This window comes from Thunnus maccoyii, chromosome 11 (genome assembly GCF_910596095.1).
Source record: "Thunnus maccoyii chromosome 11, fThuMac1.1, whole genome shotgun sequence".
NCBI lineage: Eukaryota > Metazoa > Chordata > Actinopteri > Scombriformes > Scombridae > Thunnus > Thunnus maccoyii.
Window position 1 is genome coordinate 21,329,886 of NC_056543.1, and position 123,493 is coordinate 21,453,378.

The window sequence follows — 123,493 nt, forward strand, 5'->3', positions numbered from 1 at the left end:
CCAAGTGGATTGATTTTGTTTTGCACAACTATTAAAAAGGGGGTCATTATGAGCAGCTAGCTAGAAAAGTTTATAAGAAATTTTATAACCGCATTTCAGAGAAAACCTTCTATAACCTTTTGGGTTAAACAAAAAAAAGTTGATCAATAAATTGCAAAATACACTTTAGAGTCTTATGCAATTCCACTAGCTATGACCCCAGATCTTGTTTTAAATAGGTCACATCCTGATCTACGGTTGCTTTGACTTGCAGTTAGAGCTGAATGACACAGTGGCCTAGTTCTCTTCCCACAGAGGTATTTAAGCTGTCACGTCAAGAAAACCATAAGTCTTGGAGACGTGTTGGTATGCAATAAGCCAAAACCCAACATGTCTAGTAGAGATGATTAAAGTTAGAGTTTAGTCTAGTGAAATTATTTTTATGTTTATAACCCTTCCTTTGCATTAATCTGAAAATTACTGCATTTTTTACATATTTTTTGCAGGCCAATAAAAATACCATAAACACGGGACTTAACAGATACATAAAAATACATCAAGAAAACAGACACAGTCCACCACAATGACATTTATAAAATTTAACATTTAATGATTTTACATAATCAAGTACAAAGCTACACCTGCTCAGTACTAATCACTCAACGCTCCATCTTGAATGACTGTACACTCAATCTTTCTGGCATGTAAAACAAAATAAACAGACACCACCTGCAACATGAAATACTACTACAAAAACAGGAAGAAAGAATTTCCCTTACTGATGTCAGTAAAAGTTGAAAATATTGTCATTAGGTTATTGTTGAACTATTAAATACAGCTCAAAAAATAAGGCTTTTTGCAAAGTATAGAAACCCATGCAAAGTTGCTTGAGCTTATTTACAACTACAGATTTAAGTAAAATGGCCGATTACCAATTTCGGAATAAGAAGGGGTTTTATTATATAACATATAGATGTGCAAGCCCTGCTAGTTGCTTAAAAACATTTAGTCCTCTGCTAACACACACACAGTAAACTTTCACCATACTTGAAAATCCGTAAAGCACACAACCACAATGAACGCAAAGGAAATAACAGGAGTAACCGAATGCCTAGCCAATGGACCACTATGTCTTACATGACATCTACAATCTACAGAAAAGCTGCACAGTGAATTATTTATACTTTAAAAGCTACATTCAAGTTGGGATTTGCTTTGGCATAAGGTCATTCTTAAATATAAAAACTGCATCAGCTAATGCGCGGTAGCAGTTTAACATTAGGAGACATTTCCTCAGTGTGTATCAGTGCTGAGGCCCCGGCACACATCATTTTGAAATACATGTCCTCATCAATCGAGCATTGTTTAAAATGAATACCTGAGGAATTTAAATGTAATTAAGTCAGCGGGGGAAAAACATTCCTAAAGAGAACTGCCAATTAACCATTTAGACTTTTTTTTTTTTTTATTACATGTCACTTGTATACTAATGCTGCTCTTTTTTGCCATTTCCCTTAATAGATTGTAAAGAAACATTGCACTTTTCCTAAACTGATTAGTATGAGCGTACAACAGCTTTAGCCATTCCAACACAAAGTAAATAAGTAAAATATCTGTGAATTACTCAAAGAAATGTTACTGAAATGCAAGTACGTTCGAATGTTGACATCTTCAGGTGATGAATTAAGTTTCTCCTTTCTTATTCTCATATTGTGCAACAATGCACAATAATTAAGACTTATTAATAACATGATAACATTTTTTTTTTTTTCCATAAAGCCAATATAATCTCTATTTGCACTAGTGAGCCAACCGAGTTAATGCCAATCATTTTGTTATCTAGAACTTTTCTGTAAAATTGTGCAAAACAAAAATCATCCTTTTATCATAAAGCTAAAAAATAAGGATTACACAACAATTATCTGTATAACTGGACGGATGCATTAAATATACTTGTATGACAAAGAAATCTTTCTACTTTTATGCATCCGAGTGTAATCAGGTACACGGAAAAGTAGAAAACACAGCTTACACACACTGCTATACATCGTTCAAATGTCGCTTACCACCAAATCAGAGCAAGAATATGCCTTTATGCATATAATATGCAAAAAAACATAGCTGGATACAAAAAAGATATACTACACAAATGAGAATATTAGAGTATGCCACTACACACACGCGCACACACACACACACACACACACACTCACTCACACACGCAAGCTCTCTACAGATAGGCATAAGAGTTGGTGCAGCGACAGGGGGTCTGCATTGATGCCACAGTGATGACCTCCAGCTCTTTAGATGCGGGGCCGGACCTGTTCTGTCCCCCCTGGTCCTCACACTGATCCATGGGACCTGGCCCTTGTGGTGGTGCAAACCCATTCAGCCCAAATGCAAAGGGTCCTGGCCCACCTGAGGTTACAGTCGCTGCCAACTCCATGGTCATGCTTTCCATCTGGGCCTCTCCAGCACCACCCAGTGGCCCATTCCCATTCAGCAATTCTGGTGGCATGCCCAAACCTAAGAGCCAAGAGATGCAGATAAACAAAGCAACGAATTATATCTTAAAAATAACATCCTCAAACAGACCAGTTAAGCAGTCTAAAGCTACTGACAGAAAAGTTATGCCAGAATAGCAGGCTTCAGCTGAATCTCTTGCTGTTATAGCATCCATTTTTATTTTCTTTCTGCCCCCAGAAATTTAACTATGCTGGATTTATTATGAAAATATATCATATTTGCATGTTCTTGCCGTGTCTGTGTGGGTTCCCTCCGGGTGTCCCGGCTTCCTCCCACAGACCAAAAACATGCAGGTTAGGTCACTGGTGACTCTAAATTTCCCGCAGGTGTGAATGTGAGTGTGAATAGTTGTCAGTCTCTGTGTGTCAGTCCTGTGAATGACTGGCAACCTGTCCAGGGTGTACCCCTACTCTTGACCCTGCAACTCTCTAGAGGATAAACAGTATAGAAAATGGAAGGATCATATTTGTTTCCACTGGCTCAAATTAAAATCCCCCCTGCTGAAAAGATATTTTTAAGTTTAAGAACCTTAATTACTCAAAACCTTCTCTCTCTCTTTCTCCTTTCAGTTGTAAATGTCAGACTCACGATTGTAAGTTGTAACCATTATTCAGCTCCTTCTTCCTTTAACACATGGCCTTACAACACTGCTAAATGAAATGAATTGTTGGTTTTATATATTTTTTTAATATATATAAGTCAGTTGATGCCTGATACTAAAATAAAATAAGTTGTATGAGGTAGGGATGTATGACAAGTATAGACTGGATTTTTTAAATCAATATACTGGATGCACTATACATTATGTACATTATATTCCAGCCTAGCCTTTTTATTTGAAGTCATACATACACAGAGCCCCCATGGTGCAGTGCTGTCTGTGTATTTGTCTTTAACGACAATGACACATGTGCAGCAATCTTAGCTAACGGTAAATGTTAAAGCTTGTCCCTTAAGAAACATTAAAATCCAAAACTAACAAACAAACAAAAAAAATTTGTTCAGTGCCTTACCGTTAGGTCTAGCCTTCTTCACTGGGTTTGCCTCCATGCCATCAAATGACCTCTTTCTGTTGGGCACGCAATTTAAGAAGCTGCGGCCCTGGATAGTGGGGTGAGCGTGGCCCCCTTTTTGGGTCATGCCATTCAGAAAAGCTCCGTTATGGGACTGAGCCATGTTTTGTTGGAAGTTCTGGGCATTGGAGAGAATCTCAGCGCACTCCTGGAATCCCTGGGCGTGGGCCAGGTCAGCAGCAGTCAGCCCACTGGCATTCCTCATACTGCACAACGGGAAGAGGGAGTGTCAGAAGCACTCACTGCATGTTTGATTTACACAAATTAAAAAAAACAAAACAAAAACAAAATAAGACAGTCCCAAGCACACGCACACACACACACAGGCACACACACATACAGACTCATTTAGCAAATATTCACACACACACACACACACACACGCACAGAGAGACACACGCACAAAGATGTATAGAAATAGCCTGTGCTGCTCTACCCTCTCACATCCTCTTCGTCATCTTCATGAGAGATGACGACTGATCCCTTTTGGATCATTTGCATCTTCCAAAGAACTTGAAACAGTTTCCAAATAATTAGGGAAACGTGTCTGCTGCAAAAGGGACATGATTAAGACAACTGAAGGTATGCACCAATGTATTTTAATGAGTACCTGAAATGATCTGACAGACTGAATTGGATGATGAAGTTATACGATCCACTGAACCCAAAGGAGATGTATTACGTAGAGCTCTCAGAGATTTGTCTTGCAGAAAAATGTGACATCAAGAAGGACTTTGCGAAGGGTGAAAGGCCGCCATCATCTCACATTTCCACTGGTGATGATGCTCAAGGATTTCTACAGTGCTGCATCAAAATGCCAGGTAATGGTGTTGATCTTCCAAATACATGCGGCAACAAGAGCACTTTGTGAATGTTTGATATATAAAAAGGGGTTGAATGGAAGGTTGAAGGGGGGGAAAAAAGCTGTATTCCTAAAAAACAAAAGATGTAACCGAGCCAGGCAAGATTGTAGAATTCCTCTGAGACAATATCAAGATTCAGAGGATTATTATTCTTCAGGGAAAACTCCAACAAATAAATGGTTTAGAAAGGGGAATGAAAAAGGACAAACTGCAGACTTCAAGCATCAGAATTGTAGTCAAGTTTTCTCTTGAAAAAGTGGAGCTCTCCAGATGTGATCTTCATCTTGTTTGAAGGAGAAAGAACAAGAGAATGACAAGAGAAAAAGCTGCACTACCCTAAGAGGCGTTTGTACAACTGTTCCCATTTCAAATTAGAGTCTGTGCATTACGTACAGTTGTGTTAATTATACCCAGTTGCAGCAGGAATATAGTGATTTTCTCAGTGCAGTAATGAATGATCAAACAGTGCTGTGACTGGTTCATAGGTTTGAGCTGTCACTTACATTATTGTATGGAAGCAAATTCACTCAACAGTAAATAAAAGATAACGAGTCTCATCAATCAGTTTAATACTATATGAATGAAACTCTTGTATCTGTATGTTGTTGCTGCAGTTATTTAGTAAATAAATTCCCAATACAAAATAGTGAATTATCTCCAGCTGCTTTTCTGGAGGTCAACATTTGAGAGGGACATAGAAAATATCATACTAACCAACAGATGCCTTTCAGCTTAATGATGAGAACTTCTATATTCTCCGTTGGCCAATTATGAAACAATACTGCACTTGTTCTGCGTCTAAATGTCATCACACTGCTAAATGAGCTCTCTAAGCAAACAGCAAAGTCTTTGTCAAAGAATTGGGACTTTTGGATCACATCCAAGCTCGTACTCGCTGTTAGAGATGTGAAAGAAAACATTAAAACTTCTCATTGTATCAAAGCACTAGATAATAGATGATGTCCGTACTTGGCGGGTGCTTTAAGAACTACATGATTAAAAAGACTGTTTTATTATATTCTATTTTATTTAACTGTTGAGTTGCTAAAACCAAGTGACATTGACTTCCATGCAATAAGACACAATTTGACGTACACTGTAACTGTTTGGTCATTCATTGTGTTTAGGAATTGTTCTTTCTCTGCGTTCAGTCAAAACAGTTGTGCAATAAAACATTTCAAGAACTAGTGCACATGAAGAATTTAAGATTGAAAACAAAAAAATAAAAATCACACAATAACTTGTTGCACATTACCCGTCCCCTTCAAATTAACGCTTCCAAAGGATTATTCTAAGAAATTGCATTTATGTTGAAAACCATTTTGTGTTGCCGTAGATGGATTGGTCTCACTCTAAGGAATAGAAATCCTACTATTTAAATTACATTCGCTGTTTTTTTTTTTAACCTTCAATTCAATTATTTAGTATTCTAAAAACCCAAATTTCTCTCTTTTAACAGGAATAGTTCCCTGAGCAAAGCATTATGGAATTAATAGGCACTTATTAATGATAACAACATATAGGCACATAAATATTAAGGAATTAACTGTAATAATTTATCATTTAAGCAATAATCTGGTTTGAGTATTGTGTCCCTTTTCCCCATGCTAAATGCTACCCAAGGACTTGTACTTGTCCAGTGGTTAAGTCAGCAGTCTCTGGAGTCACACCTGTGCGCTGACCTCAGATCAAATCCCACCAAAACCTTTCTATCTCCCAAACTCAGGCTTCCCCTCCATTTTCTTCAGAAATTCAAGGAGAGTGACTTTAAAGTCCATCTGTCCTTTTAGGGAGTAAAGTTCTTAAGTTTATGGACACATTAACTGTTACAGAAACTCCCACAGATTCATGCTTATCCAAGCTTTGTTTATGGATTGTTTTTTTCAGGTGTAGGGTAGTTTTGGACAAAAATAAGGAGGGTTCAAAGTACTGTAGCATAACAAAAGCAGATGTTTTGGGACATTTGTTTTTGACATACAAAACGATCAGCTAGATGATCTGAAACAGGACACAAAATGTGAAATGTTTGAGCCATTTCAAATAGCTGACTAGTACACTCAAACTCAGTTTAAATCAGATGCAAATTTGGAAAATAAACCATTAAAATATTTTTTCCAGATTACCTCACTGTTCAAATTTCCCTTTAGTCTCACAGCACTTCTTTAGTAAATCCCCAACTCTCTCCATGAGCTTTATTCTATTCTGCAGTTTGACATTAATTTGTTTTTGAAACCTTCTTCCAACTTAAATTATTAGATGACTCTCTCATGACTGAAAGGCAGTAATCCCTTTATAGTTTCCTAAATACAGTATTCCTTTAGTGAGACCTGACATCTACAATATGCACTGACCCAACAAAATGGACAGCTGAGTAAAACGATTACCCCTGGTTTGGTATGTGGATTTAAAAAAGGAAGCGTTAATTCTTTGTAAATGCCTGGTATGCTTTGCTTTTCCGTCCTAAGCACATATGTATCTTCTCTAACTATCGTCTAACCTTCCAGAGGCAGCCTATTATCATGCTAATGGTTGACATGGGACTCACGTGATTAAACCTGTCCATATAAAGGGCTCCTATGGTTAGTTCACAAAATCAAAAACAAAAATCATAAAATAAAAACAAAAACTAGATACAAGAACAATCATGGATAATAAGCAAAGCATGCAGGTCTAAAACTTTAGTTTTGATTCATTAAAACCTAGCATTAAAACCAATCACCGCAAGAAATACCTCAACAGTTTGCCAGTGTGTAGATAGGAAGCGATAGTGAGAACACTCAATGCCACAACAGTGCGGCTATCCCAGGGAACGGGGCAGACTCAGCAGTGTCTATTCTCCCCCTTTCTAGGATTACTTGAAAAAACCAAGTCATTTCCAATTCAATGGCTGCAAAACATTAAGACGTATGGTTCTGTTTTTGTTAACAGTATAGAAAACTTTTTTTTTGTAACTTATTGTCACTTTCATAAAAGAAAAGGTGACAAAGATTAGATGTCAAAACAGACTATGATATTGTATAGGGTTAATACTGTGACATACAAAATAAAACATTTCTTTGTATGAAGTAAAATATTGGGTACAGTGAAATGACAGTGAATAACCATTGCAACAGGATGATTGTTAGCATTATACAGTTAATAGTTCAGTACATGGTGCAAATCTAACCCATCTCACTCAGCTGCTTTAAGCCTCGGTCTCTGCACTACTCTCACCACCGGCAGCCTAGAAGCACTGTCCTGCCTTCTGCTAGCTCGCTAATGGACCAGCTTACACCTTTGAGGCTCATGACAAATTAAAAAAAAATCTAAACTATAACATTTGATTTGACAGAAATTAGATGTGGGAGGAGTTAGATTTAAAAAAAAAAAAAAAAATAAGAAATAACTTATTTAATGTTTTTAATATTTAAGTTTGTTTTAACCCAACTAGATTACATTAGAGGTGGAAACTATGAAAATCTGAGATTTTTTATTAAAATTATGCAAAGTAAAGTTAAGATCATTTTTGTTTCATTTATTAAAATGGATTTTAAAGGAAACACACCTTAACTTTAAGTATGTACGGTTTGATGCTGTAACAATAAAATGTGACCTATTTAGACATGAGGACCCTGGGCAATGATTTTAATATGAACAAGTTGTTATATTAGGATTAAACAGAGAGACGTTAAGAGACGGAGGGCGAAACAGACCACTTTGTGAGAGTAAAGGTGGGAGTACGACCATGTCAGAAGGCAAAAGTGTTTATAGCTGTTGCGAACAGCAACATTGAAAGGCGGAGAAAAAGCCAGCCTGAATGTCTGATTGTCGGTTTCGGAAATAAAAGAAATTCAGTTCTGATGTCAGAGAAGTGTGGGATGTGAGGGGGTTTCACACGATGTTGACCATCCATCTGATAAGCACTTCCACTGAAGCATGTTGACACCCTAAATGCTGAGTCAGACCACAAGACTGTTCCAGTCATATCCAGCAAAGACAACTTGCTGTTCCAATGGAAAGCTCATCTCACTATGTAATTAGACAAAAATAAGTATTACATGAGGATGTGGACGCTTCCATCTTCTGTCATTCAGGGAACAAGGACACGTAGTTCAGTACAAGACTCCAAGTAAAGTAAATCAAGTTACAGTTGAGCCAACTTTTGGCTAAAATGTAAAATACATGAACATGTTTTTATTCATAGAAAATAGACAGAAATTCTATGAAATGCTTCTGGACTATGAAATATTTCAAACAACAGATCAGAGCTGTTTGGGCCTTGATTTGAGAAACCCACAGTCAACTATCAGGTGCTGTTGAGCCATTACTGGTCATCTGTGGCTGACTATGGTCTGTAGTTTTTGTGGTGTGTCTGGCAACACAGTCAGCCGTTATCAGCAGGTGTTAGGCCAACTGAGTGTGCTGAATCAGTGGTGGAGGCAGATGGTGAGAGAGTGCGCTCCGACTTGCTGTTTCACCAAACAAATAAAAGATTTATCCATTTAGTGCAGTTTTCCCTTACTGTTCACCTCTGACTCTTCTTTTTCTCTTCCACAAGCAAAAGGATGACTACGTCAATGCAAGTTGAAAAGCAGGAAATGCAAAACGCTTCAGTCCCTGTGGCAAAGTGTTCTCAAATGATATTTCAAGCATAAAATGGGGCAATTTATGAATACAAAGTCTTGACTGACAAGTTATTTCCTCTCATGCAGGCACAAGTTGTCTTGCCGTCAGCTGGAGTCTTTGAGGTGTGTCCAAGAGCTAACTATACGAAGAAAATATGAGTTGGCAGGTGATGAGGCAAATCCAGTTTCTATCAAGTGATAAATATAGTAGCATTTAGAGGTCGACTGAGAAATGGCCAGACTGATATATCAGCCAATATTAAGTTATTACTGATGTACTGGCATTGGTGTGAATGCTGGCCAGTAAGTAACAAGAAACTGAAGTACAGAAATACCAAACTAGGTAAGAGGTCATTTAGAAACCAGCAGAGTCCTCCAGAGTAAAACAACGTGATTTGATTTGAACGACTGTTAATGTTCTGCACAGTATGTATCTTACAATTTTTTTTTAAAAAATATATCAGAGGGATGCATATTTTGTTTATATTTTTAAAAATTACTATGTCCGATATATTGTTACCAGATTTTTGAAACTCTCAAATTGAGATCATTATCTGCCTCAAAAATCCAGCGTCCATCAGGCTACAGTAGCATCAGTGTTAAAGGTTATTTATCCTGAAGCATTGATTCCAATTTGAAAACATGACCATTAATGTTGACATGAGTGTCTTATATACGGCTCTGCAAGTTTACTCCAGTTAATACACTGGAATGTACCTTCTCAGTACTGGGAAAAACACACATCCAGTGAAAGTGTGTCTGTCATTGAGCCTTAGCACCTCTGTAACTTAGTTAGCTACTATTAGTTAACTTAGTTGTTACAGTGCAGTGAGTGAGTTTCACTGTAGACAGCAGGCAGATGAACATCTTAGATGTGTAACAGTTGGGTGCTTAAAGCCGTCTTCAAAGATCAAGTGAAAGAAACCAGCACACAGGTCCAGATCCAGTCAGACAACAAAAATCTTGAAGGACAGATTGAAAGAAAGCGGGAAGCAGTAACATGTTCCAGGAACAAGGAAACTCATTAAATCTGATACAGGTTTGAACCTGGAATCAAGAAAGACTCCTCCTGGAATGACGAAGAAGGAAAAGATATATAAATGCGAAATATTCATGTAGCTTAATTAAATATTCTCAGGAAATGCATAACAACCTTTTCTTGAAAATATTATAATCATCAAAGATGAAGATATACGACCATTATACGACCCAATCAACAGAAAGGGTAAGAGCTCGCATTCCTTATGACGTTCATTGAGAACAGCTATATTTCTAACTAAATGAGAGAAAAAGGTGTGAGGGTTTAAATTTTAATTTTTTAAATTTTGCCTGTAATATTTGCATGTCAGGTGAATTGTTATTGCCATGGTAATGGGTTATTAACATTTACACAACTGCAATTTATATTAGTAAATTTTTGATTTGTCGGAAGCAATTATGATAATGATGTCATGATGATTTGAAAGCAATTTGTAAACTGATACTACTTTTTTTTTTTTTTTTTTACAAAAGCGTGTAAGCAAAATAATGTACATACAATTTTCATGAAATTATGTTCCATAGAATTTTTTTTTGATATATAAAAGCCAAAGAAGCCACACAACATATTGTGTCATGTCATGCTAGCCATAAAATATGAATAATTTAAAAAGCAGATTGAGTCACTGGATATTTTTAGGGCTGCCCCCTAACAGTTGACCAACCGTTATTTGATGAGAAGAGTCTTGGTCGACCAACTTTTCATTGGTTGGTTAGTGGAAGGAAAAAAAAAAATTCCTCAAACTCCATTCAGTAGCTGCACCTTGTCAAAATTAGGTTAAAACCTGGTTTATGGCCCAACTGTGTATGAAACTAGAGGGCTTTTAATTTGAAAGTGGCAACACGTGGCGACCAATGGTGTGACTTCATTAGTGACCCAGTCCACTGTGATGACAGAAACACTGATTCCTCTGGAAGTATCGGTCAGTCAGTCGGTCAGAAAAAGGTAACTCAGTCTTCTTGCTGGTTGTTCCGACACATTCACTGTCATTAACAGGTGACTCGCTACATGGGTCCGCTTGTAAAATTTACATTTTAAAAACTCTTTATTACGGTTTTGTATTTCTCTGTAATGTAGTACAGTGTTAACAATGAAACTCAAACCTTTTTCTGATGCCCCCAAAATATATATATTTAAATAATTAAATTAATATCATAAATGTGCAATGACTAGTCCACAAATGGCTCAAACTAACGACTACTAGTCGACTAGGAAAGTCTTTGGTTGGGGGCAGCCCTAAATATTTTCTTTAGAGTATCAGTTCATTTCATATTCAAAACAATATATAGAGATTTTCTTTGCATATCAAAACATATGAGTTCTATTTGATGTCTTATGTGTGTGGTTTATTTATAGACTCCTAAATATGCTTTGGGGCATCTCAAGTAGATATTTTATTTATCCTATTTATAAGAACACTTTAGTGAAAAAACTTTTTTTTTGATATCAGACACTAGACACCAACTTAATTGTGAAATTAGTTTAAAGTTATTTTGTCATGAGCCTCATTCCCACCTTGTGTGCCTTAGTTTCCCTCCCAGTTGTGTCCCACTACATTTCTGGGTCATGAGTTAAAAGAAATACTTAATATATTAACTAAACTAAACACAATATCTGTGATCTGCAGGAGGGAAAAAAATCACATATCATTTTCATCACTTATTCATATTACTCATCAGCTGATGACCAAATGCACATTAGATGACCTCAACAAGAAATGAAGCATTGTTTAAACATGTCTGCACAAAGGCATTGAATTTAATTTCCTGAAACAACCAAAGCAACCAGGGGTTTTATATGCCGCCGAAAACAACAAAGGTTCCACTTAGTAAAAATCTCCTTGGTTTACAGTCTGACTATTAAAAATCAATAAGGCTCATCTTTCAGAATCATTAAAAGATACACATTTACATTCTTTTATTCTTTTTGTCACTAGTGGATATGTAGTCTAATAAAAAAAACTATAAGATATTATACATTTGCTTTTTTACAACCCTTTAAATGGTAATGCTAGTACTGTTTGCATTCCTTGTTGAAACCAGAAGAAACTGGTGGTTTAGTCAACATTGCCTATTAGAGTTAAGTGAACAAATCTAATGGTGTCAGTACGAGTGCTTTTCCTCCTCATTCTATCAAGTGCCTAAGAAAAGAGAACTCGCAGCTGATATTTTTAGTACGGTATGTCCGAGTAATTTTGGTCAATGACATCATTTGGTGAGCTCAAATTTGCTAGATCACACGATAGATAAATATAGACGCTACTGTACATCTATAAACTCCCCGGTTGTTTTAGGTCTCTGGACATCAATGGTGTCAGAACAATAAAGCATACAGCTTGTTGCAAAGTATGAAACTGTGAGTAAAATATTAGTGTTTAGATAAGAAAGGAAAATTAGTTAATCCATCGTAAAAAAAAAAAAAGATGTAACTTATAATATCTTAATATTACTGCTTTAAAACACTTGTTACTTTAGCCAAACCAAACATGAAACTGATTTTTGAAACTATGATTAATTATGGTTATGATAAGTTAAGTTTGCACACTTGTATAAAACATGATCCTGGCAGCAGGTAAATTAAGTGCAGAGATCTTTGAGTTGACTGAATTACATGACCTTTGGGAAATAACAACTATGAAAAAGGAAATGATAACATAGTTACTTATAAATATTTTGATCTCCCTTCAGTTCTTGGATGTATATTTAAGAAACAGGAAAGATAGGTTTGTTTATGCCTCAACTGCACCAACAGCAACAGAAAGTACAGAAAGCACAAAGGCATCTGCTGACTATGAAGGTGTGGTTGAGCATTTATTTATCAACTTCTAAAAATATCCCCAGGAAATAGGGTGACCTGGGCTAAATTTGTAATGTAACATTTATTATCCTGCAATAAATTATTTTTTGATCTTATACCAAGACCATTCTTTGTATTCTTCGGGTCAAATGACACCAGTTCTAAAAAAAGGTGCTAATGACAGCAGCCAAAATTGTCTGATCAAAAGTAGGAACACTGATCTTGAAGGTCTTGTACTGTCTCCTACAGCTTCAAGAAAGCATGCAACTAATTAAGTATGATCTATGCAGTTTCATTCTATGCAAAAGAGCTGTAGCCTTTCTATACTTACAGTAAAATGGCTTCAGAAAAAAAGTCAATGTGCATTTAGTCATCCAGTCAAACTGTGTATGTAAAACATTAACAAAAACAAATGTTAAAGAAAACCACACTCTAGATTTAACAAAGATCATGCAATATGGCTTACTAGGCTAAGAACAGTTTATCAACCTTTACATTAAGTTGTCCTTGTGTCTGTGTAATAATTGTGCTGGATTTACTGAGCTGCTATTCAAGATCAAAGGCATTGTGCTGAGTTAATTATCTACTTTTATTAATGTGCAGCTCGTCCTCAGATCACTCAGGTGATATAAGTGTTAGCTGAATGTATATGAAAGGTACTTATAAAATCATTCTCTATGAACCCAATGTGTTTTAGCCAGCATTATTACACACAGAGGACTACTTAATGAAAATTGTTGCAATGATAAACAACAATTTCAAGGATTAACAAAATGTGTCACATTTTCAAAGGAGCGCCACCAAATCTATTAATATTTAACATCTCATGATCAAACTGTTATGACAGCATGTTGGAGAGGTTTAAGAATCAACTTCATATTGTATATCGTAACAATACTTTTAGCATTCTGCAACAGAAACTGTTGCAATCTAGCTGAAAAACAAATCTCATTAAAACCTCCTTGCTATTAAATTACTGCATCTCCATCATTACTTAAAAGATGCTGGGAAGTGTAAATGTTTTATAAAGTTCTTGGCCATACAGTCGTAACACCAGAGTAAACACATAAAAGCAGATCCAAGGTGCTGTTTTATTTATTGTATGGATCTTTAAAAGACTAATTCTCCATTTAGTTTGATCTTCTGTTAAAATGTACATATGCTCAAATTTTAACAATACAACCAGCACTGATTACAGTGGTATTACGTATACAGCCTTAAGTGATTATGTATAAAGTTACCAGCTAGTAGAGCAGCTTCTTTATGGCTGTGTATGTGTAGGACAGCCATGGTATCAAAAAATATAATGTTACATACAAATTCTTACATTTGCATGTTTCACAAATTAATGTTTGCCGCATCTAAACGTTCAAACTTTTACTTCATTTGCAGATCTTCTGACTTATTTGTCTGCATCTTTGTGTAAAAAATCTTGCATTTAAATTTCCTCACTGCTCTGATTTGAGTTTGGCGGTGATCCCTTGTAAAGGTGTAACTGAAATGTTGGATAGAACAGGAGAAAAGAAATGAGGACACGGGAGTGATCACAGGACTTACTCAGCTTTTGCTCCCTGAATCAAGAGAGCGTTGATACACTCCAGACTGCCCGCACGAGCAGCCTTGTGGATGGGCGTCTCGCCCACATAGTCCTGAGAGATAACAAAAGACTGCAGTTACACACAGAAAAGCGTGACTGTATTGTGCACAAAAGCAGCTGCATGAACCTAAACACTCATCAGCTTCAGATACCAAATATGAATGATGTTGTACCCTCCCTATCTACCTCTTTTTACATTTCCAAGGTTAGACAATAGACTTCAGGAATGAGAATAGGGCATAACTCTGCCGGGCCTGAACTTTTCACCCAGACTTCACCCCTGCCTGCACACATTTACAGTCACACATTAGTGAGAATGCAGATGGAAGAGAGAGAGAAAAACCACCTGCGCTGTTCTACTGTACAACAACAGCCAGGTCAAATTATTATGAATCCAAGAGAGGAAAGGTCATAAATCACAAATCTGAAAATTTCCCTTGCTATCATGGTTTATTTGCTGAGTAAATTCAATGCCATTATTAGAAATAATGTGTTTCATGATGACGACAACATGTTATGTCATCATGACCTACTAATCTGATTTCTCTAAGCAGTGCAGCGGAGCATACAATATAGCCTCAGTGCCTGAGTCTGTTCATGAAAATACATGAACACAGAAAACACAGAACAGTCTGAGAGCAAATCCACTCTAAGAAAACATAAGATATACATAATCTGATTATAGGTCAAGTAAGTAGCAATAGTACACTACGAGGATCGTGACCTCAAGTTGGAGATCCTCCTTGATGAGATCAGTCTGAGCTCAACCTCTCACACGGCTCTGCTCTTTTTACTCACGCATTTGTACACCTGTCTGTTCAAATTTGAGATTTTTTTACGCAAGAGTGATTTTTGTGATATGTTGTACCTGTAGTCTATTACACACTGTATATATATATATATATACACACTGTCCCTTTCTCAAGATCTAGTTTCCTTGTGCTATTGTCTGTATGTACTTTGTGAAAGATCCCTGTTTACATGTGGTTCTGCATGAAATGTCAACAAAGCAAATTCCTTTAAAACTTACTTGACAAGTTGGGCAATTTTCCAAAGTGTTTAAGTGAACTGTTTCATTCTCTGGTGTACAGTGTGCATGCATGTGCTGAGTGTGCATCTGATTTCACACCTGTCTGTTAATATCTGCACCAGCTTGGAGTAGCCATAACAAGCACTCAGGGTGGCCTCCAAATGCAGCAATGTGAGTGGGCGTCTGTGCAAACCTGGAGGTTACAGTGTTCACACCGCAGCCCACCTGAACCAGACGCATCACACACTCCAGCTGTGAAGAGACAAGGGCAATGTGTAGAAAGATTAGAGCATGCGCAGTGAATCATTCGTTGCTTTCCTAGACGACACTGGGCAGGTATGGACAAGTGTCAAACAGTAGCACTTTTTGTTCCAGTGTCCATTATAGCACAATCTTCAACATAAGCGTTTTCTTAAAATGTCTGCAGAACATCCTGATTTGTTTTCTTTATCTGATGAATATAGACTTCAGTACTTGTTTACAGAGCTAGCTCAGTTTGTGTTAAAAGCTTACCAACAGCGTATGAGAGCGCTTTATGTTTGATGTGTTAAAAGCTCAGTCTTTTTTATGGCTGTAATGTCTAAGGAGCAGGACTGTGTTCATATTTGGTTTGACACTGATTGACATGCATGCATTATATTTATTCTTTCAATTTCATTATGTTATTGCTCTTGTTTGTTATGTTTTGTAGTGCCTTGTAAGCCCATTAGGGCTGGAAATAAACAAATTGCAATTACAATTTACAGCAGCAGTTTAGAGGCAAACATGCAACACTCTTGTGTGGACTGGTTCAGTCTGACTCTTTATAGCTCTTGCTTTGGGCATGCATCCAATTTCTGTGGAAACTGTAGGCCTGCCCTTCCCAAAGTGCAGATACTGGGAAACAAATCTTAGCCAAGTATATGGGTGTGTGTATTTATAAGAGGTGGTTACACAGCCATTAACGTTACAAGTTGACTTGAAAGTTGGTTTGATTGAAACCACACGTTTTCAGTATATTGACTGAAGAAGTAAGTTACACGAAAAAAATATGGGTATATTTTCTGTGCTCAGATATTATTAGATTTTACAGGTTTATATACAGGTTAGTAAGTTAATACCGATTTTTTTTTTTTTAACCGACGTTTCAACGTCTCGAAAATGTCTGTCAGCTTTCGTCGATGGGCCGTTAATGTTGTTCCCGCTCACCGACATTTATTTACAAACAAAACTCACTCTTAACATTTAACCCACCTAAAATATTGTTATAATATACACAAGAAAGAATAAAGAAAACCCCCGTTAGCTAGTGAACAGTGAACGCTAATGGTCCATTGTCCGCCATGGCTGCTCTTTTATTCCCATCAGCTTGCTACCAAACATCAGGAAATGGCCGAGACGAGGTTCATGTCGGAAAGCTTCATTCTTATCAGTGTTTAAGGAAAAAAAAAAAATTAACAAAGAGAAACCTTTTCCATCAAATATTCAGCTTAGAGAGCTACCTTTCCGAAATGAGCGGCCCAATGTATGGGCGTCCAGCCGTAGAAGGTGTCCTCCACCGTGAGGTCAGCCGGGTTTGAGGTGCACTGAAGGAGGGAGCACAAGGCACCGACATCGCCATCCCTGCACGCCCGGTGCAGGGGGAAGCGGGAGTTCAACACCTCCTCACTCGAGAATCCAGACTCGATTCCCACAGACATTGTAGCAAGATTGATTAAAAAAAGATTAATATCTAACTAACTACTGTAGAACAGGCAGCACATCAACGAGCTTTTGTCTATGTGTGAGGACACACGCTGCTCTGGCTGCTGTTTCTTTCTGCCTGACAACACAAACGCGCCGGACTGAAACTTGAGAAACGCCGAGTGAGCCGTAAACTGCGGACTGGATATCACGGTAGCGTCTATATGGGTAACCCCAGAGCTGCGAAACTCTCGCACATGCGCACTTGAATCAGCACAGCAGCATATTAATCAATGGCAGATATACCGGGAGCCGCTTCAAAATATTCTTCTAAAAATATTCAAAATATTCTGCATTCGTACGAAGAGAATGATATAACAGTTGAGGTCTGGTTAGGTTATAGGTAATGGCCACTTTTGGTGTGGGTTAAAGATACTCTACTTCCTTAAAGTTAACCTTTGTCGTCATGGCAACGGTAAACATCACATACAGCTAATCAATTTTTTGCAAATCAGTTACAAATCTCGCGAGAGTTTCGCATATTTAGGGTTACCATCTAGACTGGATCTCATGCTCCTGATTTATATACAGTATGCTCCTGACTCATGACCACTCTTCTTGCTGTTGCAGCCTCACAAGTATTACCGCCACCCTCTGGTCCTTTCTACATAAATACACACAGAATTAACACATATAACTATAGATACCCCTTTTTTACTTTTTATTTTTACAATCCACAAGGTTATGTATATAGCCTAAGTATTAATACCCCCTCCCTCCCCCCGGATTCTGCACTTCAATGACTCTTTTTCCATTACTGCCATATGTTTACAATGCCATTTGCACAGAGCTCTACTACAAAAACTGTGCCCCTTTTTTATGCTTAGTACTTAGTTACTCTCCACCACTGCTTACTATCTCATAATTATGAAAAAAAGAAAATCTCATAAGTTACAAGGTAGATTCTGTACATGTTACACCTTGTTGTACCCCTCAGATTCTGTTAGCCTGATAGGAATTTCATCCACTTTATTGCATACTTTATTTTGATATATACGTATATACATACTATGGTTTTGCTTACTGTATTTTCAATCTTATGTCATTGTCATGAAACCATGAGCATATTTGCTTTTCTTGCTGTCACTCCCAACTATTTTGGAAACAAATGGAGGAATGGTTCAAATAAAGGAATGTATGTTGAACTCAGATCACATGTAGATGTGTGGACTGGTTAAGAAAGAGAAACTAGAAAATCTGCTGATTAACACAATTCTCATAATGGCAAAATATTATATACACAAAGCCAACGTTATGAAAACCCCACCCACTTTTAATGCTTTTTTATAATGAATGTCAGTTATATTATAAATCCCAGAAGTATATGAATTTATAATCTGCAAAATAACTGCTGAAATGTGTAAAACTGTACAAATGAATAGACCCTAAATGTACTAACCTTTAATTTAAATTAAAGACAGATTTATATTAATTTATCTTTTTTGTTTATTGTATTGTTCATTGTGTATTATTTACAACTTATATATTTTAATTTAATTCTTCTTTTTAATAGTTTGATTTTATGTTTGATCTTTGTTTTCTCTTTCTACTCAGACACATGCCCAGGACTTTTAATACCATGGTTGACTTGCCTTGTTGTTTGTAAATGTATTGTTCAATAAGGCATAAATAAATAAACAATATCATCAACTACTCAGTGACATTAATGTCTCATAGTGTCCCAAACCAAGGAGTAAATAAAAATGAAATAAATCAGGTATCAAGCATCTGTCTTCTACAATAGCGATGACTGATGACTGACCTTTTGTCATGATAATCAGATCAGGATCTCATTACAAGGAAACTAGATCCTGGTCTGGTAATTATGGGATAGTTTTTTCATAATAATGAGAAAGTCATAAAATAAATAGATAATAATAAAAGTCATAATTGCGTTGGTGAATGCAATGTGCTCTCATTATTTTCTGCCACCAGGGCGCAGAAGAACTTCAAAAACAAGCTGGTAGACGCAGCACTGACGTCACTAACCAGCCAAAATCCCCACTGATACTCCTGCCTCTCTTTACAGAAATCCAAAGTCTTCTGCATTATTTAAGCCATACGAAGAACCACAAATGTGCATCTATTTGTTTATTTACTTTTCTATCTTCAATTCTCTCTTATTTTTGTAGTTTGTTTTTTTCAAATATATGATTATATTCTTTTACCTATTGTCCCTTTTATTTTTTGATTCTTTTATGCTCTTAAATGGAATTGTTGGACTGTTTCTTTTTGTGATGTTTTTTTCTGTATTTGTGTGATACTTTCTTTTTGTTTTCTTTGTACATTATTATTTCCCAATAAAGTTAAAAAAAAAAAAAAACAACAACAAAAAACAAACAAACAAACAAACAAACAAACAAAAAACAGGGCCCCAGCTGTCCAAGGGGCCTAGAAAGCTACACATTGTAAACTTGTTTGAGCTTATTTAATTGAAAATTTGTTTAGGAATTTGCACCACTGAAACATTATATCAGCTGACATAATAAGGGCCTTCTAAAGGATTGATTTAAAAAATTTTAAGTCAGTCTTAAAACAATACTGATGCTCATATGTGCTGTACATTGAAAGCACTGTTGGTGGCTACAAAGAGATCCCTTCTTATATGAATAAGATATGGGAGGACAAAATCCACAATCCTATTTTTGTACAAAAATTAATGTCAAAGATCAGCTAAAGCTAATCTGAAAAGTCTGACATGTGGAGGCCACTTATCCACAATATATATTTAATATTTATTGTTATTAATAATGTTACTATTTTGCTTACTAATCCTGTTGCCAGGTGGTCTGCTCTGTATTCTAGCAGCACATTAATGAAGCAGTAATATTTTCACAGTTGTGTCTTACAGCTGCCTGGCTTATGTGTTTAGTGTGTGATATTTTCATTTTACTAACTTTGATGAACTATTTCTAAACATTTTATGAAGAGTGATAGTATGAATGTTAACATTGTAGTACTACTTTATTGTTGTGTAACACTGCTCTGCATGGCCACTGTATGCAAATATGATGATTATCAGCATTGCTCATTTGTGTTTTGTTGTTTCATGTTGTTTTGCATGGCTGCACATAATGAATTGTGGATAGCATATATTGCTATATTATTGCATCAATGTTTTTCACTTTTCAAAATTTTACTTAGGTAAAAATACAAAAGTATTATCAGCAAAATCTACTTAAAAGTACTCATTATGCAGAATGGCACCTTTCAGTTATATTACAGTATATTATATTATTATTACTGATGCATTAACATATTTGTTTGGATTTTCGTCTTTTTTGAGTAAACTGTCAGCAGTCTAAAAGAAAGTTCAATTCATATTCTGGTCACAATGATAATTTCTGCCATTTGCATGCTTCTTCATTAAAAGTGGTGATGTCAAACATGTCCATCTCAGTCTAATTATAAAATCGTTTTCTCTCCTGTCTTAATTAAGTCTACAGCTCTGTTTTAACCTTAATCCTACCGACTGAGGTCCCTGCAGACCCCAGAGGTTTACTTTTCATCATATTTCTCAGGTGCTTTATTCTATCATTCCATTTTTTCATGACTTTGTCAATCAATTTGTTCCTAATGACTTCATAGCATTGTTTTCTGTTTCTATTTTAATTAGTGCTTTTTAAAAATAACAATGTATTGGGGTCCTGGGGGACCACAGTCAAAAGCCAATTCTGCTTGTGCAGTTTTAACAGATGGAACTATTTATTGATTTCATGTTTGCAATGGGTCCTAATTTAAAGTGTCACCCACTACCAGGGGGGTTAGGAGCACTCTGTCAGTCATTTTGAAGGCTTTGTGGAAAAACTGTACTTGGGATAAAAACTGAAATTTGTATTAAAGAAAAGTGTATATTTTCATTTTACACAACAAGCAAATTTGTAACTTTCCTAAAATAATAATAATCTTTTTTTCCACATGACATTAATTACATAACTAATAATGTTTTGAGAAGAAATGAGTTAACATTTTGCTATGATGGTTGTTTCTTACAGTAGTTTATTCTTGAGATCCCCAGGGGGCCCAGCCAGTAGTCCTTGTATGTTATATATGTTGGAAGTATGAGGGTTAATACCATCCCCACAAAACTTAAAATACAAAGTTAGGACTGATCAAATTGAATTTCTCATGGTCCCATAACTATGACATAGTACTCTTTCATAATTACGAGATAGTATCTCAAAATTTCTATTAATTAAGTCAAAATTTGAGCTTTAGTATCTCACATTAGTATCTAGAATTTCAATATCTGAGCTGGTGTCATCTGGAGGCCATCATCCATTTAGAGCGAAACACAGATCAATCAAACTGAAAGACAATATTTACGATTGGCTAATGCCTCACAGTGGAAATATGTAAAACAGGCCACAGAGATGATGACATTTTAAGCAAACAATCTGCTCTGTCTTTTTTTTACCACAAGATGGGAGTATACAACCAAAACTGGACACAAGTGAGCTATTCACCAGTTAGAACAGGGAAGAGATGACACACATGTGGTAATAGAAAAATATTTGGTTTTCTTTCTTTTTTTATTTATGTGTTTTCGTTACATAAGGTTTTTTTGTATATAAAGCCATAACACTAGACATACAGTAAGCTATGTATAACAAACCCTTTTATCAGCCATAACTGTTTCTGTGGTGAAGTACTCTGTACACTGGGGGGAGAGTTTCACCTCAGTCAGTCACCATTACTGCATGATATAGTGTGGATGTCCCTCTTGGATGTGAGCCATAATAAGCCAATTATGGTTCAATATCAATCCATATCAATTCAAATCAGACCAGGAGCAGTCTTAGATTGTATTCCTGGTTTCATTTAGCATCCACGAGTTGAATTCTTAATCTACAAAGTTGAAGAAAAAAAGACAGAAAACAAATGAGGATTAGTAGCAGTAATATCACATTTATGTAGAGACAGTTTCACTCTTCTTAACAAAAGCTTGGAAAGCTCTTGTTGTCCCACTTATTTAACTCTAGAGCTCCGCTCATCCATCCATTTTGCTCATCCTGTGGAGGGTCACACACTGTCCAGTTTTCTATTAAGAGAAAAGCTTTGGAATGAAAAGCATCTTAATGACCCTCTGTGAAGTGCGTCATCCTGATATCGCTGTGATGATTCAATCCGTTGGCCAACCGTTTGCTCTGGGAACCACCTCATTACCCAATTTTCCCAACTCACCTCCTTCACCTGTTTTCAACAAGAGACAACAAGGTCAAGATGTATAGATGTGGGCACTAATGAATTCAAGACAACACAACAATAAGCAGAAATGTTTTGAGGAGCAGGTATGTGACACACAAACATGCGCTTTAAGGAGCATTTGAAGACCTTACAAGTGTAAAGCAGCATGTTTTTCTTGTCTCTACACATAAAAACATTGTCTACTTACATTGTGTTAAAAAAAACCCTGTATATGCTATATTTAATTGAATATTAGTATTGTAATCCATACAAACATGCTTGAGTCCAGCTTCAACAAAAGATGCAGAGACAAAGATACTTACTGTTATACATATATAACATTTTCAGGAAGTTTCAAATCTTCCTGTGGCGTCTAAGATGTTAGGGAGGGTTAAACTCAGCAGTTTCAGTCTTGGATCAGGGAATCATGTTCTCTTCAGTCAGCCCTTGTTGACCTGAATGAATCATACTCAGTGTGGACAATCAGTTATGGAATTTGGTACAGTAAATAACTTCATTATGTGTGATAAATCAGAAGTTTTTGGGTGCAGTAACCTAGATTGCTTTTTTAAATTAAATGATTTGTTAAGTTAATATTTAAATTGCTGTATTTATGTATATAGAGCGCTAGTAACTAAAAGTTTTATATCACAACTTTTCCAACCTTTATTTGAGTCTGTTATGTAGTAAAGGCACAGCAGCCGGTGTTGCTATCATGGACGGGGTCAAGGAAGGACTTCTATGCAAATACATTGTGGTAACTTGTGTTTTCATCCTGTGTCACATTTCAGTTCCACAAAACTATTTGTTCATTTTGCATTTTGCTACAAAATGAGAATTTGTGTTCTTATGTTTGGTGTTTATATTTGCAAGTATTTTATTTATAACACCTTTGATAGGCAGTGCATGCTGTGATAGTCTCCAGCTGCGTGCAACATTGCACATAATAGTTTAGAGAATAGATGAATGGATGGTTGCTATGTGTATTATATTTCATGACAGAATAAAACCAAACTGAATCTATGTTGTGTGCTGATGCAGCTGTCGGCTGGCTGCTCTTTTGCAACCAGCCCTTTTATGTTTATGAGCTCCTGTATGTAGGCTTAAGCTGTCTACATCAGCTGTCTGGCTCTGGGCACTTTAAAACAATGTGGGAAAACACCCAATATGAGGCTTCATTTATAAAGCTACTGCAAACAGCTGAAACTGTCGTCACTGAAGTTACAAAATGCAGCAACAACAAATCATATAAATTATTTCATATAAAAAAATGAATTTACATTAATATCATGTTTTAGTGTAACAAATTTAGAGAATACTGGGGACAGGGATTCATATTACAACCTAATTTTGCCTGAATTTGACCATTTCTCTATTGTCACAAAAGCACTAAGGAAGTAGTAATAATATTGTGTATGAAATTGTTTGAAAAGTTATTAAATTTTTATGAAATTATTTCATCACTTGTAAAACAAATGTGTGTGTAGCATAATAGCTAAAAGTAATGAGTGCCACATGTGCTTTATTGAAGGAAAGTAAAATTTGTGAGATCTATACGAGCCCTACATAAAAAATATGTATTTATGTAGTAAAGTTTCATGTTTAAAGAACCTCAGTGACAAGAATCCCTCAGGGCTGTACAGTAAGGAGAAGACTGTGTCTATTGTGCATTGCCATACACTCATTATGTAATGTCAGCCAGAGAATAGTTAGAAGTTTAGAAGCACAGTAAACAAGTTGCTAAAAAGAGCTTTGATCAGTGCTCTCTTCATTCATTATCCCAAAGGACAACAGACTTGGAGCATATTCAGAGTGAAACTGAGGGCAGTCAAAACACAACATGCATAATAAAGTTTCCTGACTGTGTATTTTGTGCTGACAGTTTCTCTTTATTATTAAAGCAGGGTGATACCACCCGGACCAAACAAGCAACTATATCAGTTTTTTGGCAGGCTGAGTCAAATACCAAAGAAGCACGTTTGATCTCTGAGTACAAAAGATCAGGTCACATCAAAAAACTTTTTCTGCAGGGCTTTCATTACCTTTAGATCATCATGGCTGCTTCAAAGTTGCGACTACTGCATACTGGTCTAGACAATAGACAAGAGAGGTGGTGTTAGGTCAGCGCAGTAAAAAAATAAAAGAGTTGTTGTTATATAGATGAAAGAGGACTTTACAGCTGAATCACTGGAGCTTTTTTTCCTTTTTGTGGGTGAATCATATTCAGTTCTGTTAAGCCTCAAGTCATGCTAATGAGCTATCGTTCTGTCTCCTCATGCGTCACTCTGATGTGAATTTAAGAACCTGCTGCCAGCTCCTGTCTTGATCTCTGACACTGACCTTGACTACACATCTACACAGAAATGTCTGCTGATAGCTTATCAGCCTGGATCGATACCCCACCTGACTACTGTCTGTTTGCTCAGATCAGACAGACCGACACACTTCGGTCCACTTTGTCCTGCCTCCACATCGATATTGACCACCCTGCTGAGGTGCGGGAAGCTCTGCCTCTGCTGAGTCAAAACCTTGTCAGATGAGTGCTGGAGCATATCCCATTTGTCATGCATATAGAAATGGTCTTTCTGGTCTTCTCTTTACAAATTTCTTCACCATTGTTACAGGAATAGCTTACAAAAGATTGTTTGCTGACGTCTGACAATACGCCTCTGAGTCAACTCCACACAGATGAAAGAGGAATGACGCAAAGGTGTTAGGTATCACTTTGTAAACAGAGGAGCACCAGTAGGATATGGATGTTGGGCTTGCATGGAAATAAGTGAGCTCATTTGGCTGAAGCATCTGCACACACAAAGACACACCCCACACATACACCTCTTTCTCAAGCTCAAAGTAATGTACTCTTAATGTAGCTCATCATCTGTTGTGCATTTATACATTTGTCACCATGCTGTCATTGTGTAAACACAATTAGTCTTTACACTTTTTTAAGAACCTGGAATTCCAGACCTACACTCTCTATTTCAGAATATTAAATGTTTTAAGCTACAAAAAGAGGAAGTAATGGGATTCAATTTTTAAATAAATTTTAAATTTTTTATTAAAAAACATAAAAAAGAACATAATAATGTAATATAATAAAATATAATAAAAGTCTTTCAGGGCATTACACCTGTGAATTTTTTAGACTCTTTTTTTTTTTGTGGCAAAAATGGTGGAAATTGTTATAAAATACCCTATTAATCCTAACAGGGTTTGTTTGACTGATAATTTTCTAGATTTTTGAATATTTTGACTTCTGCTCATACTAGATTGGACAGAATATGGCCTTGACTTAAGATGTCAAGTCAAGTCAGTTTTATTTATAGAGTGACATTGGTGGGCAGCCATCTGCCTTGACCAGTTGGGTCAAAAGAGAGGGAGTGGGGGGAGAGGGAGAGCAAGAAAGAGACAAAGAGATGCACAGCAACAACTATAATAACAATATCAACTCTAATAATAATATTAAACTACTGACTAATAATAATAATAATAATAGTAGGTTTGGGTGTAAAGCAGGACCATGGCAGTAGGCAGTCCACAATCATGATCCATGGAAGCCAGCAGGATGAGATAGCACAAAAACTCCGGGGAGGAAGCCAAGTTAGTAACATAACCAGATTAATGGTACATGAGTGCATACCCATGGAGAGGAGGAGGAGGAGAGAGGAGCTCAGTGCATCACAGGAATTCCCCCAGCAGTCTAGGCCTATAGCAGCATAACTAAGGACTGGTCCAAGGCAAGCCTGAACTGGCCTTAACTATAAGCTTTATCAAAAAGGAAAGTTTTAAGCCTACTAGAAGATAGAGAGGGTGTCTGCCCCCGGACCAAATCTGGAAGATGTTTCCACAGGAGAGGAGCCTGATAGCTGACGGCTCTGCCTCTCATTCTACTTTTGGAGATTCTAAGAACCACAAATAAGCCTTCATTCTGGGAGCACAGTGTCCTAGTGGGGTAATAGGGGACTATGAGCCCTTTAAGAAACAATGGTGCCTGACCATTAAGGACTTTGTAGGTGAGGAGAAGGATTTTAAATTCTATTCTGGATTTTACAGGGAGCCAGTGTAGAGAGGATAATATGGGAGAAATATATATCTCTTTTTCTAGTTTTTGTCAGTACACCTACAGCTGCATTCTGGACCAGCTGGAGAGTCTTTAGAAATGTGTTGGGGCAGCCTGATAATAAGGAATTGCAATAATCAAGCCTTGAAGTAACAAATGCATGGAGTAGTTTTTCTGCATCATTTAAGACAGGAGGTGCCTGATTTTTGCAATGTTATGTAGGTGAAAAAAGGCAGTCCTTGAAATTTGTTTTATGTGGGAGTTAAAGAACATATCCTGATCAAAGATAACTCCCAGATTCCTTACAGTGGTGCTAGAGGCCAGGATAATGCCATCTAGAATAGCTATATCATTAGATAATGTGTTTCTAAGGTGTTTAGGGCCAAGCACAATAACTTCAGTTTTGTCTGAGTTCAGAAAATTGCAGGTTATCCAGGTCTTTATGTCTTGTTAACTGTTTAGTTAACTGATTGGTTTCATCTGGCTTCATTGATAAATATAATTGGGTATCATCTGCATAGCAATGAAAATTTATGGAGTGTTTCCTCATAATATTACCTAAAGGAAGCATATATAAAATGAATAGTGTTGGTTCAAGCACAGAACCTTGTGGAACTCTGTGTCTAACTTTTGTGTGCATGAAGGATTCATCATTAACGTGTACAAACTGAAATCGATCTGATTAATAGGACTTAAACCAGCTTAATGCAGTACCTTTAATGCCAATTAAGTGTTCCAGTCTCTGTAATAGGACATGATGGTCAATGGTGTCAAATGCAGCACTAAGATCTAACCTTCACAAATGCATTCTCTGTGCTATGATGCACTCTAAATCCTGACTGAAAATCCTCAAATAAACTATTGTTATGTAGAAAGTCACACAACTGATTGGTGACTGCTTTCTCAAGGATTTTAGAGAGAAAGGGAAGGTAAGATATAGGCCTATAGTTGGCTTAAATACCTGAATCAAGAATAGGTTTTTTAAGAAGAGGTTTAAAGGACTGTGGTACATAGCCTGTTACTTAAGACAGATTGATCATATCTAGTAAAGAAGTACAGGTTGTTGGTTTAGGTGAAGAAATTGAAGTTAGTTCAGGGAGGTCGATTGGAGAAAAACAGTCTAAATATATATCAGGTTTTACAGTTGTCTAAGGTTCCTGTGTTTGGGGATAAATCAGTGCCTGTTGAGGATAAGAGGTGATGAATTTTGTCTCTAATAGTTTGAATTTTATCATTAAAGAAGCTCATGAAGTTGTTAGTACTGAGAGTTATAGGACTACATCGATCAATAGAGTTATGACTCTTCAAGAGCTGTTTTTATTCTTCTCTATTATTGTTGAGTTCTGGCAATACAGAGGGCCTTCTTATATGTTTTAAGACTATCTTGCCAGACTAAACGAGATACTGATGTTTGCTTTAATTTGTGGGTTTGGGAGTTATACCATGGAGATGACCACTTGTTTTTTAATCTTCTTTTTAAAGGGGCGATAGAGTCAAGTGTCATTCGCAGTGAGCACTACAGCACTATCAACAAGATTATCAGTTTGGGAGGGACTAAAGTTGGCAGAGAGTCGACCGTTGTAGTGAGATATAGTGTTGAATCAAATGCTGATGGAATCACTTCTGTAAATTCAACTACAGCACTGTCAGATAGACATCTAGTGAAGACATTTGAATATGAATATTAATATTAAACATGAATATTAAAGTCACCGACAATAATTACTTTATTGATACTAATGACTAAATCTGATAAAAGCTCTGAGAATTCAGATAAAAGTACAGGCCAGGAGGGCGGTGCATTAGAACAAACACAACTGGCTGTAAAGTCTTCCAAGTCAGGTGTGAAAGTTATGATTAAGTTTAGGTCGAGGGTCGATTAATAGGCTTGAGTTGAAAATGGCTGCAACTCCACCTCCTCGGCCACACAAATGCATGAATGCACGAATGTACATACTTTTTCCAAACACTTTACATACACATTGGCCAATTTTTTAATGGGTGCAAATTACTTAATTAATTAATTACTTAATTAATCATGAAAGAGTCAGAATTAATTTTTCACAACCTTTTAGTATTAATGGAGAAGTTCCTCAAGGTTGCCTTTTAAGTGGTCTTTTTCTGTGATTAGTATCAAACTTGCTGTACAAATAATAATAATAATTTTAATGACATAAAAACCAACAAGAAACATATAACATTTTTGTATGTGGACAATGTTTTATTGTATCCTTCCGATGGAATATCTATGGGACATAATTAATAGATATTTCCCCACTACAGACAGGGGCATGCTGAAAAAAACTACTTGCATGTTTTCTGGCCATGACCCAAGTTGATTAACTCTTTTTTTTCACAGATAATGTCTTATTTTAAGAGGACTATAGATATTTGTTGAATATCCTTTTTGTCAAGGAAATGTATAACTGCACACTACTGGCATAATTCACAAATACCTTCCACAAGAGATAAGCTTAAAGGATGCATATGAAATGAAAAAAAAAAAGATACATAGACTGGAAATACAGACAAAAACATTTGACAAAGAGACTTATTTATTTTAAACATTTCTTAGGCCTTGGTAAATTGATTTGCAAATGAAAATTAAATATGTAAGTTTAAAAGTGGTTGTGTTGCTCATGGTTCTCTGCAAATATCATTTATATCATGTTTGTGCCTAACAGCCATGTGGCCACAGTTAAAGCTGTCCTCTTGTCTTGTCAGTTGCTGTCAACATTAATAAAGCCTCCGGAAGAGCAAAGTAATGTGTTTTACATGTGCTGCAAAAAGCTCTTGCATTTCCCAATTATTTCTCTTCCTGCCTTTCTTTATCTGGGTCAAAGGTAAAAATCCTTCCCCTAAGACTACAGCTTCCTGTTAGTGTAAATCTTTTTGCAGTCTCAGGCTCACCAGTGAAGTTTGTGCCAGCATTATAAACTCCTGCCAGCTCACAAGTTAAACCTGTCATACCATGAGTGGATGGGACATTGAGTTAAATAATTTATATTTAGTATATGATCCACACATTACTTACACTGGTGCTGTCAGAGCAAGTTTGAACTATGTCAGCAGCCACTATTTCTGTATTTTGGTTTGGTGGACTATTTCCTCTTGGGGTGAAAGGTCACCCAAACCAAGGACTCTGTAATGTGAGAAGAACTTTTTGCAACAAATCAAAACCATGTCTAAACTGGTTACACTATTATAAGCCACTATTATCAAAACTAATACTAATAGCACACCAACTATTAACATATCAGTGTCAAACAAGACAAATGTACAAAATTCTGCGTTATATTAACATGAATTTTACATTTTTGCAATGTTATTTGTAATTGATGAGTTTTAGCCTAAAATGGAGAAAGAATATGACTGTTGTGCTGGCTGGAGTGAGAGGGTCTTTATACTGTTTGTAAATCTGGAAGATGAATAGTTGGGGCAGCATGAGGCAATGGACAAAACAGCTCTGGAAAAAAGAAAGCCATGAGGCCAGCAGTGATGTAACGCAGATGATGGTCTGGCCTTGTATGTAGGGCTGGACATGACTGGCTGACAGATTTACAGCATGAAGATTTTTCTGGTTCACTCCTCATCCAAAGCTGCTAAACCTTACTAGAAAACATTCTGTCCACAGTTTAAGTGCTTCATAGTGTTGATTAAATGTACCAGAACAGTATGTGAATTATTACAGACTTGACTGGTGTACAGATTCTGTAAGGTTTTGTTCCATTTTTTTCCATGAAAAATGTTCAGTTACCACTTTAAAACCCTTAAAATAACAACTGCTCTTTCTCCCTCATTGAAAATTAAGGATCTATGAATATGCAAATATTTTTCATTTTAAATGTGTAACTGAACTTCACCATAAAGTCCATTCTCAGTGTTTGTGCTCTGGAGGCTTCAAGTTTCCATATCACACTTGTTGTTGTTTACTGGTCCTTGATTGGCTCAAAACTAGTTTTGATGTCACAAATCACGCTTATAGATACACACTTTTAATTCAGATTTAAGGTCAGCACAGAGAAACTTTCCCCCTTCTAGTCTCAAACTCTGCACATACGTCATTCTGCTCAGTGAAACTCAAACATCCAAGTGAAGGAACAAGAAGAAAAACACATTTGTGACTGGAGGGGGACTTTAAGTTTTAATGACTCTTTAAAAAGCAGTTGGAGTGTTACTTGCGTGAATACACATAAATACGATGAACAAACAGATGTTTGGGACCCGTAGTTACAAAGTTTGTTTGACTTCAGAATACTTGTTGTCTACTTGATGTAGACGATACAGTGCAACTGGGAAATCTAAAACTTGCCAGCTACATCAATACTTTTGGCAAAGAATATTTGATTTGGGGTCAAAATTACTCCAGTTCTGGTCTTGATATATTTCTTATGGTATTCATGTCAGTATGGCATGTGGTTTGCAAACTGGCAGTCACCTGACATCAATCCAGTGATCATGTGTTTACTGAAGACCAGACTATAGGGAAAAAGCTCTCAAAACAAGCCAAAAGTGTAGATGGCATTAGTACAGACCAGGCAGCAGAGCATCACTAGAGAAGTGTCTGATATGGGTGGGTCAGACCTCTGTAGATATATCAGATCAACAGACACAAATTAAAGCTGAAAGTCAGCATTTTAAATTAATAGCCTTTGTTTTTGTTGCTGATCTTATGTGCTAGAGTAGAGCCAACACAACAAACAAGCAAACAATGATGTGTCACTGGTCTAATACTTTTTGACTGCACTGTTGACACATTGGTTGTAAAACTGGGCAAAGGCTGATTTCTTGCTTTGTATTTGTTTTGGATCACAAAGATTCTGTCAAGCTGCTGTCTATCAGTCTGCACTAACGTTAGCCTAATCATGGGTGACAGAAATAACACACACTAATGTGTCCTACATGCAAAAGTTGCAAAATCGGACGCCCTTTCCATTTTAACAATTTTTCGAGTAACACCCCCCCCCTTACTCATTTTACCCATTTTTTGACTAACACCCAATCCTACTAATTTTACCTATTTCTCAGTTAATATTGAACTAAGTTCATTCCATCATGTTTTTGGCAAAATCGGATGCCCTATTCATTTTACCCATTTTTTGACTTACACCCAATTCTACTAATTTTACCCATTTTAGCCGTTTTTCGAGTAACCCCCCCCCCCCCCCCCCCCCCCATTTTACCCCATTTTGTGACTGACACCCAATCCTACTAATTTTACAAATTTCTCGATTAATACGCACCCCAAGTTCATTTCATCAAATTTTTTGGAAAATCAGACGCCCTTTTCATTTTACCCATTTTTAGAGAAATGTCCCCCCCCTTACTCATTTTATCTATTTTTTGACTAACACCCAATCCTACTAATTTTACCCATTTCTCGATTAATACCCACCCCATGTTCATTTTATCAAGTTTTTGGCAAAATCGGACATCCTTTTCATTTTGGCCAATTTTTGAGTAATACCCCCCCCCCCCTACTCATTTTACCCATTTTGTGACTGACACCAAATCCTACTAATTTTACAAATTTCTCAATTAATACGCACCCCAAGTTCATTTCATCAATTTTCTTGCAAAATCGGACGCCCTTTTCATTTTAACAATTTTTCAAGTAACACCCCCCCCTTATTCATTTTACCCATTTTTTGACTAACACCCAATCCTACTAATTCGACCTATTTCTCGATTAATACGCACCCCAAGTTCATTCCATCAAGTTTTTGGCAAAATTGGACGCCCTATTCATTTTAGTAATGAACACTTTTACCCATTTTACGACTTACAACCAGTCCTAATAATTTTGCCCATTTCACGATTAACATCCACCCCATATTCATTTTATCAATTTTTTGGCAAAATCGTACACCCTTTTCACTTTAGCCAATATTCGAGTAACACCCCCCCCCCCCCCCCCCCACACACTCATTTTAGCCATTTTTCAAGTAACACCCCACTCTTACTCACTTAACCCATTTCTTGAGTAACACCCAATCTTGCTAATTTTACCCATTTCTCGATTAATACCCAGACCATGTTCAATTTATCAAGTCTCTGGGAAAATCACGCGTCCTTTTCATTTTAGTCATTTTTCAACTAACACCCAATCCTACTAATTTGACCTATTTCTCGATTTACACTCACCCCATATTCATTTTATCAAGTTTTCGGCAAAATCGGACACCCTTATCATTTTTCGAATAACACACCGCCCTTAGTCATTTTGCCAACTTTTTTGACTAACACCCAATCCTACTAATTTTACTCATTCTCGATTAACACCCACCCCCTTACTCATTTTACCCATTTTTTGAGTAACACCCAATCTTGATAATTTTACCCATTTCTCGATTAATACCCACCCCATATTCATTTTATCAAGTCTCTGGGAAAATCGCACGTCCTTTTCATTTTAGTCATTGTTCAACTAACACCCAATCCTACTAATTTGACCTATTTCTCGATTTACACTCACCTCATATTAAATTTATCAAGCTTTCGCAAAAATTGGATGACCTTTTCATCTTTCCCATTTTCGAGTAAACCCCCCCCCCCCACTCACTTCATCCATTTTTCAAGTCACACCCCCCATTACTCATTTTACCCATTTTTCGACTAACACCCAATCTTACCAATTTTACCCATGTCTCGATTAACACCAATCCCATATCAATGGTCAAAGAGCAAAACCTCTTATCTGAAAAATGCACTTTCTGAGAAAACTGAAAAAACTTTTCCTCCAGAATGCTATTTGTTAAGGATACTCGATACATAATATATTATGTGTTAACAACACCGACTAGGTATTATTGACTCACAAAGTGCAGATAGGTTTTTCCCCACTTTTTCTAGATCGTTTTGCAGATAGGAGCTTTTGCATTTGGTGCAAGTTGGAAGAGGTTCTACAAAACGATGTTCTAAATTTAGTTATTAAAATTAAATTAAAAATAAAATTAAGTTTGTTTTCAGGTAAAAAGATGGGCCAGTGTAGTAAATGTAATATTTACTACATTGTAGTATACTAGGGTCAAAATTCAGCTCGGTCTGATGCTGATGCAGATAGGAGGTTTTGTGCCTCAACATCTAAGCTGATAGGAGGTTTTTGCCAGGTGACTTTTCTGTCACAACCAAGGGCGGGATTATCTTGCAGACAGACTGAATATGAGCAGCCTTCCTTGTTCTCATCATCCAAAGTGAAATCAGAAAATTCTGAAGATAGGAGGTTTTGCACTTTGGCCATCGATATGGTACCTCTAATGGTTCTTTGTAGTACCATTTGACAAAGGTGCTATATAGCACCAAAAAATGTTCCCCTATGATTACGAGACACAGAACCACTTTTGGGTACTATTTAGCACCATTTTTGTTGAAGCAATATAGCGCTATATGGCAATAATAATGATTCTATGTAGCACCATTTGGCAAAAGTGCTTTATAGCACTTTTAAAGACAGGAGCTCCATAGCACCAAAAACAGTTCCCCTATGATTACGAGCTAAAGAACCACTTTTAGTGCTATTCAGCACCATTTTCTTTAGTGTGTGGTAATGAGACTTTATCCTCCATCGCTCTGTAGCAAGGCTGTGGTTGGTCATCTGCGCCTGTTGGATATCTTCCCTCCTCTTCCTCTTCCTTGCTGTGCTTATCTCAGAGCTGCACATGGAGAAAAATGGACCACAGAGCATTAGAGGGACTCGTCTTCTCTCTGACACTTATTATACCCCCCCACTCACTCACGCAGAGGTGTATTGGATTGAGGTATATGTACTGTGCCATTTGTGATTCATTGTGTCACTGCAGAGAGGAAGTATGCTGTATTACCACAGACACACACACACACACACATTGTTATACCATCTGTTGTTCAAAGTATTCATCATGTTTAGTATGCTGCTTTGTCTCCTGTTTTCCTGCGAATTGAGCTTTCTCAGTGCATTGTTCTTGAATCTCATTGTTAATTTCTCTGCACGACGCAAGTCTTTGTCCACAATACACTGCTGAGCACTTTGGGACTGCAGCATATGTTCATGAGATTATAATACATCAGGCAGTGCACCTGTTTACTGTCTATCTAAAAAAACACAAGACTTGCTGAGAGATACCTGTAACAAGACGTCATTAGTCATTTACGCACTCGATGAGGTGCCCTCCAGGGAGAAGCAAGGCGATCATCGGGCCCAGCAGTGATGCAGATTTTCTGGGCACGTTGGAGAAGGAGGGGCTGGGTGCAGCTTTGGAGGTGACATCAGTTGCTTCTGACGCCAGCACACACAGCACCAGCGTTTACACAGAGAGATTATGATTAACAGCTCCCCAACCTTTCTGTCCTTTTTTATCTAAAGTCTGTATGTGCGTTGTTTTCTCTTTCAGTTTTAATTTAATGAACTTTAATTCAATTGAACCAACTACTCTATTTCTCTGTCTCACGACCTGTTTTTCTATAATGTAATGCCATTTCTAGATCTACAGTTTCCAAGAGATATTTAAATACACATTTGAGAGACATTTAAATGCTACTTTTTCAAAACATCATCTCATCTCATTAAATTCATGTTGAGCATGGCATGAAAATGATATAAAACCATCAGTCAAGACAGGAAATTGTGCTCAACAAAACAGTTCTTTATTATTAATCAGGTTGCAGTTGTGCCAAAATAATGTTTTTATATAGGCTACTGTTTTTATACAGTAGTGAGAGGTGTCTACATCTGTCTTATGTACTGTTTAATGTGAACTGATGTTTCAAATGACACACTTGTATGACAAGTGATGGACTCAAATGACAGAAGTGATGAACAGCCAGAAATGTCAAAGAGTGTCAGCAAACAGAAATGACAGGTGCGGTGAATGTTAGCACAGTAGTGCCATTAAGGGTCAAATGACAAACAGCCAGACAATGCACAACTGCAAGAAACAAACAGAACTTCACCATTTCCCCAGACGACCCCTCGAGCTAAATCTTTCACAGCCGTGTACGTATCACTGCTGATGTTTCTACTAACTGCTGCTGTGACTTTTATTGTGCCATTTGAGTATTGTCAAGGCAAACTCCCTCTCTTTAGGCCTACACCATTACATGTTCAATGTGGACAGAGACAATAGATACAAATATGGAAGTGGCTACAGTGAATCCCACAATGAACGTAGGTCAGTGAATTGTGAACTGATCCCTCTAACCAGTATTGTCCTTTTAGCCACAGCCTGATGTAACTTATTCCTATGCGCCATGGAGACGGACTACGACCTGCAGAGCAGAAGTCATGTGACTGGCGGAGACAGCTGAAGGCATCACAAGGTTAGTTTTTGGTAACCTTGGTAGCTTGGGTAGTTGTACTTTAAAAGGAGGCTAACAGTGGAGAAGAACAAAAAAGAAGAAGTTCAGTTTATCCGATATTGAAAACCACATTTAAGGTTCCCTTCAGCATTAAAGTAGCTACTTCACAATTTCTGTAGGTCTGTTAACAGAATTTTCCTTCAAATTCTCCAATGTGTGGGTCTGTCGCCCAGTAAAACCAACTCTGATCAGAATGTCTTATCACGTCATCATCAATGAACACAGCTCACACAGTGATCAGTCAATAGTAAACACATTAGTGGAATGGCTTGCTAGCAGTTGGTCACGTCATCCCTATGTGCTATAGACCTCCCCTTTTGTCCAAAAATTTTTAAAAAAAGAACACTGAGTTTACAGCTACGCAAGCGACTGTGAGGCTGCACCTAGACAAAGGGGTGCTTTGAGCTAAATGCTAATATCAACATGCTAACAATGCTAACATGCTGATACTAAGCAGGTAAAATGTTTAGCAAGTTCACCATCTTAGTCTATGATGGTAGCGGTTACATTTGCTGATTAGCACTAAAAAGCAGAGCTGAGGTTGATTGGAATTGATGGGAATGTCATTATTTTGGGGGTTATTTGCTTATTTAGACCAAAGTTTTGGACAAATTTAAAATTTGATCCAATGATGGTGCTATAGAGAACAAGTCAAGGGATCACAAAAGTTATCAAAATTCATACTGAGGGGGACATTTCATGAAAAATTCATGACAATTCATACAATTGTTAAGATATTTCTTTCAAAACCACAATTTTGAACCACATGGTGGTGCTATAGGAGAAGTCAGGTGATCAGTAAAGTCATTAGGGTACATCGTCTGGATACCATATATGTCAGTGCAAAATTTCATTTCAATTCATCAAATAGTTGAGATATTTCAGTCTGGACCAAAGTAGTGGACTGACTGACCTATTTGACTTAAGTTTGCTAAAAACTACAATGCCCAGCTGTTTGAGGAAATGACTGAGTTTTAAAAAAAAATGTAAGTATATATTTGTGATGTAAACGGGCTTGGGGAGTGCCATGTGGTAAGGAAGTCACAAAGTATTAAGAGACAGACTAATGCATTGTTGGTTTTGGTCTTTTTGTGGGATTTGTTTAAAATAAATAAAATTGCTCGCCTTACAAAACCCCATGTCAGTCTGCAGCTGATGTGATCTCACCTTTGTGTGACTATACAGTGTCTTATAAACCCCATGTTATGCTGAAAGAGAAAAAGGACTCATTTACAGAGCTAACTGTGCATAAGTGTTTGTGCTGTAACAGGCTACAGGCATGCTGCATCCAGAGAGTTTGACCTAGTTAGTAAACAGCTTTTGCTTTGCCTTTTGAGGACACACACACACACATACACACACACAAATGCCTACACAAACGTCAATGACTCTGACAACTAACACAATGTGCTGTGTCTCTCTTCTTACATTATTCTAGATTGCCATCAGAGAGCTGACAGGGAGACAGTTATAAGGGGTGAAATATGACGTACAACTGATTACTCTCTATTTGTTTTACCCTGAACGGCTCCAGTGAATTTGGTTTTATTCTTTTTTTTTGTGTTTTTCTTCTCAAATTCCCAGCCCTTATCAAGTTCCCACAGAATTAAGAGTGGGAGGTTAAAATCCCAAACAGTAGACGTCACTCCACACGCTTCCTAATTAAAACAATAAACACCATTTATGAGTCTGCAGCCCAGTGATTTCACACCCTCACGCACACTTATGTTTCCTGCTAGACACATGCAGGCTAAAGCCACCATAATCCTGTCTTAAACATGACATGACACCTGTTATAATCACTCAGCCGTGTGCACTAAATGCCAGGGAGGATTATAGCAGATGTCATGTCATGGATTATAGAAGCTTTATGTATGTACGTCTATGGATGTTTCCCTGTCACCTCTGTGGAAATGCCGTGGGTAACCACTTTAATCTCTTATGTGTGTCTGTGTGTTGCATGTGCACATTGTGGAACGTATCAGCGTGTCCGCAAAAGCAAACATACAGCTCCTTACAGTGTTTTTCTTTCCCAGTCTGGCTGACTCTCATAGTATTGCAGGGGGGAGGGAAGAACCACAGCTGCTGTCTGACGTAAATGCAGCACAAACGCTCTGTTTGTGTGGTCACAGCCCCTCCGACAGCTCTAACCAGTTAATGGGTTACCTCACACTCCCTTCCTCTCCCCTCTAACTCACTTCTGCAGTGTTGCTAAGCCTTGTGATGGATGGTACAGACAAGCCCAAGCTGTTGCTGAGGGCCCTTTGGTGATCAGAGTCAAAAACAGTAACACTGTCATCTATCTTGAATGATGCCAGTTAAGTCTATTGAGTGCATGAACCTGAAATTCACATGAAAAATGAATATGCATGATGCATGAAGACACAGCATGAGCTCATTTAAAGGAACTCCACTGATTTCACAAATAAACTTTAGTTACTCATCATAACAAGCACTGTGAGCCTGTGAAAACAGTTGAATATCTTTTTTTTTTCTTTGGTGGAGCTTTCTAAAGTCTGAAAGAATAACCCTGATGATTATGTTGGATTGGACTTGGAGTTTCCAACAATTTGTAGCCACACTAATGTCATGGCTCTGTATGACAATGTCAGTTGGTCAGACAATCATTTTTGTGCAAATGGAAATATCTCCTCAACTATTTGATGGATTTTGGTACAGACGTTCAGTTCAGAGACAAGGTATCAAAATTTGAATTTGTCTAATACTTTGGTTTATGACCAAATACATTGACTGCCAAACATTAGCATTGTCATTGTGAGTATGTTAGCATGCTGATATTGGACTTTGAAAGATTTGGGCATTTTACATGGAGGGACTGTCAAATGATACATACAGAGTTGCATTATGGGAAGTGTAGGATCCAGCATTTTTGGAGCTTGACCAAACTAGGGCCTAAAAGTCAGGGTATCTCAGCCTCTGCTGATTCAATTTTGACTGTCTTTTTATTTGTCTCTCACAAGTCTCCAAATTAATGGAAGTTTAATAATAAAATTGCTACTGTACTACTTTAAGTCAATAACAGGGAGATTTATGGGATATGAGGAGATATAGATAAGTACTAAGCAACTTGAAGGAAAGCTACGCTGAAATATCCCTACAATATTTTGGCTTTCAAACACAAGGCTGAAACAGATTTCCATGTTGGTTCCATCCCATTTGAACTGTTGCTCTTTTCATGTCCACTGTGCATGAAAAGAGTCAGTCAACATGTTGCTCATTCTTGCTGTAACGTCATTTTCTATTCTATGTACTGTAGCTATTTAGCTAGCAAAAATAACCAATGATGATGGAGACAAAATGATGGTTTGAGAGTTCAGTAGTTTGGGTGCAAAGTGAATCAATCCTGCCTTTTCAGTACCATTGATTGTGATTTATAAAAAGCAAATCTAATTTGATAATAAATCTACCATAAAGTCACCTCTGATTTACCTGAGTTGTTGATGTATTCCAGCCCACCCTTTGTCTCTACCAACTTTGACACCAAACATGCACCCTTGCACTGAGGTCAGTGTTTATGCCACTTTATGATGCAGTCAAGCATAAATGCAAACCACGAGCCAGCTGACTCATTTCACTGGACGCCCAACACATCCTGCAGCACAGTGCAACATTATCTGTGCCCATGAACACTGCAAATCCTGTGAAGCATTATAACTGTACTCTCCTGCAGAAAATTGTAATGGGGAGATTTTTTTTTCTTTCTCACTAAAAGCCACTATCCACAGGGAGAGAGCTACGACGGATTGATGCACCTCAGAGAGGATTCAGTCACCTCCATTGAACAACCAGAAAAATAACTAATGAGCCACTTCAAGGTTACACATTGTTTTTCCAGAGGAGTGTAGGAGAGAGAATGTGAATGTGTGTGTCTGTCCTTCTGTTTACACACATGTCCTGAGCATTTGTGTGCCTCTATCCATTTAACTCAAGGGGCTACACATTTGCAGAGTACCTGTGCTTTTCCTGCTTCTCTATGAAATGACAGAAGGAGCTCGAGGAGAAAATTGACATGCGTGCACAAAGACACACCGCTGGCAGTGCAGATTTGATTAGTGCGCAATGATCTCGATGGAAGGCTCAGTTAGGCTAAGGGGATTGTAAACGTGCCCCTGAGACTTTGACGTAGGCTGCTGACATCATTGCCCACACCTTCTTTTGACCAAGCAGTCTGCTCACTGCTCACTGCCATGGAGGAGGAGGAGGAGGAGGGAGAGAAAGGGAGGGAAAACTGTGACAGTGAGTCTTATATCTATGAAAGAGGAGGTTTGGTGTGATGGAAAGGAAATTAAATGAATTTTATCATAGCAGTAGAATATAAAAAAATATGATGTGGCCTAACTAAAATGCCACAGGGACATATTATTCAGAGGAAGAACTCTGTACTGGGGGGTAATTTAAAAAATGACTGGCGGTATGTGGCATTCAGTCACCCACCTGACCCCTGTCACCAGGATATTTATAGGAAATAATTCCACTGCCTTCTTCTTCATATCCTCAGAACATCATTAAGGCTGCTGAAATGTCACCATCCACCTGATGCTAATTATATACAGAAAGTATCACACTGAGATAATGATATTTGACTCATAGTGTGGGAGGCATGGATATTTATACAAGAGAAGGAAACTTTCCTAGAGAGCTGCATACGGTGCATATTATCAGTCTGACATCATACATGCTACAGCTGGAGTTTGCCAAAAGAGAAAGTGAGCAAAAGTTTAAATATGCCTTTTGTTAATAATAACTTTGTCATAAGGACAAACTTAAGACACAATTGTGCTGATTTGGAGTCTAGCAGCTTTCTTATCTCTGCTACTAAAATGGCATAAGGTCTGACCGTGGATTGTGCGCTTTAAGCTGGATGAGCAGATGCTGCTGCGCAGTGTGGCAGGTGACTCCTCTGGCTGCTTCACTCTCTGGTGTATTTATTTTCCTGCCCTAAGTGGCTGACATTTATTGGCTGCTGAGAAGGTAGTGGAAGGAGATAAACCGAGGAAAGAAAAAAAGGGGGTGTGGGAGAGAGTGAGAGGAGATGGAAACAAGAAAGGTCTTTGTGCTGTAGTTAATCTGAGGTTAATCATTAAAGTGAGTAGTGGGTGGTCCGGTGTTGGATGAAGAGAGCAGGTCAAGTTGGACGAGGAACAGAGGAGAAGCTGTGTCAAACTATCTGCTCCCTGTCTTTATCTGACAAAAGCCCTAGCAACAAAATCAAACACAATGCAAAACACTCTGCGGCTCAAAGATGCAACAGGAGTCTGCTTTCTTTGAAGGACTAAAGCCTCCTATCATTGAATGGTTGAAAAATGTGATTTATCAGTGCTCTCTCTGCGGCAAATTAAACTCTCTGCTGTTAAATTGAATTAAAGTATTAACTGGACCAGAGTTTTTCTGACATATTTAAATGTGATGAGGCTGCACATCAACACAAACACACATGCACCACTGCTGGTGATTTTAGTACATTGTGTTCCTTCCAGTTTGTTCTCTGTGTTGTGGGCAGTTTAATACTGTAAATCAGGGGAATCAAAATTAAATTAAAAAAAAACTGTATCAGAGACTGAATCATCTCATAGTCATTCAGCTCTTCAGGAAGCCGGAACACATTTTCTGGATTTATTGTACTGGCACATAAGAATCACTGGCATACAAGGGCAGAGAAACAAACAATATGTACTGCACTCAGTGTGTGTGTGTGTGTGTGTTTGCAATGACTGCATAAGTGTTTTTGTGTAAAGATTAGTAAGAAGCTGAGTATGCATGATGAATTTAATATATTACTATATCACTTTCTTTTGAACTCATTTATTCATTACCATCAAATTATTATTGTAAGTTTAAACACACAAAAATATTTGATTCCTACAATACAATCTAAAGACAAATAAGTTTGTTGTTTAATTTCTTCCACCTTATCTCCATGAAAATTATGCGATTGTGCACATACTTTTTTTTTTTTTTTTTAAACCTGTAAGCTTTTAACAGGACTAAAAGTGAAGTTAGAAGAATTTACACTTTGAGGACCAGACCACATTACAACTCATCCTACAAATCATGAGGACCAACCTCTTGACCCCAGCTCTTGCTTTCCTTTTTTGGCCTTGGCGTAGAAGAAGATTCCCCCATCCCCCTCCTCCTGCTCCTCTTCCTCCTCCTCCTCACATGGCTAGAGCAGGCGAACACACAGATGTCCTGAATGTCATTTCTGCCTCTCAGACACCCTCCTTCACCCAGCTTAGATCTCTTAATCCTCGCTTAGCTGTTCTTTTCTCTGACAGACTTCTCTCAAACTCTCTACCAGCAAATCAAAAACACATTATGTTTCACTCAATCTGTTGCCAATCTGTTGACAGCTGCGCAGGGAGATGGCAGAGGTCAGGTGGAAGAAGTTAAGCAAAGAAAATGTGGAAATGAGTAAACTGAGTTAAGACGCAACAAGTTTGGGACAAACAAAGGAAAGATAAGTCAATATAGATGAGTGAAGATGAGCCAGAACAATATGTGCAAGGACAAGTAATTGTTAATACTTTGCATTCCAACTCTTATCACCAATTATATATAAACATGTGTGCTGGTATGCAGCCTGTTCTGTCTCTTACAAATCAGCACTGGATGGTTCAACCACTAACTTTGACCCCAAAAGCCTCTGTGCATATACTTTATTTACCTCTAGCTCTCTCTACACTTCCTTCCTTTCCCTCCTCTGGTGAGTTAAGGACTGTTATCCGGCTTTAGGGGGCCAGCTGAGAGACCATATGGACATTGAGCAGCAAGATCAGGAGCACAAGACGCAACAACACCTGGAGGGATACAACTTGCAACTTTCTTTCCATCTGGACTCTTGCAATGTCACTGTCAGATCACTCTTGTTATTCATCTCCTCAGAAATGTATATATTATATGTATATATTTTTTGTACAGATTGAGTTGTTTTCTATCCCCATGCTTTCATAATTTCATCCTCCTTCTTGATATCCTGCAGGCTGGTGGAGCTTTGATGGGTTTATTTGTTTTAAACATGATTTTAATCAAGTCCGGCCTCTCTACTGATTTTCCACTGTCCTATATATCAAATCCATGTCATCATGAGCAGCTCAATTCTGTAAATCCCCTGTTAGTTCAGATTGTGTGTGTGTGTGTGTGTGTGTGTGTGTGTGTGTGTGTGTGTGTGTGTGTGTGACTGTGCATGTCAGCAGGCCGGTAGTGGAGGGTGAACACACACATTTTGAAATAACATTTACACATACTTTACACTTGTTAAAATTGGCTGCTCACAGTTCCTTCTATTGTTGTCTGCTGTGACATTATATCTTCATATCAGCACCATTGTATCCTGTTAACACAGAGCAACCAGCAATCACTACCCATTCATGCAATGTGGGAGTAAGGTTAACCAAACTCTTCCACTTTCACAGAGCGGAGTTTAGAGATTGGACATGTGACATTAGACCATGTAGTAGACCAAGAAGCTAGGTATGACCGCTTATAGGGAACATATTATGCACATTTTCAGTTCTATATTTATATTCTGGGGCTCTACTGGAATATCTTTGCATGATTCACAGTTCAAAAAACTCCTTATTTATCTTATACTGGTCCTTTATGCAGCCCCTCAGTTCAACCTCTGTCTGAAACAGGCTGTTTTAGCTCCCGTCTCTTTAAGGCCCCCCTCCCGATGAGCCAACTCTGTTCTGATTGGCCAGCTCCCACAAACTTCCCCTCTGCTCTGCAGACTTCAACCAGCTCCAGAGGCTACGTCATCAAACTATAGTAATAGGATTTCACTTCTTTTTCTTATTCTTTACTCAAAATGTCAACTTCTCAAATACATCCATAAGTGTTCAAGACAAAATCCGATCCGACATATAAGAGTCGACAAGGTGAACAACACATGGAAAAAACTTAGCAACAAAGGCTACGAAATGGACGGCTGTTGATGGGCATGCGCAAAGAGCCGATGTCAGCTTGTCGGCAATGTAGAAAAATAATGTTGCAAATGAAGCGTTCAGGGCAGTTTGAAGCCCTGACTTTTGACTTGCAGGGAGTATTTCTACGTTTGTACGTTTCTACATTTTACATTAACCTCAAATTTTGAATTTTGACCATGTTAAGTAATATCATAACAGTATATAAATGACAGAAAATCACAAAAAGCATATTATGACCCCTTTAAGTGAAGCTCAAGGTTTTATATTGTCATTAGTGTTGTTTGAACTGTCCAGTTAACCAACTTGCTGCTTTACTGAAGCTTGACAGTTCGCCCCAGTTTGTGCCTCTCATGTCCATTAGTATTACATTTGAGTCTAATCCAAGTTAGTTTGAATGTAAACTCTATAGTTTATAAACTATTTAAAGTTTTAATAACTTAAATTATGTGTAAATACTGGTTCATGCATCTGATTTCAGAAGGAACTTTTTACATTTGCACAGAGAAAGAAGGAGGAGACAGAAAACAAAAATTGAAACTTGGTGTATTTCCAAGTTTCAATTTTTGTTTTCTGTCTCCTCTCCTTATGCCTTCTTTCTCTGTGCAAATGTAAAAAGTTCCTTCTGAAATTACAAAATACAAAACATATTTTTTAATTACTGAAATAATGAATGTTTGCAAATTGAAACTACAGCAGTAAAATCGTCAGATAGTTTATTTTATGATCAGTTGAGAAACACAATTTTTCATCTGTGAGTCAAGCTGTCCACTTATGAATATGATGCAGCTTTGAATTCAAACAAATTAATTCCACATCAGTCACTTTTTTTTATTGAGTTATACTGTACTTCAAACAATGATCTATAATAAAGATTATAGAGACTGTATTTGATTAGAGATTGTTTTTTGAGATACAGACTGATAGGTTCCTCTTTCCATCCATTACAGCCCTCACCCTCAGAGTAACTGAGGCAAGGAAGGGTTTACCCACCTTTTTTTTTTCCATAATACGGCCCTGCACATCACTGCTTATCCTGCATTTAAAAGCTGTGTGTGTGTGTGTGTGTGTGTGTGTGTGTGTGTGTGTGTGTGTCTGGACAAATAAAAGTGACCTAGACTTTTTGAACATTCATTCACTCTCCTTGATTTTGAAGCGGTCGAATAAGAGCATTACATCACTAAATCACTACGAGAGGTGCATCATCCTGCTCCACTCTGATGATGACCTCTTTCTAATCTTCCTCCTCACTGCTCTCTCTGTTTTTGTGCTCTCTCTTCTCCATGCCACCTTTATTTCCCTATGTATTGCTCTTTTTTGCCTCCTGTCTGTATTCTTTTGAATTGTATCCACTCATTTACTCCTACCTATAGCTGTGTTTGATCTATTTTTCATTTCATTCCCCTTGTCAAGCTTACAATCACCTTTTTGGATACCCAACGTCCCCTTCCCCTACCACCCTCAGCCCTGGATAATAGGCTGATCCGTGGTATGACGCACATGGCTCTGTCTCCAGAGGGGCTTTTGCGCACACAAGCATTCATAGAGGCTCTGTGAAGCCTGGTGTGCAGATACAGGCGGTGGCCAGGTATTTACATCTTGAGATAACGGACACCACAGGATTACTGTATGGCCAGCTCTGCTGATTGTACAATACAGCACATTCTTTAGCAGAAAAGGCTTTTGTTACTGTTATGAATAGTGTTCATAAAAACAGATACTGTATAGCCACCAGGTATCAGGGGTATTGAATGGTGTTGCATGTCAAAATCATTTTACTTTTCCCCTTTTCTCGACTTAACAGGACTGTTTACTTTTGAGCCTATGAGCCAAAAAAAGTCCACAGATATCCTTAAAGTGGCTATAATCAATATTTTTCGTAATAACAATGTATCAAATGTCAATATGAAATGTGAGAGGTGTGATCTACAGAGAATTATCACCCGACTCTGCAGCTCCTCTCAGCTTTACAGAGCTTTATAGTGAGTTTCAGCTCATTGTTTAGCTGTCCGACTGCCACTTTACTGTTATGGTTCACTCTCACAGCTCTCATAGTGCTGTTTTCATAGAAAAAGCCCTAAAAACCCACCGTGCACTACCTGCTCAGCACAAAACGGCAAATAGACACAGTTAGCAACTAGCTGGTGAACACAGTGGAGCATTGAGCAACTAAAGAGTCAGATATTTCCCTCAGGAGTTGATAGAGACCAAAATAGAAATAAAAGAGAGTGAACAGTGGACTTACATTCACCAGGTGGATGGAAACACAATTCTGAATGAATGATAATGTTGCTCCGTAACTGCTGGATGTGTAAATAAGCAACTGTTTGCTGACAAGTTAGCCAAATCAACTTAAAACATGATGATATGTCAGTGTTGTGTTCACAACTTGTTTCTGCTGTCCCCAAGTGGCAAAAAAAACAGTTAATGCATGCACGTTTAAGTTTCTTCCACTTGGTGAAAAGAACTACGTCAACATCTGGTTGACTACCAAACCAACGTCACTGGTTATGAAATATAATCCATTATTAACGCTAATACAATTGATTCGGCTAAGATAAATGGAGCCATACTTTGTTTGTATCTGGTTTCACTCTCTTACGTAGAGACTGTCCTCCCAAGAAAAACAACAGCATCAGTCATTTCAGTCATTTCTAAAATGTGTTTACGTTCAAGTGCCCTCAAGTTCAAAGCCCTCTAGCGGCTGTAGGAATTATGACTCTTGTCTGTTCAGAGCAAAGAAGGAAGTAGAGTGACATTATTATAGAGCCACAATGTCCACAGAGGGAGAAGGTCGGGGTAGACAGACGGGTCAACACCGGAAATCACTGTCCGTTTCCTGATTCCTTCCGACAGTCAATGTTGGTTTCCTTTAACGATGACCTCAACTCTCTTATTGTAACCATCTCTTATTTATCTTATCTCTATTGCTACCACCTCTAATTATAACCTTAATAAAGTTGTAATTTTAACCCAAATCACAATGTTTCTCTAAACATTTTCTAAAAGTCATTTTTGTGCCTAAACTAAATCTTAACCTTAGCATTGTCACATCATGAAATATATTTTTTAACAGTGATTTGTAACAGTTTTGGAAGGCTCAGACAAATTATGTTGTTTAATTTGGAGGACTTGCTTCTACTTTAGACCGCTTATATTATATGTCCACAAAGCTAGCAGTGGAGGTAACCATGTGGGAATAATGCATGAACCCCAAAGTGTGCATAACAGGAGGTTTTTCCTGTTCTTCCCATTCTGCCGGTATTGTGTGAATGCAGCATAAATCTTCACCTCATGTGGCCTGAGAGTCATCACTACTCATGGTGGCAAAAATGTTCTTCTAAGTGACCTGGCAAGCAGCAGATGTTGGCTTTCATCACAAATATTGATTCCTGTCCACCTCATAGTAATGGAAACAGAGACACTTGACAGCTAAATGAATGGTACAGTAGCTGCAGCACGACTGTGCACTTCAGTAACAGAGGGTTTTAATACAGTATGACTGAATGAAAAGATGATTTGTGTTTACTGCTAGATTCTTATGTGTGATATTATTAAATATGCACACTCGAATGTGAAAATTAGATTTCACAGCACCCTTAGGCAGTCCATACGGTGCACCACATAGAATTTGCACCCACTTTGGGAATGAAAAGGCTCAAAGATAAACCAGAAGAAACAACCAAGTGTTTTTGTAACATCACGATTGCACACAACCAGCAATGTAAGAATATATCATGCTTTGTTAAAAACTGTAGCCAGTTAGCAGATAAATGTGATTTATTTGTTGGTTTGAGTGTATCTTAAAGAAAATCAGTAAAATATTCCTTTAAGTGCTATCCATTTGCAAGTTGAGCTTACTACTATGAATGGAAAACCTATGACAATCATTCGCATTTTCCACTAAACTGCTGCTGTGAAAAAGCATTCAGATGATGAGTTGGTTACCATAATCTATTTTCTACATAATAAATTGCTGTTTTACCTATTTCCTGTCAAAAATTGCTCATTTTCCGCTTCAGACTAAAGGATATGGATGCAGAATCATCTTAAATGTATGACTTATTGTCTGATAAACATAATTTACATGGTGGAATTCAAACCAAACACCCTTTTGGCCTTAAAATCAGTGAGAAACATGTCTGCATGTGTGAGTAAGCGATCTGTAAGGCCCTCATCACTGAAATTGTTTGTTTGAAGAGGGTTGGTGCTGGACGTCCTGGATGATATCTTGACGCACAAGCTCACGAGGACAGACGCCGCCTGCCAAAGTCAACAAGCGTACACAGACCCACGTTAATTACCACAGAAGAATGGTACCCCTGTCCTCCCCAAGACACAATGACACCAAATGATCAGACAAAGGAGCTTTTCACAGACTGCTGCAAAAGCAAGGAGCAAAATAAATGGATAAATGGAGTGAGGTCAGTGAGTATCAAACCCAGGTAGTCTGTCAATGGTGTGTTTGTTTGTATACTAAGACATATGTGTCATAGAAATAAGCCGTTAAAGATGGAGCTGCCTTTTTTCCATAAAGAATCTCTTTCACACACATGAACACATGCATTATGCTTTCAAAACAAGAAGTAGAGCATCTTTGCCTCACAGCAAACCTGAACTAAACTGCTTTTGTTCTGGGTTTGTGAGGTAGTGTTTACATTGTGTTTACCTGGTTTCATGTGTAGAATATATGCTCAAAAGTGTCTCTGCTGTGATTATGAAAGACAGTTGCAGTACAAGCTGTCAAAGATTTGGCATGAATGCAAGAGGCAGCTGTTGAGATCCAGTGGAGGGAACAGAGGGGGGCAGGCAACCTGGGACAAACTGCAAACTATCAGGGCAGCAACATTCATAACAAATTCATAACATAATTTGTGCATGTATATCGTATATATGTAATGTTTTATTTGTTTGCTTTCTACCTTTGTTAAGAAATGTATATATGAAATATGGTAGTGGTATGTTACACCAGGACATTTTGACAATAATATGTTGACATGAGACATGCATGTATTTACACACATTGATGACTGCATCTGATGATGATTGTATTCTATATATGTGTTGGTGTGCACATTTAAATGGGACATATCCTGCTCTTTGTGATTTTCAGTCATATATATACTGTTACAATGTCAGATGTATTTGCTCAACATGGTTCAGTTCCAAAACTTGAGGTGAACGTATGTAAAAATGTTCACTGATAGCCAAAAGCCCAGGTTCCAGTCTGCTCTGAATGCTCCATTTGCAAAGTTACCTCTACTTCCTCTTTGTGATGACATCAGATTGGTCATGCATGATCATCCGTTCCGTAGCCTTTGTTGCTCAGGTTGTTCTGTGGGTTGTTCTCACTGTCCACTTGTATATTGTACATGTACGGATGTATTTGAGAAGTTTCCATTATGACTAAATAACGAGAAAAAGAAGTGAAGTCCTACCACTATAGTTTGTCACGTAGCCTCCGTGGTGCCAGAAGTCTGCCGAGGGGCAGCTTCTGGAAGCTAACCAATTGGAACGAAGTGGGCTCCTCGGTAGGGGTGCCTTAAAGAGACAAGAGCTAAAACTAATGAATGTGAATTTATTCATTCTTGCCCTTTTACTTAAATCAATCAATCAATCAATCAATCAAGTTTATTTGTCACATATAATCATGTAAGGCACAATCACAGTGAAATGTAGTCCTACCGGCCTGAGGGTAGAAGCTCTTCCTGAGCCTCTCAGTGCTGTCCTGGTGTGTCTGGTACCTTCTTCCTGATCGCAGCAGGGAGAAAGGGCCGTTATCTGGGTGGTTGAGATCCTTAATGATTCTCTTAGCCTTATTCTTGCAGCGCCTGGTGTAAATATCCATTAGCCAGGGTAGAGCACTGCCTATTGCATGATCGGCCGAATGAACCACTCTTTGCAGAGCCTTTTGGTCCTGTTCAGTCCTGTTTTATTTATTGTATTTATTTATCGAGACAGTGTACAGTTTTTAACATAAATGATGCACTGTACCAGATTTAGTTTCAAGCTAATTTTCATCTGCATTTCCTTACAATTAAAACATATAACAGCACAATAACAAACAGTACAAAGCAAAAAACACACAGGGCACATTATACAAAATACAGAATACAAAGCTACACACAACAGCACATCACATAAACCCACAATGTCAACCAGAAATCAAAAATGCAAGCATGTCAAACCAAAAGCAAGATTATTTGAGAAGACCATGAGATCAAATCCAGACTCAGTGGCCACAGAGCTGAGCAAGGTAGTGATGTTCCCCGTTGGGACGCTCTCGATGATGCAAGAGCAGAAATTCCTCAGTATTTGAGGGGATACCCAGAATTTCCTCAAGCGTCTGAGGTGAAACAGTCTCTGCCTTGCCTTTCTTACCTCTGAGTCAGTATGCAGTGCCCAGGTCAGGCCCTTCGTGATGTAGACACTAAAGTACTTGAAGCTGTCCACCCTCTCCACTGAAGACCCAACGGTATTAAGGAGGGTGTAGTTCGTTCCCTGCTTCTTCCCAAAGTCCACTATCAGCTCCTTAGTCTTGCTGCTATTCAGGAGTAGGTTGTTGTCCTGACACCAGCAGGTCAGGTCCTCTTCTTCCTTCAGTTAGGCCTTTTCATTGTTATCTGTGTTCAGGCCCACAACAGCTGTGTCGTCAGCAAATTTGATGATGGTGTTGGAGTTGAAAGTGGCTACACAGTCGTGTGTGTACAGGAAGTACAGCGGGGGGCTAAAAACGCAGCCCTGTTCACTGTACTCAATGAACAGTAGTCTCACATAGCTTCCTTTCTTGTCCAGGTCTGATAGGTAGTGTGGAGAATGTATGCTACGGTGTCTTCTGTTGATCGGTTGGGACGGTAAGCAAACTGTAGGGTCCAGTGTGCTGGGTCGTGAGGAGCGGATGTAATCCTTGACCAGCTATTCAAAGCACTTCATCACTACAGAAGTGAGTGCAATTGAGCCTTAGTCATTCAGGCAGGCTGGTCTTGTTTTCTTGGGCACAGGAATGATGTAGGACTTCCTGAAGCACGTGGGTATGACAGACTGAGCCAAGGACAGGTTGAATATAATTGTGATCACCAGCACTAGTTGGTAGGTACATAGTTTGAAGACCTGCCAACTGATACCGTCTGGTCCTGCTGCTTTCTTGTTGTTCACTCGCTTGAAAGCCCTCCTGACGTCATGCTCATAAAGGGTGATAGGTTTGAAAGGTGCACCCACCCATCCATTAACCTCTGCTTCAGCTGTTTTGGCTTGTTGGCTGCCGATGACCTTCCTGTCTCCTTCTCTTTTTCTCTTCTTTTTTTCTTTCTCTTATCTTCTTTGTCATCTTCTCTTTATCGTTATCTTTCATTATTTTGGTTCACATCCTCCCATTACTTTACCTTTTACTGTCTCTGTGTGTTTGTCCTTGCTGTGGCACACAGTTGCTTTTCGGCTAAAAGAAATTCCACAAAATTACGATGTAATAACACAAAATGTAGTAAGTTATGTGCTCAGTATAGGTTATCAGTTTAGTAATTACATTATCCACAGTTATATAATGTAACTGCATTATGCACGGTTATTAAATCAGTTCCAGGTCAGTAAGACAAGGTCAGGTACAACAGATGTTTTAGAGAACATCCAGTCCAGTATCACACTTGGATTTGCAATGTGTGACAGAGGTCACGGCAGTCAGTGGTGAGAGGTCTTTGTGAGGACAGCTAATATGGAATGCTTGTATGAAAAGTAAAGTCATATATAAGAAACTGTAAGAACGGGAAATAAGTGCAAGGTAATATATTCAGTCATAGCTGGGTGTATGTATTGTCTGTTTGTCTAACAGTGTGGGATTTGTTTTTGCCCACAGTGTCAAGTTTAATCTTGTTTTACAGACGCACATTTCACCATCAAAGGATCTTGTGATCCTGACCTTGACGTCCAGATGGACCCGGATATGTATTGTTTGAAAAGAGCAGCCAGAGGACATTGAATTGAATTTTATTAGAGCTGATAGATAGACATAATTGCATGACACCAGATTAACAGTAGTGAATGTTTAATCTCCACTTTGAATGAATCACTTCTTTTGTTCTCTCTGAAGCCTGCATTCCTGCCATTATTGACAATTTCAACAATGTCGACAGCAATTAGTGTGAGTACTAGTGAAAAGATGAACCTAAATGCCTCAGCTTGCTTACTGGCACAAACAGCAACTCCATGGGTAAAAAGCGTGACTCATTACTAGGGATGTGCAGAAAGCCCAGTATTTGTGTTTGTATCTGTATTTGTTGAGGCAGCAAAATTATTTGTATTTGTATTTGAAAGTGGAGAGAGGCTTAAAAATCCTGTTTTTGTTTTTATTACGCTTTTAATTTTAGAAAATTAAAGTGTTACAATAAGTGTTGATAAATAATTTACCTTATGAAGGAGGTCCCCACACTGGGTCTTGAACTGGAGTCTCCCAGATCATAGATGACTGCGCTGACTACTGAGCTAAAACTTTACTCATCGCCTCATTGCAGACAGACCTCTAACTAACAAATATTTTCAAAAATATTTGTATGAAACAAATACTCGTTAAAAAAAAAACCCCATTATTTGTGCTTTGCCGAATAATGTATTTGTATTCGGGCACACCCCTACTCATTACATCCTGTCATACACCCCCTGTTAACTGTCAGTTCGCACAGCAAGTCTTATTTCTCAAAATTTAAATAAGTACTAAGGGAGTTTGAAATACCCTTTTAGTTGACCTTTGTACACCCACATGTGATAAAAGGGTACCGGAAGCACACAAAACACAGACCAAAGACACTTGTAGCTCCCTTATCTGTGGTAGTGCAGTGCATGTGCAGTGCAACGTGCTCGATAAATTACCTGTTTTTAGTAAACACTGATAAGTCCTGAAGACAAAACAATGACTGTTCAGCCATTAATATTTGTATTTCTCTGCAGATACCACATGACTGATACTAGGAATTACAATCTTTTCTTTTCTGCACAAACTCCTTTTCAGCATTAAGTCTGAATGTTGTCAGCAGTTCATTTTGATGAACATGCCGCATGTAGAAAACCACACAAGCATCTACAGATAAAAGGAATTATTTATGGACTGTGCACAGTGAGTCAGACAAACAGTTTGTATCATACAAAGCCAGACAGAAAGTGAGAGTGAGCCGATACTCATGACATTTCCAGGAATGAGAAGTTGTGCAGGTGAGACCGATTTGTGTTGAATGTGGTTTGGCAGACATTCAACTTATTCAACTCTCCTGAACACATGCTATCTTGCTATGGTTGTTCAGTTTTTGGGAAAATATGTTGTGGTTTAGCATCACAAAGTGCCATCACCACTTGACCCCACACATGGGTCTGTATTTACCAAACCTCTCAGGATCACACTCACAGTGAAGTGTGCAGCATTCAACAGCTAAGCGATCACATGATTAATCACATTTACTCTAAGAGCAGGAATCAAGGATTGCCCATATTGTTCATTCTTTTCAGAAGTCCTCACATTTTATCAATTATATGTTATTATATATATATTATATACATGACTTTTAAGTATCTTGCCAGTAGCAATTAACACGTGACATTAGTAACAATATCATATATTTATAGAACAGAAATACATGAATAGAGAGGGCATAATAGGACACTGGAAATGATGATGAGAAAAGGGGAACCAAACTGAAGTAGGAAGGAGTTAATTATACATACAATAAGGGGAATTTAGTACCACAATGGCAAGTGCAGACAATGAAGATATGCTGCCTATCTGCAGAGAAAATCAACACTGCCAAGAAAATCAATGCCAAATTGTATTCTTTGTTGTTGAAACCCCTGAGGAATGAAATGAGAATAAGTGGTTAAACATCCTATCAAATGTGCATTTTGCAGCAGTTGCAACTAGCAGAGTAGAACTACCCTACTCTAAATTATACATTTCACTTCAGATAACATATTATTCATCATGACCACTGATTATTTTGTACAATCATTCCAAATTATGTCTCAGCGGGTGTGTGCTCGCCTCTGTTGCTGTGCTGCAGTCATCTAAGATCTGCTCAATATAACAAGACATGTCTCTTAAATTTAAGAGCATTTTTAGGTCGTAAGAACTTTGAAGTTAAATAGCTTTTATTCTTCAGTTTGCAAGTTGGGCTTTCTTCCACTTAAGTCCAAAAGTTCGCTTCATGGTTTGACAAATATGGGTCCAGGATACTCTCAGATAAGTGAGCCTGTGCTCTCTTATCACACTTAAACAATCTGACTCAGGTAAATACAGTTTATATAACTAGATGTGCTTTGCCCACTCAGGAAATGAAACAACCATATCATACAAGTGAGGCACATATTCAAATGACACCAGGTAGACACATTTGGTTAAGAAAACATGCAGATGAGACGCTGAGTGGGCTGTGTGGTTTTATTGTAAGTGTGCTTCAAAATATAGCGTGACCTTTCAGTGGAGACTTTTTGCATGCAGTTTGCATTCCTTTAACATTTCAGACTGTGCGAGGGAAGAATCTGTCTCAGTACTGAGGTTGATGTTTGGTATTTGCACTCCCCCACACTCACTTTTATTCTATGTACGCTATGAAACATTATGTCCAGCATCCTCAACATGTTATAGTTGTCTTTATGGTCTCTGCCACTTTGTTTTATTCAGCCTCTTCTTGCAGGCCAGACATCTTTGTGTAACTTTGTCACCACAGTCCATGTTTTCAGCTTCACTGCTTGATAATTAGGTGCAGCTTACTTTGCCCTTTCACACTCCAGTTCTATTGAATTAATCTTGTTTTTAGCTGGATTACCACCAAATCCAGTAGTATCACACACAAACACAAATCCCTCCCACCTCCACTCCCACAGCAGTGAATTTAACCTATGTTCTCTGATATTGGTCTAATGACCTGGACTGTGTTTTCCCCTCGTCTTGATTGGCAGAATGGCTCCACCACAGGAAAATCCCCAGTAAACTTTTATCTGCTGCTCAGTCTCGGAGAAGAAAAAGCGAAAGGAAGTCACACACAGCACCTCTGCCATTACATATTGAAACCAAGCTGACTATATGAGAGAACCAGGTTCTTTCCCATAATAATCACAAGTTTGGATGCACAAATCACAAGGACAGAGTGTGACAGGTGTTCAAATGTCATCATAGCCTTGCTGTTCACTCAAATAACTTTGTAATGTGAGGATTAATATGAGTCTTTGCATGTGCGCATGTGCATGTTATGCCCTTGTCTCCTAGTTCTCATTCAACTTGTTTCCTTGTTCTTTGGAAACACTCACTCCTCCTGTTTCCCCCACCTTTCCTTTCTTTTCTTTTCTGCCTCACACTGCTGTCCTCCCTCTATGTTGAGGTGCTGTCAGCCTCTTACTTTTCTTTCCCATCTGCACTTTGCAGAGGGGGGAAAGATATTCTTGGTCTCTCTGTACTTTACCTGCAATACGAGATGGGCCAGACAATTGCAACAAATAAACTTCACACTTAGGCCCAGTCTGTGATTACTTGAGTTTTATTCACATTGAGAATTTCAGTTTGGCACAACATTACTCTAACATTTCTTTTCTCATTTGATCATAATTTAAAATATATAATAATATATAATAAGCTTTATAATAAATAAACATGTTTTATTTTTGTGATTAGATAGATAGATAGATATCTAATTACAAGATTATGATACATTGAATTTACCTTCATTTCCCAGTATCCTCTTAGCTAGTTGAAAGACACGATCTTGTTTATCTATGACATGTGAAAATGTAGTGTAACAGGAGTCAACAAACATACAATATTAGAATCAGTTAGACAGTATTGATCAAAAGTTTTCTAACTTCAGACATCATACATTACTGGTCATACCAGACCAAATAAGGCTGTAGTGGCAAAAATCTTGAGTGTAATGAAATAAACCAGGGTGTGTTTTATTGCTTATGAGTATCACTTTTCATTTGTAAGAGGAAGAATGTGTTATTTTGTCTTTCAAACAAAGGTCACACAGGGAGGCATTATAATAAGCTATAAAGTTTTACAGGGAATCAGTGTAGGCTATAAGGTAGAAACCTGATAGAATTTGAAGAATAGAATAGAATAACAAAACCAAAAATAATTGAAATAGAATACAATAAAACACAATGTACGACAGAATAGAAGACAAATATGTAACCTGTATTAATATGAATCAAACAACTTAATTATTCTGTTACAGAAGAATAGAATAGAATAGAATAGAATAGAATAGAATAGAATATTTGCTTTAATAAGTGAACGATAAAAACTAACTGACGATCACCAGTTGCTTTCTGTTTCTGCTTCGCGCGCGCAGCCGTGGTGTCGAGTGAGGAGTTAGGCAGCCCGCGAGCAACAGCCCGGCAAAAAGGAAACATCACGTGGTGACACATCTCTACGACTGACGTCACCGTCTCCATCTCTAAGCAACCCCTCCATCAGCACTCACGTCACCGGGCGCCCGAGCCGCGCTGTTGCCCGGCAACCCGTGCCTTGCGCTCGGGTCCGGCCTTGCCTTGCACCCAGCTCGGAGCTCTGACGCGTGTGTGACGTTAGTAAGGTGGGTATCAATTTGTTATGGTGGCGGAGGGAGGAGGAGGAGAAGAAGGAGGAGGAGGAGGAGGAGGAGGAGTTCCCCCTCTGAGCACAGAAGCCCTCTGCTCGGCATTCCGGCGGAGCGCATAGGCACACACCGGCCGCAACCCAGTCCCGGGCCGAGAGATACTTGTTGTGGAAAAAGTCCAAGTAAAGACGGAAGAAAAAAGTTGCTCCCCGCTCGTTTTCTACAATTTTTCCCTTTTTATTGTGTTATTGATACGTCGCTCTGGTTGTGGAATGGTTTACGTTTCCTCTGACAGCTGTTTGAACTGTGAGAGAAGGTGGTTTATGTCCGCTTTTTAAGGTAAGACCGGACTCTTCTCAATCCATTAGACTCACATTTACACATTTCCCCCTAACGACACATTTATGGTTTCCTAGCGCAGCATAAAACTATCTCACGACTTGTTATTAGACTTTCACCGGCTCAAAAAAAGTACATTTCGATAATTAAATTAGGACTTTTGTGATTTAATTGTACGACATCACTGTGAACAAAATTGTGATAGCACCTTGATCACACAGGTTTATCTACTTATATTAGATCTATGTTATAAAATGTAAACATGTAATGTGTATCTATCTATCTATCTATCTATCTATATTTATATATATATGTGTGTGTGTGTGAAATAAAAAAATAAAAAGCAATGACATATACAACTGTGTCTCTGCCTCAGCAGGTGCCAGCCTTAAACTATCCCCGCGCTGTAACACCAGACATGGTGATAATGTCAGAGAACAGTCGGGCGGCTCAGTCCAGCCCTGCCCAGGGGAGGCCACTTCAGGTCGGCTTCTACGAGATCATCCGCACCCTGGGGAAAGGAAACTTTGCAGTGGTGAAACTGGCCAAACATAAAGTCACTAAAACACAGGTCAGCAGCTCCTCTCTTGTATATTTATTGTGCATAGGTGTGTGTGTGTGTCTCTGCAGGTTTTTGAGTATGCAAAAAAAAATGTATCTGTATATTAATTTGATTTTTTCTTGTGTGTGATTTTTGCAGGTGGCCATAAAGATCATTGACAAAACCAGACTGAACCCTTCCAATCTGGAGAAAATTTACAGAGAGGTGCAGATAATGAAGCTGCTAAACCACCCCCATATCATCAAACTTTACCAGGTGTGTATTATCGTTCATCTCTCTGCACCATTGCTGTTTGCCGTGCATGTGTTTATTTGTGTGCAGGACTCTGTGTGCGTGAGACTGTGTGTTATTCAACCTGTACTAAATGCTCACTGAACACAGTGCAGCCTGGTCTAATAGGGCTCCATGTGCAGGGAAGCTGGTTGCAACACATGTATGAATCTGGGAGTAAAATGCTGTGGTGTGGAAACTGGGGGATGCATTTTGTGTTGCAGAGTATTGTGCCTCATTATTGTAGATATTTGGATGTAGTGGCTCCATTATGTTCGACAAAAATAAGGGGCATTTGTTATCTAAGTGGTTTGTACAGTCTTCTGGTGAGCTGCTGACTCTGAGAGCACATTGAATCATAAGTACAGCACAACAGCATTAGTGCAATCCCCTCTGACCTCCCTTTGTGTGTGTGTGTGTGTGTGTGTGTGTGTGTGTGTGTGTGTGTGTGTGTGTGTTGGGGAGAGAGAGGAACAGAGTTAGACAGTGAAAATAATCATGGGTACCAGTCAGTGCTGGGAACAATGGATTTCTAAGATGTTTTGAGTTATATAATGGCAGAGCTGATTGTAGCGATATGGGAAGCAGAGAGCGCTGGTTTGCAGTCTCACCTCTGTGCAGTATTGACCATTGATTGAATATGCAACCTTTTTGTGCCTTGATTCTCTCTTTTTATATACATATATATTTTTAAATGCATATATATTACAGAAATACATATATTTATATATTTTATATTGCTTTTCATATTTTGTTATTATATTTTATATGTATTTTTATATATATTTAATGGAGCCTCCCAGCCAAAATATTTCACAGTTGTATTTCTATAACCGGAGTGACAGTAAACATCTTGAATCTTGAAACAGCGCATACAGGTCTGAATGTTAAGTCCAATTAGCAACTGTTAAAGCCAAGTGCAATGTGTCTGCGTGTCACGTGAAGGCCTCCCCGTAAAGCACTGCTTTACTCCTAATCAAATTGAAGACTTAGTGGAAAGAATCCGCTTTTTGCCTCTCAGCTGGCCTTGCGAGTGCCATGGCACACGTCTGGCAACAAACACACACCCACACAAACAAACACACAATGCCCTTCTCTCTTTTTTTTTACTCTGGACTTTTCTGCCCTTTGTTGAGCCCTGCACTGTTTTGCTACATTGGAGGATTACCTCAGGTCCGGTTTTAAGCAGCTGAGCAGCACTTGCTGTGAAATCATGTCTCAACTGTGTTGATGCATTTCCCATTGTCAGTATCACCATCCCATGGGTGGTACTGACAGAATCAAACGTCAGTATCATGTAGAGTTTAAAAAAATTAGATGATTAAACAATTAACTGAAAATGAATTGGCAACTATTTTAGTAATTGATTAATCATTTATATAATTTTTCAAGTAAAAATGTAAAATATTCCAGAGATCCAGCTTCTCAATTGTGAGTAATTGCTGCTTTTCTTTGACTTATGTGATAGTAAACTAAATATCTTTGTGTTTTGGACTGTTGGTTGGACAAAACAAGCATTTTAAATTGTGATGGATGTTTTTCACTATTTTCTGATTTTACTGACCAAATGGTCAACTGATAATGAAAATAATCATTGACTGCAGCCCTAATTTCATGCTCATTACCTCGATATTGATAATACAACAGTATTATGGGTATGTGTGATGTGGCTTTCATGCTATATTTACCTAAAAGTGTATTAGCAAGTATTAGTAATTATGGTCAAATATGTCAAATGATCTAATAATCCATAATCTAGACCAGGCATAATTTAAGATATATTATTATAGTGTTACAATAACTAAACATAAGTACAATGCAGCTGTAGTCCACATGGATCCTTGAGGCAGTTTGAGGCAACCTTGTTTCATGCATTCTTCACTAATCAGCATTTCCAATCAGGACTAACAGCCTTGTAAGAACTAACAGCTGTGCTAATTCTGTTATAGTACAGAAACTGTTACGATTAGGGGTTTGTGACATGGAAAAAATGAATTAAATGTAATTAAATTAATTAAATTAAATTAATGTTAAAGTGGAATAAACATTTTTTCTTTTTTAAGTAGCCCTGGGGTTGTCTGATGTGAAGCTAGTCAGATGATTGGTGCTTGATGATAGTATGCCTTCCTCTTCCCCATAAGACTATGTTGTGATCTAAAGGTTACATCCTCTCCGTGTCAGTGTAGTTTTTGGGGGAGCGTTCTGAGACCTCCGGCCTGATTATCAGCTGCTGCTTCTATTCTCTCTCTGTTCTCATGAGAGCAACATTTTCCTCTCTAGTCAAAGGTCAGCAAAGCCACTGTTTTGTTTCACCCTCCCTTTCCCTTTGTCTTAGCCTCTCTCTTTGACCTTGTATCAATCATATACTTTCCACTTATTCTTTCTTCTTTTGGGGTTTGAGGGCCCTTGACATGCCGTGCCAGTTCTTCAGTGCTATGACGTCAGCTGCACCTCAAGGTGACAGAGCCCCGGAGAGCTGCCCTATCTCACAGATAAAGACTACTCCCTGCTCGCAGGCGTCTGTGTATTGAATCATTGTTTGCTTGGTTTTCTGAAGGGGCTGGTGGCTGAAAAGAATTAAGCGGTATTCAGTGGAATTTAGTGACATTTAATTCAAAGTTGGCCAGCAGCACAACTCAGACAGGGCATTGTCATCTGACGAAAATCGCTTTGTTGTGCAACCTTTTAGCTCAACCGCTCTGCCCCTGAGGGCTCTCCTGAGACGTGGAAGCTTTTTATGAGCAACAGGAAAGGATTGCGTCTTTCCGGCCTGCATCGTCTGCCGGGGTGTTGAGTGATTGGACGTATGGTGTTTTTGATACACTAGACGGGGCCCATGTGAACAGCCCGTGTGAATCTGTCCTTCTGTTTCCTAGAAATAAAGAGATAGGGGTAGCTTGAAATTCAACACTAGTATCCCTTGCCAACTAGTGTGAGCCTCAGGGAAAACATTTCTGAGTATGAATGTTTTGCATTCATGTGTTCCCCTTTATGTATAAATGGATTTTAAAACATCATATACAGTAAATTCATGAAAGTCACTGCAACAGAGCATATCATGGAAAGCCAGGGTACTGGTATTTGCAAATGTGTGTGCACAGTATGTGGAACAAGCATATGGAGAAGTGTGAGAGGGGGATTTTTGTGGTTAGAAAATGTCCCATGCCTAGAAATGCCTGGAGCAGGCCACTTTGAAGCTTGGAAAAAGTTTCACTCTGAAAATTCATTCTTCATAAATAACCAGCTGCCTGCGAGTTGGTTGGTTTAATTTTTTTTTCACTCTTTCTGTCTTGTAGGTCATGGAGACCAAAGACATGTTGTACATCGTAACAGAGTATGCAAAGAACGGAGAGATGTTTGGTGAGTTCAGCTTTTAAATGTGGTTTATTGTACAACAAATATGAATGTAGGCTAAAACCGTTGACCCATATACTCTGACAGATAGAATATCACTACATTTCTGTCTGAATTAAACTAAAAAAATCCTCTCTCCCTCCAGACCACCTGACCTCAAATGGCCGTATGAGTGAAGATGAGGCACGAAAGAAGTTTTGGCAGATTCTTACAGCAGTGGACTACTGCCATCGACACCACATCGTACACCGTGACCTAAAAACCGAAAACCTGTTGCTGGATGCCAACATGAACATCAAGCTGGCTGGTAAGTGTGTTGTTGTGTGTGCTGTTTACCGTAACCATGTTTACTGGTTTCCTGCCCAGAGGCTGTTGTGTGATGTGAAACAGGAAATCAGTGCTGTTTATTTATTCACTTCAGTTTCACCTTAAGAAAGTGTTTGAGGCTTTGAGACTCTCAAGCCGTTCTAATTAAATAACTGTTGTACTTTCTCTGTGCTAATTAAGTGTGAATAATTCACCCATTTTACCAAGACTAATATAAACAATGGTAAGTTACTTAAGCACACAAACTAACAGACTCTCAAGCATAAAGAAATATGATTTCCTAAGAGCAGAGCAGAGCAATATAATCTGGTCTATGAATGTCTCTTAACATCATGATGTCAAATTACATAACACCTGGTGGTTAAAGACACAGAAAGGCAACACATCTGCGTCCCAGTGCCCTGAGCTACTTGTGCTGGAATGTGGAGAAAACAGAGTTTTAATAACAAAAGTGTTATTTATCTCTGTCTGTGTCTTATAGACTTTGGATTTGGAAACTTCTACAATGCAGGGGAGCCTCTGTCGACATGGTGTGGCAGCCCGCCTTACGCTGCCCCTGAAGTATTTGAAGGGAAAGAGTATGAGGGGCCTCAGCTAGACATTTGGGTAAGCTCATACAAGGAAAATATACTGGCTGACAGTCTTTCTTCACAGAGTAAGCATTAACATTGTTAAAATATTGCTAATATTCATGTAATGCTCTTTTCTTTGCAGAGCCTTGGTGTGGTGCTTTATGTTCTTGTCTGTGGCTCTCTTCCATTTGACGGGCCCAGCCTTCCCGCGCTCAGACAAAGAGTCACCGAGGGACGCTTCAGAATTCCCTTTTTCATGTCCCAAGGTATCTATTATCCTGACACAAATCGCAACAGTTACTGCTAATTACCATTTCTGTTTAAATCCTAAATCGCTCACAAACCAACACAAAAGACTAATTCTTTGTCTACGTCGTCCAGACTGTGAAAACCTGATCCGCAAGATGCTGGTGGTGGATCCGGCCAAGAGGATCAGCGTGGCCCAGATCAAGCAGCACCGCTGGATGCTGGCAGACCCGACAGCTGCCCACCAGACCCTCAGCCATTCCCTGACAGAGTACAACTCCAACCTGGGGGACTACAGCGAACCTGTGCTGGGTATTATGAACACCCTGGGCATTGACCGCCAGAGGACTATCGAGGTGAGTGAACAAGAAAAAAAAAAGCTGTCAGTTGTTAGCAGTAGAGGGTAGTCATGGTAAAAACACAGCATACAGTTACAGGAGACTTGTGTCTTGAGGTGGAGCAGTGAGTAGGTGGGGCTATAAGACAGTTAGTCATGTCTGGCATTAAATTAAGAGGTTTGCTGTCTCCCCTGCCTATAGTTAAACTCACCATGAATCACATGCCGCAATGTTTACTGTCGTCTCTAAAGAGATTATACTTAACAAAGAGCTAAAAGAAATGATGGGTGTAGGCTGGCATTAGGAGTAACAGAAGTTAAACAAACCACTAATCTACTGGCTTTCAATCATATTTCCTCAGTCTCTGCAGAGCAGCAGCTACAATCACTTCTCTGCTATCTACTACCTACTGCTGGAAAGAGTGAAAGAGCATCGTACCCAGCAGCTGAGCCGCCAGTGTGGAACCTGGAGCCAGAGACCCAGGAGCACCTCCGACTCCAACGGCCCAGAGGTGAATGCTCCTGCTTAAACATGTACTTCATCCTGATCTAATCTGCATTCTCTACTTGAAGACTAAAAATGCGGTGTGCTTTCTGCTTCCTTATAGGTGATCATGGAGTCCACCGACAGCTTTAGAACTGCAGCATTTTCAATTCCACCCAAAAACCCTCCTCCAGTGTACCCAGAGATGGAGTGTGATCAAGGTGGATTGTTCCAGGTAAACACATTTTAATAAAACCTGACATTATTCAGCAGCTCAGGGGTTACGGGGCTTCACCTTCCACCGTGATGCTTGTCTACTAATAGACCAAAAGCAAACACTGCAGCACACGTGTCTTCTGTCAATCAGTGGCTAATAGTCTTAACTCTTTCTCTCTCCAGCGTGTGGTGTTTCCAGTGGAGGCCAGCCTGAACAGACTGCTCTGGAACCGCTCAATTTCACCCAACAGCCTGCTGGAGACGAGTATCAGCGAGGAGGTGCGACCCAGGGACCTGGAGGAGGAGGAGGCAACACAAACTCTCGGACCCCTGCTCCCCTCCACCACCACCTCCCGCAGACACACTCTGGCAGAGGTGTCTGCCCGTTTCCACCAGTGCAACCCTCCATGTGAGTGTGCAACCCGTAGGTCAGGGGTCACATACTAATCCACAGTCTGTCAGCTATGTAGAGTCTAATATCTTCTGTATCCTGTTTCTGTAGGTATTGTGGTCAGTCCCTCAGATGGCGCCTCCTCTGACAGCTGTCTGAAGTCCTCATCCAGTCCTACGCCCACTTTGCAGGCTGCTATGGGCGACATGTCAACACTTCTGGCCTCTGGGGCAGAAGGTGGAGCCCTGGTGCCTGCTGGAGCTCCCCTCGCCCTCTCCTCCCACCTCCTGCCCCAAGCACAGGGCAGCCTTCCTGCTGCTAGTTTCCAGGAGGGTCGTAGAGCCTCTGACACTTCCCTTACACAAGGTAATGGAGCAGGGACATGAAATCAAGTGTCATTTATTTCCACCCGATCATTATTTTTCTTATGTCTACTGTGTCACATTATAAGATCAAAGGAGTATTGTGTAACACATTCCCATGCATTTCCACAGGCCTCAAAGCTTTCCGCCAGCAGCTGAGGAAAAACACACGCACTAAAGGACTTCTGGGATTAAACAAGATCAAGGGTCTGACGAGGCAGGTTGTCCCTCCACCCTCTTGTAACCGTGGCAGCCGTGGGTCACTGGGTCCAGCCCTCTCTGAGCACCGCAGCATGTTGGAGGAGGTGCTGCACCAACAGCGGTAAGACACACTTTTGAAAGCACTTTGTCATTAAATCCCACAAATTACATCTCGCAGATGCAGTCTAATCTTCTGTCTTTGTTTTCCAGGATGCTACAGATCCAGCACCAGCCCCAGCCTCAGGTCCAAGCTGCTCAGACAGGACCTGCCCAGAATCCCTTGCTCTTCCTGTCCCAGCAGCAGTCATCCTCTCCTCCACCTACTTCAGTATTTGCTTCCTCCTCCTTGTTTGACACACCCACCCCCTCCGTCCTAAAGAGCAAGCCTCAGAACCCCCTTCCTCCTCAGCAAGCTTCAGTGGGTCTACAGCACGGCCCCTGGCAACAACCCCTCGAGACTTCCTCATCCTGCTACTCTTCTACTCTGTCCCCCGTGGCCTCCGCTGCTTACCTTCTCGAGGCTCGTCTGCACATCAGCCAGCAACCTCACCCTCACCTCAACACCGGCATCCAACAGCAGCCGCAGACAGCGACACAAGGCGCCTTCATGTCCAAACCAGTGATGTGGAGCATTGGCTCAGCCTCCAGCACAGATCCTGACGTGCTGGATTTGGGTCTGGCTGGACAGCAGCAGCTGAGCAGCTGTGTGATGGTGAAATAAAACGTTAACCATCAAGACCAATGATTGTTCTCACTGTGGGAGAAGCTCAGAGCAAAATGACTGTTGAGCCGAGAAGAATAGAGAGCAGAAGCGATGAGAACGAACAAAAAGCAGATGCAAAGACAAATTGACATGTAATTTAACAACATGGGGTACACATGTGCTTTTTATATCATATAAGCTAAAGACTAAGCAATAACCAAACTCTGCACAAGGCGTTTAACTCGTATCAAACAGCCAGAGAAGCAATAATAGACTGAAAAACTCTCATCCAGCGCCCTGACGGGATGTGCTCCCAGGGAAGTCATGGACTCACTTGAATGAAATGAGAGCTGACGTTAGCCGATACAGTTACGTCTCACGTGTTTTGATGCTGACTAAGTTATCATTTCGATTTTTTTTTTCAATTGTTTTGAGAACAGGAAGACACCATCTTCCTCATTCTTTTTTAGTCACTTTTTGATTTCCTGTTCTCAATGTTGCTCACTTGACTGGAGAGAAGACCAAAATCCTTTCTTTTTTCTTTCTTCATTTTTCCCACTTTGTTCGCCTTTCTCAAGAGACGTTACTCGGTAGCAGTGCAATGAACATGCAGTATAGTGCCCTAAGCTTAGAAACATTCACTGAAGGTGTTGATTTTCATTTGTATTGAAACTGTGACTTTTCTTTTTTTTTTTTGCTGTGCAAGATTATAGATACGCAAATGCTGCTTTTAATCTTTTAAAAAGATTGAGACATCCTCATCAGCCAAAACTGAAGGAAAATAGTGTCTAGCTGATTGAGTAAAGCACAACAGGTACATCAGTCAGCTTGGTAGCACCTTATGTATGTGGATACATCAATCCACATTCCCTTCGTTTAATAAGCACCTTCTTTTTAGATGCTTCTACTACCTCCTCAGGCAACAAGAATTTGGAAACCTAAGCAAAACCTATAAAAATCCTCAAAAAAACACATGTGCAGTCCCAGATTATTAGAGGAATGTTTTCATACAGATCATGCAAAGACTGTGGGGACAGTGCAATATTTGTCACAGAAATACAGAGGAAAGATGATGCTAAGAATCGACATAGGAGAGTCAAAACGTACATGCGTAATTGTCCTGAGGCTTTTTTGTTATCACCTTTGATTTGTCTGTTTGACCTTGCTGTGCTAGCTAGCTGACTAGGAAAGGTACTAGTTATGTAACATAATAACATGGTACAGTAGAAATTGAGAAGAAAGACTGACAGCATTTCAAAATGCTGTTATTTCACACAGCAAGTGTGTAGTCTTCTAACTGAAAGGAAGAATATGGGTTTTACCAAAGAGCGAACCGCACAAGAGAAGGGTGATCTATCACAGATACACTACTGAACTTTCATTTGTATGCAGCCTCAAAATGTAGCATGGTGGTTAGCTTGAATTTTCACATGATCTCCTTAGCTTTCGCTGTGAAAAAAACTCCCGCTGCCACCAAATCCTAATGCTACACGTGTTGTAATATCTCTAGCTGTTACTGTCAGGACCATGGTGGTATTCATTTTTGTACTTTTCTAGAAAAGAAGAAAAATGTCAAAAAAAAAAAAAAATCAGAACATAGCAATACCATGTTGTGCTGGAAGTTGAACTTTCTTCAGTTGTCCATAAGTGAGTAGAAATAGATAGACATTACCTGCAACAAGCTGATTTATCTGTTCAGTCACTTCAGACAATGAGTTAGAAATCTGCAAGAAAATGTGTAATATTGTAAGCGTAGTTAGTTCTGTCATATCTGTGAAACGTCCAGTGGATATGAAAGTGTTTTTCCAAACCCAGTTCCACATTGGAAACATGCAGTGTTGATATTTCTGGTTGATTGCACTCACTACCAACACTTGTGCCTTTATCTGAACAAACCCGCGATCAGAGGTCTGCGCCTCCAAGCTCTACACTGAAGAAGGAAAGATGAATGGCCATCCACTCAGAAGCCCCTTTTGATATCTTCTTTGACCTTTGAACTTGCTGTGTAAACAAAAGCAAGAATTGCACTTTATTCATATTTCTTAATACTGAAATTGTTTTTGTTTCTCATGTTGAAAAACATTTCACAAAACTATTGAAACACTAAGGCTCTTGATGCAAATCTGTAAGACCCTTTTTGATAAACTTTGGATAATAAGTATTTCATGTTTTTTTTTCTGATTTGTTACTTGACTGTGTGATCATGTCTGTATGTGAGTGTGTGTGTTTGTGTATGCTCATGTGTGAATGTGTGTTGAGGGGAACATGAAGAGGTTAAGAGCAAGAATGTTAGTTCAAGAAAGATTGTTTATTTATGTGGCTATTTATTTGAATAAAGTTCACTTCCTAAACTGTCTGTTGTTTGGATTTCACTGAAATCTTATCTGTAGACTTTAAGAACCCTTTTACATTTTACATGCATTCACATTCATATTTACAGTTTATAATAATAAAAAGAGATTATGAAGGATCCTCCTCACCATAGCAACTGACTCCAGCTTCTGTGCAAACACTACGTAGCCACGAGTTCAACACAGAAGCTCAGGATAGCAAACTCTATATCCTCAATATTTTCAGAATTTAATCGTATAGATTTCTTCACAACTGTGGAGTACAATGAACATATATATTCATACCAGGCCAATAAACACTTGCATATATTTATAATAATATTAACTTTGAATGTTTATCCTTTATACATTTTTTTCTAATTCTTATTTTTATTTTCATTATTATTCTTCATTCCACTCCAGAGTTTTAGCGCAGCCTTAAGAGAATGTAAACCTGCATTTTATTGCACATTTTGAATGAGTATGTGACAAATAAAACCTTTGAAACTTTGAATCTAATGGATTCAGAGGGAGTCAACAGTGACATTGTCCCTTAAATGGGCATTAATATTTGTCAGAACAACTGAAAAACATCAGTAACATAAGAGTAGTTATCTTATTATGTGATGGCCTCAGGTCACAGTTGAATGAACATTTATTGACGAGAATAAAAACTGAAATCTTAATACAGATAATATATGATCACAAAACACTGGCACTAATAGGAAGTATTTTGCTGGACAAAAAACTTGATAATGTCTCATCCTCTTCCTCTAACTGAAAGCGAAGCACAGTGATGATGCACCAGCACCTTATGATGATGATGCTGTGATGCAGAGTGATGATGCAGTGCACCCTGACGACCCTCCTGGTGACCAGTTATTCATGAAACTGAGAGCGGACCGGTGTCCGACATCTGACAGGGAAGGCTGTGTGGGAGTGAAGTGACGCAACAGCAAAATAAAAAGCCATACCATCCAAGAGCTAAGTGAACTCTGCTGCACTCCTCACCTCTCACTGCTTGCTCATTATCTCAAGACAAGAGAGTAAGAAAGTGGTGAAACTCCAATTTAAATTTCTGCAGGATGAACGGAGCACTGCGTGTTCCAAAGGTGATTTGCTGCTTGCTACATGTACAGATTTATACTGTGAGGGGCTGCTTTGGTGCCTCGCACACACACTTGCACACATTACATGTGTAACATATGGCTTGACATTTGACATACGACCCTCGGGGAGTTGCGATCGAGCACTCAGTGTGAAAAGAACGCTGTACATTTGACGTCCAGCCACCACAAACATATCATTCATCGGCTGCAGTCTGCTGCGGACATGACCTCATATTAACTAACAAGCATTGTGTAACATGCTCTCAACAACACTGTGTGACCATTTGATTTATAACTATGTTTATATGTAGTACGACAACAACAAAGACAGTGCTATGTAAGATAAGTAATATATACCTTTATATACTCCAGCTTACGTCATGTATGAAACTTAATTTGTTTGACATAAGGATAAAGATGAGACTAAACATTTCTATGGATGTCAGTTTTTGAGCCACGACAAAAGCCAAAATGTGGCCCGCAACAGAGACCAGCCGATTGCTGGAAATACCTTTTGCTATGTTGTGACGCATATCGCACAATGGCGAGGACTGCTGAAAAGGAGCGAGGAGACAGAGCTGAAGTGAACAGAGCTGTCAATAGCGTTATAAAATAGTTTTTTGAAAATTGTGAATCACTGCAACCATGAGAGGTCCTTGAGCATACAGTCATAAATGTGCACGAAAAATATTAGGCTGATGAGTCCATTAGTATGTGAGATTAGACAAAGAGAATAAAAGTAAGTATTCAGATCCTTTACTTAAGTAAAAGTACCACACTGTAAAAATACTCCATTACAAGTAAATATCCTGCACTCATACAGTAATTGTTTTTAAGTAAAAGTGCAAAAGTAGTAGAAGAAAAAGTACTTTAAGTATCAAAAGTAAAAGTACTCATTATCCGGAAAAAAATCACTATATACACATTATATCATTGGGTTTCCTGGTTATTAGCACTACGTTGGTCTAGTTGGCAGAAGTTTCAATAATTTTACTACAGCCGGGTAGTGTATAACAAATATTTTATAAAATGATCACGTTTTGTATGTCAAAAGTACAACATTTTGTTCTGAAATGTAGTGACATAAAAATATAAAGTAGCATAAAATTCCATCCATCCATTTTCTGCTGCTTATCTGGGACCAGGTCACGGTGGCATCAGACTGTGTAAAGAAACCCAGACATCCTTCACCCCGGCAACGCCCTCCAGCTCCTCCTGGCGTTCTCAGGCCAGAGGAGATACACAGTCCCTCCAGCGTGTTCTAGGTCTGCCCTGGGGTCTCCTACCAGTTGGATGTGCCTGGAACACGTCCAGAGGGAGGTACCAATGAGGCATCCTAACCAGGTACCCAAAACCACCTTAGCTGGCTCCTTTCAGATCAGCAGCTCTACTCCAAGCTTCCCCTGGATGTTGGAACTCCTCACCCTATCTCTCAGACTGAGCCCAGACACCCTTGATGGAATTGCAGTTTCAGTTTGATTTCTTATACAGCTGGAGAATTAAATCAGATGATAATAACACTATTATAATGTCTCTCTTTGCTCCCTTGAACCAATAATTATCTTTGTTATATTGTGATATACCTGCAATAGAACAGAATTTAGGTCAACCATATAAATGTGTAAAGAGACCCAGTTTTTTCAATGACTATAAATGGTTGGGTGTCATCCATATTACAATAAAGATAAAGAGGACAGGACCTAGATGTGAGCCTTGTGGCACTCCGCAAAAACTTTTACTCTCACAAGGAATTCTGGACAGAGTAAATTTCAGTCTGAGAGAAAGCAACAAAAAAATAGAGTTGTGACTGATCAGTGGTCAGTAACTGTGATGTGACTGATTGTCGATGCTGTACTCAAATCTAAACATATGCTGAAATTATTGCACTATTTATCTACTGTTTCCTGTGTGCTCACATTGTAAGGATGATTCTTCTCATGCCCTTTCACGTGGGTTTAAGTCCTGCTGAATTGCCCTTGGACAGGTCAGCGTCTGTCTGTTGAGTATTTAGTATCATCTCAGCGACAGATATATAGAGGTGATTCTGTTTATAACTCGGTTCGTTGTAAACTGAGCTTGAGGGTTGGGATAGTTCTGTCCGGGTCACATAGTACACAGAAACACAGGACTCACTGTGACCAGTACAGATTGTCTCTGAACTCACAGGGCTACACGACTCTGTGCATGCATAAACATGTGGAGAACAGGCACAGCAGAGAAAAGGTAGATAAGGCTTGGAGATGTAAGAGCAGTAGTGGAGTACTACTAGTAGAGTAGTACTCAGATCATTTACATAAGGATCAGTACAAAAAAACCCCACTCATTAGGCAGAAAACATGGCACCTTTGAGTGTTGCACCATAATATATATATATATATATATATATACACACAGAGGATTGTTATCACTGAAGTGTAAGTAATATTTTAATATTGCAGCTGGTCGAGCAGTGCATCATATTTTATAAGCTGATCATATGTTTTGTTTAACAAACCCTGAATCTGCATGTTGAATCTTTATATCTTATGAAAAGACCAAAGTCAACAGCGTGTTTGTAGCTTCTTACTTCCTTACTGGTGTCTGTGGTTTGCCCCAAGCTCATTGGTTCTTCCTGAGAACATAACTCTTTAAAAAATGGGTCACAAATGTATAGTTTCATTTTTGACAAAGGCAGAGTAACTTCCTAAAACAGTTGGGCACTGTAGTCTTTAACAAATGTCACTCAAACAGGAGTAAATAGTACATTTGTTGGGGACTATTTTCAGTAGCGGATTAATACTCTTTTGGTGCACATTGAGTGTTTATGGTATCAGGACAGTGTATGTAGAAAGGACTCATAATAAACTAAAGGTTCCCATGTTCATGGTAATGAAGGAACATGTCACCCAGTGCAAAAATGTGGCTCAATGTGTTTTTAATAGTTAGCAACACAGACAATATTTGTTTGTAGGATCAGTTTATTATTGGTTTTAGTCTTTTCATGGGATTTGTTGACAGTATGGAAAATATAACATATCACCAGCCTTATCTTTTAAGTGCAGTTATCGGATTATTCTACTCTCACCACTTGAAAGAAACATTCCTGGCTAGGACTCAGAGTAAAATCAGACTTGCAAAGCATTTTGGAATTTGGCCAGGACTATTAGGCACTTGGATGGGCCTTTCCTATCTCACCTTCTGCTCTCTTCAAAACACACACACACACACACACACACACACACACACACACACACACACACACACACACACACACACACACACAGGAAGTGAATCAGACTCCCAAGTTTCCACACACAGACAGCTTGTCATAAAACATTCAGCGTGTTTTGAATAAGTCAGTTATCAAAGTGAAAGTGCACTGGGCAGAGAGGTTTCCCAGAATTTCTTTATGAGGAAGAAAGCAGAATGATGTCTGAGAGAAAAATGTAGCTGTGGAAATGTAAAAAAATAACTTAGACTTACAAAATAACCCCAGTGATTAGCTGTAGATGAGAGAGGAACTTTATGTCTGCTGACAAAAGGGAAATTCAGGCTCATAAGGTCAGTAGTATATCAGTCACAAGAACTGTTCCATAAGAAACACTTAAATGCCACAGTTATTGTACACAAAAGGCCTACTGGTCTGAATGTCATATAAAGCACATAAAAACACCCAAACACACTCAGAAATGTTCTTAGGAAGCCACTGAAGTGGCTGTTGGATCTTTCCCCTTGCTGTGAGATTAGCATTCTCCTAATTGTGTGTACGTGAGTGAGAAACGGTACACTTGCGTCACTGCCAATAATCGAGCCCTCTGGCAGGACGAGTGAATACCAGAGGATTTGTGGAGCTCATGGAGGTCCGGAGCAAAGTAAATAAACAACTTTCGGAAGTACACGACAGGGCTCTGCAAAACAGAGTTTACTGCTACACCAATCAGTTCACACATCCATCTGGGAACAGCAGCAGAAACCGGAAATGTTTCATCTAAAAATAATACTAATAATAAACAGACAAACAGAATCTGCCACTCTTATCTACTGTATAGAAAATCCTTGAGTAAAAGACATTACAAAGTGATCTGGAAATGTGGTGTAGCCTCATTGCTTCATATGACTTTTCCCAGCTGCTACACCCCACTTCAGTCAATTAAAAGGCACATTTAGATGTTCTTCTTTAAATCATAAAGTCTGGATATATCATGTAACTTTGTCGTATTTGCTCATTCACAGGTAAATATCTTACTTGAACTGACTTTTTCCTTAACCAAACTGAGGGTGTGAGAATAGAAGCTGTCATGTTGTTTATACTGTAATGTCATCTGAGACAAATGCGTGATTCTGGGTTGTATAAAACAACCACAACAACTGGAGGAAGTAAAGACTGAAGCCAGGAATAAACTCCACTGTTTGTTTGTGTTAGCAGCCTGGACATGTTGTTAATCACATGGCATAACATAATAGATGACCTCGTATACTATTTGTCAGTTATTAATTGTGTGTTATAAGTAAACTCACCCATGTGTCATGGAACCAGCCAGAGGTTATTTATCACTTCATCTGCTTTCTGAGTGAAATTTCCAGGTAATGAACTTGAACCTGAAAGTATTTCTTACACACATAACATTAAAGCTGCACTAGCCAATAATTCTTTGTAAATAACTGATCACATGACAATGTCTAATGTGGCAGATGTTGCCTGTAGATATGAACCCACGGAGAATTGTCACCCAACTCTGCAGTTCAGTTTTGGTTTTACGACCCACAATGTTAGTGCTGTGGTTCAGTCTCACTGCTCTCAACAACATCTAGCAGCTGCTTTCGACAAAAGCTCTAATAAACCCCCAGTACACTATCTGGTCAACACCAGACATGTGCTGAACATAGTGAAGCAGATATTGCCCTCGGGAGTTGGTGGAGACCAAAACAGAGCTTAATGGAGAGTGAGTAATGGACTTACATTCATCAGATGGCCAGAAATATATGGGATTACATTTGTGTCATAATAACTGAACAAAATCTCATATAAAAAAACATTATTTTGAAACATTTGATTGAAAGTGAATAAATAGATTATTGAAACCAAAAAAATGACCTCAAAGGCAAAACTAAGGATAAAACTACAAGATTGCTACATTTGATTACAATATTCTCTGCTTTTCTTTCACTAATCGGGATTTCTCTTTTGTGGTCACTTTTTTCAGTTTCAGTTCTGACACAGAGCTCTAATGTGGGTGTGTGTCACCAGGCTGCGTCCCCATTGGCCAATTACTTGTGGGATACTTTTGGATTACTTTTGTTTCTTGCAACCTATCAATCATGATAGGTTGTTGATAAGGTCTTCTTAATTTTTCCAAGGTTACTATCAGTAATTATCAATAACCATTACTATAGATACTACAAGTGTGCCTGAATACAAATACGTTATTCAGCAAAGCACAAATAGTGGGTTTTTTTCTTTTACGAATATTTGTTTCATACAAATATTTTAAAAATTATTTGTTTTCAGGAAGAAAAAAAACATGTTAAATACCAGCGCACAGGTCAGTTACATCACTATCTCAGTGTCTCTCCTCTGCTCCGCTGTTACGTCTATCAACAGGTCTCAACGGGTCACATCCACTTGCTACATGATGCACATTTCCTAATTTGGACATCACTCCCAGAGTTGGGGGTGTTCCCAAGAAGTAAAGCTGAACTACTGACACAAATGAAGTGCTCCCAAGGGAACACTTCATGAACACTTCTTGTAACACTTTAATTTTCTAAAATTAAAAGCGTAATAAAAATAAAAATAAAAACAAAAACAGGATTTTTAAACCTCTTTTCACTTTTATTCGAATACAAATACAAATAATTTTGTATACAAATACAGGATCCTGCACATCCCTAAGAGATTCTGAAGAGAACTGAATTAGAAATATTAGGCAGTAAAACTGAAAAACAAAATCTAATTAATTGCTACTTTAAGGCAGGTCCTGCATTATTACCTTTGTCAAAATTCACATGGTGAATGTGCTGAAGCAGTTACTGTATGTGCAGTAGTGTCCCACATGCATATCCTTTAGAATGTATATATAAGTTTTCTAAATTGATTGTTTATTGTCATCATCATCCTAATCATAACTAGGACGCAAATCACCACAATTAACTGCCTTCACTGTCACACACTCCATTCATAGCTCTAATTTTTCACATAGATAGCACGTCATGTACCCTACATGGTTGGTTAATGCAGCGCTGCCATTGTTTTTTCATGGTAGCAACACCACCCAGGACTTTGATTTGGAGGCTCATACATCAGCACATGACTAGTTTTGCACTACAGTGGAGAGAGATTAAAGGGAAGCACATAACACAAATATACACACTTGGTCACACACACACACACACACACACACACACACACACACACACACACACACACAGTCAGCTGTGAGAGCTATGACGCACTTTGGGCTCTGTTAATATTGTACAGCAGGCTTTGGCGTGTGTGTGAGCATTCCATTACATTCCATTACACTCTCATACTGAGTTCACTCAGCAGCTGTGTGCTCAATTAGTCTCTCTGTGTCACAAACTCAGAGTCTGTAACGCTCTTCCTTGTTCACTGTCACCTCACCTTTCAAGTTGTTGGGAAATTAAATGCTTATCTATTCTGTGTCTTTCTTTTTTTTCCACATTCTCAACAAACGAAAAGACCAAAAACAACAATGATTTGGGTAAATTGATCCTACTAACAAGTACTGCCCATGTAGCCAAAGTCTATCTGTGATTAATGTTGTTGTCCAACAACACTAACGGCCATTCTAGCAGCTCTGTGCGGCTGCATTTACAGGCGGTTAAGACAGAAGGATTCAAAAACTAGGACAGCAATAGGCTGCTATTCTTTGTGAATGGGATCTGGCACTGCAGCCCAGCGCCACCTGCTGAGTTACAGAGACTCAAAAGGCGCCCAGCTATGCTTCAGGGGAAAGTAGAGAGAAGCTCAAATGGCTCTTAAAATGTCCTCTAATGCTCATTTTGATTACTTCCAGCATAGATACAGGACCAAACATCGCCAATCAGTCTTGCCAGCTCAAACATCATTGTTGCATTAAAACAGTTACATCAACACATACCCGAAGGTAAAAAAGAAAAACAAAGCAATTCTATACTCTACAAACTGTAACAGGAAATTAACTACCGTATTTCCTCAAATAAAAGATGGTAGTCAATTAAAAGCCAGGTCTCTGATAATGGCTGAGGGCGTGGTCAACAGAAACAAATAAAGGCCAGCCCCAAAAACAGGCCGAGGAAAAAACAAGGGTGGATAAAGTCCTGGTGCCTGTTATATAATGTTCACGCCAGTTAAGCATAAATAGTAGTTACCTAGATGTAACTCCAGTTCTATGAGTATATGCATAGCCCTCTAGCCGACTGTCACAGAGAGGGGAGGGGGACGGAGGAGACATGATATTGTTTAAATACGGGGCTAACGGCGCATATTTCAATAATAATAATGGCAGCGATACTACATGAGCCTGGGTAACCAGGGTAACTTAGCTGAGCCAGCAAGCGTACATCCATGAGCAGGCTACCCGCATGCTACAGCTTTGTGGTGCACTGCCAAAACGTTCCGGGTGGAACTCAAGCGCTAAAATTATTGTTCTGCATGTCGGAGTAAGTGGATTACTGGTAATGCAGTCACAAAAATTAAACACAGCAAACTGAGGCAGATCAGAAAACAACTTTGCACTAAAATATGAGCAAATATACGGTACTTATCAAACTGAGGGAATTAGAAATAAAGGCCTCTCTCTAATATAAGTATGCATTAAAGGCCTGGTAGCCTCTGCAGTTGAGGTAAATAAAGGCCCCAGCCACTATTTGAGGAAATATGGTACTTTCTCATGTGTAGTACAAAGGCTACATCTGAAAACAACTGTGCTCTCGGAGCAGAGTATCTAAGTATCGTGCTCAACACAACACCCACAGATGTACAGATTCATGAGAGGCAAGATATTTTCTACTAGTTTGTGTCTGTATATTGAATGCAGAGTTAGGGTTGGTTTATGTTCAATCAGAAGTAGTTCATAGGACATGTTGTCTGTCCACATTGGAAATCATAAGTGTTGATTGTTGTTTTCCGAACAGCGTCACTCGAAGGTGGAGTGAAAAGTTGGCCATCATAGAGCGGTAGGATACGTGATATTGTTTAAATACAGGGATACTGGAGCACATTTTCAGACACTACCTTCTTCATTCATAGTGTTGCACTTAGTTGTTCACGTGAAGTGACAGAAATTGTGAAAATGTTGCGTCAAGAATGAAAAAGCAGAGCTAAAGGGAGTAGTTAAAACCCTCTCTCTTTTCTCACCTCCACACAGCTGACCAATCATGGTGGGAAGTAGGTGTGAATATTGGATCGTCGGTTAGGAAAGTTACAGAAAAGGCCATATACAGTAGCGTGAAGTATGCTTATATTTGCTAATTAGCACTAAACACAAAGTACAGCTGAGGCTAGTTTTGCAAATAGTTACAAATCAAAGTATTGGACTATACCAACTTTTATAGTCATCCATCCAATAGTTAGTTGTCAAGATGTTTAACCCAAAACTGAACATGATGGCACTAAGGTCAGGGCATCGGTAGTCAGTAGGATTCATCCTCTGGGGATCATGAATGTATGTACAATATTTCAAGGAAATCCATCCAATTGTTGTTGAGATATTTCAGTCTGAACCAAAGTGGTGGACTAATTAACTGACATTACCATCCCTGGAGCCACATAACGATAAAAACAACACATATAGCCACAGCACTGTAGCCTCGTTCCAGACCTCCAAATGATCGCCCACATACCAGATTTTTTCAGCAGTTCAAAAAGCTCTAATTGTACCTGCTGATGGTTGTTTCCACTGGTTAGAGAAACCAACACTCAATCAGAGTGTACTAGGCAGGGTTAAGAATGGGGATCACGTCAGCTAGCTACATTCATGAAAAAAATGTTGACAAGCATGGATGGGGTCAATGCAATTGTACAAATCAACTTACAGAAATAAATCAGTATATTTGTTGGATTATTATGAAACATGTTAACTTGTCCTAGCAATCACTACTAGTAATTGTTTGTAAACTGAAAAGGATGTTGGTGGGATGAACACTTCACTCACTAGTGATTAGTTAGGGCAAAACAAAACAATCCCTCCTCCCAAAGATTTACATTCTCATTACAAATGAATGGGCTTGGGACAGAGAAAATATTGATAGATGGACCAACAGTTATTAGTTTTGGTCTTTGCATGGGATTAGTTAATAATAATAAAAGTATAGAATATTGCCAACCTTATCCTTTAAATCCATGTTCTCCTAGACTAAATGCACAATCTTCTCTTCTGCATCATGTAACTCACAGCATTTTTCTAACTTTCTCTGCTGTTCAGTAAAGTCCCCCTTGTGTAATCTCTCACTTCAACGTTTCATTTCTCTCTGCAGGGTCTTTATACAATATGTGTGAGAGAAATGATGGCGCATAAGAGGAACAATCACCAGAGAGAGAGTCAGAGAGTCTCATTGCACCACATGGTCGTGTCATGACACGGGAGTGTCAGAAGTTGTGCCTGTGTGGAAACTTGGAGTGCTTAAAGTCAGGTGGTGGGTGCGTCACTCAGCCTGACTCCTAGGCCTCTCGCTCCTGTTACACTTGGCTTGTGACAGCAGAGATAATGCTACTAATTCTTTGTTGCGTGACCACATGTTGCAGGTGGGTATCATGGATATCACCAACCCTCCTGAGCCACAAAGACAGGCCACAGCTTAGTCACTGACATATTTCCAATAGGAAACCCTCTGATATCACTTTTCCCACTGATGAGGTCTATTTTTTTTACTTCCTCAGAATAACATTTAAGTTTTTTCCAATTGAGATCATTGAATAACACTCTTAAACTCTTAATTTCAGTTCACCTCATTTCTTAAAGATCACTTAGTCAGTCGCTCAACCACTTTGATCCACACTGAACTATTTCATAACTATTGGATGGAGTACTATTGGATGCCCAGATGATGTTTTCTTATGACTTTGATGATCACCTGACTTTCTTCTAGCACCACCATGAGGGTCAAATTTTTGGTTTGGAGGAGAATGTCTCCTGGATGGATTGCTGTGAACGTTGGTACAGACATTCATGTTCTTCATGAAACTCCCATCAGGTTCAGCTGTACTTTGTGTTTAGTGCTAAACATGCTAAACTGAAATGGTGAACATGGTAAAAATTATACCTGCTAAACATTACAGTGTCAATAAAAAAAACTGAAGAAAGCAGTTTGCTGAACGTTGATCTTCATTTGTTGAAGTGGATTTATCAGAGTTATGAGTGTGTTAACATTGTCTTTGTGGGCATGTTAGCTTGCTGACGTTTGCATGTAGGTCAAAGCAACACGTGTGCTCAAGTTCAACCTCACAGAGCTGTTAGAGCTGCTCTTCTGATGACTTGTTTCAAATATGCTGGATTTATTCTGCTTGATCTAACAGCCAATTGCAGGTGATGCATTCATTTCATCAGTTTTGAAACCCCGACATTTGCTGGTGACTGCGCTATTATCGAATGGAAAAATATTTGTCTTGTGCAACTCTGTATAAACATTTCCCGCAAATTCTACCTCATGCATTTGTGTTTATTTGATAAATTTGGGATCATCTGAAGTTCTTTGATTTCATCAATGCTTGGCTACTTAAAGTTTTTGAAGTGGTTAATAGATCTCTTTCATCTTAATACAAACATACATCAGAGCGCACACATAACTACAGTCATCCTCTTCCCTCACATGGCTGTGTGTGTGTTTGTGATGACAAAAATGCTGCAACTAAATTGTGATGCCATCTTGCATTTTAGAACTTTACAACATTAATAACACAACAATGAGAATTTGCCCTCTCCAACATAAACTATTTTTTTCTGTAGGTTACAGGTCAGAATCGTACATCGTATATAAATATGGATGACGTGTCTCCACTTCCTACCGCTACACAAAAGTGAAGCCAAAATATCTCCTTTCCGGGGGCTGCCATCTTGTTTGTGTGACATCATTTGGAGCCAGAGTCTGCGCAGTAGAGTTGGGCGGCAGGATGACAGCCTGCAGGACACGCTCCCTCAGCCATCCGGCCACCTGATGGAGGTATGAGAGCAGCTGTCACAGATGTCAATCATGACGTCACACCCCCTTTTTATATCGTCATATGACTAAATGAAAACAAACTTATCAGAAAAATGAGCACTTAGACAAGCATCAGCTTGATAAGAACTACCTAAAATGACAGAAACCATCTTTGGGAAAAATTTATTTGATGTGTACTTTGATATTTTAGTTTGGCTCATGTCCCATCCACTAACATGGAGGGGGCAGGACTTATGACCTACTTTTGCGGAGCTGTCATGATATCCATATTTATATACAGTCAATGATCAGAACCATAGACTGTATATAAAGATCCTGCACCCTCCCGTGGATGTGGCCCCCGTGACCAAAATGTTACAGTTAACTTTCATGAACTGAAAACACACTACAATAGAGGTGGCTACAGCTATGCCTATTCTCTGAACCTGGGATTATGCCATGTTTACGGTAACTAACCAACCCCCCCCCCCTACTTGCTTATGTGACATCATTGCAAATGACGTCACATAAGCAAGATGTCAGCCCCGAAAATGCAAATTTTTGGCATCACTTTAGCATAGTGGCAGGAAGTTGAGACATGTCATCCATCTTTATATACAGCCTGTGGTCAGAACAGCTGCTTCACAAACTCTTCTCAGTGATTCTCCTCTCTGCTCTGTATGGATGCAATTTGTGTTTGTCTGTCTGTCACCTCTGCCGGCTGCAGTGGACACATTAAGTCAGCTTTCACTGATGTAAGCTATTCCAGCTGCACAATACAGTTACAGACTGCAAGATGTTTACACGTCTTCCTTTCGTTTCTAAGAACTGTTGGTTATACAAGATTGCAAAGAGTATGTGTGTGTGTGTGTGTGTATGAGAGAGAGAGAGAGAGAGAGAGAGAGAGAGAGAGCTTCTCTAAGTGGGTCATGTGTGTTTGTACAATGGGAAGGAGGGCAGAGAAATGGGTCGAGTATGGGGCAAGTGTTGGCATTAGTAGAGCTGATTGTTTGAGACAAGAAGCAATATTTTGTTCCAGCTCAGCAGTCATGAGGCTCTGTTGAATTTGTCGAGGTAATTAACAGTCTTGTCTATGAGATTTGCGCCTCCTGTTCCTCTTTTTTTTGTAATCCATTTGTCCACTACTGTATGTTCAGTGTCACGTACTCAGATCCTTTCTGGCTGTTTGTCTGTCACTTTGTAAATCCTCTGCTTGGCTGTGTCTCTGTTCATTTACCAACAACCCACACTTTAAAGCTGCTCAGTTATATCAGCTATTTCCCGTCTCTGTTGCACAAAGTTATTGCATGACCTCGAGTCAAATGACAGGAACAAGCACTCTGTTCAAAGGAAGTGAGCGCACATCCTGTTAACGTCATGGTCTTGTGATCATTGTGCCATTTCACTGAAGGAAAAAAAAAAACAATTAGTGTGCTATTTCACTGGACACAAACACCTGTTTAAAAATTGCCACGGCCTAACAAAAGAGACAAGGAAGTTGGAGGATTACCCAGGAAGCTTATTCACTATTTCCACTGAAGTTTTCTCTCCAGTCTGTACTGAAACCCATCTGCCTGTAAAAGTGCCTACAATAATGAAGCAGACCTGGCAGAAGCTCTCAGGGGGCTTTGAGCGGGAAAACCCTTTCACTAACAGTCTGGAGGCATTGACGTAAGAGATGAAAAAAACTGATGGGCGGACGGGGGCTCCCAAAATGGAAAAGCTTCTGAGTCAGAACAACAATGTACACTCTTCCCATCATCTGGCACAAACACAAGTACACACACACATATAAACACATGCGCAAATGCCCTAAAAATGCGACGCTTGCACGCACAGGTAAGTATGAATTCCTCGGAGAGCCATTTGTCTTATATTGTATTACTGAGGTTTTAAATTTGCTGTATTAAATCAAACACACCACACAATATGCCACCTAGCTGCTAGAAATCTGATAGAAACTTGTGTTTCATAGCAGTTGTGTGAGAGGCAATACATGCTGCAGAGTGATCTCACTCACACACTGTGCAGTACTCATAGACATACGTGTCGGAGCTCACGTTACACCTCTGTGACAACAGAGACCGTTACAGTTACATAAGCTTGTAGTTTGCAAGGTCACTGATAGCAGAGACTTAGCTGTTTTTGAATGCTAACAAATTTTGTTGAAATGATGCTGTTTTCTGCCAGAAAACTAATTGTTGTCAGTTGATTATCTACATTCATATAGGAAACACTTCTCCAAAACAACTTACATTTCTTTCCCCCACATAAGCACTGTGAGAGCAATTTATTGTTGTCTTGCTAGGGACACTTGTGGACATGAGGGGCTGGTTATTGAGGCTACGATTAATGAGCAACCCACTCTATTATCGGAGCCACAGCCACCCCTTACATTAGCATTACTTGTACTAGTACTCCACTTTAATCCTGCTTTAATTGATGGCCATTTGTGAACAAACACAACATTGACATATTTTTACCTTAAACAGTTGACACAGTGTTTGTCATAGCAAGTAGTTGCTCATTTAAACATCCAGCAGACACAGAGCAAAGTGAAAAGTGAAACTAGAACATCTGGGGTTTCATAACTAAGCCAAAAATGCAGCTTTGGAACATAAATAGCCTTTCTCAACAGTTGTTGTTTACTATATGTTTTGAAACGATATAATCTTATGTTAATATCATGTTTATTTCTGTTTTTTTACAGCCTTTAACAAACAGCATTTCCCATAAGCCCACCAAACACCATCACAGGTTTAATGTCAATGTTCAGTAGACATGCCAAGATCATGGTTGAGTCGAGGGGTTGCTGTTAGTTTTGACATGTCTCTAATAACATAAGGACAGAAAGGCCCGAACATTATATGGACGTTTTTAGACAGCAGAGATTACAACTAGAAAGTTGACAATGACATAAGAGGAGAGTGTTAGTGAATATTATGGATATGGAAAAAAAACAAGTTACTATGACATGAGTATCTGCGCTGCTGTGCTGGTAAATTTTTATTAAAAAAATTACATTTTCAGGTTAACTGTCGTTTTTTGTTCGCATAAAGTAATTGTTGTTTAACTCTGTCATGACATCATGATGGTTTCAACTTCTGATAGCAACTGCTGTAGTGGATGCCGATTTCTCTGGAAAGAAGAGCTCACGAACACGCTTCATTTTTTCAGAAAGACAGATGAAAGAAATGCTGAATGAGAAAGTGCACTGAGTTACAGAAGCTAACGAAACAGCGACTAGACCAGATGTGACATCATGACTCATTATTAACTTTCCTTTTATAGTCCCAATCAACTCCTGAGAAAAATATTAGACTCTTTAGCCAATAAATGCTTGATATGCTCACCAGCTAGTCGTTAACTTTGTCTATCTGATGGTTGGTGCTGTGCAGATATCGTGTCTAGCGGGTTCATGAGAGCTATTTGGATGAAAATAGTTGGCTGCTGCAGCCACAACAAACCAAAGCCAGTCTTGCAATACCAGACATCGGAGATCTCCGCCTACCGAAGTCTGGGGATTTCTAAATGCACGGTAGTTGCTTGAACAGCGGCGAGAACAGACACTAACAAACCTACGCACCTTATATTTTGTCAAGGACGCGCCTTACTGGAAATGATGCTTTTCCCCGATTCTCCTCCGTAGCACCAATATGAAAGGCGGCATAAAGACTTTGGATTGGTTCTGCAATGCAGGGTTTTTTAAAACTCTCTAATTGAAACCTGGGAGATCGTCCTCAGTCTCTATGAGCGTAGCGTTTAAATACTGAACTGTGAGTCTAAACCAAAACAGTAAAGTTGTAGGCCGTAAAACCAAAATAACAAGCTAAAGGACACTAAACGCTCTGTAGAGCGGACAGGAAGTCAGATGCAGAGTCAGATACTTCTCTTTCTATAGGTTTATCACTATAACCAACACCTTCCACATAATATATAGTCATCTGGTCCAATATTAACATAAAAAGATTGATAAGAGCAACTAATCTCAGGACCACACAGTTCCCCATTCAAAAATTTGACAAAGTAATTCTCTTTACTCAATGAAATATTGGATTGTGCAGAATTTTGAATTTTAAAGGTGGAAAAGAAGGTTGATTACATGGACTAAAATGCCTTTTAGATCATGCAATAAGCCATTCACAAAGGCCCAGAGTTAATCTGTTAATGGATGTCTGATTTAAAAAACATTTTATACTAAAGCACCGTGACCCTCATATGAAGTGCTGAAATGTGTTGCCAGGCAGGCAACAGTGAAAAGCTGCAGCGGCTACTGCTCTGAACTCGGGGTTTCATAACAGAAAAGCCTGACTGTCCCTTGAGAGACACCTACACACAGCCTGGAGAGCAGTGTCTGTCTGGACGAGCTGACACGGCAGCACAGTCTGACTCACAGCAGCTCTACAATCCATCTAATGCACCACCTCTGTCTTTCACTGCACATCAGCATCAAACCCTTCTCAGAGGCACGGCTGGGTTTGTGCATTAGTGTACGCGTGGGTCTGTGTGCCAGTGATCTTTTGCACTGGTGGTTCTCTGCCCCAGTAATCTCTTTCTTTAGATTCTCTGTGTACTCCTCACGCTGTTAGATCCACCCATGATTTTCACATTTTCAGACTCTCTTGTCTGTCTGGCAGCTGCTGGGTGTGTTTAACCACTAACAACATGACAGTACAGGTCTGTATGTGCTTGGCTGCTTCCTCTCTCTGGCTCACAAAGCTATTGTTAATACTGTTCACCTTCAGGGTCAAAGCAGGTTAAAGACTGTGTTGTATTTATTGGGACCATGTACAGTGTTAAACATAAATGTTAACATTTGATGTACTGTACCAGAGTTAGCTTAAAGCTCATTTTCATCTGCAGTCCCTTACGATTAAAACATGTAACAGCACAATAACAAACAGTACAAAGCAAAAAACACACAAGACACATTATACAAAATACAAAGCTACACACAATAGCACATCACATACACCCACAATGTCAATTTAAGTTGAACTGAAATTCAAATTAAATTTTACCACAAAATGAGTATAAATTTCCTCAGTGTACATATTTGGTCAAAATTATGATTATGTAATTAAGAAAAATTTAGATGTAGTTTTATTTACTACATTGCTGTGACAGCGCTCCTACATTGGTGTTCTTCAGGGAATATCAGTGCTGGAACTGTTTTGGGTGAAATATTCATTTGGGCAGGCACTAAAAATAGTTCAGTTCAAACAAACACAAAGGCAGAAAGTTACAAAGCAATTGTTTAACTAACTCTAAACAAAACCCAGGGGATTTCTGAGTGTAGGCTTGTTACCAGTGGTTAGTGCTAGCAAGTCAGTTATGAACACACGGCATTTAATGAGACAGCTTGTGAACAGGAAGAGTATTTGGTTTGGTTTTTTTTTTTCAAGTAGGGGCTCCCCTCACCTCAAGTGGGAGTCTCTCTACAAGATCACATAGGGAAATTTTGTCTGTACAACCATGATACAGAAACTGTAGAGTAACTCATACTTGAGGATTCTTAAATGTGGTTTTCAAAATCAGATAAATTAGATGTCATGTTTGCATATGAATATTCAAAGAGTTTTTTGGAGGGAGGCTGGCTGCTACAAGTGTTCTCTCATCATTTTAACATTGGTACATGTTTAGCATTGTTCAAATTATAATTTGTTAAAACTAAACAAGTGAAATAATTAAGAAATAAGGCAAGTTGATTAACAAGCTTCACTGTGTTTTTCTCTTTTCTGTAGAAAGTTTTACTTATTGACTGTTGTGTTCTGTTCTTCACGGTTAAAATTATGTTATAGTACAACTAGACAAGCAAGCAAGGCTAATGAAAACTAGCCTAGTAATGCCTTCAACTCTCTCCGTTGGTAAAGTGAACCTCTCCTGCGCCAAGCTAACGGACCACATCTCTGTCCACTCAACACAGAGAAAACTGGTAAGAACAAGCAAGCCAACTTCCAAATTATCAATGTAACGGAGCGTAACTGACATATTGAATATATTGTAATAACTGGATTTCAAATTGTAATGCCTTACTGTTAATAAAAAAAGTAATCACATTACTGTGACGTGTTGCTACGTTAGGCTTTACTGCAATACTGTGTGCTGAGATTACAGGACTACCTGTCACTGAGTTTTTACGGTCTGGGTCATATACTGTCACCACAACTGACCCATAAAAAAAGAGGCAGCTAATGACAGCTACACTCCCTTCTTTCAGTAATGTGGGACGAACACTGAGTGTACACGAGCTGCCGCTGAAATAACAGTCACAAAAATTAACATCTGGCGGGGATCAGTGCTTATGTTTCTTTCTAGCCTTAAATGTGACTAGACCTATCATGATAACTACTTCTGTTGGACGATATGTGATAAATGATATTATTGTCATTTTAAGTCCATTTTATGCCACTGATGTAATGATAACATAATAGCATAATAATTCAAGTACACCCTTTCAAAGAGCAGTGAACTTTGAATCCTGAAGAATATCCAGACATTGGAATTAACGTGGAAAAATATTTCCCTGAGTCACAAGGTTAGTTGGGATTGCCTGCACACGGCTCCCACCCCTGACATCACATGTGAACATGGAAGTGGGGGAGGGGGGTGTTTATTTGGAAAGATGTAGGAGTCTTGGCAACTTGCCTCGATGTTCATCGTTCGTGTGCGATAAACGTGTTTTTGTGAATCCCCTGAATCTCTATAACAGATGTAGAGAGCAAAATTTGCCTAACACATAGAGCCACGGTGGTCACATTTATGAGAAATACATGAGGTTGAAATAAACCGGAATTTTCCTTCAACAACAAAGATTTCATTGGAAGTTCTTTAACAGGCCAAAACTACCCAGCGTGTCCTTCACACTGAAATGTTTTTAAATTTGGCTGACATCTGGAGCAGAAACAGAGACGTGAGTATTCAGCATTCAGTCTCTCCAAAGGGACACTTAGAAAATGGGAATTAATAAACACTTCTTGGCAAATGACACAACTGTATCCCCCTGCTCGCCCCCCATCCCCCCCCCCAATAAAGTGCAGAGGTTAGTTTCAAACCGCTGAGCTCCCCCGAGGGACCTGTGTGTGACGCAAGAGAGAAATCAGAGCAAGCAGCTGCTTTGCCCTCCATTCGTTTGACTTATTTTCTCTCTTATTCAATAATTCAATCACATATTCTCTTTGCATGCCTGTCTATCAATCTGTATTCATTCCAGCTATCAATGCCTGCCACCGACAAGATTTACTTTTATCTATTTTCTTCTGTAACTGCGCAGAATGATAAAAGTGAGCCAGGACATGAAGCAGAGAGGAGATAAGAGAAGGCAGGGGCAGGGGTCTCTATCGTTTCAGGAGATGACACGTGTTTGATTTATGCGTTTTGACGGAGGAATGACGCAGAATGAGAAAATTAAAACCAGGACGTGTTCTTTTCCTCTCCACTGAATCCTGCTCCCACCTCACAGCCTAATAAAAAACCCTGTGATTCCTCACAATGTTCTCCATTGTGCTGTGTTCCTGTTAGCTAAAGAGGCATTTCCTATCATGGATCAAACCCTGGATCCCCTGCACTCCCTGTTATTAAGGAGAAAGTCATCTGAGCAGGACTCGCAGTTGATTTGAGATAAGTCCGACCTTCACCAGGTGCACTTATGCAGAAAAATGATTCACTGAAAGAACAAAACTCAACTACAAACACATAAACAGCTGTTTGTTAATGTAATGCTCGCCTTTGGTGCAAGCATTGGAACAGAGGTATGAAGGCGCCAGGTGTGGAGTTGTTTCACTTTCACTCTGAGCTAAGATCATTTTAAATATGTTACTCACATACAGCTGTGATCACACAGGAGCCCAGCAAGAGGAGAGAGACAAGAAATGTTGAATTAGTCCAAAAAGAAGGAGGATGCTGCATTGCCTGCTTTATATTTACATTATAATTACATACAGTATATGTGAAAGCTTGGATTTGAATCCTGAATTAGATTTATATAAAGTGTATAGATATTTTAAGTGTTCGTTAATTTATTTGTCAACTATAATTCCTTGTGAGATATCTGTAACTGTTGTATAAACAGATAACGAATGATTGACAATGGAAATATATGAAAATATGTCCTTATAATTTTTTATGAATATTAAATCTGATATTTTGTATTAATCATATCTAATTCTTATATTTATTAAGGATCTGGTATTATGGCCTTTTTTGACTAATTTTTACAAATATCGAGTCTATTTTAAATATATCTGGCATTTTATTCACCAAATGTTATTTAGATTTCTATAATATATTATCTTTATAATATTGTCTTTATAACATTTTCTTTACTGTATAATATCTTTCCTGTGTTATGTAATCTGTGTTATCAGTCATTCATGACGTGATTATACACCAGTTACAGATGCTTTGTAGAAGTATTTATAATTTTTGACAAATATGATAATACTTTAAATTGTCCTATACATGTTTCTGCTACATTACTACTTACTACTACATTATTAAATGTTTATACACTGCTTATAAATGGGTTAAAGGGATTTTAAGTACAAATTAAATACTCATAAACTACATTCAAGTTGATCAAAATAAATTGGTTGTTTTGGGATCTAAAGTCCAATAAAAAAAATAATCAAGTTGCACAAATTGGATTGGTGAAAGAATTCAAAGTGAAAAATTCCTGTGACATTCAGGTTACCAATGAGAAGCAATGAAGCATGGAAGTATTTGATCAGATATGTCAGATAGATATCTGTCCTATCAGGTTATATTTCAAATGATAAAGAAAAGTTCAGATGAGGGGGAATTCAAACCACATCAGCTCTGCTTTCAGATAGAGCATTAAGGAAAAAATTTTAATGCTATAAATACAGTGACATTTAAAATTCAACATTAAAACTGCTAGAATCAAAATATTTATATAAACAATATATCAAATGACTACATGTAATGTCAAAGGAGTTGCTAATAGTGACAAACCAACCTTGCAGTTCCTCAGAGCTGTGTAGCGTCTGTCAGTTTGTTGTTTGGCTTTACGGCCAACTTAACCATTTTCATTCACTCTCACTGCATCATCATTATCAGCAGGCAGCTCTAAAAATCCACTGTACGCTACCTGATCAGCACCAAACGCAAGACAAACAAAGTTAGCGACTAGCTGGTGAACATAGTGAACAGATATTTCCCTCAGAACAGAACAGAATCAAATACATTAATGTATTCACCAACACTTTACTAAAAGTCCTCCTATTTAGCATGTATAAGCAGTATATAAACATTTAATATATGTTTATAAGACAATATAATGTAGTCATAGGCAGATAGAAAGACATTTTATATCACATCATAAGACATGATAAGACATAATTTATATTATTATTATTTACTGTTATTATTCATTACCAGTCTCTCCTCGTTGTTGACAAATGCATTCATAAACACTTAGTGTGTTATAAACCATGTATTAACTGTTTATATAGTGCTTATGAATGCTAGATAGGGGGGCTTATAATAAAGTGTTAGCATATGGGTTAGTGCTTAGATTTCATTTGCTTAGATTTGTGTGTGTGTGTGTGTGTTGAAACATTTTTCATTGATTGTTTATACAAAAACAGAAAAGGTTTCTGGGTTTGAGTTTTGAATTGGGTAATTCTTCAAAAAGATAAGAGTGTAAACACAGGCTAATAGTTCCCCCGAGAATCTTTCAGAAAAGCTCCTTTCAACTGTTAATGGTTTCTTAAAAGGCCTCTTTTGAAACAGTTCTCTTTAAATATTTTAATTACTCCTTCAGGCATAGCCATTAACCACTATGGTTCATTGAAAGACCGATAAATTTACAGCACATCTCTGGTGACAGCTGGAAACACGTCAAAAGCTCCACCTGGAACATATTTATTCTTTAAGATTTTCATCTTTCAGACTTTATTTACTCTGTGCAGCTGTGAAGTCCTTGTTGAATTTTACTCGCAGCTTTTAAATCTTTTTTTTTTATACAACAGAGCAAACCAGCGGAGACTTCAGTACAGCACACACAGTTCTATGTTCAGGCTATACAGATACTATACTATACAGATCTGTGCTATTTTCATCCCTATTGATTGATCCCAAAGAGGAACGGCCATGACCATGATAACAGCTCAGAGCCTGAGGCATTTGGAGCGCTGACGCAAGTGTAACTTTTGAAGCGAAGGGTCGTGATCGCAGGTGCCATGACCCAGTGACTCCACTCCAGTGAGTTAGATAATGATGGCCGGGAGGTGTGATGGGCCGTACCAGCAGGGCTGTTACTGACACTGGCAGTGGCACCGAGGGACAAGAGGCCGTAGGCAACAGCCCAGTGACGTCCTTCGTCACTGCCTGTAGCTGTGCACTGGCTCAGAAAATGATGGGGTTAAATTTGTGCCACATGTCATCCACACCACAGTCTGTGTGTGTGTGTGTGTGTGTGTGTGTCATTGTCAAGCGAGTGCTGACAGGCACTTGTGGCTCTCTGCATCTCTCATCTGATTTTAAACACAACAAACAGAAACTAGGACACAGTGTACTAACATTGTCTGTCAATGATTTAAGACTTTTTGTCGTGACGTATTTGAACTGACATGTTTTGTGAAATTTGGGACGCAAAAGCCACATCCTGTATAAAGAATTAAATGTAACCGTGCACATGTAAGCAGCTCAGTATGCTGCTGTAACAAGACTCATGCTAGCAGCTCTGTGAGGCCCGTACAATGAAGCTTTAAGCTACATGCTAACACATCTCAGCTTAGCTCGTTAGCATGATAACACAAACTACAGCTGAGAATGATGGGAACATGATTAGTTTTGAAGATATTTGGTCATAAACCAATCTATTTGGACAAATTATAATTTAACCTGATGATGGCGCTTGAGGAAAGTTTAAGGCATCGCTAAAGTTTCTACAATTCTTCCTGAGTGGGACATGAACGTAATAAATTTTATGGCAATATATCCAACAGTTGTAGAGACATTCCACTCCAAACTGGAAATGTGAACCAGCACTGTGAACATGCATGTGTACCTGTTTCACATACACCGTTAGATATAGACAGTGCAAGTTGTAGTATAGCTACATAATAATTAGTATGGCTTAATATAACTTTCAACTGGTACTGTGTGTATATACATGGAGGTATGTGTGCATATGAGTATCTTCAAATGTTTTACAGTTTAATTTTTTTTTGGTAAATATGAAAGTGATTACCCATAAATTATATGGTTATAATTTTGTATGTGTGGATGTCAAGTCATATCAAGTTTTTTTTTTCTTTTATTTATATAGCCCAATATCACCAATCACAGATTTTCCTCAGGTGGCTCTACAATCTGTACAACAATACAACATCCTCTATCTTTAGACCCTCAATTTGGAAAGGAAAAACTCCCCCAAAAAGCCTTTAACAGGGAAAAAAAATGGAAGAAACCTCAGGAGGAACAACAGTGGAGGGATCCCTCTTCCAAGACGGACAGACATGCAATAGACCAAGAAAGCAAAATTACAGTACGTAAAAACAGGATTTTCCACATTTGTCTCCACTATGTGTGGTAGATACGTAAACTGTAACACATTTTCCAACCCCCTTCCTTTGTTAGTTATTTTTCTCTCTTTTATGTCTTTACTTACTATTTACAGTACATATGTATGGATGTATACAGTTTAAGGGTATTTTAAATGCTGTATGCTGTTTAAATTTAAGTGCTAGTATATATGTGCAGTTTTTTTTTTCCTTTCTTTCCCTCCTTCCCTATTATTCAAAAAAATATTTTTGGAAACAATCTCAGAGCATGTGTTTACATTCTGGGAAATGTCAAGCACACAGTCTATGGTTCAAACAGGGTTGTGCGTTCTCTCATGTAGCCTCAGTTTAAGTGCTGTTTGAACAGTGGCTACGTGTGCTTGTCAAGTGGTCAGTGAGCATAAGGGTCAGGCTCAGTGGTTTCCCATAGTATGAGGGCTGATGACCAAATCAGGGAGAGGGAGGAGTAAGAAAGACCAGGATGGAAAATACAGAAGAGATAAAAAGTGCTGCTGACATGCTGGGGGAAAACTGAATGCGCTGTTTTCCACATCAGAGAGGCTGGTGTAAAGGTCAGGGGCTGATTTGGTTGTTTAAAAGAACTATTCTGTTCCTTCTTCAGAAAATACCAAGATATTTTTGCTCTCTTGTTGTAATCTTGCTCCATAAGTGTTTCTCTGTGATATTTTCCTTTTCGGCACAAAACACAAATAGAAACTCACAGAAGTTTCATATACAGTATGACTGTGATACAAAGACAACCAAAGGACACGTACCTGACTGGAAGACTGTGTGTAATGAGTTTGTCATTATCTGAGTTATTTGTGTGGTGACAAATAAAGCTTTATCAGTGGTTCGTTAGTGTCTAGTGAGCCTATTGTATCCTCCTTATCAACTAAATGAATTGAATGTTCTTGGTATTTCTATATTATTTTTGTGTCCTACTGACTTCATGATTACGTAAGACAACCATCATGTAATAAGAATGTTCTGCCACATATGGATGTGATTAAGTGATTAGGATGTCACTGGTCATTTTGTTCATATGAGTATCCTGTGTTGGGTCCAAATATTTCTAATAAAAGCTTAAAGTCACTGTGTCAGGGTGCAAGTGCTTTTTTTTAAATTGTATTCTTGTTGATTTGTTGGCATTCAGCACTCATCCTACTGAGGTTTTGTGGATGTGCTCATGGTTATTTTAGCCTAAAGCTTCAACATAAATCATTAACTCTATGGCTAATTAGCCATAACACAGATTCTCAGCTAGTGATGCTGAAACAACCTTTGAGGCATTTCAAACAGTGGAATCATTGCTCATAGCTTTAGTATATGTGGGCGACATTTAACGCAGTCAAATGGGGTAGGGGTGAAACTGGGATTTGTCCTGCCTTCACTTTTCTGACTTTCCTACACTTATTTACTTTCTTCTATATCTTGTTATATCATATCTGTCCATTAAATATAACCACCAGCAGCCAGTTAGCTTAGCTTAGCACATAGACTGGAAACAGGGAGAAACATCTGGCCTGCAGGAGGTAATAAAGTCTGCCTACCACCCCCAAAGCTCACTAATTAACATGTATATGGATTGTTTAATCCTTGTAAAAACTACAAATCACACAGGGTTATTTGTAGGACTATTTCTTGTCTAGGACCAGTGACTTTCTGGAGTCTCCACTGGTGCGAGTGCGTAACAAACCCTGGAAGAGACTGTGTTAATTAAAGTTTTAGAGATGCTGGTAGATGGACTTACCATTTAAACAGAGCCAGGCTATAGTAGCTGCTGGCTGTAGCTTCCAGATATAAGAGTGGTACCCATCTTGTCATTCAACTCTTGGCAAGAAAGCCAATACGTGTATTTTCAGAAATGTCAAACTATTCCTTTAATGTAATGAAAAAGAGACACTCCTTAGGAATAAAGTATGTTTTACAAAGAGTCCCTTCAGACATGTAGTTCAGAGACTACTGAATCATGCGGACAGCTCTGTATAATGAAAGATACCAGTTATACATGATGAAGAGTTTGAGCATATATATATATATATATATACACACACACACACATATATATATATATATACATACACACACACAGTAATAAACCAGTGGTTCCCAATGTTCCTCCTTCTGTATTTTGTTTCCATTGTCCAGTCTTGTTAATAGTCTTGTGACCCTTTGGTTTCATCTCATGATGCTCTGTAGTAAACCTGTGTTCTTTGGTAAGTAAAATAGGTCATTAGGTTCATTAACAAAACAGGCTTTGTTCCAGGAGGTCATTTAATGGGCCATGAGCCCCCCTCTGCCTGAGACGTGAAATTAAATAATTATCTGGTTTTAAAGGTCTTTTTTGGCGACTTAGAATTCACCCTCCTTGATTTGTGTGTTCAAGGCCCTGAGTCTGAAGCAAAGAATTTACCTCCAATTTAGTAATTATTGTCAATAGGCAAAGGAAGCACTGAAAGGGCTGAGAGGGAACTGGACGTGCGTCATTCTTAATTTCCCAATGCACCCACTGTTTTTAATCACCAGTCACATAGTAGCAGCGATGTGTGGTGCGTCAAATGATCGCATTTGCTGAAAATGGTTTCATTTTCTGATTGCGTCAAGGAGCAGTCAGATCTGAGCAGCTGTCCGTCCAAACTAAATGAGCCAGATCAAGAGGAAATGAGAAAAAAAAGTATATATATTTATCTATTCAGGAAAAAGAAATGCATTGAAGTATATGACGGGCACGGAAAACTCAACAGCCCACTCTAGATTTAGTGACCTTGAGACAGAGAGAGAGAGAGAGAGAGAGAGAGAGAGAGAGAGAGAGAGAGAGAGAGAGAGAGAGAGAGAGAGAGAGAGAGAGAGAGAGAGAGAGAGAGAGAGAGAGAGAGAGAGAGAGAGAGAGAGAGAGAGAGAGAGAGAGAGAGAGAGAGAGAGAGAGAGAGAGAGAGAGAGAGAGAGAGAGAGAGAGAGAGCTGAGTGTTCAGCAGATTTCTAAACCTTGAAGTTATTGCTTTTAAATCATATACTTGACCTTTTATGTTTGACTTTACCTATTTGAAACTTGAAGACAGTGAACCATGTGCAGTTCTCGAGGTGAGAACACTCATTTCCTTACTGTAAGTGCAATACAAACTTTGTGAGTAAAAAGGTATTAACAATAATTTTATTAATGTAACCCCCCCCCCCGTCACTGTGGACATCGTCATATGCCATTTCTGTATACATCGTTTTGCCTTGTCCGATTTTTATCAATGAAGTTTGGGCTGCTGTGTTACACTGTATTAGTTTTAGCCATACTCATTCTTTGATCATCACATATTTACCTGCTGTACATCCCAAGGAAGGAGAACCCAGTGTGCTTTGGCGCAAAGTGCAGGATGAGGGAGTGATAACTGCCGAACATCCTTCACCAGTGCTGTTCTAGTAGCTACACTCTCCAGTTTAACTGCTACAGCTGATCCTGTATAAACACATATTTTGCTCTGATGATAAGGCATGATTGTATGATCACAATCAGGTGTGATTTGTATAACACCTTGTTCGTGATTTTTTACTCCTTATCTTGAAAAAAATCTGTTGGGCTGAAAAACCAGATATTCTCTTTTATGAAATAACAACACAAGCAATTCTTAGCACACTATGTGTTATATATTGATGTGTTATATGTTATACTCGGTTCCAGCCACTCCTTGTTCCTTGCTTCTCCCTCCAGAGGTGGATGAGCACAGCAGGGAAACGCAGGATAAGAAAATGTAGTTTTAGCTGTAAATATTGTCAGTGCCAAGATTTTGTGGGTGTACATATCTGTTGTTGCGTGTCTTTACCTGCCGATTTCTGTCTGTGATGAGGGCTGACAGTTGCATCTGTTGCTCCTTAAGAAATTCTATGCTGCGCTTCAGACCTTCTACCTCACACCAGATGCTATTTGGGACCTCTGAGCTCTGTAAAAAACATTCGGTCATATCACTAACTGTGTTATCACACAACTGATTTGTGTGTCTGATAACATCAAATTACCTGGACAAATTGAAGATCCCAAACCTTGTTAATTCTGTCCTTGATCAAAGAGCAGGTGCCATATTGGCCAGGAGAGTCTGACCTATGAATGTCAAAAACATTTTAATTAGTTTATTTAACAGGGGCCAAGCACAACACAAATGTTGAGCCAGAGTTAGCTATATAGCTAATTTACATCTGTGGTCAGACATTAAAGTACAAAAAGTGATACATTAAAAAATATCATATTGTTTTGACCTGTTTTCTATATCAATGATACAAGCCGAAGTGTACTACCTGCAGTCAACAGAGAGGATCAGCCCACCCCCCATCTCATTCAGATCTCTGACAATCCCTGCCTGTTCATTCTGTCAGGCCTGTACGATGGTAGGAATTGTGTAAAGTCGTTGATGGCGGAAGAAGGTGCTGGCACTGATGCACTGAAGCCCAAACAGCTTCAGCATTCTTATGATCTGGGTAGCCATGCAACCCGAAAAGTGGATGGCACCACTCAATAAGAGGTTGCAGGCAGGTATTTTTTCGGTGCAGCACTAGCTGGTTCTGCTAATAACGCCCATGCCCACATGTTGTACAGACCTAAGAGATGTATAAGACAGGCAAAAAATTACCAGTCTATATCATAAAAATAATAAAGTATATAAATAGATCAATACAAAAACAAAACAAAAAAAAATAAACAAACCCTAACCCAGGTTATGAACTTCCTTTTTCAGAATTCACAAATACCCTCTTACTTGCTTTATTTTTTACATAAGTTCTCTCCTGCTGCTCTCTGTTTCCCTGGGTTTCTCCACAACAGGCAGGGCAAATGTTAAACAAGGACATCAGCTGGCTTTGGCACACAATGAACTTTTCAGCAGCACTGAAAAAAGAAAAAGTTGTTATTTCTGACTATGACACAATTTGGTGACACATAATCTATCTAATCTAAATTAAAAGAAGAAGTCATACTAGAGGCCAGGGGGAGATTCCTGAAATGGCTCTTTTTACAGTTCCTTGTCAGATGACTCACTCATTTCTTCCTCTGGGATCCATGACATATCACCAGCTTCGTCAATGAAAACAGAGGAGGATTCATCATCGCTGTGTACAGCACTGGCCAGTGGATTTGATGTTCGTTTCTCACACCTTTCTGTCTGAGTCCCTGCACTCACCATCGTGGGCTGTACCTGGACAGCTAGGATAAAAAAAAAAGAAATCTACCCTATATAATTGTGCAACATTATACATTCAGTGGCCACTTTAATAGGAACACTTGTACAATCTAATGCCATCTAATACAACAGCTGTCACAAAATCTGCATTTATGAAGCTTATAATGTTCAATGTTTGTTGACATTCGGTCTGAATGTGTTAGTTCAATCATATGTTAATCATGGAGGTCATAGTTAGTGTTGGAGTTGTACCAGCCTGCATCATACTGAGAGGTTTTTCTAATATTTTGCCCTCCTACATTATGTAAATGGATGTGTGGCATGTACAGCTAATTCTAGATGTAAGAGTAGTGTTACACTACCTGATGAATGATGTAAAGGCTTGAGGTTACACTGTGAGCCAGAGTGAAGCACAGATGGTTGAGGAGCCAGTGGAGAGAATGCCTCTTCATCTGGGTCTACATGCACTGCAGCACCGGCTATAGGTGCATCTGTAGTATCTCCCAAATCCTTTTAACACACCAACATTACACCACATGAAAATAAATTACAAATATATTAGCTGTGCAAACAAAGTCACCAAGCTGTAACTAATATGTAAACAGTACAGTATATTAACAAAATGCATTGCTAACGCTAGCTAACATTAGCCATTATGCCTAATTAGCTGGGGGGGGGGGGGTTACAAGTTAGCTAAGTTGCCTTACAACAATCAACACGTATCACACGTTGCGTCTCATTATTTAAAAACATTATTTTGACTAATTTGGAAGCTGGCAAACGTTAGAAAACAATACTCACGGTGCACAGTTCACGTTTTCGTCGAGCTGAATCTCTGACGGATCCGTGACCATTAGGCCCGCCAGCGGCAAAACCAGAAGCTGCTGCTGATGGCGGACCTGATAAAACCGCTGTGTGCATTGAAAGAACCGCGCCAGCATTGAGTCTCACCCGCTCCTGGCATTGGCATCCCATCCTGAACTCCATCATACGGCTAGGCTGATAATCCTCTGGTCTAAAATGAGCGCCAAATAGGACTGCGTTTTTAGTATCAGATGCCGAAGTGAAGTCCCGCCTCTTCACTTGCACAAAAGGCACCCAGGGACCAAAGATAGCACCGTTCCTTTACCTGTTAGGAAAACGGTGGCCCCGATGTCCTGACAGGCTGGAGTTAGTGCAACCAGCACAAACACAATAATTTACCATAATGATGATAAATAAATGCCATAGCAAACTACCGAAAACAGACCAACTCACTTTACCACAACTGCTCAGACCGTAGACTATGAAAAAAAATATGGACGCAGTCACCGCTAGCGAAAAACAGGCCTAAAACCGTTAAAACAAAATGTACTCACCGGAAAAACTGATCATCCGACTCATTGATGGGTCTTTTATTATTATCAAACGCTAGACTGTTTTTAGGCGACCACAATGTTACAATTAACTTCAGAGAACTGAAATCATGCTGTGAAATAGCAGCAGCTACGTCTATACGCAATGTTATCGCCGTGGTAGCGACTTGTCAATCAAAACGTAGCCACGCCCTAAAGCATACGCTGCTTAATCGTCAAATTTAAATTAAATGGGACCATAATTTACGAAGTGAACATCATGCTATATTGGAGAAGACTTGAAACTACCAATCGAGAACATAAACTCATTAGGAAACAGTTTACTGAGGTAATAAATCAAGAGAGAAGTAAGGTCATTTTCTCATAGACTTCCATACAATCAGACTTCTTTTTGCAGCCAGTGGAGTCGCCCCCTGCTGGCCATTAGATAGAATGCAGGTTTTTGGCACTCGCCTTTGCCTCACCTATCTATGTGTCTCTCAGTCACTTAAGCCTACAGAAAGTTTTAGAACTTAACAATAAGTGATGTTTTTAAAAAAAAAACGTGTAAAGCATCAGGAAATATTGATCAGTCAGATTTAGTTTTTGTTGTGTATTAAAGAACATTGATCTGTTTAGTAGAACTGGACTTTTATTTTAGAGGTTGGGACCCCACCAGGGGTCAGTAAGAAACATCTGAAAGGTCACAAGATGATTAACAAGATTAGAAACATGAAAAAAAATCTGTTTATTTTTTCTGACTTTTCTTTACATTGTTGTCATTGTGAAATCCTGGATAACTGTACTTCCTCGGGCCTCTAAAATATTCCAATTAAACAATCTGAAAAGGCAATATCACTTTTTTTATGCAACCTGTGGCAAGAAAGGTTGGGAACTACTTAAACATCTTGAAAGTAATTCATAACTTATGCTGTATATTTACCTGAATCAGCAACAGTTGAAAAGACGGGAATCTTGAGATTTTTTTTATGTCAATTATACTAAAATCAACCCATGAGTAATGTATTGTTTCAGGACTCTAAATAGGAAACACAAGTTTCAAAAGCTGTATCTTTTGAATGACTGAATCACTGACAGAGGGAAGAAGTGTTTGACTCAAACAAACATCACCATTTATGTGATTGTTTCCACAACAGTTGTTTCCAACTCAGTTTGATGTACTGTTTGCCTCAAGCGTCAGACTGAGACATATCATTATTACTGTGAGTTAGTAAGTAATGAAGCGCTATCTCTAGGCTTTTATGTGTTATGTGGGGTCAAGAGATGCAAGTATGAGATGAGGCTAATGTTACTGAGATATACTGAAAATGCTAGGGTATTCCCAGAGGTGGAAAGTAAGTTAAGATTTAGTTTGAAATTCTTTTCAAACTAGAGGTGGAAATAAAAAAATTACCGAAACTAATTTCATTCGGTTCTTTTCAGATTAGTTGTCACTGACATATTTATGTAGTTTTTTCATTTTTTTCTAAGCTCTTCTAAGTGAATGCATCACGACTCAAATGCACATCAGTACATACATCAGTAAGTGAATAAATCACTTTGTACAGAACTCTGTATAATCTGTTTGATTGATAACTCAGCAGACTCTGTCATCAGTGAGGAGCTCCACAGCTACAAGCTACTGATTCAGTAACAACGGTGGCTCACTACAGTCAGCTCAGTTTGGGGATCCTGTCTTAAAGATTTTTTTATACTGAACACCTCTATTTCAAACTTTAACTGTGACAGTTCTGGTCGTAGATGTTGGGGCTTGGATTAAGCAGGACTCAGGGACACAGCAGGTATAATGAGCTTTACAGACTCAATACAGAGCGCAGCAACAGGCAGACTACCAGAAGAAGCACATAAATCCAGAAAGAGTGCAGACAAGGGAAAGCGAGGCTGGGAGGCCAATGGCTGCAGGGGCACAATAGGCCTTTTTCACAGAAGACATTTTGACATGTCACAGCGGGAGAAGGATGTAGATAATGAAATTACACTAGTAATGGCTGAATTTCATTGCTACTTGCTTCAGATTCAGGATCCTGGTCTTGTGCATGCTGGCCTATGCTGAGTGGCTGATTAGGGCAAGTGAGGAGCAGGTTGCTGACAGTTGAGGATCAGGTGTCTGGGAAATGGTGGGAACCGACTACAGCTGGACAGGCAGGGAGTGACAGGGACAAAATAGAGAAATGATATGAATAAGCTGTTGCTGTGACATCCAGAGGAGCATTTAGTCTTTCAACTGATCTGAAAGCTTTATTTCAATATTTCTGCAGGTCCAATAACTGGGGATATTTATTTTATTTTGTGTCTCTAATATTAGGATTTACAGTATTTCTGACAGGGTGCCTTCACAATGAGTTAACCTTACTGCTAAATGACTTGCTTCCTTTTACTTAAACCTGCATTAACTGATTTGTTTGGCCACTTAAAGTTAACATGGCGAGCCTGTTCGCAAACAGCTGCCCACTGTAATTACACATCCAGCCGATACAGAGCACCATTCATTTGGAGCATTATGTTTCCTTCAAATGGGGTCGTGTTTACTGTGTTCACAGAAGGAGTCCAAATGAACGTCCCCCTCTTTTGGTATTCACTATTTCAGAGGAGGACATTTTCTGAAATCTCCGAGTTCATGAGTTGTGACGTGTTGCTGGTGTTCTCAGAAATGGTGAAGACCATGGAAGTTCATTTTTCAGTGGATGGTAAGTTAATATATTGTATTTTTATTCGTATACAGTTTTTCTACATTGAGTAACAGTTAAATTACATATATATAAAAATTTGTCACCTTTGTCGTAATTTTTTGTACTCCGCATGGCGTTAAAATACAAAGAATGTCAACATATCTTGGAAAGAAGCAAAGAATGACAAGAGAACAATGAGGAGTCTTTTAGCGTCCACGTTGCCTAGCCGTGGTTTTCTCATGACTTAACCAATTGAACGCCAAGCATATTGTGTACACAACTTCCCATGTCATAACCACAAGCTCAGAAGTTCCATTTGAAGGCAGCAATAGTTTGTTAAAATATAGCCACCATGACGTCACCCACTGTATTGTGGACTCCTGTCTTAAAGTCACGAGTTCCACATTTTGACCGTCGCCATTTTGAATTTTTGAGCCAGAAGTGGCCATATTTGGACAAGAGGGTGGAGCTGACCCTAACGCTAACTGCTAGCTTAATTAGCATGGTGTATTTACAGTCTATGGTCAACTGTGATAATGCTAATGCTAATGCTAATTTTCGCTAGCGAAAAACAGGCTTAAAACCATTAAAACAAATATACTTACCGGAAAAACTGAACAGCCAACTCCTTAGAGGGTCTTTTAGTAAATCAGTCAAATGCTGAACAAGACTTTTTTAGGTGACCAAAATGTTATAATTAACTTTCATGAACTAAAAACACACTAAAATGACAACAGCTACAACTATGCTCCTATTCTAATCTGGGGTTGTGATATGTAACCAACATTGTCCCCCTGGTAGCAACTTGCCAAGTACAATGTAGCTACACCCTTAAGCATACAATGCTTTGTTGTCAAATTTAAATTAAATGGGACCATAATTTACAAAATGAATATCATGCTGTACTGAAGAAGACTTAAAACTAGCGATTGAGACCATAAACTCATTAGGAAAGTGTTTACCAAGGTAAAGGTAAATTCATCGTCTCATAGACTTCTATACAAACAGACTTCTTTTTGGAGCCAGTGGAGTCGCCCCCTGCTGGCCATTAGAAAGAATGCAGGTTTAAGGCACTTCCACATTGGCTTCACTTTTCAGACCTGGAGCTTGCTGATTGATTTGGATCCATGTTTCTGTCAATCTGATTAATGTACAGTAAGTCCAATATTATAAACTTATTTTAGCCCTGTTTTGGTCACAAACTCCAGAGGAAATATCAGTCTATCTAATCAGCTTGTCACTAACTAAACCAAAACAATGAGCTGAAAGACACTATAAAGCTCTGTAGAGCTGAGGGGAACGGCAGAGTTGGGTGATTATTTTCTGTGTGTTTATCACTATGAGCAACACCTTTCATACAACTAGTCATGTTGCTTTAAATAAAAGACTTGAAGGCTTTTTCCACCAGTGTTTTTTGTACTCAGGAGGTTACTTAATAACATATAAAAATAGCCAATAAGATTGTTTCTTAAAATATATATTTAAACGTAATCCTGTGCTGATGATTGGTGTATGACTGGTAGTGTCATACTGTTGATGATGAGAGACCAGATGACCTCGTGCAAAGGACAGTCAAGGGCAGCATGATGTGTCATCTGCTGATATATTGGTTGTGCTGTGACTAGTTTGCCCCTTTGGAGTGGCCCTGTTTAATAATGGAGTTGATGGTTACAGTTTCCATATCAGCACACTGAGTGTCACCTCTGTGAAGTCAATATTCAGTGACATTGGAGCTGTTAAGTCATTTGAAACGGTTTCCCTTTTTCCTTATCGGAAATGATGGTGCGATGAAAAGACTAATAACTTGGAAAGAGTCACAGTTTGTGAGCAGGCAAAAGGTTTTCATTTCCTCATCTTACGTCAGTAATGTGATGTATTCCTTTTTGAGATGGGATGTTATGAAAGGAAATAATGCAGGAAGGAATCGCTCAACATTGTGACCAACTCAATATCCATTATGGGTTTTTGTTGTTGTTGTAGTTTTTGTGCACTTAACATGTACATTATGAAATCATTTCATTTAAAGTTTTATATAATATCAACTTATAATATCAACTCAACAAAGACTTCTCTAAAAGTGTGAAAACACAGGTGTTAGTGTTCATGTCACTATAAACAATATTTCTCAGTGTTGTGGTAATTATTAGGACATTAAGATTTTAGAAGACTTCATATGGAAACAGAATAATTAAAAGAAATTAAAGGCTTATTAAAGATATTTCCATTGCCCATAAGGAGTAAAGGAAACCAAATAACAAAAAAAAGCTAATTAAGCTAATTTCAGATGTTTAGAAAGAGAAATAAATTAATTTGACAAAGTCTCCAAAAATCTGTTTGGCCCAAGAGAAAAAAAATCTTGATTGAAAATAAATTTGATGAAATCAGTTAAATGTGGTTCAGCTAATCACCTGATGACAGTAAGTCATAATAAAATGTAATACATTTCAGTGGAGCATAGGAACGCTGTGAAGGCATTAAATTGAGCTTGAATGAAATAACGCTTTACAAACTGAACGCAGCATGGCCCTTTAAATTCTACTGAACCCAATGTCCTTATGAGGAACTGAATATATCGTACATGTTTAAGAGAACAGTTGTACTGTTTGTGTACACAGTGTAACACACACACACACACACACACTCACACACACACACACACACACACACACACACACACACACACACACACACACTGCATGTGTCTCTGCAGCGTGTGTTAGTACTCCCTCTGCCTCCCTCTGGTTTCTTTGTTGTGTTACTACACATAGTGACAACAGACCAGGGGTCGTGTTCACAAACATACTGAGGATATTCTCACAGAGCTCCTAACTTAGTCTACATCTAGCAAGGAGTCCGAGCTGAGGAGTGATTTAGTAAATTTCTCAGACAACTCTGAGCAAGGAAGGAACAGAAACTTTTACCTTAGTGAGGAGGTGTGGTTGACATCAGTGCTAGGTATGACTCATTTATTTTAAATGTGTGATTCGTTGATAAAAAAGCACTCTTAGTGATAATTTGCATAAGATGAACTGTGAAATTGATCGGCCTAATCATAGAGTTGAGTCTCTAAGACAACATCTCTGATGAATAAATTGTAAGTCATACTTTAAAAGTAGCATATGAAATGTTGAACACAGGTCTACTTGTGTAGTAGCCTATTCACATGCTGATAGTTGTTATATTTGTTTTCTTATGTGTATTTACCATAGTGGTCATTTTAGTAATTCATCTATTTGATATTAACAGGGGGAAAATGGTTCAGCTTTCATCCATTTCTTTGATTGCTGGCCAGTCTATATAAGTAGCTGTGTTGGTTGGCATGTATATATTTTTTTCCAGCTGCCAGCAGATTCAAAATATTTCCAGTTCCCAAATATCTTAGTGTTGTGATCACTTTCAGTTCTGGCATTATAGCATTAGTGCATTGGGTGGGAGATGTGAGCGCATCTCTAATGAGATCAACCACAAACATTATCCCTGCACCATCTAATCTGTAGCGTTTCATTAACTCACTGTCATTCAGCATTTGGCGAATATTTCTCCTTCCTCTTTGTCTTTCCGCCATTTTCTCCTCTGCTTAAGAAACTCTTAAGCCTCTTAAAAGTCCTTCTCCCTACTCCTAACAGCTTTTCACCTTAGGAGTTCTCTTAAGGGCTAAGATGCTTTGTGAATAATTTACCTTTACCAGGATCTAGTCTTAACTGTGAGGGGAAATTCTTAGAAAACATCATGATTATAAGAAGTTTCTTACAATTTCGTCACCTGGAGAAACCCTTTGTATGAGAAAGCTTTATGAATACGGCCCCTGATGAGGATCAGGTGATTCATGGTTTACAAATTATAAATGTTTTCTGCAACAACTTTAGAGGATTGTGGTATCTAAACTATGGTTTGCAAGACTGTCAAAAAGGAACTTCTGCACAGTGTCAGCACCGAGTTTGTTAGAGATACAACCTTTTGAACACGGACCTTCGTCAAATATATTCATGGCCAGGTGTGCATTATACACACTATCAGTTAGACTTAGAGTGGTTTGAAATTTGAGCCACTAGGTGGAGGCATTTATCCACCTGTCTGTGCTGACCTGAAGAAAAGCTGCAACCTGCTAAAATGTGGCAACATCTCTGCTTCCTCACATAATATTTTGGTTTGGGGCTCTGCTGCAAACTTTCCAGGTAATCCATAAAAAGATAAGAATGGTAGCTCTCTAAAAATATCTACAGAAAACAAGGAGAAGCCGAAAACTGTAATGCACAATACTTTATATTAATAGATGTTTCAGTTTATTTTATTTACCAATCTATTGTTTTAAAGCAAATTATTATAAATACTCAACTTGCACCATCCTTCCTTCAGCATGAACATTCACTGTTAACCTTGGAAAAAATATATCCAGTTTTCCCAGCATTTTCAACTGCATCTCATGGTCTTCCTCTGTGGATCGATGTTCAGAAGTTGTCATAGAGATGGTTCAACTGCCATCACTTAACCTAAGTATGGAAAATTGGTCTTGTGATAACAGGTGGTTGTATATGTGGGGGACGTTACATGAATCCGTATGCAAACACCAGACCAACCCCAGTCAAAGTCATCGATCAGGAGTCAGCACATGACTGGAAAAAGATCAAGGATGCCGTTCACTTCTGACACCAAACTCCACCTGGAAAAAGCTAGTAAGTGGACTTTATGTTATGACTTTTTTTGTCAGATCCTTCTTGGCTTCACTATAGCCATTAGAGCTACAAGTACACAGCATTTAAAACAATAACATTTAACCTAACTTAACCAGCATTATTAATGATTAATGCCATTAAAATAATTAGAATTAAATTACATTCAGTAGGTGCAAATCAAGACTCATTAAGTATGAGGCAGCCCTTTTCTATGTTTTTCTTATTGTCAACAAATTCTATGAAAAGACCAAAACTAACAATGCATTAGTCCATCTTTCAATACAATCCAACTAACCCTTCTCTGTCTGCCCCAAGATGTACAGAAAATCATAAATATATTCTTTCATTTTTATAAAAGGCTCTGTAATTTCCTAAAATAGCTGGGCACTGTAGTTTTTTGCAAATGTTACTCAAACAGGAGTAAATAGTGCATTTAACGGGGACTAATTTCAGCTGCAGATTAATACAAATTTAGGGCTCCAGTGAGTTTTTACAGCAGACTCAAAATAATATATATAATATATTAATACTACATAATATTGCTTATGTGGAAACAAAGTCAAAGAATCACCTCCACAGATGGGACAACAACATATGTAGCCCCAAAACCACTGAAAACAAACATGACTTAGACTAAATCGCAGGTGCTCATGTGCTGCCTCAACAGGCGGTATCGTCCACGTCTTAAACAGGAAATGAAGTCACAGGAAATCACAGAGACGCGTCATCCGACAGTGAGCATTCAGATGACGAGTGATCCTCCCTCTCGTGTGTGGTGATGTAGTTGAGGAGGTCGATCGCTGTCACAACAGCAAACACCATCTGCCTCTGGCAAGCTGACCCATCAGCCTTATCTAGAGAGAGACAGTAGACTGCAGTTATACTGACATTACGGACTATAGCAGAAAACTGAAGAGAGATGAGCAGGATAAACATTGACTAAAGAAGATTTCAAACACTGTTGTGGTACTTTTTACCTTACTGAAGAACACCAGTATGTAGGTCACTGATAAGGTGCAGTGAAATATTGGCAGTCTCTTGCGTATATAAAATAAAGTATGTTTGCTAGAAAGATGCACAACTCAACATTGAACTTGTCATTTTTAATAGATGTTAAAGAGAGAAAGGATGCAAGCGAGTTATAGAGAGACAATGGAGTTCCTGTTCAAAACAGAGGACTTTAATTGAGTTACCATGACAAAAATGAAAAATCTGTCAGTGCACTTTCAAGTAGGAAGTTGGTCATAATTGTCCCAAAATTCTTCATGAAGTGTGTAGTAAATCTAGTGCTTCCTAATCTAAATCTAAATCTAAATTTTCTCAAATTTTTTAAACTGAAAAAAACAATCTCATCTCCTCTGGGAGTTTGTTTTTGGACTGTAACTAAACAGTAGGAAATTATTTCCTTCAACTTAAGATTTTTAGCAACATGGACATGCAGCTACAACAGCAATGATTTGTGTCTCTTACAATCTAAAATACATTTATTGCATCTCCAGTGTCTTCTACTAGAAATATGATTACATCATTATTATTATTAAAATATTTGTGTTTTTAAGCACCAATAAGGACACATCATGGAGGAGAGCATGGAAGGTAGGGCAGAAACTATTTTCATTCAATTAATAATCATTTGTCATTTTTTTAAGCAACACTGTCAAATGTGATTGTTACTTTTCTTTTCTTTTCTTATGCAATAGTAAATTGAACATCGTTGGGTTTTAGTTAGTCGGATAAAAGAGGCAAATGAAGATGTCATCTTGGGCTCCTGGAAACTGTGACTTTTCTGGCACTTTTCACTATTTTATAGCCAAAACTACTCTCATTTCCACTCACCCCTCTGTTATCTAATATCAAATAAAGGCAAAAATGCCACAGAAAATGGTATAAAGAACAATACAAAAAATTAGGTATCTTACACCAGGTATGATCATAAACCACAAGGGCAAAGTGGTCCATTTCAAGGATATGGGACAGCTTCCCCAGGTGGTCTGTCAGGAGCACCTGAGAGCACAAGTGTAAGGGGATTAGTGCACAAATATGTTAACTTTATATGCATATCATGTCCAGTATGCATGCCTGTCATCCATGTGACCACACACTCATGTTTGTGCTCACAAACTGACCTGTTTGAAATGCTTGCAGAGCACCTTGCTGACAGCATCTGAGGGTTTGACCTTCCCAGACAACACAGAGGACAGAATGTTCCCCAGCGTCACCATTCCCTGGATCCCACTGTGCAAACACACACACACACACACACAGAGGTGACAAATACAAGGGGAAATTACAAGTCAGAACTGAACTTGGTCATATTGCATGATTTTTCTCAATAAATTGAAGGTTGTGTATATAATGGGAGAAAACCAGATTAAAATAAAGTTGGTCTGAAGTGTCTATGACAAGAAAACACTGAAATCCTCACTTGGCTATTTGGTATGCACTTTTGAGACAGTCCCTAACTTCAGTTTTTGTTTACTGTCACGGCATGCACACTTCAATATCAGATAATGTGGTAAAAATAACACCTGTGGAACATCAGTCAAACTCCTGCACTGCCCAACATTTCACACACATACACAGAGGGAGAGTGAGGTAAGATGAGCCAGTGGGTAAGTTGACCCACCTCCTGTATGTAGGCAAGTGTGCATGTTTTGTCATGTGGCCATAAATTCAGGAAGCACCCATCATGTCTATCTCGCTGTGATGGAGAGAAGCACATGAGAGAAGTAGTAAAACCATGTGAATCACTTAGCTAAAAATTAGCCTGAATTGCTAAGCTATGCCATTTTTCCCAAAATGGTGTTATGGGGCAAAGTGAGCCACAGGTTATGGGGTAAATTAAACTGTGGTTCAACAGTTCAATGCAAAAGCTATCATGCCAAGAACCTACAAGAGAAAATCCAACTGACATTCAACACCCTTTGAAGAGATGGAGAGAGCAGCAGATCCATCATATCAGTGGCAAAAGACAGAAATATTGACATGTCTTAAAAAGAAAGTATGGAAAATTGGTCTTGTGATAACAGGTGGTTGTATATGTGGGGGACGTTGCATGAATCCGTATGCAAACACCAGACCAACCCCAGTCAAAGTCATCGATCAGGAGTCAGCACATGACTGGAAAAGGATCAAGGATGCAACCTTTATGAACGCATTGTTGGTTGTTAAAAGGTCTTAAAAAGTCAGATGGTCAGTTTACCCCCAACATGGCTCAACTTACCCCTAACCTGGGGCAAGTTGATTTTCAGGCCCCTTTGTCATAGATGTATTCTTACAATTCCATTTGATAGGAGACACCCTTCTTCATCCTCTTCTCTCATTTTGCCTTACCTTGAGGGCTGCATACATAAAAACTAGCTAATCCCACTCATATACATACACATAAAACATATGAAAACTGATGAAAAACTTTTGAGGATTTGAGCGCTGAATGTCTAAATATCTAAGTACACCATTTTGGCAAATATGTATCATGAAAAGTCATTTGCTTTTGCGTTCCTGCTTTGGATACCAGCAGTTCATATTTGCACTGTACACACAATCACTTGGACGAGTCCAATATTGAAGAGAAAATATGAATATTAAGGCCAAAGTTTAGATGCTATTTGCATCTGTTCATATCCAAAAAATGTATTGATTTACATCCTTAAATACAAATATTTCTGAAGACATGTACCCTGACTCATCAACGACTGGGGCCTGGTCAACTGCTTTCTCCTTCAGGATCTCAATGGTTTTCTGACAGGACACAGATGGTAAGATGGTGAGGGGGGCCGACAGATGTAGACACTGGACAGTCAGGTTGTACCACCTTACAGAGAGAGAGTGAGACAAATGTGTTATTTAACATCTGTGGTTTGGATTAGCTGCCTGATTATGTAGAGTAGCTGACCCTCTTACCAGGGTTTGAAATCCATGGGAGGCTCCGGGCTGAGGAAGCCCTTCTCATACATCCACTGGTCACTCAGGAACTTTGACCTTGAGGCAAAATGACCAGCAATGAGTGTGAACAGATAACAAAGCAAAGTCAGCCTGGTTTCAGACACATTTCACCATCCTGAGGGTTCTGATAAGGCTTGAACCTGAAATTCATCAAGTTTGTGTTATTTGTGGATTTAGCAAAATTTGGAGAAAGTTTTGAGCATTGTGTTCTCACACAAAGGTAAAGTGGTGTGTCTGTTGATTTGTTAAGCAGTTGCTTGCTGCTTTTTGTTCTGATTATTTTAGGATTTGCTTTATCAGTTGAGGAGAGCTTTTAAGACTTTGTGCATGTCGTGTCCTGGTGGGCAAGGGGTTTAAGATGCTGACGGTGAAATTGCAACATCCATGGCTCGATGGGGACGTTTGGTGCTTGTCATCTGCTTGTCACTTCTACACTGAATGTTATCAAAAGAAAGGAGTTTTTCTGTTTGTGGGTGTCTGTGTGTCATGAATAACATTAGCATTGCCTCTTGTTTAGATATTTAATCTCACTTCATCATGGTGAATAGTCAGATTATAGCAGTAAACTACCCTGTGAGCAGATGAGACTCTCATTGCACTGTATCAATGAGAGTATCCGTCATCGTGACCTCTATCTCTTACATGTAGTTGCGGACAGAGTCGGCCAGGATGACCACACAGCGCTGGCCCTCCTCAAGCTGCTGAGCCATCTTCACTGCTGCTGCCATGACTGAGCCGGAGCTGCCACCTGCAGTAAAAAAAAGGCAAATAATGAAATACATAGTTAGAGGGAACTAACAAAAAAGGATGTTCAAAACCTCCACACAACAATGCAGTAAAATTTTCCTGGGAAACCAATACTATCAAGGGTATCAGTGACATGAATTTACCACACAGAAGACCCTCCTCTCTGATGAGTTTGCGTGACATGATAAATGTCTCCTTATCAGTTGATTTATACCACATGTCAATAAGCTGCATGGAATTGTAAGAGAGAGGGAAACAGGAGTAAGTAAGTTATAAGAGTAAGTAAGCGACATTTGCATGCACAGATGTACACGTGCACAAACACACTCACAGATCTGTCCAGCACTGTGGGGATAAAGTCATATCCGATGCCCTCCACTTCATACGAAATCTTGTTTTCATTCTGATCTGAGTTGTCTGATCCAATCAAAACGGAGCCCTCAGGGTCCACAGCAACTATCTAAAACAAACAAGACAACAGTGTTAAGACTACCAGGCTCAGTAGTGTTTGTATAAGCAGGAAATACGTGCATGGGTCCACTGGTTTAATCGTAAAAGTCCAGCATATGATGTTAAGACTTTGCAGCATTACCAGGCTCAGTAGTGTTTGTATAAGCAGGAAATATGTGCATGGGTCCACTGGTTTAATCGTAAAAGTCCAGCATATGTAGTCTGGGTAGTTAAGAGGAAGCACTAGTACTATATGAGTTGTTGTTGAATTAAAAACCTTTCTACCTTATGTCAAAAAGACTGTACCCAAACAACAGTAACCTCATCTGCACATCACGTCATCCACACAAAGCTCTCAAATCATGGCCATAGATTTAGTGAAATAAAATTCATTCAAAGAGGTTCTTAATCACAACAGATTGTGTTGCTTGCCTTGATATTGGGGCACTTCTCCTTCAACTTTCGAGCAACACCAGTGAGTGTACCACCTGTGCCAGCTCCAGTCACCAACATGTCCAGTTTACCTGAAAGAAAAGGCACATTTTCCTTTCTGATCTGCAAAATGACATTTGTTATTGGGTAACAGCAAACAGTCATGCAGAGTATGTTTGCTGAATTCTTTTCACAGAGCAAGTGTGAAAACTTTTGAATATTATTAAAGTAATATTTTTGTGGTGCACAGACATTCATGTCTCCCTCTGGATGAATTGTAATAACTTTGATGGTTCTCTTACTTTTCATCTAGTGCCATCATCAGATCAAAATTTTAATTTGTTGTCAATGACCAGATACCTGCAAGACTAATGATAGTTCAATCAGCCTCATCTGTACTTGTACTTGTGTTAAGTGCTAATTATCGAATGTGAGTATCACGGGGTGAACATGGTAAACATTATACCTGCTAAACATCAGCACGTTAGCATTGTCATTGTGGCCATGTTAGCATTTATTCACAAATTTAGCATTTAGCTCAAAGCACTACTGTGCCTAAGCATAACATTACTGTAGATGCTCAGTCTTAAGTTTTTACGATTATGCAACTATATTATATGACTTTCATCAAATTATCCAACTAATAAATAAGTTCAAAGTTCAAGTATTTTTGTCACTCAATCCCACATGAATTAATAAAAGTGATATAAACATCGTCTACAGGGTCCAGTGCAATTCAAACATACATATGAGCAAAAAAACAACACACAATGAATATATATCTAAAAAAACAAATACAGAACTCTGTGTCCCTGAGTAGTAAACTAAATTAAAACATAGTAGACAAAAAAACTTAGAAGGCAGGTCCCTATTGCACATTCTGTATATAATATATTTATATAAATAAGCATTCAAGTTGCAAACATGTTGGTTATGGCTGATTACAATATAAACCGATCAGTTTTAACTTTGGTCATCTGTTCTACATTTACAAAGAAGACACAAAATATTAAAGCTTCCTTACATTTTACCTGACGCACATATTCAGCCAGACTGTCAACTTTGATTACAAACAGAAATAATATCTATCAATCTATAGACATGCCGTTCCATTAACTAAAGGCATCACATTAAACAAGAAAAATACACTCTCATCCATGGGTGGGGTGCATGGTTAGAAATAAAAAAAGCCTTTAATGAATATGGGCTAGTACACTTTAACAATGCACCAATTTGTATCAGCATGTGCTGGTTTTGAAAAGATTGTTTCCTCTTTAAAATAATTTATTTTTCCCTCCAAGAAAATGTAAACTGCCAGCCTTGTTAAAACTCCCCAATGAAATCTTAAAACGATATCCAATATGCTGGACTAAAGAGCCAGAACAACAAAAGGACATCACTAAGGTACAACATACTGTATGGATTGCACTGTGTATCAAAGAATATACTTAAAATTGATTTTTATCTTTCAGTTCTTCCAAAAGCAACAACAACAAAACAGAATCTTAAGCACAAACCGTCACACTGCTCCAATATCTCCTCAGCTGTAGTGTCATAGTGAGCCAGGGGGTTGCTGGCGTTACGATATTGGTCGAGGATGTGCGAGTTGGGGATCTCATTCTTTAGATGCCATGCCACACCCACATGGGATTCTGGTGAATCAAAAGCTGCAGAAGTAGGAGTACGCACTATTTCTGCTCCGAGAGCTCTCAACACATTCACCTGGAACATCAGAGTTGAATTAGCCAAATGCATCAGATAGAACTGATAAAGTCGTGATCATTTAAAGAGCTGCTTACCTTCTCCAAGCTCATCTTCTCAGGTATGGTGATAATGCAGCGGTAGCCTTTCACTGCAGCAGTCAAAGCAAGGCCAATACCTGTAGGCAACCAGAGGAGGTTTTGCCTGTTGTTTGCTTCTACAACTTTCTTAATATGAAATCAATGTTTTCTTCACATCTTGCATGTTTGTCTTCTGTACAATAAAGGTACCTGTGTTGCCAGAGGTGGGCTCAATGATAGTGTCTCCTGGTTTGAGGATCCCAGCTCTCTCAGCGTCTTCCACCATCCGCAGGGCGATCCTGTCCTTCACGCTGCCTCCTGCATTGAAGAACTCACACTTGGCCACTAAACACAATCACATGTAAGAAAATATTGTGTCACTGAGTGTGTTGAAGTTTGACTCAGAGTCTCAAAAGATCATGTGATGGATGTGAAATAAATTCATTACTTTATTTTATTTTCAAATATTGGGACTTAACCACTCTGCAAGATAAAAATCCGTTGAATTAACATTGTGTGAAAAGGTTGCTTCCGACTATTTTGACTCGACCCCATTTCCCAATATTAACATTTTTTTGTTAATTAAATAATTAATTTCACTGAATCTGGTTATAATCAGGCTACACAAATAACAGAGCAGAAGATTTTTTACTTTGTGTAGTTTACTTTCTGTTAAAATGTCAGAAAATAGTGAAAAATGTCGATCACCGTTTCCCAAAACCTGAGATGACATCCTAAAATGTCTTGTTTTGTCCCGACCAACAGTCCACAACCCAAAGGTATCCAGTTTGTTATCATAGAGGACTAAAGAAACCAGAAAATATTCACATTCAAGAAGCTGGAACCAGAGAATTTGGGCTTGTTTATTTTAAGAAAACATTTTTTTTCTTTAAAAAAATTGACTCAAAATGATTAATAGATTACCAAAATAGCTGGCGATTAGTTTTCAGACAATAATCTGGTCCTGAATACCACAAAAACCAAGGAGATCGTTGTGGACTTTAGGAGATTTAGGAAGACCACACACCCACCTCTCCACATAAATGGTGAGGAGGTGGAGAGTGTCAACGACATCAAATTCCTGGGACTCCATATAACAAAAGATCTCTCATAGTCCCATAACACCTCCCACCTGGTGAAGAAATCTCAACAGAGGCTTTTCTTCCTAAGAAAACTCAAACTGGCCAAACTTCCCCCTCAGCTCCTTATAAACTTTTACAGAAACACCACAGAGAGTATCCTCTGCTACTGTGCTATGGTGGGTGTGGTATGCCAGCTGTACCGCCGAGAACTGGAAGAACTTGGTCTGGGTGGTAAAAACGACAGAAGATTGTGGGAACTGTGCTCCCAAACTTGGACACAGTGATTGCTAGCTGTCCACACAAGACGGCTAGCAACATCGGTAAGAATCCAACCCACCCAGGTCTGTTTGTCCTCTTGTCATCAGGGAAGAGATACAGAGTCATCAAAGCCTGAACAAACAGACTGAAGAACAGCTTTTTCCTCAGAGCTGTAGCCTCCATCACCCCCCATCCTCCTATATCTAAATATTACCCCACCACCACTGCTGCTAATGCACTCAAACACTTTATTACATACATCTAACTTGTTGTGCAACACCTTTTTATTATTTATTATCTATTATCTTGTTCTCTTGTTTTTATCTTGTTCTCTACTGCTACTGGTCACTGAGTTACCAAACGTAATTTCATTGCGTGCCTACAATGACAATAAAGTGTCTTATGTCTTTCTGTTGATTGACTAATCGATTAATCGCCTAATTGTTTCAGCTCTAATTGAGTCATCTAAGCAGCACGTGGCTGGTTTCTGTCAAATTGTGGAGGGAAGGGTAAAACTGTTCTGCCAACTACAGTGAATGACATTCTGTTAAAGTTGGTGCACTCATGGCTGTGCCCGCACATAAATCATTATCAGCAGTAACAGAGAATCTTATATTAATGTATCAGTCCAGCTCAGCCTATAGTAACCTGAACAGATGTAGGATACAGTTAGGCAGAGCTGAGAGGTAAAAGAATAGAGTCTCTTGTTGTTTTTAACTGCTCAGGATTTGTGTTTTGTTTCATTAAAGTCCTCCTCCACTCCAAAATTTGTTTTGGGACAGGCATGTACAACCATGATTTTGTTATGTCACTAGTTTAGAAGCCAATCATGGTCCAAAATGCAAATTACAGGAATATGATGTGGGGACCTGAATCCACCACTTTTGAAATGAAAAATATTTGCATATTTGTTGATTCTGGATTTTTTAACGAGGGAGTCATTTTAACAAGGAATTTAACTTTTTTTATGGAATAACCACATCTAAAACAAATTATTCAAAGCAGAGTATTTGTATATGTCTTAAAACATGTCTGGAGGGGGTCAATAATATTTTTGTTGATAGACAACACCTTTTTTGTACATACTGTACTCTGGTCTGTTTACAGATCTGCTTCTTTAACATTTCACACACATCCACTGCACTTTATATGGGATGGCAGCACTGAACACTAAAGTTTATCTAATCAGCATGCTACATTTATATAATCCTTTTTCACAGAAGACATTTTGAGGTCAAATGAATGATATCTGAATTCAGGTTGGCTCACAGTCTCAATGTCATGGTTAATTAGGATTTTTAGTAACACTAACTGTGTTTCCTACAATGACAAATCAAAATGACTGCTGTGAAAAAGGCCTTTAAACTGTCTACACTGGACTTCGCTTTACAACACCAGTCAACCAGACCAGTGCAAATCAGATTATGGAGGATGACTGAACTGAACTAATGTTGGACATCATATTTGTGGAGTGTGGGGTTGTCCAAAGGTCCTCTCACCCACACCTGCCAACTACTACTCATCTGGGACGGCTACAATTAAATCTGGAGTGAACTACAGAGTAATCCCTGTCACGTGAAAACCATTTACGTATCGAAACAAGATCCTTTGTCTAATTAAGCCATGAGAACAAACCAGAGCTTCACTTTCATCAGTTCACAGGAGTGTAAAATGACATTTCTTAGGAGGCTTAAACTGATGGTTTTGGCAGGTTTCATCCTCAGTGAACCCAAAAACCTCACCAGGCTGCCAATACAAAACAGTGCAGCTGAGGAAGTATGCTGTACTGCATTAAAAATAAATGCTTTTCATTCTTTTCAAACTCAAAGACAAACGACTTTTTCTCTTAATGATTTCCAGATTCTGAACAGTTCACCAGGTGTCACCCTATAGTCACAATTCTCTTCCTCATTTCAGTTTTAATTGTGGCTGTGTTTTACTCTATTGGCTATAAGAACAACAGGTCTTTCTTTTTCACCTCAACACCCATGAGAAACCAATACCTCAGACAAAATCCCAACAGTCACACGGTGGGGAACATAAGGCCACGAGCTACATGATACCTGAATGTTCCCTTCTTAACAGGTAAGCAGGGAGCCAATAGGGACACTGTGGTATCAACAGTCCTTAAGAAAAGCAGTGGCGGCTCTTCCGCTTGCACGTATCAAATTAATGTGTTTGTCTGCATGCCTTATTCCCTGAAAGAAGCCTTGTTTTTCTGATGGTATGCCAGCTAAGACTACCAATCAAATCAAGCCAGCACTTTTTCCCCCACTCTCAAATTTCTTGCTGTTCCAAGAAGGAGAACAATAAGGCTGTTTTTCAGAGACAGGAAAACAACATTTTACTGTCCCGTCCCGTTCATCTTCTTTGGCTATGTGCGTAATAAGTATGCAGACAAATTTACATGACTGAGGCAACCAGTCACACCTCCGAACAACCTGTAATAACTCTTACAGGTTGTTCCAGGTAACAAACATGAATACAGGGTGGACAAAGTATAGATTCATAGACAGTGGTTTTAAAATTAAAGTGTTTTGTAAAAAGATTTTGTACAACTATAAGCAAAAACATTCCTCTTGCAACTGATTAATAAGTACAGCATCACCTTCTCATTTCTTTTTTGGATGTTTTTGACCTTTTCACAACTTATAAGTGTATTATCACGACAGCATTGCACTTGCATTGATTGGTTATTACTATACCATAAATGGAAAACTGTCTTCAGGTGTCAGACCAAAATAATTGTACACCATTTTATGTTAAAATAATTTTGTGTAAAGAGTTAGTTGTGCAAATATTTGCATTTTTCTGTTATTGATACACAAGCACATGTGGGTGAGTCATATGTTAGCTTTGCAGGGACCACATGAAAGTTTTTACTCACAAATCTCACACTTCAGTCCAAACTCCTGAGGGACTTTGTTCAGACGAACCAGAGGTGTGTCCCCAATTTTCCCGAGGATGTTGGGGAGGATTCTGGGGGTCTTGATGCTGAGATGGACAGAAGAGAAAATACTCATGAAAAAGTCACCAGCTGTGGTGTGTAAATGCAGCATTCTTCACATGCTCACCTGTACCTGATCACAGTTTTAAAAGAGTGTGAACCTATCCTTTAATAATGATATTTGAGTGAGAGCACCAAGGCCTTATAGGTCTTTTTCAAGTGATACGTTTTGATTTGTCATAGCACAAAAAACATTGCTGTAATTAATAACACCAAGGTGTATTTCATTATGGATGCTGGTTCACTGAAACACTTAATGGAACTAGTTACAGCTGTGCTTTTCCTCCAATGACAGGTCAAAATATCAACTATGAAAAAGGTCTTTAGTACATACTGGCACAGGAATTACTCGCTATCACACCTTAATTAAGACATAGCTAATGTTGCCTCTCCACCTATGACATGCAAGAAATTTTAACATCCTAAATACACTGATCATGGGCAATAAACTACACTGCTTACGTAAACTGATGTGTGCATATACCATATGCTATAAGGTACCAGCAAAGTGAATTTTGTCTAAACCCATCCCAACAGAGCAGTATGAAGAAGATGTAGCACCACCATGCATGTAGCATGAACAGCACAGTTGTTACTGAAAAGAGTTTTGTTACATGCTTTTCTTACTCTTTAGTCCTGCTTCCAGCGTTAATTAATCCCAACAAAGACTGATTTAGTTTGAGAGTTTTCATTATTATGAGTCTTACCTTGCTGGGTGGCTGTGAGGTGACTCTGAAACAGGTGCTCCCAGCCTCCAGGTACATCTGCTGGGCAAATCAGGTCGGATCCAGTTCCTCTCATCAGCAGCCTCTTCTCTGTTCTCCAGCTCACTCTCACTGTTTTCCCCACTCTCACAGGGTGATTCATCCTGAACCTTGAGACAGTCCTGTTCTCTATTTACAGATAACTTGTGACCATGGGTGATAGTTATGGCGTCTCCATCAACATAAGTCTCACTGGAAGACTTTTGACCCAGAGTGACATCTGCATTTATCAGGTTAGCTGCATGTGGGTAAAGAGTAGGAACACCTTCCGAAGCTGCATTACCAGAAACAGAAGGCATGGCTCACCTAGAGGGAGATGGGACAGATATTACAATCACACATGCACATAAACACAGCCTTCAGATTTTAATGAATAAACAGCAATCTGCTTGAATCTGGCTAAAGATTACATGCATTAAAGTGTTTTTGGTCTGGTCAAGAAGTGAATGAAATTTCCACAGATTTCAGAAAATAATATAGACAGCATCAAAATGGCCTTTTACACTTAACTGGTTGTATATAACTTTTCCTGTTGGTTAAAATCTGACTGAAATAACATTTAGTCATCCAGTTTTGTATTCAAATAATAATTATTTTAAATTTAGTGACAATAGTTTTTTATCATTAAAATGAAGAAAAAAAGGTATTTGGGGAAATATCAGAAATACACATTTTCTGTCTTGGCAGCTGGAGGAGTGTGTCACTGTCTGCGTTTGATTGACATTAGCTGGCAGGCTGCCAGAGTGCTGATGTTACACTGTACGAAACAAGAGACAAAGGAAACAAACTTGTGCTGTGGCCTACATGACATGGGCAGATAGCAGGCTATTAGCAGTGGTATTGAAGAGGAGGAACCACACCAGCATCTAACCAGACCAAAGTGACATTTGCAGCAAATTAGCTAACTAGCCTGTTAACTGATGTTAGTGGTGCACTTTCCCCCAATGAATGTTTGTTTGGTGGCTCGTTCAACAAGCTAAGGTGCAGGACAAGACGTGTATTCATGTTTGTAATTTAGATAAGAAGGAGACTTTAGCAGGAAAGCTAATGTGAGTTGTTGTTCAGAGTCTGTGTTGTGTAGCAGGATGCTATCAGGCTCAGTGTGACCGTCTGCTCTGCCTATGATGGCAGATATGATACACTTTCTGCAAATATGGTTCAACTTAAGCGATTGCCCAATTTTACATTTTTTTCTCAAAGGAGAACACATGACAATTATCAGATCAGATATGTATGCTGAAGCACACAAAAAGCATGCAGTTTCAGTTGGACTTAAAAAAGAGAAAAATTCAAAAGAAAGAGGAAAAAACATGTTGCAGTCAAAGCTGCATTGATTGAAGTTTTGGCCACTTTGGGGCAATGTAAACATTGACACATTATCACCCTATAAAGCAGTTATTGCAACAGTGTAATTAAACAATTATCTATTTACACATCCAACAGACAAGGAGCAACATTAGTATTAATTTGCAGTCATGTTTCTGTCAAACTGAGCACAAGAACTCTCCTTTTAGCTCAGTTTTGGTCTTCATTGATTCCTATTAAAAACATTGATGGTTCCTGGAGGATGAACCCTATAATGACTAGCGCCACCATGATGATGATATTTGTGGTTTTGAGCGAAATGTCTCAACAACTATTGGATGGATTGCCATGAAATTTGGTACAAACATCCATGTTCCTTTAGAATTAATTGCAATATCTTTGGTGATCCCTTGACTTTTTATCTAACACCATCATCAGGTAAAAACTTTCAGTTGGTCCAATAATTTGGTTTATGACCAGATACCTGCAAAATAAATGCCATTCCCATCAGTCTCACATGTATGGCAGTTTGTGTTTAGTGCTAATTTGCAAATGCTAACATGCTAAAAAGTTCAACTAAATTGCTGATAAACATCAGGATGTTAACATTGTCATTATGAGCATGTTAGCATGCTGACATTAGCATTTAGCTCAAAATATCATTAAGTACAGCCTCACTGAGCCACTAACATGGCTGCAGACTCTTGTTGACTCTGCAGAGTTTTGGATATGAATGGAAGGCCAGCAGGCTTGTTTTAACAGGTTTTTCCTGGTGAACTGTATGATGAGTGTCAAGGTACCAGGCCTTCAAGACATGACTTTGACTGTACAGCACAGTGTTCATAAACTGTAGCAGTTGTCCCATATCTGGTGGGAAATGATGTTGCCATAAACGCAAATATACTGCAGCTCTGTTTGATGAGTCAAGTAATAATGAAGAAACACCAAAAAACTAAAAGAGCAACATAGTGGTTGGTATTAACACAAACTTTTGTTGGATTACAGCAATTACAAGCAGACATCTTGCCAACCAAATAGTCCTAACAGATGTCACAGAGGGATGTGTCCTCCAACAGATACCCTGTACCTAGCAGATCCCTCAGATCCTCTGCAGCTGGACTCCTTGTTGTCCCAAGGATTTCAACAAAAACACATGGGGAGACAGCTTTTAGTCTCTGGAACAATCTGGCTGAGGATCTGAGGGACTCCACCTCTATGGACATTTTTAAGAGAAACTTCTTAGTTTCTTTTTAGCCTGGCTTTTACTGAATTTGTTGTGCCTTTGCTCACCTCTGTTTGTTTGCTTTTGTCGCATTGTCTTTCGGACATGTGCAGCACATTGGGTTACAACCACTGTATTAAATGTGCTATAAACATAAAGATTGATTGATTGATTACAGCTCATTAGTGTTGATTAAAAAAACTTTGTTTTCATGGGAGAATCATTCAAATGCTCAAATGTCACTCGAGCACTCAGACAGACAACATAACAAGGACTCATTAATGTCATAAAGGTTGGTTCTGATTGGTTGACATAAAATACATTAAATTAACTGTATGTACTATTATCCCTGACATGGTGATTTTTTAAATCATCTTGCTTATTGATAGTGTCGTGGAGCTCTACAGGAGATATAAGCCACATGCCAATAAAGGCCAAATCATTATTCAATAATCAATTAATGATCATTTATGCCAAACAAAAAGTCATCTGGTGAAATTCACGCACACTTTTTATTTCTCTGATGTTTTCACATCACAAACGATAAACAACAGCATTAAACAAACTGGTAACAAACTGTGGCCAGTAACAAACTGGCCAGAGTTTCACACATTGACCATACACAGTCCAGCCGTATGCTAGGTTTTGACCTAGTCTTATTTGTCTTGTGTCCCGCAGACTAACTTTAATAAAAATAAGTATCTGCTCGACATGTCAAGAGACTATTATGATAATGCTGTCAGGATCATAAGTAGACCTACTGCTAAAGATACATTAAACACATTGATTCAAGTACAGTGGTTTTAAATGCAAGACTACAGCTGTTTTGTTTTTGCACTGGATTTGTTATCATAAGTTATATTCAAGACGAAGTGAAACAAAGTGATCATTCATAAAAGTATGGATAAAATAATACATTTAAAAAATAATAATAATCCGTCATTAACATATTTCGATAATTACGGTAACTTATCCGGTAATTAGTTTTAGTTTCGTTTTAGTTTTGGTGATTTCATTTAGGTTATGCATTTATTATAACATCAGGCGAACATCTTCTGTGTCAATTATCAGTTTAATGATAATTTTTTATTTTACATTAATTCGCAAATTGAATGCACTATTTCAACTGCGACATTAATGAAGAAAAAAATCCGGATGTTTCGTCACAGTAATCTGATAACAGTGATGAAATAAAAAATGATGCAATAACTGCGGAACATAACACATATCCATCTGAGGATGCTGTGGCATTTAATCCTGACTGGTAAGTCAAACGGTTACTTTAAAAAAAATATATGCTACATGTAGATCAAGAACAACAGTGTCTGTGCAGCCCAGTGATGCAGGTGCTGAATCACTATTAATAAACATGCTAAATGCTTTTCATTGTCGTGCACTCACCTGTGCGTCAGCCAGCGTCTAGTCAACAGCAGCTGCTAAGGTCAAAGACTGACTGAGCCTCCTACCAGCAGACGCAGACCGGAACAATCCACATCCACAAACCCTCCCTGCACTGATGGACGTGGGGCAGTTTCTACTCTTTATTTTCATACCTTCACTCTCCAATCAGCACTCACTGACTCACACAACCACTAACCAGTTAAACACCAGTGTGGGAAGAATATTTCAGCTTCTTTACTGAAGTGAAAAATAGCAACACCACTGTGTATAAATAGTCATTTACATGTAAAAATCCTGCATCCACAATTTAATTAAACACAAAGTATTATCAGCAAAGTGTAATTAAAGTATAAAAAGTACTGGATTATTATTACTGATGCATTTTTATGTAGCCGGTGGAGGTGCAGCTAATGTAAGAACAATTTATTTGATTCATTCTTGGCACTTTCTCACATTATGTTTTCTATTGCTGGTTCCTTGTTTTATAGTGGGAGAAATGGGCAGCACCTCTGATAGGACCACAGAGCAGCAGAGCTCAAGAGGAAACAGGATGCATGATTTCTGTTTGCTTGAGTGTGAGGAAAAAATAAACCACAAGAAAAATGGAAGACAGACATCAGACTTGCATCAGTGGCTTATTGATTTCAAATTTGTTAGATTTGGATTATGGACAAATAGCCACTGCAGGTAGTTTAATCTATTACATCATATTTTAAACTGATCGTATGTTTTACATGTAAATTCTTAATCTGTATAGTAACTATAGTTGTTAGATAAATGCAGTGGAGTGTGAAGTACAATGTTTCCGCTGAAATTCAGTGTGGTGGAAGTATTAAGTAACTCAAAATCATGCAGTACTTGTGTAAATGTGTTTCATAACTGTAAATCGCAAGTCACCATCTCTTAACAGCACAAAACATCCAAGTTTTAAATGTAAGCTTCTGTAGATATTCTCCTGCACACAATAACATCTGGGAACATTTTTATCTTACAGTTTCTCAGTTAGTAGTTTTTTCCTATAAAAATCCTCCATTAAAAACACAAATACAGTTATTGTACAGTTTGTCACAGCATTAGTGTAGTTCCTCAAGTAGCAATTGTATGGCAACTTCCTGAACACAAACTATATGGAACCAAATCATGGCCGACCTTCCTCTTTACAGTTTTCTGGCCTTTGATACGTGGTGGAAACCTCCCAAAACGTCTGTCTCAGAGAGAAATGTTCTGGATAGATAAGGTAAATGCAATGCTCCCACATGGTCTAAATGACTTCTTTACCTTTAAACCTTTTATTTAATGTCTAGTGTTGAATTGTCTTTTAAAAAGCTCCTAACTTGGCCTCGCTGGTTTCGGATATTACTATCAATGCAGAACTAGTAGCTGAGTGTTGTTTTGTTTGTGGGTGGGTGTGGATGTGGAGGGCCTCCTCTCAGGTATAACTGTTGATTAGTGATAATGTGTCATTTTTAGTGAGGTCACTGCTGTCACACACACACGATGTTTTAGACTACGATTCATCTAAAACACCTATACATGAGGTGATTTGATGTTCTTTCACTATGGAGTGTCACCGCCTTTCCTCTCTTGTTCTAGAGAACATGACATTAGTGCATATTTTATATAGTGGACAAGGAAGAACAAAGAAATTCAGTTAGAAATAATCAAATAATCTGCAAATTTGCAACGTCAGAGCAGGCCAACACTAATAATAGAGCTGTGGTTAAAATGCAATAAGGAGGAAACTGTCCCTGTTATCAGCTGTGTGTCAAACGGAAGGCTGGTAATTATAGAGACTATTTGGCCAGAAGAACAACTGTATGATACTGAAAACCACTTTACTTATGAGAATTAAGACAAAATTTACAGACTCATGTAGCTACAATCTTCAAACACACAATGAATGTCCTGCAGGCAAAGGGAATATTTCATTAGCCACATGCACTAATTAGGCTGTTACAATCAATAAGCTCTTTATCACAGTTTATTGGAGATTTATTGTAACTTAATTGGTTTTATGAACCCCTCAGACTTTCTAAATAATAGCTAAATGGTCTCTCAGTTAATTCAGAGTCATTTAGGGCTGTTAATAATAATTTGACATATTTATATTCATGTATTTGAATGACATGCATTTTAATGCTTTATTTACTGCATTATTTTTTTTGTTTTTAGATTCATTATATTGTATATTAAAGTGTATTTAATCATCATATCAAAGGGAGAATTGTTCCATTTCTCTTGTTCATCTCTATGAGAGATGAAATCTTGTATCACGGGAGGCATTATGAAAAAAAGTCCCTTCAGGAAAAAGTGTGGCTGCAGAGATAATCCATGCTTGTTCACTGGAGGTAAACAAGAAAATAACGCAGTTTTGTGATATAACTAAATGGCCAGTCAGATTTTCAAAAGTGCTAAGACCAACAGAAATGTATCTTTGCACTGTTTTCTGTTTTAAGTAACTATGAGG

The 123,493-nt window shown here is 38.6% G+C and overlaps 3 protein-coding genes and 1 long non-coding RNA gene across 18 annotated transcripts in view; 1 reads left to right on the top strand and 3 right to left on the bottom strand.

Moving 5' to 3' along the window:
- The window catches only part of ankrd10b (ankyrin repeat domain 10b), an 18,041-nt gene extending 667 nt beyond the window's left edge, over positions 1–17,374 (bottom strand). The window contains exons 1-5 of one of the 2 annotated variants that reach the window (XM_042425823.1): positions 16,989–17,374; positions 15,607–15,759; positions 14,438–14,529; positions 3,519–3,784; positions 2,398–2,505 (exon numbers count right to left, since the gene is read on the bottom strand). In XM_042425823.1, the coding sequence (XP_042281757.1) occupies positions 2,398–2,505; positions 3,519–3,784; positions 14,438–14,529; positions 15,607–15,759; positions 16,989–17,186 (817 nt within the window). In that variant the 5' untranslated portion in view covers positions 17,187–17,374. Of the gene's footprint in view, positions 1–563; positions 2,506–3,518; positions 3,785–14,437; positions 14,530–15,606; positions 15,760–16,988 lie in introns of those variants that run through there. The other variant, XM_042425824.1, reaches the window with a different exon arrangement.
- Positions 17,375–55,366: 37,992 nt separating this feature from the next.
- On the top strand, positions 55,367–65,577 carry sik1 (salt-inducible kinase 1). Of its 2 annotated transcripts, none has more exons than XM_042427249.1 (14): positions 55,367–56,663; positions 57,040–57,234; positions 57,364–57,480; positions 60,792–60,855; positions 60,995–61,156; positions 61,658–61,782; positions 61,891–62,014; positions 62,130–62,350; positions 62,694–62,843; positions 62,940–63,050; positions 63,215–63,440; positions 63,534–63,788; positions 63,917–64,106; positions 64,196–65,577. In XM_042427249.1, exons 2-14 carry the CDS (start codon positions 57,082–57,084, stop codon positions 64,704–64,706), a joined length of 2,409 nt encoding a protein of 802 aa, XP_042283183.1. In that variant the 5' UTR covers positions 55,367–56,663; positions 57,040–57,081; the 3' UTR covers positions 64,707–65,577. The 2 variants fall into 2 exon arrangements, with proteins under 2 accessions (XP_042283183.1, XP_042283182.1); XM_042427248.1 differs by having other exon boundaries at positions 57,043–57,234.
- Positions 65,578–67,127: 1,550 nt separating this feature from the next.
- Positions 67,128–97,333, bottom strand: LOC121907599. Of its 11 annotated transcripts, none has more exons than XR_006098917.1 (10): positions 97,294–97,333; positions 96,737–96,950; positions 96,298–96,445; positions 95,794–95,958; positions 95,516–95,643; positions 95,058–95,357; positions 94,782–94,863; positions 94,589–94,705; positions 94,088–94,224; positions 73,992–79,257 (listed from the first exon to the last, which is right to left on the bottom strand). It is a non-coding gene; the product is annotated as an uncharacterized LOC121907599 (long non-coding RNA). The 11 variants fall into 11 exon arrangements; XR_006098915.1 differs by having other exon boundaries at positions 96,737–97,064; positions 97,294–97,331; XR_006098918.1 differs by lacking the exon at positions 97,294–97,333 and adding an exon at positions 93,815–93,878 and having other exon boundaries at positions 96,737–97,286.
- A 6,885-nt stretch (positions 97,334–104,218) lies between these two features.
- On the bottom strand, positions 104,219–121,193 carry cbsb (cystathionine beta-synthase b). 3 transcript variants are annotated; one of them, XM_042427346.1, is made up of 15 exons: positions 121,027–121,192; positions 117,042–117,404; positions 116,215–116,321; positions 112,198–112,332; positions 112,006–112,085; positions 111,724–111,928; positions 110,207–110,298; positions 109,656–109,784; positions 109,468–109,552; positions 109,220–109,325; positions 108,536–108,613; positions 108,312–108,446; positions 106,759–106,867; positions 106,552–106,636; positions 104,219–105,486 (listed from the first exon to the last, which is right to left on the bottom strand). In XM_042427346.1, exons 2-15 carry the CDS (start codon positions 117,395–117,397, stop codon positions 105,344–105,346), a joined length of 1,845 nt encoding a protein of 614 aa, XP_042283280.1. In that variant the 5' UTR covers positions 117,398–117,404; positions 121,027–121,192; the 3' UTR covers positions 104,219–105,343. The 3 variants fall into 3 exon arrangements, with proteins under 3 accessions (XP_042283280.1, XP_042283282.1, XP_042283283.1); XM_042427348.1 differs by lacking the exon at positions 121,027–121,192 and adding an exon at positions 117,609–117,667; XM_042427349.1 differs by lacking the exons at positions 104,219–105,486; positions 106,552–106,636 and adding an exon at positions 107,259–107,333 and having other exon boundaries at positions 106,801–106,867; positions 121,027–121,193.
- Positions 121,194–123,493: the final 2,300 nt, after the last annotated feature.

Bases quoted from the DNA above. Each gene is read 5' to 3' on its own strand.
- sik1 (XM_042427249.1), top strand. From the start codon at position 57,082: ATGGTGATAATGTCAGAGAACAGTCGGGCGGCTCAGTCCAGCCCTGCC. The intron at 57,235-57,363 runs GTCAGCAGCTCC...TGATTTTTGCAG, and splicing joins ATAAAGTCACTAAAACACAG to GTGGCCATAAAGATCATTGA. The intron at 64,107-64,195 runs GTAAGACACACT...TTTGTTTTCCAG, and splicing joins GAGGTGCTGCACCAACAGCG to GATGCTACAGATCCAGCACC.
- cbsb (XM_042427346.1), bottom strand. From the start codon at position 117,397: ATGCCTTCTGTTTCTGGTAATGCAGCTTCGGAAGGTGTTCCTACTCTT. The intron at 112,333-116,214 runs GTGAGTAAAAAC...GATTGTGTTTAG, and splicing joins TGGACTGAAGTGTGAGATTT to TGGCCAAGTGTGAGTTCTTC. The intron at 108,447-108,535 runs GTAAGAGGGTCA...TCTCTCTGTAAG, and splicing joins CCCATGGATTTCAAACCCTG to GTGGTACAACCTGACTGTCC.